Genomic DNA, 119,878 nt, shown 5'->3' on the forward strand with positions numbered 1-119,878 from the left:
AAATGAAATTTCCTTCAGTATAGAAAAGAAGTAATCAACACCAAAATTAATCAAGGAATAAACGTTAGTCTTAAAAAAAATTCATCAGCAGATAGGAGTAATCAAAAAATAAAATTAAACTAACAGAGGTACTTTCTTCCAGAAGACAAGAAAATAAAAATGTAAACAGTGATGAATCACGATTTTAGTTAAAATTTCCACCCTCCGAGGAAAGTAACAGGCAAGTTGCTAAATTATAAGGGATAATAAAATAATAAGTACATACAAGGTAAACATTTTATCTCATTTCACTAAGTTGCAGATCCCTAGCTTATTTAGTGATGGTAAGAACTTTCCGATCTCTCTCGTGATTGTAAGGAAAATAGGTAAAACTATACTTACCTACGCAGTAGTCTAGGCTTCGCCTGCTGCAGCCAAAGACCCAATACTTCCTTCACCGTTTCTTCTGTTGCGTCGGTGTACATCTTACGAACAGCAGCTGAAAAGAAAGATAGAATTTCAAGCAAGTACTAGCGATTTTTATTCTTAAAAAAAAAGTCATTTGAAATAATTTCCCTCTTAAATAGCTTTACGGAATTATGGTATGGTTTGTAAACGTGGATACCTAGAGCTGAAACTAATTCCTATATTATTCAAGTCACCTAAGCTAGGCCCCTATTTTGTGATTTTTATGTAAGGGTACTATATATCTTTCACCACACTTTTGGTATATTATATAATGGAAAAGTTACATTTTTCTATACAAGTGTAACAAGACTTTCTTCCGGTGCCCTTAGTGGTGATATGGTTTTGAGTCAACGTTTCAAGTCACCTTAAATAACACACACACACACACAAAAAAGGTTTTGGCTAACTTCGTTGTCACGAAAAATTGAAAGACGAAGACGACAGAAAGACGGAAGTTTGACTATTCGCCGTCTTGAAAGCCTGCAACTTTTCTCTTTTTATACTGGAATTATGGTAACTTCGAAAGCTATATTCTTCTAGTGTTTTATCTGCGTTCTAGTGTTAGACAAAGATTTACAAAAAGCTGCATCTGACCCAAAACAACGTAGGCTATTTGAATCTGTGAAGCCCCAAGAAACAAATGAGCGTGATGTGACTCATTCGAGTGATGCAGGACAGTTGCCAGGTATATTTTTGTTTTTCTGTCTAAGGTGTTTATAAATTATAATGTATACACCACGTCTTTGGATGACTTCAGTCAATTGTAGCTTATCTTTTATGGCTATTTTTACTTGAAATTACACAACTTTAACAGGCGAACACGAAATTCACTGAACTGTTTTCTGCCGCGTAGTGCTTTCAAACGGGTCAGATCAGGCTTTCATGGGTCAGGGGTCGAGTCAAGCCTGCTTGAGACACGGGTCGGGTCAGGTCACCTACGCTAGGGTCAGGGCTGCTCTAGCCATGAGTTGGCTTGGGTCAACTTTCTTATGCGCCGATTCGGCTAAATCCTTCTCGGGTCGAGAGGGTCGGGTCGAGTTGAACGTGGACCCGACCCGACTCATGCCCCGAATAGCTTTAGCGGAAACGACGCATAAGAAAGTTGACTCGAGCCAACCCGTGGCTAGAGCAGCCCTGACCCGACCTGTGACCCAAGGAGGTTCGACTTAAGGCCTGACCTGACCCGTTTGAGAGCACTAGCTGCCGGCACTGGGCTCAGTAAGCGTTGGTGTAACTTCAGATGTTCCTACTTCATATTTTTTGTAATTAATGTTTTGTTTTTGTATGTATATATGGGATACTATTTTTTCAAGATGGACTTTTATATGTAATACATATGAAGAATGCCAAGTACATTTTAAACATTTTTATACAGTGGGCCCTCATTTCAGTTTAGCAGGGTGGGCCCTATGGTTGCCAGTCCACCCCTGGTGTACATTATGACAACAACTGATTATTTTGTTGATTTTTAAAAATGAACTACTGTTGATTTAGGCAGGTACAAAAAATGGTTTAGCAAGCCAAATGTTATGTACAGTAATGCACAGCGACTGTATTCTTTGAGACATCTGTGATATCTTACTGCCTGCGTTGAAACAACAAGTGGTGATGAGATTGAGTGGATAACGTCTTTGTAGTTATGGGGGTTAGGAACACTGCGTTGGGAAGACTGTCAAGAAAAGAAAAAAATGTTCGGGAGCGCAGAATAGGGCGACAAAGTAAAGGAAGACGCAAGCCAAATGTTATGTACAGTGATGCACAGCGACTGTATTCTTTGAGACATCTGAGATATCTTACTGCCTGCGTTGAAACAACAAGTGGTGATGAGATTGAGTGGATAACGTCTTTGTAGTTATGTGGGTTAGGTACTTAGGGGGGGGGGGTAGGCAAGTCTGCCGTTGGTACCAGGAAAATTTGCCATGTTTTCAAGTGCAGAAGCAACAGTTAATTCAGAGAAGGAAAGTGTTTCTCAAGATGGATCGCTGGGTCTTTTGTTTGATGAAGTAGATTTGGCAGACACAGTGAAGTTTGATTCAGTTATAGTTCATCAATCGGATACTCTGTTTCCCTTCTTGATTCAGCTGCTAATCCTATCATTTTGAAAAAAAAAAAAAAAAAACCTCTTCATATGACAAAGATGTCTCTGTACCCGAAAATATGTGGCCAGGAGATTTCTTCTCCTTCCGCAGCAGAAAGTTCTGAAATCGGATTAGAGGGTCAATTTCGTTGGCCTTCTGTGAGTTGAACAGATGATGACGCTGAGAGTGTTGTGTGGCACCTAGGACTATTTTTTGCACCTGACAGAAAGGAAGGTATTACAGTCATTCTATACAGCCTGTCAGTGACAATGGTACAAAATTTGATCATAAACGTGTACTATCGTTTTCCTCCAAATGGAGATTTAGTTTAACGTACTTGGTTCTATAGTACTGAAATCAAAAGTGCATATTGTATTCTCCAACTTCATCAACAGTCCTATTTTCTACTGGATTTAAGTGGCTCAAAAACATAATATCCAACCGCTATACAAAAACACGAAGTATGCGGTAACAGCCGATAACGCAGTGAATTTCACTTCTGAATTACGACTTCGCAACTGTTCACAAGAAGAAAAAACAGTTGAAAGGCGTCCGGTTGTTAATCGGCCGATATTGTTTGATCATCGGGCGACAGGGGATATCATAAGCAATTGTTGAAAAATTATACCGGTAATTCTTCTACGATTTGCGTATAAATACAGCGTCCGGATGCATACATAAAAACAACAGCCCCAAAACACAAAACAACCTGCGCTAGGTCGCAACTAAAAAGCACGAATGCTATCTAACCGAGTCATAACAGAGCAAAGCTGTAGGGCTCGAGAGTTAGCGAGGGGGTGCGTCTGAAGGGAACAGGCGCGTCAGCGAAGTTGGGTATCCGCATAAGCGAGGGTAGTAAAAACGAGTGGGTTTTAACAATGATACGAGTTGCAATAACATTTGTCATGGTTTTATGACAACTTGTAAAGTAGCGTTCCACTTGTAAACAAAATACAGCTTCTGTAAACTGTGCAGAAATTCACCGCCGGTGGAAAATAGTTTTTATACAGGCATCTTTCATATCAACTCACTTATTTTATCCGTCGTAAAGCACTTGTAATAAGTTTAGACTAGTAATCCTACACTTGTAAACATAAAATTCAGATGTAATGCGCCAAAAGTAAACCAGCGCCAAAAACAAAGAATGAGAGGTAATTGTCATCAGTGTTATGTGGCTTTCTTGAAATTTTAGGGAACAGTTCTACAATGCTGGGACAATACAAGAATTCCGGGTGTAGTGCATGAGATAGGTTCCCGGCGCGGTATAAATTTACTTTAGGGGCTATATGGGCATTTTTTGTGGGTACTGAGCTGAGCGGATGCACTCAGTACCTATACTAAAAAATTGCTCTTTCTTCATTTTAGATTTCCGCGCATGATAACTGTCCTCATTTACATATTTGGACAAGTCATTTGATTTTCAGTTCTACAATCTGGTGGATCCAAGGATCTACATACCATTTTTCAGCTGATACAGACTTCTCCGTGTTCGTATCTCGCTGCTGAATTTTCGGAGTTACTAATTTCAATAGCGTATGGAATTCTGAATAATCCGTTCTGTGGATTTTTTTTATATAGGACTGGGGGTCTTCTCTAAGTATTTCATTATTCACCATTGAAAATACGGTGCTTTCCTATGCATTATTGCGGCGAAGAATTCACTCCCTGGTCCACAAGCTCCTCTTTACTCTTTCTCTCTCTCGCTTCTTTGGGGGGAGGAGAGGGCGAATTTTGTGTTAGCAACAGAGAAGATATCGCTGCTATGTCTATTTCATCCTCTTCAGATGAACTCATATTGTGAAGTAGAAAAACAATAATATTTACGATTACGACAGTTGATTGCCCTGTGCGTAACACGTTTTTCGTCTGTTTAATACAGCAACCACGAGAGGCTCTGCTTGAAAACCTACCTAGTTTTAAGGATCGTCTGAGACCTCTACACCACATCAGGATAAAAGAAATTGCATGGAAGTTTGAGTTAAGCAACACTGTTAAGTTGTAGCCTGGGTTGAGGCCTTAGTTCAGTTCCGTGTGAGACGGGCTTTAGAGTTAGTATTGTTAATTGCTCAATATGATCCATTGTTAAAGAAGCATGTTGATTTATCCATAAAACATGGTCAAAAACGAAAAGAAAAATGAAGAAAAGGGCAAAGATCGCTCTGTATGCTTAATGCTGTGAACAAGTTAAAATTATTTTAAAAGCCAAAATATTTACATAAATTTGTCCATGAGGCGTCCCTCAGTTTTCATCCCGCCCAGCTCTGACAGCTCCAGTCCGACACTGGTATGTATTTATATCTCACATTTGATATCAGTTTTCTAGGGACCTCATGGACGTGTATGTTTAAAAATAGTATTTCATTCTTAAATGAATATAGAAAGTGCAATTAAAAATGTGTCAAGCTTTGTCAAATTTATTATTGGAATAAACGGTACTTAGGATCCCAAGTTTGAGATCAATTTTCTCGTGACTCGATTGATAAATACATTTGAAAAAAAGGTTCATTGGATTTAGGACCCTCAAGTAGTATAAAAACCTGAAGTGCGTCATTTGAGAAGTTTTGGTGAGACATGATTGGCCACTGACATAAAATTTCTTATATTTTATTACTATACAATTTATTAAAAAGCACATATTCGAATTCATAGGAGAAATTTCCCCCTGCCATCGCCAAAGCAGCCCCTGAAAAGTAGAATTAAAACTTTGCCCAAGCGTTTGCACTTTCTATTAGTGGCATGTCATTAGTTTCTTTGCGTAAACTGTTATGGAATAAGGCCTTATTCCGTAAAAATTTGTACAACGCATAACTAGTTCCGCTTTATGCAAAGTCATTTTGATGTATGATTAACGTCTACTAAAGGCCTCACTACTGCAAGAAACATATATTAATCGATCTCTTTAGTATGACACTAATCACGCGTCAGAACGACTCTGCATAAGGCCCGTTGCGTTTTAGTTTGCAACAATCTGCATAGAACTTGATTGATTCAAGTGCAATGGGAATCTTCCCAGGGAGTCACGTATGCAACAATTGTAACTTGCTGTAGTAGAAAGTACTTATTCGATCAAATTTTAGTACGCGGATGGAATATAAGAAGTGCCAGGTCTGAAAGGATGCTACTGAATATAGGTGAGACGACTCGTTAATAATAATAATAATTATATATATATATATATATATATATATATATATATATATATATATATATATATATATATATATATATATATATATATATATACGAAGTTTGTTCGAAAAGAAATCGAACTTTTTAATAACATCTTTATTGCTCACTGTATAACATTTTAAGCCACTGTCCCCCCTCAAAGTAACTTCTTCACCTAGCAATACACTATTCCCAACGTTTCTGCCATTTTTGGAAAACCTTCTGGAACACACTTTCTGGGATGGTGCGAAGGTCTCTTGTTCCATTGTCCTGAAACTCCTCTATGGTTTGAAAAGACTCCTTTTAAACTGATTTTAAGTTTGGGAAGCAGGAAAAAGTCTGATGGGGTTAGGACCGGATAATAGGGTGGATGGGGCACGACAGGATTTGAGGTTTTGCCAGATAAGTACGGATGAGGAGAAAAGCGTGAGTAGGTGCATTGGCACGGTGTACCATCCAAGTTTGGTTTTGCCACAATTCAGGCGTCTTCCCTCAACCACTCTAGAATCTCCTGGTGAAACTGTTTATTTACCATCTGACCACGTGATACAAATTCATGATGTATAATGCCTTTCCAACGAAAACCACAACCAACATCACCTTGATCTTTGACCGACTCATGTATGCTTTTTTTTTTGGACAACGAGATGCTGAATGAATTGAAAAGCAATCGAAATATCTGTGTAAATGTTTTGTTAAGTTTGTAGCAAAATTTCTCTCACACACGTTGTTCTTCAAACTCTTTCATTGTCAGTGTATCTTTACTCCAATGAACAGTTTGTGCACGTACTCACTCCCGTTCCTCGCTAACTAACGGCTATAGTGAAACGCTTTTCTAAACCTACGCTAGGTGCGGTCAGTAGCAACAAAGCGCTCCCCCTGCCGGTTGGCCTTCTATTTTAAAAGTTCGGATTCTTTTTGAACATACCTCGTATTTCATTTCCCAAATTACACTTGCACTACACTCCCTAATAACATCATACCGATCCCTCCCATAATTAGAATATAGAGCAAAGATTACAAGATAACATTACTTTCTCTCGACAAGAGATACCGATCACTATGTATTACTGTATGACTATTCACTCATTCCAAGGCAAGAACTTTGAAGAAAGTTGTCATTGACTCGGTAACAAAGCTAGCCCTATATCTCTTTAAATACAGTATCATATTTTGCTTTCTCCCGAATCTAAAAGCTTGACGACATCCTATTCTAACCAATGTTCCTTTACAAAAGGTTCTCATTCAGGCTCCAAAGTGTTCAAACGCCAGGAGAGATTTTACAACGCATTCACACAAATACTGTTGGTGACGTAAGCGGGTCTCCAGACTCGAGCTATCAGAAAATGAATCATCTGATTCCGGACAGTAAGCACCAACATTAGTTTTATGTCAACTGACGGAGGAGAGGCTATTTGTAATTCGGATTCTTAAAGAAATCTCCACCTCGAAAAACTGCCCGCACAACTAGGATTACATTATATCAACTTAACAGTGAGTTAAAGTTCGATGATGAAGAGATGAGGACAATTTTTGGCTGGATTCTACAACAAGAATCTATTGAATTCAAAAATCTTCTGACATTGTAACTTCTTTTCATTTGCACGAATAGACGATTGTTGGCACATTCCAATTCAAAATTCAAATTTAAATACCCTTATTAAAGTACCCGAGATACAGCCGAACCTGCTCTTTCACCTTACCCCTGTCATCAAGAAAAAGAGTAAAATCAAGAAAAAAGAATGATAATAAATAAAAAGTCACATTAAATATAAGAAAGTTAAAAAAAACATGAAAGTAAATACACGTTTAAAAAACAATAATTAAACGTAACCTAAATCTATATAAATTTCATGTATGTGATATAAAGGGTGTAACAAAAAGATACGGCAAAATTTCAGGGATGGATTCCTTATGGATAGACAAGCAAAAAAGGTCATATGACCATGTATCTAAAATGCATCGTTACAGAGTTACGGCCATTGAGCCGCCTGACCGTGTGAAATGGTCACATTCTGTTCGCTCCTCAGTCTGATTTAATTCAAATCTCAATAACTCAGCCTCTAATTAAGCTACGAAGACAATTTTAGCATCAACGTGTTCCTGAAAAACGAAGCTTTCTGTCGATATGCGTTTTCTGTATGTGAGGGGTACCACGGTGGAAGCGGGCGGGTAAAGTACGTGCTTTCTCTTTTTTTGCATCAGAATGTTGAAAATACTATTTCTTGCCCCTTGGGGGTATACTCATAAAAATAGTATGTTAAGCAATGAAGTAATCCACTATATGGTAATACCCTGTATGTGTATTGTTACGTAGAAGTCTTCATGGAGCCGCCCAGAAAATAAATGTAATTTACGTGAAAACTGAGACTTAAAAAATGGCGAACTTTGCACTCCTCACTCCATATACACAACAAGTACTTATACAGGGTGTTACCATATACAGTGAAACCTGTGAACTTGGCCACCTGCTTATCTTGGCCTAGTTCGTCTTGAACCTGCATTTTCTCATAAGACATTCGTTACTTACTACTCTATAAGTTGGCCACCTGTCTATCTTGGAAGTTGGCCACACTGAAGCAATGTTTACCCTATGATGATAATGATAAATTTACCTGCGTATCTTGGCCACGAAAAATACAGTTTTGTTATTTTTCTTAACTCTTTCGAATTCCCATATGAGAGGCAGATGTTCTGTATTTGTGACTGCACACAAAGAAGCATAGATTCGCACGATTTGTTCTTGGAGGTCAATGGCCAGAACACTACCCTCATAAAAGGATGGTGAAGGAAGATGTGAATAAGAAAAAGCACGTACAGGAATTCTGGAAATGGTTGTACGTATTTGTTTACCCTGTCTGTTTTGGTAAAATCATTAGCTATATCGGCTTCTTTCATCAGTGGGGAGGGAGCTTTAGTAATTCCGGAAAATTCTCAAGGTTAAAGCTAACCATGTCAATTGTCTACTGGCACCTGACGGCTTGTCGAAAGGTAGTGGAGGTTTTGAGATATGAATTCCCTCAAGATTTTCTCAAAACATCTTTTGCTCCGTGGGAAACACTTGTAGCTCATTAATAAGAGGTAGTTAACTACAATATTAGAATGTGCATATCTGCCAAAAAGAATAAAGCAAATATGTCTACAATGAACCACCATTCAGTAACAACTGAAAAGAAGTCATATAAATTGCATATTAATTTCTCAATTTATAACTTAGCTTTTCTTGTTTTCAATCTGAATAACTCAGTGTGCTATAATATCAATTTCAATAAACTTCGTACATACATTTCTATTTCATGGTTTTTGTGTTATTGGTTTTCAATCCGAATAATCCAATGTACGAGACTAGTTTTCAGGAAGATAAAGGTATGCATATATATTAAACATACTATCAAGAGCACCGATCCTTGAGCGACCGAGGGGACCCAGGTCCCACAAAGCTCATGTGGCCTCTATTTTATTTATGAGTATACAATATTTGGTATAATATGAGTGCAATTTGTCTTAAAATCTTCATATATATACCTTCTGCATCTGAATGCCCCCCAAATTTACAGAGAAATCGGCGCTCTTGCATACTATAGTAATATTTTCTAGTACTGCATATTTTTATGATTACTCTATATACATTATTTATAAGTAGCTGTCGTGCCACTGCTTATTAAAATTTTACAATTAAGTAATACTAGAAATCCTATTCTAAAAATTACAAAAATCACACTTATTTTCTGTAAGTTGGCCACTTTTCGATGGAACCGATGGTGGCCAACATAGACAGGTTTCACTGTAGTGGACTACTTCAGTGCGTCATATACTAATTTTTATGAGTGTATTCCCAAGGGGAAAGGAATGCCATTATCAAAATCCTGATGCAAAAAAACGAAAAGGCACGTACTTTACCCTCCCGCGTCCGTCGTGGGACCCGCACATACATAAAATGCATATCGGCAGAAAGCTTCGTCCTTCAGGAACAAATTGATACTAAAATTATCTTCCTAACTTAATTAGAGTCTGAGTTATTGACATTTAAATTAAGTCACATTTACGGGAGACCAAAATGTGACTATTTCACGCCGTCATTCCGCTCAATGGCCATAACTCTGTAACGATGCATTTTCCAACATATGGTCATATGACCTTTTTTGCTTGTCTACCCATAAGGAATCCACCTCTTAAAATTTTGCTGTACCTTTTTGTTACACCCTGTATATAATTCATTACATAGTAAGATGAAAGAAAATAATATGCTTTGTAGTGTTACACTAAATTGTACGCGTGAAGAGTTCTAGAAGATAATCGCTAATCATTGAAGAAGTAAACTTTTCTAGTTTCTTTTTCTTCTTTTTTTTTTTAATGCGTTACATAACTGTTGGTCTTTTATTTTAGACAATGGGTTGCATGCCGTTGGCTCGGATATAGAGTAAAATTCCCTCTATTTGTTTTAGTGTGTGCCTTGGTATGTCAATATTTTTTACCATGGGAATGAGTATCTGACCGATGTCTGAGCTTATGATTCACGCATTGAGGTAATTTAATTTTCAAGATTTTATGAATAAAACAGCAATAACGCAACTACCTTCGTCTTGACATTGTCTGAATATTATTGGTGTTCAGCGTAGGTAATATGTTTTAAAAAAAAGATTAAAAGCAAACCGAATGCATGAATTATAATTTTTTTTGTATAGTTTTAGATTTGTAAGTCGAATGAGATTTCCTTATACTGCGCAGGTAGAATAAGTACATTTTGTTAGGTATTACAATTTTACAGAAAAGGTTAAGTAATCTTTTACCTTGTAAAGACGGCGTAATATAGTTTAGAAATGCTTATTCCAAGTTAGTTCCTGATATAACATTTAGGAACCACGTTAAGTGGGAAGTTCTTGATTATTACGTTAACATGCTACAGGGACAGTCTCAGTTAGTGCCTTATATTGTAGGCTACCGGGGATATCGTCGATAGTTCTACAATATCATAAAAGAATGTTAATGCGAGGGTAAGTCAATAAGTAACTACAATATTTTCCTATTACTTTTCAGATTAGCTCTACGGCATTGTGTGCTCACCAAACCTTAGCTGTCACCGTTGCCTTCACCTGTGTTAGGTTTCAGCCAGTCCACTTTGCGCTGTTGCGAAATAAAGATGGCCGCGCCACTCTTTGTGTGCACCAAAGAAGATCAATGTTCTGTCATCCGTCTTTTGTGGTTTGAAGGTGTAGCCGGAGCAGAAATTCATAGAAGATTTTCAGCACAATACGGGAACATTATGTTGCCACAGCGAAGTGGTTACCAACAATTGAAAAGTGGTCGGACGAACGTGAAGGATGAAGAAAGAACAGGGCGTCCAGCTACAGCAACAACTGATGCCATTATCCATGTCGGTCCCGGCGTCCCCTACAGGGGACATAAAATATGACGACATTATTATGTCTTTACAATTTTAAAATCAGACTGGCAACATTGAAAACTGTTTACATCGGATGATCCATCTATGATCATCCCAAGGATGTTATAAAATAGAGGATTTGCGAATCGTGAGGCCATACGTCACTGGTTCGCCACACCCACTCTGCTCACTTCGCGCCACTAAGATCGCAATGCTTCGAGCCAACGATCAAGGATGTTATAAATAGAGGATCTGCCCATATGTATCTTCATCCTATTAAATCGATGAAGCCAAAAAACAACCGAGCATCGGCACGTCTGATTGGCTACTCTCGTTTTTGCCATTGTCTGATTGGATACTTTCGTTTCCGCCATGATTGTTGGCTCAAAACATTGCGATCCTATTGGGCAGAGTGGGCAGAGTAGGTGTGGCGAAACTGTGACGTATGGCTTCAAGATTTTGTTGTAAGGGCAGATCCTTTATTTTATAAGATCCTTGCCAACGATCATGGTGGAAACGAGAGTAGCCAATCAGACGTTCCGGCTCAGATTATGGTCGGTTGCTTTTTGGCTTCATTGAGTTCATATGATGAAGATACGCATGGGCAGATCCTCTATTTTATAACATCCTAGGATCACCCCTGTAAACAGTTTTCAATATTGCCAGTCTGATTTTAAAGTTGTAAATATATAGTAATGTCGTCATATTTTATGTCCCCTGTGGGGGACGCCGGGACCGACATGGTTATTGAACGAGTAGTCCGTGCCTTGATTCTGAATAACAGACGACTAACTGTTGATGAAGTGGCAACCCATATGTAGATCACTCATAGTCATGCATATGACATCATGCATAACAGGCTCAACTTTCACAAACTCTGTGCGAAATTGGTTCCGAAAATACTCAACGAAGAGCACAAGCGAAAACGTGTGAAGCTCTGTCAGCACCTACTAGACCATTATGCTAACGAAGGTTAAGTGTTTCTAGGGCGGATCATCACTGGAAATGAAAAGTGGATTCATCACTTTGAACCAGAGAGGAAACGCCAGAGCATGAAATGAAAGCACCCCATGCCTCTCGTCAAGAAGAAATTAAAGAGGCAACCTTTTGCAATAAAAGCGATGTTCACATTCGTTTGGGAATTACAAAAGCCAATCCTGGAACATTACCTGGAGAAGATATTAACAATAAATTGTAAAAAAGTAGAGTGATATGCTGGTAAAAAAAAAAGTTGAAGCCTGCAATTCGTTAAAAACTCAGAGGTCGGTTGTTGAAAGGCGTTCTTGTATTAAATGACAATGCGCTTCCACATACCGCCACCCACACCGCTCAAACCCTTCAGATGCTGTGTTGTGAGGTGTTGGAGCATCCTACATACAGTCCTGATCTCATCCCATCGGATTATCACTTAAAATGTTCTCAAAAGACGTCGATTCAGCTTCGATCAATAGGTGAAGGAAGCGGTGCATTCGTGGCTTCCTGCGCAACGAAAAACATTTTTGCAGAGGGTATCGGAAAGCTTGTGCAACGGTGGAGCAAGTGCATTAAAAAGCAGGATAATTATTTTGAAAAATATGAATGGAAACATATTGTAGGCCTACTCTTGTAGTCAAAGGCGCCGATTTATCTGTAACTTTTGGGGCGCCCATTCATAAAAAATACATATAACAAGAAAAAATGCATATAAAAATACAAATTCATAAAAATACAGGGGGCCCCAACATGAGCTTTGGGGGGCCCGGGCCCCCGCCCCCTTGCTTGTAGTAATAAAAAAACTGATTGCAGATACTTCGAATAACGTATAAATTAATTTATATTAATAAGTTTATAATTTGTTATATATTTTTAATGACAAAAAAATCTTCTAAATTTTTCGCAAACGTGAATACGTACTAAGATACAAACATTAACAGATTTGAAATTTTGCATCGTGTTGACACACACTGCTATGTACTGTGTATGTTGATGGACATCACGCTTTGTGTCAACTTGTTGCGTTATTTGCGTTGCGTTGTGAGTAGCTTATTATTTTTCGAAGTATCACGCAATGTACCCGCTTGGGTCTTATTCTGTGCCTTCCTTCGAAGAATTTCCACACCATAACGTAACTCGAACTTAGAAAAAAATATGTGTTATACCTATTATGTAAATAAGACGAAACAAAACATCTCGAGCCTTATTCTGTTCCACCTATCTTGTAAATTGCTACGAAAAATATGCAAAATAAATTAATTGCCATAGTGCATTATAATAATATTTTACTACTTTTATTACATGGAGAGAAGATAAGAAAATGTATTGAAAGAAAGACACCCTCCCAAAAAGTAAGTCTTGTTGAGATTTGTCACTACTGTAGAAATAAGTTTCAAATCAAAGGTACCGAAGTATAAGTTAGGCCTTTGAATGTCCTGTGTATCTATAGTGTCAGCCGGTATGTAAAATACCGCGATGATAAGGCGGGAAAAGTGTCGGTCATGCGCAGTTCTTTCTGTAAAACGTGAATATGGCGTCGAGCGAGGAGCAGTTTCGAGAGTTGCTCACCGGTCTTCTTAGTACAGAGAATGACATACGAACTCAGGCAGAGGTGGGTTTATTAGTTACAACATTAAAACTAGTTCATGAATGTGTTATAGAATTATGTCGCCCTCCTAGTAATTGAACGAAATATATGTGTTTGTGTGTGACTGTGCGCCAGGGTGACCTGCCATGTATTTGTCAAGTCGACAGCATGGCCTTGGGCACGTAAAGTAATAAGTGTACTCTCAAAGTAGTTTATTGAAGTTAAACCAATAATGTTACCAAACAACGGGAGCAATACTAATCCTCTGAGAATAGTAAAACTATATGGTTCTTCGAAGTAGATATATTGGTGTACATCGTAAATACTACCCTTACCATGTGGATTAGAATTCGCTGTTCCACTGTCCGTACTTTTTATTGACAGAAGTCCATTGTATCTTTTAAAAACGTTACAATTTCCAGAGATACTTTAAAAAATTACGTGAGAAGTAATATGTAAGTTTTACGAGGTTGAATTACCCAGTCTTGCTACCTTTCAACTGCGACGAATTTTCACGGAAATGATTCATACACCTTGGTTAAGACGTAGGTCGTACTAATGACATAACTCGATATCACAATACACACTTAATTGGATGTTGATAGTAGTTATATTTTCATAGTCGTTTTGTGTATATATATATGTGGCAAGGTTAAGACGTAGGTCGTACTAATGACATAACTCGATATCACAATACACACTTAATTGGATGTTGATAGTAGTTATATTTTCATAGTCGTTTTGTGTATATATATATGTGGCAAGTAGTTCTTGGATGTAAGTTAATATTTTAGGTAGGTAATATTGAAGACTGCAATGAATTCGGAGCCTCTGATATCCGTGAGTATAAGGGCACAGCTTATAGAAAGTATTGTGGACCTTTCTGCCGCAGAGTACGTTCTACATGTTGAGACTTACGAAAGTATAGTGTAGTTTCGCTTAAGTTCCATATGCCTGGTCCTACTGTACGGCACTTAACCCAAAAGTCGAATTACCGGTATTTGCAATAGGATACCGGTATTTAACTGCAGCTGGTAACCTTTATAGAACTCTTTAAATTTAGCATTTGTATGTAAGAAGTAGCGAATGAACTGAAACCTACTCCTACTTATAATAACTATAAAGTAAAAATGCCGATGTATGTACGATAGATTGAAAGCAAGAGACGGATTCACTCGGTGGAGTTGAAGGATTGAGACAATTGGTTCGGTTGATGGAATCAGAGGACGGATCCAAACAACAGAAGTGTGGGCGCAGTTGGAGTGATACAGGTGAAATCGGACAAAAGCGGGAAGGTTCTAGAACACAGGTCACCCCTATGTACGTTAGTAGCCAGGTTGGTTTGGTTCCTTTCTAGACCAAAGTTTAACATTTAATTCACACAGCATTGCCGAGCGGGCGTTAGCGGGTGAAGGCGGGTTAGAGCCCCGCAGGGCACTTTTTTTTGTTTTTTGTCTTTATTACAGCTAAATGAGAACGGGAACCTGTGTTCTAGAACCTTGTCGACAAAAGCAATACTTGAAAACAAGTGGACAAAGCATGACCGAGGAGAATAAAACTACTGCGCATGTTTAGAAACAGCCAAGCCTTCCATTTTGTATACGGTATGTGTGTCCCCTTTTCACAGTGTTTCTGATTTCCGTACGTACTCCAGCAACGGAAGGAGTGGAAAGGATGAATGCTAGTGTAACGAGAATGTTTGTTTACTTTCCAAAGATGTTCAGGATTAGCAGGTTTACTGATTTCTTTTTATTACAATTCACAAAAAGATTTTCAGTCTTAAGTTACTCGGTTTTCTTGGTCTAGGTAGATGCATCGGCTCGCATTGTAATTTAAAATTCGCAATCAATTATTTGTTTGAGTTGTAATGCTCCAGCTCAACACAAAACCATATGGGATAAAATCTGGCGCATAAGGCGAAATTCAAAACCGTATTCGGACTTTTGCTCAATGCAGGCATTTTGATGAAGTCGAACTCGGAGCCATACAGATATTATCTACTTGGTTCAGCGCCTGAGTTCGAGCAAAAGCTTGTCTTATGATGAATGAATCAAGTATCGTTTGCAACATGACATTATATTCAAATGTTTGCATTTTGTGTGTCGCAGAGAAGTAATACAGAAATTGGGAGTTACATTCTAAACCTTACTAAGGTGAAGTAATGTGAATCGACTTGAGAGCGGAAAAGAAAAGGAAGGGGGTGGGGGGAGAAGGGAGAGAAAAATACTTCAGTGTTAGGTGAAAAGTGACATACTTCCAAAATTCTGATCAGTCTACAACTAGTTTTCTAAATCAAGATTAGTATTTAATATATATATATATATATATATATATATATATATATATATATATATATATATATATATATATATATATATATATATATATATATATATATATATATATTATAATCACCGGTCATAGACGACGAGCCTCACTTCCCGTTTAGGGAAGGAGGAGAAACGCCATACTTTTAGGAATTATTCATTGACTAGCTAGGATGTTAAAAAGTGGGTAACAAAGTGAGTTCGAATTAGTTAATGAGTCATTGAACAAATAAAAAAAAAAAAAAAAGGCGTACCGGTATTCCTCTCTACTGCCTGTTTTGACGACTAGCGCGTTTCATTTGTTTGATGCCACGTGGAGTACATGGCGGTTCTGCCTCTTACCTAGGGAATTTCGACCATCTTGGCACGTGTGATTTTCGTTCATATATTTAAGAGAATTTTTAGAAACAAGTGTTACAGAGTAGTACTACGGCCCCCCAATCAAAATTCCTCAGCGAAATTATTTATTACTTAAAATATACTAGTTAATAACGTATTCTGTCATCGAAAAGGGTATGTAATATTGCTTTAGCTGGCATTAGCGTACAGTACCGCGTTGCCAAACTTAAACGCGAAAACCGTAGGCAGAGTAAGAACGGATTGTTTTATTCTCCAGAGGACCAAACAGTAGAATTTCTTACAAAAAATGATTTACTTTGGATTATAGCTACATAACATTTTACTGCTTATATCCAGATATGTTTAGTGTTCGGGGTTAGTAGTTCGATTTATCACGCGCCGAGTAGAATTTTGTAGTAGAAAACACCTTATGGGTGGGTTTCTCGAGGTTTTGAAGCTTCTTCCCAATTTCTTCATCCCACTATTTCTTCCCATTACCAGAATCTCCTTTAGCTTCGGAACATAAACCTGGAACGTTCAAGTTTAAAAAGAAAATAAAGAGATGTTTGTTTTGCTTTGAAATTGTGCTCAATAAAGTAAAAGAGCAATGTGACAATAATTTTACAACTTCAGTAAAATTAGATGTTTGCACAATGGATCGAACCAGTGGCGTACGCAAGGGAGTTCTTCGGGGTTTAAACTCTCTAGCAAGATACTATGGAAGAATAAACCTTTAGTACATTACGTATCATAATATACACAAAAATCCCACTTGCTCGAAAAGGATAGGGGATTGAGTGTATAAACTTTTGTTGATGGAATTTGCGTACGTTACTGGTTCGAGCTAGACAGGAGACCACTCGTGTAGTTTAATTTCTTTTGAGATGGTGTGAAATGTTACAAGTGGATCTACTCACCACTGATTTATCACCAGGTGCCTACGAAACCGCACGGTTTGATCCGTTCTTGAAACCAACAAGGGATTCTATTCTAGTCCGCGCTCTGCCTACCTCGTGTGATGCCAGAGCTATCACGTTCATTAGATCAAATGGTGTTTGTATTTCGCCCATTTGGGAGGGGGGGCGATACGCTTTTCTCAACAGCATGATGCTTCTTCGCGGTCTTAAGCCTCCACATTAGTTTGGTAATCTGCCATCCTGGGATTTTTTCTTAGTTCAACTACAGTTGAATGCCGGGATGGTGTCTTTCAATTAGAGATGCAAGGGTGCGGAAAAAACCGGCTTTTTTTGGAAAAAAATTTTAAACTGATAAAGCAGATCTTGTTTCGCTTCTCTACAACAAAAAACTCATTTAATTAGTAATTGATGCAGATAATATGAAACCTCGAAAATAAACCATGAATTTCAAAAAGATTTTTTAAAATTCTTAACATATTTACATTATAAATTCCAAAGCATTAACCAATATATGTAATAATATTTTAACCTCTTGTATACAATAAGTACTTTAAAAATATGATACACAAATAACTAGCAAAATTGTATGTAGTGTTTGTACTTCAAAATACCACACACCCTCTTTTTGAAGCAAAATAAAAACATGAGAGAAATTGCACATCAAGAGTTTCACAGAATAGAATACATACAGACAAGCAATTTCGTATATGCGCTATTGACATCAGTTTGGATCGTCTACATAGCGAAAGAACCAATCAACGCTCTCGGTGGGCGGGATCAGTGTTGTGTGTAGATGGCGCTGCCATCGGTCTTGGAACCTGGCGTCATGGGTTGTCATAGTAACCGACGGATTGTTTTCGTCTGCTTCGCATCTCAGTGTTAGATGTAGTGTAAACTAATGTTCACTTTTTATTGTACTGTCTCTTTTCTAGACGTTCCATTCCAGCTTTTATATATATATATATATATATATATATATATATATATATATATATGTATGTAGATTTTTCTTTCTTTTAAAGAGTTCAGTTTGAAAATATCTTAAGTTCCGCGAAGTACGTCAACAGAAAAAGCTGTTCCCAAATGCACCTAAAGGAGCGGAAATATAGTCTGTGGTTACTTCCGAAATTTCCACGTAGGTGACGTCAGATCGATTTAGTTCCGTCGTCGCGTGTTAGAGGCGCTGCTGTCGCCAAGTTTCCAGTTTTTCGCTGAGTTTGCGGTCTGTATATTCTAGTTTGTGAAGAGTTTCGTTTCGGGTGGTTCTATACATTCATGAAATTTTTCAGTTAAGTTTTAACTTTCATATATATTGTATGAATATTTCGAACAAATTTTTTACTGATCGATCACATACGTAATAATCTGTTACCACCTATCAGGTGCTTCGGATCTGCAAAATCAGTTAAGCTCCAAATTCTGTAATGCACTGACTGTTCCTTAAGCTTGTTCAGAATCGGGAAAGTATCGAATTTTCTGTTCATGGATCATATACGTAATAGACGGTTCATCTGAGCGTATGGTTTCCTAGGCTGTAGAATATAACCACCATTACGGTTTACCCAGTCGTAAAGGTTTCTGAATTTCTGAACAAGAAAATTTAACATATTGTTACGATTTTTCATTTTCTTTATAACAAACCGACATTACGGTCATAAAAGAATAAATACATATCAGGCAAATCCTGGATTGGATCGCCAATTATAACAATCCGGTTTTGTTCATTGTGTTTTAACGCTAAAGTAAATAGAATCTTGGCTGGTGTAGCCAATTATAACAATACCATCCCAGGGTATTGAAAAAAAAAAATTCAAGGTTATATTAGACTTAATGTTCAGGTTCCGTTAATTTTAAAGAAGAAGAAGGAAAAAAAAAATAAAGTTACTACTATTATCAGAAGATTTCCAAATTCTTGTTTTATGGCCAACCAAGAGTTAAGAGTCAACATTATTCAGCTTAATTAGTATATGAAAAAAAAAGAGCGATTAGAACTGTATAAGTTCAAGTTTATAAATTGTATTTGAAATCATAAAGTTAAATTCTCAAGACTAGTTTATTTGTGCCATTGGTTAACGATTACATTATAACAGATTCAAAAAAGAAAAAAAATTGTCATTAAACATTTGCCTCCATCGTGGTATCTCTAGATACTTCATTAACATCTTTATAGAAGGATTGCTTTAACATATCCAGATTCTCCAACATGATTCTCAAACTTATTTCGTTAGTACATATCGAAATTATTATTATTCAAAGAATTGACGATCCATCCCTTCTACTTATGTATTTACAGAGGATTCTTTTTAATTGGGCGTTCGTTACTTATAATATCCCTGTCATCCCTCAAACAACATGCAAATTATGCAGACATAGGCAGAATCATCGCTACTACAACTCCATTTTTCAATTTAAAAAAAAAATGAGTAGCATCATGCATTACTTTACATTAGCCTATGCATCATTCGCATAATACGTCTACTATGAAAACACTACTATTAATGAAAAATGATATATTTACAGATGTCTAGCGAAAAACAAAACAGAAAAAAAAAACTACATGTACTCGACAGGGTCCAATTACTGAAACGCCTCGTAAACAATTACTATCATTTTTAACTTATCTTTGTTTACAATCAATTAAACTCATAGAGGGATGGATACGCATGAGAAATCATATTCTACTGGTGAGAGTAGCAAGTTGAAAAACATTCCAACGTTATTGGTTTTTAATGAGGCAAATATATATATATAAACGAACATTTAATTCTGCACTGTAACTATGGCACGTTCAAAGTAAATATATACCTAACGGAAAATAAACAAACATAACACGAAATAATATTTTATCAATAGTAATGTCGAACTCCGGAGGTATGTCCAGAGTAACGTTCTCCCGCATCGGCACAAATCTATTACTAGCACTCATCACGATACGATATCAACATCGGAGGACATGTTAGGTTCAATTTTCCTAACCTACAAAACTAAATATCTGATGCAACGCAGTGTGATCATACATACAAAAGAGGATTTTTAAACTACTAATGTATTAAGAGATACTATAGAAGGGCATACGACAAAATGAGAATAATAGACACGTTCGAAATACAATTTTACCGACATTACATGTATTTAATATGCACACGACATGATATGGCAAGCACGTATACAAAATACATTACAAAATCAATATCAAAGGGACACACGACAAAATATAGAAAATCACGCTCAAACCACAATTGTTACCGGTTCTACAGATAAGAAACGAAATTTTAGCTAACCTACACGCGCTTATTACAACTACAACTAAAGGACACATTTATATATTAGAGCACTCAAAGAAATTTCATAATGTTTACAATTGACATAAGAGAATCTCCTAACCTAACCTACATAGATACTAAAGATCACACTTGCAAATTAGACCTAACCTACAGCAAATATTTCACAAAATAAGGCATCATCACGATACATACTTCAAGGTACGCACAAAGTAAAATATTACCCTAATATCAACATACACATTTTTCAAATTTTGCGTCGAGACATACATAAGATTTAGTAATTCAATTCTACATGCTTATAGTATGAGTGGATGGCGACGATTGACAAATTCATAGACGCGTAACACCCTCTAATTTAGTTACCCATCCTGATTCTTGAAAATGCCATTTGTCAAACTGCTATATTGTTTATAGGAAAATAAGAAAAGATGTTACCCGTTTATCCGCAGGTTTTACAGAATATTCCTCAGGTTGAACTGGGTGATCAAACTTCGCAAAGTAGGTTTCATCTACTTTGCTTTCTTAAAATCGAGAGATGACTCCTTCGGTACACCGGCTACACACTCCACAAACGTAGAATATCTTTCCGGTACACCGCCGCAATCAACTTCAATAAATTACATCTCCCACTCCATTACTGCATATGTCTAATAATGGCGGAGATGGCATTCGATGGCTTGTAGCCGAGAAAGGTTTCATTAAATTTTGACTTTTGTTAGACTCCTCCGTATCTATTTCTTCCCAAATAACATCTCAGGTTAGTCTAAATCACGATTTTGACTAGGTTACAGGCCGAATTACTTTTTTAGTCACAGAATTTCTAAAATTTTGGAGGAGCTAACAAGCCATCGTTCTTCCACACTGAAATCTATCAATTCACTGCGTCATCCTACACTCGTCGCCAGGCCTCGATAAACGCGGTTTCTACAGTTATATCTTTGACTATAATTAACACAATTTTACCATAAATACATATCGATACAAGAACCTAACCGTAAGAATCATGAATCTCTATATCTATTTTTAATATCTAACTTATCAAAAATCCTATGCAAATAAATTATAAAGAGGAGGTTACTTCCTCCAAGCACTTATTTACCTTGCGTCATGACAACAGAAGAATTATTAACACTGCCGAGCCGCCATGTTTGAACTATTAGCTTCACATACAGCGATTCGAACGCCCTCTTGCGGCAACAGCCAGAGGGATCGTCATATCAGCAGTAATATAATGTAACAAATGAGCGTCAAGGTCTATTCGGTAATCTTTTAAGCTAAAATTTAGTAGTATTTAGTTTTACTTATATTAATTGTTCTAAGAATACTGTATAAACTGTAGAGAAGTTGTTACATAAGTTGTTATATGATTTGAAGTGAATCGGTACTTTACGGAGTTTGAGGAAAACAATAGAATTTTCGGATGAAATTTTCAGATGTGTTTACGTGCGTATTTCATGTTAAAAAAAAAATCGAGTACATTTATACTTCTGTGCCATTCCTTGTACTAACAATAATGAAAACAAATTAACAATAACAAAACTGGGCACAGTAATATTATGCGGGAACCAACTTTGACAGCCGGTACACGTAACAATACGGATCCAATGTAAACAAACCGGTAATCGGTCTGTTACATCTTTTTTTCTTTTTTTTTTTTTTACCAGAAATTCTATGATTCTTCCACCCTTTTTCAATGTATTCCAATCACTGTCCCAATTCACAAGAAAGACGACAAAATTGATTGTAATAATTATCGAGGAATTTCTCGTAACATTCTATTAATAAGATTGACCCCATACGCAGATGAAAATTATTGGAGATTATCAGTGTGGATTTAGTCGAAATCGACCAGATATTTAGCATTCGACAAATACTCGAAAAGAAATGTGAATATATTACCCAGTACATCAACTGTTTATTGATAACATTCTTACAGATTTTGGAATACCGAAAAAGTTAGATTTATTAAGTGTTTAAATGAATCCCAGAGTGAAGTCCGAGTAGAAAAAGGCGAGCTTCTACGTCGAGATTGGCCTGAGACAAGGATATGCGTTATCGCCGTTATTATTCAGCTTTGTTCCGGATAGGAACCAGGGCCTAGTTGAATGGTGTTCACCAGGTTATGGTGTATGCTGATGATGTAAATCTGATAGGAGAATAATCGAAAGAAATGCAGAGGCCTTATTAAACGCTTGCAGGGACATGAGTAAATGCAGAGAAATCTAAATACAAGAAAGTTCACAAGGATCGTAATACGGCAAATTATGAATGCGTTAAAATATCAATTAATACTTTCGACCATGGTTGACAAAATCCATGGTTTTTATTGAAAAAAAAACCGTTTTTTTTTTTTGGTTTAAATAATTTACTGTATGTATTTATATTACAGATGGATAAAAATAAGTTTGTTTCGCCTTGCTATTATGCAACAACAGGGAAGGTGTCTTATAAGGTTAAAGCGGGATCCAAACAGCTTCCCGACTTACATCCGAGGGAAATTGTCCTCCATTTGGACTCGAAACCGGGACTAATTGGCCAGAAATGCAATGAGTTTGCCTACTCACTCACGAAGGACTCCTAATAAAAATACGTTGTACTGATCTTTACATACTTGTTAATATAATTGTCAAGAGTCATTTCAGGACAAAAAGATAAATAGTTGCACAAGTAAAACCATTATACAGAATTACATATAAATGGGGAAACTTCCGCGTTAGCCATTGGGAAAATCCTGTTATTACTTTAAATGCAAAGCGAATCCTGTTATTTGTTTGCGTGTAAAATCTTAAGGTCAACGTATCATAATCAGTACGCTAAAACTCAGGTATTAAATTCCAAATTTAGTATATAGATATCATTCAATAAAATTAAAACTAAGTCCAATCCAAGCTAATGTTGAAAGATACGTAGGCAGTCGATAAATTTTGCCAATGTCTATCAACACATTTAGGCAACCTTTGCTTCTTTATTAAACAACAAATATTCAGGCAAGCAAAAATAAACAATTTGGCTTCGTTTCGTATGTTTATGCTTAACATCTTTATGTAATACCGAATTTATAAAGAAGACTTTCGCTTTAAAGTGACATCCAAACCGCTGCTTGGTTTACACGTGAAAGAAGGGTTGTGGTTCGACCGAGAATTGAACATAGGACACCTTGATTAAAAGATGAATAGGAGATAAAACTAATGCAGATGGTTTGATGTATGAAAACGTCACCATGGAAGTTCGCAGGATTTAAAGCAGTTTTCGTCCTTTTTTCCTTTTTGGTTTAAACCAGTTGGTTTTTTGAAAAAACCTGCTGGTTTAAACCAGCTAACCCTGCTTTCGACACAGTGGATACTTTCAAATATCTTGGATCAGTATTACCAGACCATAATCATACCCACAAAGAAATTAAATGTCGACTGAAATTAGGAAATTCTTGTTATTATTCAGTTCAAAATATTTTGTCGTCGCGAATTCTGTCAAGGAATTTAAAGCTTTAAAATATGTATAATGATAATCGTGCCTATTATGCTTTATGGTTGTGAAACATGGTCGCTTACGCTGAGGGAAGAACGCAGACTGAAATTATTTGAGAATAAAATTCTGAGACGAATATTTGGACCCAAGAGGAACGGGAATGGGGAATGGCGGAAACTTCATAAGGAGGAACTACATGATTTATACGGTTTGCCAAACATCGGTAGAATCATCAAGTCTAGGAGGCTCAGGTGGGTAGGTCATGTAGTCAGAATGAAAGAAAGTAGGAACGCTTTCAAAGTTTCTAACTGAAAATCCAATCGGGAAACTTTCATTAGGAAAACCTAGGGCCAGATGGGAGGACAATATTAAAATGGATCTAGCAGAAATAGGAATACAGAATAGAAACTGGATTGAATTGGATAAGGACAGAAGTTGATGGAGAGCTTTTGTAGTCATAGAGGAAGAGAGAGAGAATACATTTAAGTTAAGCACAACAAACATAAGTAAGTTTCGCGCTTCTATCGTGAAGTCCGGGATTCAACCCCGCATTCGACCATTTTGACAAGTTTTTCTTAATTCCATCTGTGAATGTAGAGATAGTGCGTGTACTGAGAGTCCTGGCCGACTTCCTTTCTAGTCGTTTTTAAATCTTTGTTATTACTAATTACCAGCAATAATGGATTTGCGAAGTTTTAGGGTGGGGATGTCTTTCGGATTGAAGCCTCTACCCCGAAATTACGGAATTTCTAAAACAAACTAAATAGTTTTGCCTTTACTCATAAACTTCAACCTGTCCTCAAATAAAAAAAATAGGAATTTTTTAAAAAGACTAAGCATTAATAAGAAAAGCCCCACCCAAATATTTTTCTAAGTCCGATACTGATTATTTCTATCAAATGGTATTCAGGGTTGTGTCCGGAAGATTATTGTTAAATCATTGCACAGCTACAGTATAACGGAAATGTGGAAGTACGCTCTGACAGGTATATTGAAAAACGTACGCTCTGAAGTGCTAGAAGCTAGAGTACTAAGCTCTAAGAAGTAAAACATGGATACGATCTAGAGAAGAAAAAATGCTGATAATTCAGAAGTTAAAATAAAGTTAAATAGCTTCTAAAATTGCCCTCAAATACTACGTACTTTGTTTACTTTAATTCATAAACCATGTGCTCTATCCATCATGATGGTGAATTCCAGAGCGAAATATGGTATTTAGGTCACGAATCTTATTTAACTTTAGAGTATACCTTAAGAAATCTATTGAAACAGAAAAATCATGAAACAGACAAAAGCCAAAATTTTCAAAATTCTGTTCTTTTTTATTCAAAAAAGCCGGCTTTTTATGTGCAAAAAACCACCGATTCAAAAAAACTGCTTTTTGCATCTCTGCTTTCAATATAGGCTCTTGCTTAAATAATGACCTCCCTCTGTAATCTTACGGGGGCCGCGGTGGCTCAGTGGTAGAGCGTTCACCTCTAGTGCATGGGGTCCCGGGGTCGATCCCATCTCGAGCCAAGTGTTTGTGGTGGACAAATACCGTGTGCGTGGATTTTCTCGGTATTCTCCTGTTTCCTCCCACTTTATTCCATTTCATTCATTCATACCATGTTCTTTAGCCTAACCAACATAACTGTGGGACGTAAAACATAAAGATTCCATTTCATTTCATTTTACAATGCATACAGATGCGACTAACAAGAAATTTGTCCTGAGATACATTATTTGCACACTTGATAGCATCCATCATTAAGTATCCAAATAAATTTAGTTTCTTTTATATTGTTAATTATTAATGATGATAAAGTTGTATCTAGAAGTTCAGTAAATAAATGAAATTGATATACGTAAAAAATTTAAAGAGAAGCATAAAGTAAATAATTTCCATGGATAAATATTTTGATTATAGCTGTGTATTTAATTCAAAAACAGCATCCTAAGTATGTAATTTCCGGGTCCTATAAGTATATAGAGATAGGCGAAAAAGGTCTGAATAAATACGTTTTCCTTTTTCCTTTTAGGAAACTTACAATAACCTTCCCATTGAATCGAAGGTGACATTACTGCTTGCTGCTGTCCACAATGCTTCGATGGATGAAGGATTACGACAGATGGCAGCAGTTCTGCTTCGCCGTCTCTTCTCCACTGACTTCATGGAGTTCTACCCAAAGGTAAGAGTTTTCGTACTCGCCACTCGAAATTTCTAAAGGTCTGAAAGCAAGGATTTTTTTTTTAATTGCCAGATCATTTGTTATTGAGGTTTTGCCAAAAACTTAAGTGTCAACAATATCATCTAAGGAAAAAGAAGTTACAAATAAGAAAGAAATATTCCTTTAAACTGAATACCGGAGCATTGTAATTCTTGATCGAAGTAAATTTTAAACATCGAATTTAATTTACCTAGGCATACCTTCAGCTGTTTCTAGATTCGATTCCTAGTGCTCTGATACAAACGGGAGTATAGTTCTAAGCCCAGTGTAGCAGTAATTCCCCTCCCATATATCCTTTGTGCTAAACAGAATGGTTAACTAGTGACTGAAAAAAAAAAAAAAAAAAAATACGAATAGCCACCATTTTATTTTTATCCCAGAACCGAAAATAGCATCCAATGTGGCATCGAAAGTCCATCGTGACCTCATATGCCCTCCTGAATACCCTTGAAGTTCGTGTTATTTAACTGACAGAAAATGGAATTCCATGTAATGCTATCAAAAGCCATCAGTCGAAATGAAAAACATTGTTATTACATTTACTGGTGACTACACTAAGACACAAACTATTGTTCTTTGTATTTGGCAAGAGAGATGCCATAAAGTGGACAATATATAGAAAGTGATTGGTAATTCTATCTAATCCTTGAAAGGGGTTATTCTACAACTAATTTTGGCACAAATTTGTTCGGTAGTCGGAAATCAGTGCTTTTGGAGTAATGTGGAGATTATTTATTTATTTATTTATTTATTTGACTACACCCTGACCACTAAATTGAAACTTTCAAAACAGCTGATCAGTGGAATTTTTTTAAAGCCAAAATTACCAGGAAGTCAGACATGAAATGGTTATAAATCGCAAATCATGGTGGTATTTTTTTTTAATCCTTTACATCAAAGCGAATAATAGTAACAAGAAATAAATAAGTTGAGACAGTTGGCGTACGGTACACATTACCAAAATGAGTACTTCATTTCGTAAGCCTTTCATATATGTACAGATATTTAGTCAACTTTCGAAAGAGTTAGACGAAAGCAACACCCATGTACCATAGCACTAATGTGGAAATTGGTTTGTAAATTCACTTGAGCGTGGGAAAGTTACCAGTGTAGGAAAATGAATGGAAACTATACAAAGAATTAAGTTTAATGAAATGCATGAAATACAGATTTGCTTAAATTCGCGATCTCAAATCACTATATTTTCTTCAATGCTTTTGTATATCCTAAAATTGAATATTGCTCACCGATATGGAATATGGTGTGTGGTTCAAACTTGTCCCGTTTTGATTATGTCCTCAACTTTTTTTCTAGCTATTGTCAAAGAGTTCCTTCAGTTCATAATCTTAATAAAACAGAGCTCCTAAACAAACTTAATAATATTCAGACTCCACTTACTCGACGCATGGTTGCAGACTTGCTGTTTCTCCATAAAGTTATCGATGGGAAAATTAATTCCGAATTATTCTCCGTTCTTCTCAATTTTCGCGTACCTTTTCGCCTGACTCGCAGTCATACAGTACTAACATGCGTAATACCCAGAGTATCATTTTTACGACGTTCCTTATACTTCAGGCCGGCATCGTTATATATTTTATTGTCAGATATTGATATTTTTGACTGAAAATAATCTTACAAGCAAAATCTGTAAATAGGGTACATTTTGTATATATGTGTTTTGTTATTTTTATTTTTTTAAAAATATTTTATTATGTACGTTGTTACATTGTTTCAGTGTAAAATAGACATTGATCTGTATCTGATAAATAAATAAACTTAGAAATCGTAGTTCTTGTTCGAATTGCTTCCCTCGGTTCCGTATGCAAGCACACAGACAACGACGTACTTCAATCAATGTCACTTCCGACGAGAACATGTCTTTTATGTGCTTGGCGGTTGCCAAGATTCTCTTTCTTAAATCTTCTTTGGATACTGTCGATGTGCAGTATACCACCCCAAATGTAGAAATCACATGTCGTTAAATCCGTACTTACATGCCGGTCATGGTATCGGGCCACCTCCACAAACATTCGATTTCACGAAACCAGTTACACGCAAGTACTTCCATTTGTACAGTAGTATTTCATTCGTCAGCTATTAGAGAAGTGTTATTCTTATCGTAAGTGACTGACTGAAGTACGTTGTAGGCTGCATGCTAGTTTACGCAACCAAGGCAAGCTATTCGAACAAGAATTGTAAGGTTTTTTTTTTTTTTTTTTTTTTTTTTTTCAATTTTATTAAACTTGATCACTTTGTGTATTTGCTTATTTATTTTTCTATCCTGTCATTTTTTTTTTCACAGAAGTGAATTTATGTATTAAATTGTAAATTTGTGTAGAAAGTTGACCTTTGTACCTTTGTGGAAAACCTGTGAATTGAGGTAGTCATACTAGCAGTTTCCACGTTAATTGTCGAACGTGTTTTTGAGTTATTAGCTTTGATATTAGATCAAAGTATACGTCCCATGGTTATACTATGTAAGTTAAAGAGACGGTGATGATGAGAATGAATGAAATGGTGGAATAAAGAAAAAAGGAGGAAACAGGAGAACCCACGAAACTATTATTTGTTCACCACTAAGCCCACTTGGCACGAGCAGGATCGAATAAAGACATCATACATCAGAAGTGAAAGTGCCACCACTGAACCAGCGCGGCTACTATCTTTCAAGAAATGGAAACAAGCAAGACTCATGGTTTTAATAATTACATACAGTTCATGTAGTAATTTTTAATGTTGCTACCGAGAATCAAAACCACGTGCAGCAAAGGCGCCTACGCTATCTACTAGAATAGCGGGTGAAGGTTTTTACACCTAGGAAATGTGTGACTAAAGGGTTCTTTTACTCCTGAAAAGAGCAAGTAACGAACTAAATTGATACAATATGCTTAATGTAATCATAAATCATAAATACTGTTAACAAACAAAATGAAAACTAGCATTGTGGTAAAAGGTAATTTAACATGCGTAAAGGATATGATGTATACATTGGCAATAGTTCGCACCAATCACATTTGAGAATTTCCGCATTTAGTTTATATTATTATGACAGTCGAATTGTTATATAACCTTGAACACTGTGATGCGGGAATTCTATTCAAGTTCTTAGATCAACACGTCGCGGGCTCATTGGTTCAAGCCAGATAGCAGTTAGGTTACCGAGTATAAGACGGATAATATTAAAAAGGAAAGGTAAGTAGGTATTAGATGAATGTAATGTCCATGCTAAGGGGCTTGAAATGAAATAAATGTTCATTTGTGTATTTCATTGCTTGGATCACTCAGAGAGGTAATGTATTCTGTTCTTGTGAGCAGCTAACCCCAGAAGCCCAGCAACAGTTGAAGGAGCAGGTGCTTCTGGCCGTTCAGAATGAGCAACACAGTTCAATTCGGAAGAAAGTGTGTGACGTTGCAGCAGAAGTTGCTCGAAATCTTATAGATGACGATGGAAACAATCAGTGGCCGGAATTTCTCAGATTTTTATTTGAGTGTGCCAATTCTCCAATGCCAGTGCTTAAAGAGAGTGCGCTTCGGATGTTTACGTAAGTATTTGGATATATTTTTCACTGAAGTACAAAAAGCCTAGGTTTGAGAGTCAGTATCTAGTGGGATGTGTCTTACGTTTTGATATTTTGAGCTCGTTGGGGATTTAGTTACATTATAGATACAGATAGAATTGTAGATTGTGTCTTAAATTTCCAAAACCAGGAACTGTAAAGAATATATAAGAAATTGTAACAAAACATATTGCACAAAACCCAGTAGGAATCGTATATCGGCGTATGTTTTCTTTACCTAGCAAGCATGATGTTTGTAATCGAAAACGCAACTCTTAGAATTTTTCGATTGTCACCCTAAATGGTGAAATTACATGTCCCATCGATTGACAGTGTGTAGGTGGTTTACACGGTGTAATTGTTGACTTCAGTAGTAGAAATTTAAAAAGAAAGTAATACAGTAACGTAAGTAATGCCTTCCGTAAACCTTTACTTAATTTGACTTTTACATACTTAAGTCGAATTTGTAAATTGCTTGTGGAATTAATTACAAACTTGTGAAGTTTAATTTTGTAGGAAACTGCAATATTTATTATTGTTATTTACATGTGTATATTATTTGTGGAACATCAAGCAGCAATATTTACTCTGATATAAATTTAAAAAGTATGGAAAATATACAGGTTATATATAATGATTTTTTTATATGTTCATACATTCTTAGACATCAGCATTGCTCACGCGGATCCCATATAACAACTACTGATTCCCGGCGACACCCCATGAAATCAAAAGCAATTTATTTTTGAATATTTTTGTACATCATTAAAATGAAGAGAGAAAACTACAATTTTGTACCTTTGAATCTGATTTACGACATTGGAGTACTGTTTAGAGATGAGTAAAACTGGATGTGGAAGACCCGGGGTCGATTCCCGGCGAAAGTCATGTGGTTTGGATCCCATGTTAAGCTGTAGGTCCATCTCTCTTACAGCCTCGCTGATGGAAGGGACGTTAAACCAGAATGTCTATCGGTCACGAAAATCATGAAATCAGACTACAGTCATGAAAGTCAAGAAATTTAGTTTTGGGTCACGATTTTTTTTTTATCTGTACAAGTATAAATAGACCGGAAAATTTTATTATATAAAAAGTCAAAATTCACCACCAAAAATGTCTTGTGATCGGCTCTAGACGCTAGCAAATCGCAAGCAGAGCATAGTTCTGTCGCATGCATGAAAATTCGGCCTACTTCGCACCCAAATTCGCTCTTGACAATGTTAGTTAATTTCATGGTATGATAAAGAAAAGTCACGAAATTTCATTTTCGAATTTTAGTGGACAACCTGTAAACCCAAAACCAAATCAAATCAAACTAGCAAAACCGGTTTGTAGAAAAATCATTTCGGTTTTTCTCCGAAAGCGGTTTCTCGTGCCCTGCACTAATACTGTAATAAATGGAGATATTCCTAAAAATCTGATCGTATTAGTTAGGCCTAATATGAATTCAGTACTCACTTGATGTGATGGGTGATACTGTTTCGGTTACCAAATTTGAAGTAGAGAGACTTGTATTTGAAAATGTGTTTATGTAAAGAAACCAAATATAAATTTGTACAAGAGATATTTTAAATGATGAATGGGAAGCAGTAATTACGAAATTTGCACAGCATTGGCATAATAGCGAAAGTACTAATGAGTTGTCAGTCTTCTACTAAAGAACGCAAAACTCAACTGTCATAACGTAACTCACACCGTCATTTGACATATGATTGTTGTTTTTGACAATGTGTGGTCGAGTACCTTTCTTCTCGTGGTTAATTCCATTATTATTGTTTTCTCTGATTTTACTTCGGAAGTGCAAGTAATATTCAGAAATTACACAAATCGGTAAGTAGAATGATAACTGTCTCGATTTTCCTAGAGAAATTGCTTGAACCATATTGACGTGTAAAATGTAAACAAATTCGTGTCAGCAGTTTTCGAGATTTTTATCATTACCTTTCAGTAAACTATCCTTATTTTAGTTTTATTTTTTTGGCAGTACGAAGAAAATCAGAAAATTTTCGTTGGGAATCTTATAAAAAATTTAAGTTTAAAATCTTCTAAGATTTTTAGAAAAGTGAAAGAAAATGACCTGATGTTTAGTTGGCCTCTGCTACCCGGAACGGCTCATATAATGAAGTCAAATTTATTTAAAGCAAAATATTTCTGAGGATCAGAGTTGAACAAAGAATAGACTACATCACATTGTATGATAAAATAAGGAAAAACTTTTTTCTACATCATATCTATAAGTATGGATTTGATGCAATTACAATTGAATCAAGAATTCTGGGTTCGACTGGATCCAGAATTGAACATTTTTCAGTCTAAATGTTAGACGACTACATAATATTTTTAAATCACAATTTTCAATCTGATTTATGCTCTAAATCAAATTCCTGGGAAAATTCAGATGACATCTACAATATTCCATCAATCTCTGCAAGATGCATTTAATATAATCTTATATTATAGATATCAAGAACTGCATTGATTACAACGTTTTCGTACCGCAATATTGTTCTCCCTTCACTGAGGCTGTTTCCCCGCGTAGCTTAGTGGTATACAGGGTGTCTATCGCTCACGAATGTCACAAAAAGTCACAAAATCCGAAAACGGTCATGAAAATCACGAAAAGGTCACGAAATGTAGCTTTCGGGTCACGATTTTTTTTTAACTACAAATGTAAGTACAAATTGGAAAATTTTGTTCTATAAAACGTCAAAATTCAATTCACCATCAAAAATGTCTATGGCAGGTTTTAGTTGCTACCAAATCGTAGGCAAAGTAGTTTTCTATCGCATGGATGAAATCTCAGCCTAATTCACACACAAATGTTAGAAAATTTTATGATTTGGTAAAGAAAAGATCACGAAAAAGTCATGAAATTTAATTTTGGAATTTTAGTAGACACTTTGGTATATGATGTAAGCAGTTCCGTGTTCAATTCTCGGTGGGGAGACGATCGAAAATGTGTAAAAAGCTTTTTGAAGCCAGCCGTCCTGGGTGAGGTTTTATTTGGGTTTTCCTCATTCACACAGGCAAATCTTAGAATGGTACTTAACAATTATGGTTCCAAGTCTTTCTTCCTTCCTTGCAACTTCCCCGGCCGGATGATTTGTTGAGGGGCGTCATCACTCATACGTCACGGGTTAATATGACTACAGATGCCGAAAGCCCAGAAATTAATTCTTAGTCCTTTACTTAGTCTGAAGAAGATAGTTTATTGTCTAAGTATGTAAAACATTTTTTAACTTGTATTGTAAGCCTAGCCTCAGAACATAGTATTTTTAAAAATAAACACGGACTCTCTGAGAAGCTGCGTACCTTTACTTACTGGAGAAGTGGGGTAAACAAAAGGCTTATATATTAACAGGTTAAGCCTTTCTTTTAAATTTACGCATCAAAACAATTCATACACAGTTTCAACTGGAAAGCTTTCAGAAACGATGTGTGTTGTTTCTTAAAACATAATTGAGCACAGTCGTAACTTCTGCACATCCCATGTCCCCGCAGTAATGTGTTTTATCTATGTCTTATAGCATGATTTCTTCCCGTATCTTACATGAAGACGTTATGACAATGTCAGTCAGTCAGTACCCTAAAATGTCTTGTGCGTCACAGGAATTAAAATAAATAGGCCAGGGTACTTCTCTTTCAAATTGATACAGTCAAACATTACTTAGTATTAAGTATCATAAGAACTTTCTTAGAATAATTCTGTAACGTTAAATCTTGTGTAGAATAATTTTATCAGTGAGTAGGTGATGGAAGAACCAGTTCTAAATTTTGATACCAGGCACTTATTTGATTCTGCAAGTTTTGTAAGTGCTCTCTTTGTTGTAGTGCGGTTCCCGGTGTATTCGGCAACCAACAGACAAACTATCTGGATCTGATTAAACAAATGATGCAGCAGTCCCTCATGGACCAAGCAGGATACGAGGTAAGTTTCAGTGTGTTTTAATTTTGTAGTGCTTTTGTTCTAAAGAATTATAAATTAAAAACCATGATAGTTTTTTGACATAATTATCTTTATACCGTAATGCTTTTAAACAGGGTAGCGAGTGATTTATTGTATTAAATTTTTCCTTCAATACTGTTCCTTTCTTTCTGTTGCATTTGTATACTTAACAAAGACATTGAGTGAAGAAATGTTGTTAATGTGCAAGATTTCACAAATCGATAACGTTTCAAAACTTCGTGCTACACAGTGGAAATATCATGTTTTGTATATTATCCAAGGTAACTATGGCGAGCACGACTCGGTTAGGAGATAAACATTGTACAGCATTCTTAGAATTTGGAATACCGGAAAAGCTAATTACATTAATTGAGGAGTTTGATGTAATAAGGGCGTAAGCGAGTTTACGCCCTTTTTGCATCAAACGCATTTGTGGCTTTTGCCATGCTTGTTTAGCCTCCACGCCCTCATTGCATCAAACTCCTCAATTAACATGTTTAAATAAATTCCAAAATAAAGTCCGGGTAGCAAAATTCTTGTCCACGAGCTTTCACGTCAAGAATGGCCTGAAACAAGGAGATGCGGTGTCGCCATTATTATTCAGCTTTGTCCTGGAGTACGCTATAAAGAAAATCAAAGATAGCAACCAGGGCCTATAGCTAAACGATATTCACCAGGTTATGGCATATGCTGATGATGTAAATTTAATAGAGGATGATAGAACAACAGAGAGATGTGCAGAGGCCTTGTTAAACGCTTTCAGAGACATGAGTTTAGAAGTAAATGCAGAGAAAACTAAATACATGGAAGTGCGTCGGGATCGGAATACAGCAAATAATGGATGCGTTAAAATATTAAATAATACTTTTGATAAAGTGGATAGTTTCAAATATCTAGGATCAATATTAACAGAGGAAAATCATATTCACGAAGAAATTAAATGTAGACTGAAAGCAGGAAATTTGTCTTATTATTCAGTTCAAAATCTCTTGTCGCGAATTCTGTCGAGGAATATGGAACTTAAAATATATAATCATCTCTGTTGCGCTGTATGGTTGCGAAACATGGTCGCTTACTGTGAGGGAAGAACATAGAGAACAAGATCCTGAGACGAATATTCGCACCCAAGAGGAACGGGAATGGAGAATGGCGGAAACTTCATAACGAGGAACTTACATAATTTATACCGTTTACCGAACATTGTTAGGGTCATCAAATCTAGGACCTAACAGGTCATGTAACCAGAATGGAAGAAAGTAGGAACGCTTTCAAAGTTTTAACTGGAAATCCAATCGAAAAACAACCATTAGGAAGACCTAGGCGTAGATGGGAGGACAATATTAAGATGAATCTCGCAGAAACACGAATACAAAGTAAGAACTGGATCCAGCTGGATAAGGATAGAAGTCAATGGAGAGCTTTTATGAACGCGGGATAGAACCTCGTTGTTCCATATAGGTCATAGAGTGAGTTAGTTAACTGTGGTGATCGCAGAATATATCATCCACCATTTTGCATTGCAGGGAAGCAGTAGTCATTGTTATTAGTATGTATGTATATACGTGATTGACTTTGCACTAAATTCGTTCATTCTCATTGTGTCCGCGTCTATAATAATATTCTTTTAATGGTCTCAAAGTTCATCGCACATTATTTCCTTAATTTTTTTTCCTACTTTTTCCAGGTTCGATTTCAAGCTGTACGAGCAACGACATCCTTCATTTTACTTCATGAGAAGGAAGTACCCATTCAGAAACACTTCGCTGATCTTCTACCTGCCATGGTTCAGGTTGGTTTGACTTAACTTACAAATAATAAATATTTTTAGAGTTCTTCTTTGTTCTATTGCCAGAATGTGCTGTGGCTAAGGTTTTTTTATTTTATTATTATTATTATAGGAGGATCTTTGTTACATTTCCCGCCACTTTCTAAACTTAAGTAATTTGAAATGTTTTAATAAGTGTCAAAACTTGACAAGTAAGTTAGATTTAGTGCTTAACCTCGCATTAACACCGCAACTAAGGACTTAAAAATTGCCACCAAGATTTTCTAGCTTTTAAGCAAGTCCTTAATTTTGTTTCGGTAACAGTAACCTTCCAAAATTTATTACGAGTTTCTAAGCAGATCGAATAGTAGTTCAGTTCCAAATCTGATCTAGAATTGCTTTTCAGAAGTAGATATTTATGTATTGTATAAATGTGTTATATACGACTTCTCGTTTCGTTCGTTGTAGGTGATCGCAGAGAGCATCGAAAAGCTTGATGATGATACGTTGCTCAAGTGTTTGATTGACCTCGCAGAGACTTCCCCCAAATATTTAAGGCCTCAGCTGGAAACAATCATGGAATTATGTATGAAGGTAAGGGTGCAGTTCTTTAATGTGAAAATTTATGAGCTACCATTTGAATACAATCTTCTTTACTAAGGATATATTTTCTTTCGCGTAAAGAAATCAAAACCCACAATATAGCAGAAAATTTTGTGTAAGTTACTTTTCATAAATTACAATATGCTGTAGCCAGTAATGTAATGTTTCTTAGTACCTGAAATATGGTTGTTTTTAATTAAGGTAGAAATGAGTATAGTTAGTCTTAACGATTCATTTTCTAAATTGGTTCTTTTAAATTGTTTAGGTGTTTTCTAATACTGATATGCCTGATTCCTGGCGCCATTTGGCTTTGGAAGTGTTGGTCACCCTCTCTGAAACTGCTCCGGCCATGATGAGGAAAGTTGGAGGAAGATTTATCCCGTTGCTCGTACCTCAAGTCCTCCAGATGATGACGGACCTCGACGATAGCCTCGAGTGGAGTATTTCAGATGAAATAACAGAAGAGGATAGTGATAGGTGAGTTCAAAGTTGAACCTGCGCTCTCTACATTCACATATGAGTCTGAATCTCCTTGTCATTCCTCACATCTGTACACGTCTCTTTACACATACAAATGAAAGACTTCTTGGTAAAAATCGACAAGGAGTACCATAAAGGGTAGATTTTTTTCGGTGATTTTTTCAATATCTCGCACCGTTTGCAGATTTGGGCCTACTTCCAGTTGGAGTTTCTAATTCATGTATGATTAGTGTTTTCTTTCTTCTTGCATGCAGTATGTAATAAGCAAATGGATTACATATACAATTAATTATAATATCAGTGATAGATGGTGTTCATTGGGCAAAACACTCCAAACAGTAAGATTCATCTTAGACTGGAGAATAGGTATTCTTCGCTTTTCATTGTCATTTGGCCATGAAACAAACGCCTGAGAGATACACAATCCCTGCATACAACTATGGTGTTGGAATATAAAACTGGTAGGATACAAGGGGGCCGGAAGTCCCGGGCCCCCCAAAGCTCATGTGGGCCCCCACATTGTATTTATGAATGTACAATATTTAACATAAGTTGAATGCAGTTTGTCTTGAAATCGTCGTATATGCCTTCTGCAGCTGAATGGGTCCCTCCAAATTTACAGAAAAATCTGCGCCTTTGGTAGGATATGACGATTTTTTTTTAAAATTTCAATACTTTCAGTGTACCCTTAAATGTAAGAAAGAAATAATGGCCATGTTTTTAAATATTCAATTAGAACTGAACAATCTACACAAAATGTGCAATCGATCAGTGGAAATGGCATCTTTCTAGAGCTTGTAGTTTCCGAGATGCTATTGACAAAAGAATGGGCCAGACGTATAAACTTACTGACCACAAACATATAAACCTAGTATTTTAATATATAGATTGAAAAAGTCAGATTTAAATATTAATAGTCATCTAAAAGCATACACTCATTTCCTATGCACTTAATTATAGTTCTGGAATATTTAGCGACCTAGCTGCGCTAATATACCAGTTCCAGTGGAATCGCTGTAGTATATCATCTCTGTATCGTCTTAGTATTTGGGAGACTGTTGGGGAAAACCAAATGGGAGTTGCAGCAGGTGTTCACAGCGTTGCACAGTTGTCCTAAAATTGGTCCAAAAGTCGATACATAGGTGTTTCTGAGATTGTTGTTTTTGAATAAATAAAATGGCGGACTTACAATAAAAAAAATAATTTTAATAAACATTTATTGGCGCGGGGCGTTACACATTTGCTCATTTCGAATTTTTGGGAAAAATAAAATGAGGAATTCACTGTTTCGGTCTTGAGATAAAAAATAATCAGATTTGAATAAACAAATTGAGAGCTGTCCAAGATCGCTTATTTTGAATTATAAATAAATAATAGTTTCATTAATACTTTGTCAAATACTTTAATTTATTATTAATCTATATAAATAAAAATAAAAGTGACTGTTACTTCATACATTTTGAAGCACCCGACCGATCTTGATTAAATTTCCAACATAAATGAGGTTCGGACCTGGGATTTTCGTTTCCCTTTATCATTTCACTTTGATAGTGCAACTTAGGGGAGGGCGAGATACTTAAAAATGATCGAAAATAACCTATATTAGAGTCGAATCCATTATTCTCGGGTCAATGAAATGAACAGTGACACTTCCGTTGCTGTTTAAATCCAAATTCAGCCCCGCAATTTGGGGGAGGGAGATGTATACAAATGATCAAAAATGACCGATATTAGTATGGAATCGGTAGTTTTCGGAGTCGTTGAGACGAACAATGATACTTCCGCTGCCATTTAGATCCAAATTCACTCCTTTATGTCCAAAATGAAATGTATTCTCCCGGTGCAATGAACGGGTATTCTGCTAGTTTAACATTAACCAAAAAGGCATGCGTGCCGAAAAGCAGATTTGCGCATACAGGGTGTCTACTGGTCATGAAAGTCATGAAAGTCATGAAAAAGTCATATATTTTGCTTAGTGGTCATGAAAGCCATGAAAAAGTCCTTTATTTACCCAACTGGTCATGAAAATCTGAAATCGCAGAGTATATTTTTATACTTCATACTTTTATACCTCATACTGCATGTACTGAAACAGTTGTATCAGGTCAGTAATTGTGAGAATTTCCCCCACCAGTTAGTGCTGGCTAACTGGTACTTTACTGTCTTCCTAGCTGCTCCCCATTTCATATTCTAGTCTCTGTAATATAGTAACAACTTTTTACTGTCCAACTTTCTGATCTGCTATTTCTTTACTTCTAAGAAATGTAAATTGTGTATGTTTGGAACTGAAATGTAAAGCTCTCAGTAACTTCAGAACTTGATGGAATTGATGTTCAAATTAACTCATTGAAAAAGAAGTTGAACTTGTGATATTCAATCAAGATGTCCATTTTTGTGTTAATTTTTTTTAAGTTTTGATGTGATACTAGTATGCAGACTGTGAGAAAAAAATATTTGTAAAAGTACCCTTGAAAAAAGAGAAGAAAGAAGGCATCTACCCCATCCAGGATGAAGGTTCCATTATGAACAAATTCAGTAGGTCTTATCAGTATGTTTATGTACGCTAATTTCAAATATGACACGATGGAAAAGAATTGTATATTTACGTAATCAGTCTTTTCTTGTAAACGAAAATTATAAATTTAGAATTCAGAGTACATAAAATGCAGATAAAAAACCTAGCTGAATGTAACGGGACTGTTTACAAGACTTTTTTAAATCTGTAGAACCTGGTAAGCCTTAAACCCATACTTGAACCGCAATTAAAAATTTGTTTACTGCCTTTTAAATTGCTCTCGCATTTTAAAATTAGTTGTCAGCTAATCGACATTATGTACATTAGACAAATAAGAACATAATGTGATTTTCATCTTAACCGATGCACCACTGATGGTAGGGGTTTATTATTACTAATGGTAAAGTTTTATCGCCATGGTCATGAAAATTTGAACAAAAAAGTCATGAAAAAGTCATGAATTTACTTTCTGGTATTCCAGTAGACACCCTGATAAACCTAGCATTTCAATATATAGATTGAAAAAGTCAGATTTAAATAATCTTCTAAAATCATACACTCATTTCCTATGCACTTAAACTTAATTATAGTTCTGGAATATTTAGCGACCTAGCTGCGCTAATATACCAGTTTCCGTGAAATCGCTGTAGTACATCATCTCTGTGTCGTCTTAATATTTGGGAGACCGTTGGGGAAAACCAAATGGGAGTTGCAGTAGGTGTTCACAGCGTTGCACAGTTGTTCCAATTACAAAAAATGTGGCCAAAAGTCTATACATAGGTGTTCCTGAGATTGTTGTTTTTGAGTAAATAAAATTGCGGACTTAACAATAAAAAATAATTTCAATAAAAATTTATTGGCGCGGGGTTTTACACATTTGCTCATTTCGAATTTTTGGGAAAAATAAAATGAGGAATTCACTGTTTCGGTCTTAAGATAAAAAATAATCAGATTTGAAGAAACAAATTGAGAGCTGTCCAAGATCGCTTATTTTCAATTGTAAATATATAATAGTTTCATTAATATTTTCTGTCAAATACTTTCATTTATTATTAATCTATATAAAAATAAAAGTGACTGTTACTTCATACATTTTGTACCACCCGACCGATCTCGATTAAATTTCCAACATAAATGAGTTTCGGACCTGGGATTTTCGTCTCCCTTTATCATTTCACTTTGATAGTGCAACTTAGGGGAGGGCGAGATACTTAAAAATGATCGAAAATAACCTATATTAGAGTCGAATCCATTCTTCTCGGGGTCAATGAAACGAACAGTGACACTTCCGTTGCTTTTTAAATCCAAATTCAGCCCCGCAATTTGGGGGAGGGAGATGTATACAAATGATCAAAAATGACCGATATTAGTATGGAATCGGTAGTTTTCGGAGTCGTTGAGACGAACAATGATACTTCCGCTGCCATTTAGATCCAAATTCACTCCTTTATGTCCAAAATGAAATGTATTCTCCCGGTGCAATGAACGGGTATTCTGCTAGTTTAACATTAACCAAAAAGGCATGCGTGCCGAAAAGCAGATTTGCGCATACAGGGTGTCTACTGGTCATGAAAGTCATGAAAGTCATGAAAAAGTCATATATTTTGCTTAGTGGTCATGAAAGCCATGAAAAAGTCCTTTATTTACCCAACTGGTCATGAAAATCTGAAATCTCAGAGTATATTTTTATACTTCATACTTTTATACCTCATACTGCATGTACTGAAACAGTTGTATCAGGTCAGTAATTGTGAGAATTTCCCCCACCAGTTAGTGCTGGCTAACTGGTACTTTACTGTCTTCCTAGCTGCTCCCCATTTCATATTCTAGTCTCTGTAATATAGTAACAACTTTTTACTGTCCAACTTTCTGATCTGCTATTTCTTTACTTCTAAGAAATGTAAATTGTGTATGTTTGGAACTGAAATGTAAAGCTCTCAGTAACTTCAGAACTTGATGGAATTGATGTTCAAATTAACTCATTGAAAAAGAAGTTGAACTTGTGATATTCAATCAAGATGTCCATTTTTGTGTTAATTTTTTTTAAGTTTTGATGTGATACTAGTATGCAGACTGTGAGAAAAAAATATTTGTAAAAGTACCCTTGAAAAAAGAGAAGAAAGAAGGCATCTACCCCATCCAGGATGAAGGTTCCATTATGAACAAATTCAGTAGGTCTTATCAGTATGTTTATGTACGCTAATTTCAAATATGACACGATGGAAAAGAATTGTATATTTACGTAATCAGTCTTTTCTTGTAAACGAAAATTATAAATTTAGAATTCAGAGTACATAAAATGCAGATAAAAAACCTAGCTGAATGTAACGGGACTGTTTACAAGACTTTTTTAAATCTGTAGAACCTGGTAAGCCTTAAACCCATACTTGAACCGCAATTAAAAATTTGTTTACTGCCTTTTAAATTGCTCTCGCATTTTAAAATTAGTTGTCAGCTAATCGACATTATGTACATTAGACAAATAAGAACATAATGTGATTTTCATCTTAACCGATGCACCACTGATGGTAGGGGTTTATTATTACTAATGGTAAAGTTTTATCGCCATGGTCATGAAAATTTGAACAAAAAAGTCATGAAAAAGTCATGAATTTACTTTCTGGTATTCCAGTAGACACCCTGATAAACCTAGCATTTCAATATATAGATTGAAAAAGTCAGATTTAAATAATCTTCTAAAATCATACACTCATTTCCTATGCACTTAAACTTAATTATAGTTCTGGAATATTTAGCGACCTAGCTGCGCTAATATACCAGTTTCCGTGAAATCGCTGTAGTACATCATCTCTGTGTCGTCTTAATATTTGGGAGACCGTTGGGGAAAACCAAATGGGAGTTGCAGTAGGTGTTCACAGCGTTGCACAGTTGTTCCAATTACAAAAAATGTGGCCAAAAGTCTATACATAGGTGTTCCTGAGATTGTTGTTTTTGAGTAAATAAAATTGCGGACTTAACAATAAAAAATAATTTCAATAAAAATTTATTGGCGCGGGGTTTTACACATTTGCTCATTTCGAATTTTTGGGAAAAATAAAATGAGGAATTCACTGTTTCGGTCTTAAGATAAAAAATAATCAGATTTGAAGAAACAAATTGAGAGCTGTCCAAGATCGCTTATTTTCAATTGTAAATATATAATAGTTTCATTAATATTTTCTGTCAAATACTTTCATTTATTATTAATCTATATAAAAATAAAAGTGACTGTTACTTCATACATTTTGTACCACCCGACCGATCTCGATTAAATTTCCAACATAAATGAGTTTCGGACCTGGGATTTTCGTCTCCCTTTATCATTTCACTTTGATAGTGCAACTTAGGGGAGGGCGAGATACTTAAAAATGATCGAAAATAACCTATATTAGAGTCGAATCCATTCTTCTCGGGGTCAATGAAACGAACAGTGACACTTCCGTTGCTTTTTAAATCCAAATTCAGCCCCGCAATTTGGGGGAGGGAGATGTATACAAATGATCAAAAATGACCGATATTAGTATGGAATCGGTAGTTTTCGGAGTCGTTGAGACGAACAATGATACTTCCGCTGCCATTTAGATCCAAATTCACTCCTTTATGTCCAAAATGAAATGTATTCTCCCGGTGCAATGAACGGGTATTCTGCTAGTTTAACATTAACCAAAAAGGCATGCGTGCCGAAAAGCAGATTTGCGCATACAGGGTGTCTACTGGTCATGAAAGTCATGAAAGTCATGAAAAAGTCATATATTTTGCTTAGTGGTCATGAAAGCCATGAAAAAGTCCTTTATTTACCCAACTGGTCATGAAAATCTGAAATCTCAGAGTATATTTTTATACTTCATACTTTTATACCTCATACTGCATGTACTGAAACAGTTGTATCAGGTCAGTAATTGTGAGAATTTCCCCCACCAGTTAGTGCTGGCTAACTGGTACTTTACTGTCTTCCTAGCTGCTCCCCATTTCATATTCTAGTCTCTGTAATATAGTAACAACTTTTTACTGTCCAACTTTCTGATCTGCTATTTCTTTACTTCTAAGAAATGTAAATTGTGTATGTTTGGAACTGAAATGTAAAGCTCTCAGTAACTTCAGAACTTGATGGAATTGATGTTCAAATTAACTCATTGAAAAAGAAGTTGAACTTGTGATATTCAATCAAGATGTCCATTTTTGTGTTAATTTTTTTTAAGTTTTGATGTGATACTAGTATGCAGACTGTGAGAAAAAAATATTTGTAAAAGTACCCTTGAAAAAAGAGAAGAAAGAAGGCATCTACCCCATCCAGGATGAAGGTTCCATTATGAACAAATTCAGTAGGTCTTATCAGTATGTTTATGTACGCTAATTTCAAATATGACACGATGGAAAAGAATTGTATATTTACGTAATCAGTCTTTTCTTGTAAACGAAAATTATAAATTTAGAATTCAGAGTACATAAAATGCAGATAAAAAACCTAGCTGAATGTAACGGGACTGTTTACAAGACTTTTTTAAATCTGTAGAACCTGGTAAGCCTTAAACCCATACTTGAACCGCAATTAAAAATTTGTTTACTGCCTTTTAAATTGCTCTCGCATTTTAAAATTAGTTGTCAGCTAATCGACATTATGTACATTAGACAAATAAGAACATAATGTGATTTTCATCTTAACCGATGCACCACTGATGGTAGGTGTTTATTATTACTAATGGTAAATTTTTATCGCCATGGTCATGAAAATTTGAACAAAAAGGTCATGAAAAGTCATGAAAAAGTCATGAATTTACTTTCTGGTATTCCAGTAGACACCCTGGCATAGCCACAGAGAAATTCGGAGAGAACAAAATGAAACAATTGGTTTTGATTTTTTATTTAACATTTATAAGAACTGTTTAAAAAAACGGAAAATTGTTTGAGTGGGATCTCATGTGGCTTTTGATTTCTGTATATTTTATTTTTGTTATTTAAATCTGAAACAATAGTGAGATTTGGTTTCCTTTTATTTACATAGTTGAAATTTACTTACTGTTAGAAAATAACTGCAAATACAAGGAAGGAGCGCGATTGAAAACTACGTTTACTTGCGTTCTGAGCGAGGTCCTGATGGAACGAGTTGAACGCTCGTCTCCAAACTGGAACTCCAGCGTTTGTGGCAGTCGGGACCATTGTACGTTGTGAAGAAGATCGGAAAGCTACATGAAGGGAATAAGGGCAAAGACATTCGTGATAAGCTGACGACGCATCCTCTAAATCTTCAATTGTCAACTGCCGTTGGGCTGGCATAAGCCTTCCGGGCTTTCATGCTAATGATTCTATAACTGAAATAACTAATATAACACTTTTGAATCAGTCCTTTCTTGCTAAATCAGCAATATGACCAGTTTCCTTATTGACAATTAATGACAATGTAAAAATATAGTGCTTGCTAAAGTTAAGAAACGCATAAGAAAATCAGTTTATACTGCTTGTGCACATAGACTGAAACAGGACATCCGATAGTTTTTTCACTAAAATAAAACCACGACCTCGACTTCTCGTTGTTGAAGGGAGGAGGAAAAAAAAAAAAAAAAGCTAATTTTAGATAGCTTTTGAAACATAAACTTCCCTGTGAACTTCTTATTGAGTATTTCTATGTCAAATGATTATATGTTTAAAAACAAAGTTATCAGTTACTGACTTATAAATTTAATTAATATTTGTCCTAATGAAATGATTCTTCGTTTGCAGCAATTCTGTGGTTGCGGAATCTGCTCTTGACAGGCTAGCTTGCGGTTTAGGAGGAAAGACCATGTTACCGCAGATTGTTCAGAATATTCCACAGATGTTAGCCAATCCAGATTGGAAATACAGGTAAAGTACAAAGCCAATAGATCCCAGTTAACTTTTTTTTTATTATTTTTATAATGTTTGTAAAAGACTTAATATAAAATTGAAGAACATTAATGGTATCATGATAGTGCTTTGTTTCTAGATAAAAATCGGTGAAGTTATAATTAATAATTCATTCATTGTAGCCATAATTAATTGATCATAGATATATATACAATATTTCAGATGTTCCGCTCGGACATTTTCCGTCAGGCTTACAAGGCTTTTAAAAGTCGCTTTTTTATGTGTGGTCTTCACATTGTTCATGTATCACAACATTAGTAAAATAATTAAGAGCTTGCCTTACTCAAAATAATACAAAATTTACCATTTTTCTTTTGCTTGTTTATTCATAAGTGAAAGGAGATAATTAAATGCAACTTCCCACAATCACAGATAACGTTATTCTACAACAGAAAATATGAACCTGAAGAATTTTCAGTGTTGCCATCCATAGAAATTACAATGTTACCAGAATAACAATTCCTCCAAAATCTAAGTTCAGACAGCAACTAGAGGAACGATCTCAACTGCATTTGGTTACGTATCATGTTGCTTTGGAATCCTGTGAACTACTTTTTAAATAACATTATTATTTAGTTTTAATAACTGTATGTTAAAACTATAGTGTTTATTACAAAGTAAATACAACTATTATTTAAAAAAAAAACTAGTTTACAGGATTGCAAGACAACATGATACGTAATTAAATACAGTTGAGTTATTTCCTCTCGTCGTTGCCTTAACTTACATTTTAGGGGCGTTGTTATTCTGGCAACACTGAAAATTCTTCAGGTTCATATTTTCTGTTGTAGAACAAGATTATCTGTGATTGTGGTAAGTTGCATTTCATTATCTCCTGTCACTTATGAATAAACATGCAAAAGAAAAATGGTAAATTTTGTATTATTTTTAGTGAGGCAAGCTCTTAATATTGCGTTTTTTATTTTTTATTTTCTTTAATGAGTAGTAGGCGAGTAGTAAATTGTTAATCAGTCCTTTGTGGTAAGTAGGGTTGCACTTGTGCAGTAATCCCATCCAATTGAGAATGTATAAGATAGATTTTTATTAGGAAGATACTCAAAATGAATATCGAATTAAAAAAAGAATTCTTGCCATTAAAATCCTGCTTGTAAAGAATTTTAAAGTTACGTATACGTATATCGACCACCTATATTTGTTACTTTTGAATGTAATTTTTGAAACTTTACTACAAATACGTTCTTGCATGTCATTTAAATGTCTTTTCCGTGACTTAAAATTAGTTCGTTTAAGACCTTACGAAGTTGTTGGCAAATTAAAAATGAAACTGTTCTTCAAAAAATTTAAAAATTGTGAAGGATTGTGCAGCAGTTTAAAAATGATCATGCGATAAGTGGCAAGAAATAAAGTAGATGAGGTAAACTAGGACCATTGTTTCATTTTACAATTTTGTTTGTTTGCAGACATGCTGCGTTGATGGCAATCTCAGCTGTTGGGGAAGGATGTCATAAACAGATGGAGGCAATGCTTCCGCAAATAATGGAAGGTGTCCTTAATTTCTTACAGGATCCGGTAAGTGAAACTGTTGGTCCATAGTTCACATAAAGTACTATTTTGGTTTGGTCCTTTTTTGAAGTATGTGGGTGAGTCGGGAGAGCGGGGGAGGAACTTAAGGTTCCCACTACATAAGAAAATAAGTATTTGTCTGTTTCACATACTTACCAATGGGTAGACTGGGTTCTATTTCCGAAGAGGGCGCGAAACTTTTCGTGATCTACTGTCTTTGCCATGGGGTTCATGGATTTATCCACCTCTGTAAAATGGATACCTCCAGGACCTGGAGATAAAAAAAACTGCATTGACAGTCTGTCCGTGTGGAACAAATTCCCTGTGGATCACTCCTTGTGAATCGAAAAAGCAAATGAGCATGCTTTTCACTTTTGATTTTGTCATGCGCGCCTTTCTGGGGCGTGGGAAATTTCGGGTGTGCCATTCCGCGCTTTGACGTTGGTCGCAGGGTTGTACTCAAACGTCCACGTCTCGTCCCCAGTCACCACATTTTTTAACAAGTTTGGATTTTCACTCACTTCTTCGAGAAGGTCCTGGCAGATCCGTTTGCGGACGTCCTTTTGCTCGCCTGTCAGCACTCGCGGCACCAACTTTGCACAAATTTTCCTCATTTGCAATTGTTCGTGGAAAATTTCGTGAACTTGGGTCTTAGCAATGCCAAGTTCATCGGCAATCATGCGAACAGTTAATCTTCGGTCATTGTCCAGCAAATTCTTCACTCTTGCAACATTTTCCTCCGTTTTGGAGCTCGAAGGTCGTCCTGACCGTGCAGCGTCTTCAACTTCTTCTCTCCCCTCCCTAAACAGCTTGTGCCACTCACACACACTCGATCTTCCAATGGCGTTATCACCGTACGCCGTCTTGATCATTTCATGAGTCTCTTTCCCAGTTTTACCAAGCTTCACGCAAAATTTGATGGCGTAACACTGTTCCAAAAGATTGGCCATGACGCTGCGTGACGAGGGTCGCTCGCAGAGGTTACGATGACGAGCGATCTTTACCCTGCTATGGCTGGCAGCCGACTGGCGCTGCTTCCTGTCTTTCCTTAGACCCACCTCAACCAACAACAGATAGAGTAACCGCCGTCAGTCTGTAAAAAGAAAAGAAAAAAATCAGTCCTACTATAAGGACTGACCCTGTATTTGATACGAACGCCTCCTTTGTGTTCCTATAATCTATGGAGGTTGATTCATTTATATTGAGCCGAATTTGAATGTGCCACTTGGGAAATGCCAGTTCCCACCACCGGTTGTGTTCGATCTGAAGGCCCGGCACGGAGTTTCCATTGCAGCTGGATTATGGGTATTGCATCCCATTCCTCTTTACAGGCTTTCCACGCCGGAAACTGTGTGAACTTGAGGATGGGAAAGGCGCCATTTGAAGACTTCGAAAGTACATACTCCATCAGGCTTGCATTTGAACTCTTTGACAGGGATGTCACAGAAGAAAATTGCGATGATTCCAGTTTCCAGTTCCGTACGGCGATAGAATTCCAGCGATGTTTTCACCGTATTACTGGGTACCTTGGCTTGGTGCAGTTCAATTTGATGCACGTATTGTCCGTACAGTGCCGGGATTTCATGCTGTTGCATTTCAATTAGGACGTGATTTTGACGTTTCGCTCTACCTTTCGGAGACGCACTTTGCCCCAGTACAAGAAACTGGCCACAATCATAAACCCGTTTGGAAGACTGCGCACTGGGGGAAGAAAATGCTCCCGCCCTTAGCGTCAAGATATCTGCTTGTAATGGCACGAACTTTACCAAAGTCTCTGGGGTAAATTCAGGCCTCATCAAGTGTAACAACAAACTTCCACTCATCACGCACGAGATGACGTTCATACAGCCTCCTGTAGCCACATGACCTGGTTTGAGTCGTAAATCTCTGAATGGCGCGGTTGATTGTCTTTTGGGATGTACGGTATTTACTGGCCATATCACGCTGTGGGGGGAAGGGAGGGAGGTGGTAGGATGAACCACACGCAAGTAGTGGCAGTTCTCTTCATGAGAGGCTGGTTTTCAGCTGCTCATGTGGGTTCAATGAGCTCAGGACACTGCCACATAATTTACGTATAATACGATTGATGCTCGTACGACTTACACGAAAATTATGCACTTGACACATTTCTACGATACACGACGTTGTGAACTTAGTGTCGAAAAGGCTTACAATCAACCCCTCCCAGAATATTTTCAGTTATCTTTTTAGTTTGAGGTAATGATAATTTTGGATTACGTTTCATTAACCATACTAGGTGCTCTCGCCTTGCTAGCGCTATAATGAACAAATGATGTGGACATTCTTCAGTATCAGTTTCATCCTAATATGTGGTAGTTCTTACAATATCAATTTTTAAATAAATAGATTAAAAAAAAAAAAAAAAAGCTAAATGTATAATTCAGTTAGGATAGGATTGTAGAATTCAATATTTACACTCATGTGTAAGTTAAAAATAATGTGTTTTGTTATTTTTTTTTTTAGCACCCTCGGGTTAGGTATGCAGCATGTAATGCTATAGGTCAAATGTCAACGGATTTCGCTCCATTCTTTGAGAAGAAATTTCATGACAAAGTGATACCAGGCCTATTAATGGTTCTTGATGACAACGCAAATCCTCGAGTCCAAGCTCACGCAGGTAAGAATTCAGAACTTACTGTTTAAACGTGTGTTCGTCTTCAAAGGCTGTTTTTCAAGTCTTCAGTACAATGTTTATGTGATAGTGTTAATGTAGATTCCTTACTTTCCTATTTATCTGGGGATATACTCATATACATCATAATATAATGTCTGACAGGACTCATAGCGAGTCACTTCTTCTATTATTATTATTATGATTATGATTATTATAACTAAGTTACTTCCTTTCAAGTTGGTCACTAAAAGTTACTTTTTTTCAAATTTGTCACTAAAAGTTACTTTTTTAGGAGGTAAAAGTTACTTTTTCGTGTAATTTGTTTTGCATGGGCAGTTTTCTAAGAAAAATATTGTAAAAATAAATGGAAAAAGGCAGAAACTTGTTACTCATTACTCTTCTGAAAGGTTCAGTACTTACTGACATGTGAAACAGTCAGCTTTATTCTCACTTCAGGTTTTATTCTTTCTAAAGCACAGTGGATGGTTGGTGGATGCTTAAGCTCTCAAGGTGGGGGTTGAGAATCCTTCTGTGTCTATTCTTTCTTCTATCATAATAGTCTTTTAGTTTTCTCTCGTAAAAGTTAACGCTCCGCACAACGTTGTGTGTGTGTGTGTGTGTGTGTGTGTGTGTGTTTGTGTGGTTCATCACGTTCGTCTTGTGTTATGCTTCTTGTATGTTCTTTTTAAGAGTAGGCGATGAATTTGAATATTTCACGGCTTTGAGAACTCTCAATGCTAAGTTAAATATAATGTCTGGGATGAAGAAATTCGGAAATAGGCCAGAACTGGTTCCACTTACTCTGAAGGTTCTTACATCTGCTAAGTCTGCTTACCCTAACTACAAAGCATACTTAGAAAACCTAAGAAAGGAGAAAGCTTAAAAAGAAGTAAAGAAAAGATGAAACAAAACAACAAAGGGAGAGGTGATGGAGAAATTGACAAAGGAAAAAAGGGACATGATGAGATTTTGGTCACTTTCTCGTGTGCTTTTGGTCACTTTTCAACTATTTACAAGAGACCAGACCGCTGTGAGCCCTGCGACTAGAAAAACGAACTCTACTGCATTTGATTACAGCTGTTAGTGTGTAATTTCAGGTAGACAATTATCTTCAAAGAGAAAACGTGTGGGGAGAAAAATATAAATGAAACTTATTTCCTGATTGTGTATTCTTAGACGTTCATTCTTTGGAAAGAAATCAACACTCTATTTTAATACAACTAAAAAATTGATGTGTATGTAGTTATCTTTGAATTCGAGTCAGTTGAAAGTAATTGCAGCGATCGTTAGCGAAGTTCCTAATCATTCAACTCAGTTGTCATTTGTGTGTCCCGCGATCATTAGCGAACTCTTACCATTCTACTGAGTCATCATTTGTATGTTCCTCGATCGTTAGCGAATTTCCTCATTCAAGTCAATTGTCATTATAGTATCGGTCCATGTGTTTCGCGATCGTTAGTGAAATTCTTACCATTTAACTTAATCGTCATTTGCATGCCTGTCCGTGTGTTACACCATCATTATCGAGGCTTTTACTGTTCGGTTCAGTCGTCATTTGTGTGTCCGTCCGTGTGTATTCCGCGATCATTAGTGACATTCCTACCTTCAACTCAATCGTCATTTGTGTGTGCGTCCGTGTGTTCTACATGAACTCTCGTAAAGATTAGTTAGATGTTTGTACCTTAGAAAACACTTCTTTCACTTACTTATATATATTGTTTTATATTTTGGAAATTAGAAAAATACTTACATTAGTTGTATTAAAATATAATGGTGAATAGGGATGGCAATCTTAGGAAATAAAAGACCATCAAAAATACTTTGAAGATTGCATTTCTACTGGCTGTCACATTTCTTCAACAATAGACATCGTTTTAAGAAAGCTTAAAAGTATTTTTGGAACGAGTATGTTGCCGTAGGTGATTAATGGACATGATGGCGTTTATTTAATTTCAGTAAGATGAAGCCTAAATTTTTTTTATTAATCTAGTAAGGTTAAAGAATTTTGTTTCTTCAAAAGAGTAGACACCGTGAGTATGACAGAGCAAGCCTGTACTCTGGAACCAGGCAAAGAGGGTGGGGCTGGGAAAAGACGTGGAAGAACGTTGCTATATGAATTGTGATGGATTCACGAGTGTTGTAGGGGTGTGTACCTGCAAACCATAGTTCTCTCATATCAGCGGATTGGTTCCTCGTCGGTTGGTACAGTTTGAGAGTGGAGAAAGCAAACTGATATCACAAATCATAGACTTGAAAATGGCTAGTCTAGGTGAAACTAATGCTGATCCATAGGGCTTTTCTCCGATTTCACAAAACTATTGGTAGTATAGAATTGTTGACTGGTTTTATAGGTATTAACAATATGATTTTCCTTGCAGGTGCTGCTTTAGTAAACTTCAGTGAAGACTGTCCAAAGAGTATCCTCACCCAATATTTGAATGCTATTATGGCTAAATTGGAAGCCATTCTTTCTACCAAGTTCAAAGAGGTAATTGTTCAAATTGCGTAAAATTATACTTCTGTTCCTTTGCAGTTCGCCACATATTGTTATGGCATACGAAAGGGGCACATTAAAGAGTAAGAAAACAGTTAATTGATGCAAGCTTTCTTTACGGATTTCTTTGTTCAGGATTTTTTTTTTCGTCCGACTGCAGTCTATGCGGAATCCGTAATGGAGACCAAGAATATATTTGGTCACTTTACTTATGCATTCACCTTAAGAGGCCTAATCACTGCGAAATTAAAATACCACTAATTTTACAGCAATTATGTGATATCTTCAAATAGATAGAAGATAATCGAAATATGGAACAAGAGGGCGCTAGACAATATCATTTTGCGCGAGATACTCAGTAACTTTCCATTCGCAGCCATTCAGAAACGCGAAAATAAATGCCGATTTTGTAAATGACTGGAAATCGAAGGCAGATAAAAGAATGTGAAATATTGTCTAGCGCGCTTTTGTCCCACTTTCCGATTATCTTATCTATTTGAAGATATTACATAGTTATTGTAGAATTAGCGGTATTTTAATTTCGCTGTGATGGGGCCTCTTAATCTCAGTTCCTTCGTATGGGGTCATTTTGATTTCAGCCTACCACACACTTGTGGGATAGTAAATTAACTAAATATTCCATTTCGTGCTATTATTCTTCAGATTCTACACAACATAAGAACAGTGGTTATAGATCACCAAATACCATAAGGTAGTAAAAATGGGAACGTCTTAGACGGGCAAGATAAATAGCTCGCGTGAGTTTGTGTTCAAATGTATAGAGTTGTAGTAGGAAAGTCGGAGAGAAAACCTTTGGAGAAGCTAAGAACAACATTGGAGGTGGGCAGTAAGAATGCAGAGTGGGTTGGTGTAATACGGGCTAGAATCCAAATCTTTTGTTTCTGTGGCGTTGAATCTTAAGATTTTAAATCATACATTTTATTATTTAGATATTTGCTTTGTTGTTTCTGCGTCTTCAGAAACGTAGCTCATTTTATGTTAAAATGGTAACATTAATGCACCCAGCAGTTGCATATATGACTTTCTTCCTGCCACCCAACAAACAATAACATAATACATTCTTTTATTAATTTCCCCTTTAAGATTTTGAACTTCATACACAGCTTTTTTGAAGGAACGTCGACGATACGTATACATACTGTGAAATAACACTACATTGACTTTATATTTCAGTACTCACCCTTGTGTATTATTAATTAACCATTTCTGATATATTTCAAAGAAAACTCGTTTCTTATTTTTGGGAAGCAGCGATTGCGAACTTGCATGATTTTGTTTATTACCAAATTATTTCAGTGCTGATGTGTAAAAATCAGGTTTTTTGTGATACTAACTAAAAAATAATAAACCTCATTATTTCTATGCCAACCGATAAGCTAACTGAATTTGATTACTTTTTAGCTCACCATACATGCAATTTTTCTGTGAAGTTGGTTGGTTTTTCTCAAGTTAACATATTATTTTTGTGTAAAAAGTAGAATAAGAAGTAAGAGCATGTGAATTCGGATATTGTCGGTACCCGACGATAAAGAACAAGTTTTCCTTGAAATGTATCGCAGATAATAATTTATAAAAAGTCTGCCTACTATTGAAATACAAAAATATGTTCCAATCTCGATCCAACTTTGACTTTTTTTAAAATCATATACACACTTCCATTTGCTTTTTCAGTTAGAAAAACTTAAGTATTAATTTCTGAAGTGCAAAGAACATTGGAACTGATTTTGTTTTTGCAATGATTTATTTATATTTAATTCGTAGTGATGTTTTATACGCAAATATTGATTTTCTGTGATCATGTAATTACATGTTAATCGCATGTAGCCTCTCATTTTTTGTCTATCTGTTCGTTACAGTTGGTGGAAAAAGGAAATAAGCTTGTTTTGGAGCAAGTTGTTACAACGATTGCTTCGGTAGCTGACACATCCGAGGAGCAATTTGTAGCCTATTATGACAGGTAATAAGACGTTATTTAAATATTTCATTCAATATTCACGGCTGTAGATATACAAATGTTTAAATTAACAAATAATGTTTCCACTGTGTTACTATAACACGTAGGAAGTAAGGAGTCATTACATTGTAATATTGCAATAGTTTTTTTTTTTTTTTTTTTTCGTTATATTAATGGGTTCATTGACTAAGCTATTTCGGAAACAGTGTACGGGCTGAGTTAGAGTAATTTCCCGAATACACTAATATTTGTAAAGTTATTGCGGCACAAATTCTGTTACATAAGTTGACATACTAGTCAATTATTGGAAGGAGGCCAGCGGTGGCTCAGTGGTAGAGATTCACATCTCGTGCACGAGGTCCTTGGTTCGATTTCAGCTCGCGCCAAGTGTAGTTTGCGGTGGACGACCACCGTGGGCGTGAGTTTTCTCAGGGTTTTTTCCGTTTCTTTTCACTTTCTTCATTAATTTCTCATCACCACAGTCTCCTTTAGGCTAGCCGGCATAGCTGTGGAACGTAGAACTTAGATTTCATTTCATTTTCAAATATTGGTGGAAAGTATGAATTCTTCGTTAGGTATTAAGTCACAAGAAAAAAATGTTAAGGCACGGTGGCTCAGTGGTAGAATCTATACATCTGTGGATCGTAATTGGTTCGATTCCACTTCGGAGTTGTGGTAAACAATGTTGGTCATTTGCTTTTTTCTCGGTGTTCCGTTTCTTCCCACACTTTTGTTCCGTAAATTCTTTTGTAATGATTTAAGGTTGGTATAAATGGACAAGTTTTGCCAATAGATATCACTAGTCTTCGTATATCTCATGTATTTTTTACCTTTCACGAAAATTTACAAATTTCGAACTAGAGGCTTCAAACTTTTGGAGAAGGAACTTCATAACCTATCGAAGGCAACAATCCGTGCCAATTTCTTATTTTGAATTTTCTTCATTGTTGAAAGTGTTATATTGTTAAAGGTTTGGATATCCCTTTCAATAAACAAGCCATTTCAACAATGAAGAAAATTTTAAATAAAAAATCGGCACGGATTGTTGCCTTCGATAGATTATGAAGTTCCTTCTCTAAAAATTTGAAATCTCTAGGTTGAAATTTGTAAGAGAAATCGTGATTTGTTGTGAAAGGTAAAAAATACATGAGAGAGATACGAAGACTAGTGACATCTATCGGCAAAATTTGTCCCTTTAAACTAACCTTAATTCCATGGATCATTTATCTCCTTTAGCTCAAAAGAGCAAGAATGTCGAACTTAAGTAAAATAATGTTTGCTAAAAAGTCGAAAAAGTATGTTTTTCTCAAAAATATTTTTGTACTTGCGATATTAGTTTTTGGTGAAGTGGAAAGTAAATAGGTAACTTATAATTACAAATGAATAATGATTTTTATTTTTATTTTGTAGATTAATGCCATGCTTGAAATACATAATTCAACACGCAAATAGCCCAGAAGTGAAATTACTACGTGGGAAAACCATAGAATGTGTGAGCTTGATCGGGCTTGCAGTTGGATCAGAAAAGGTAACGTTTTAATATACGATTCGTTTATTGTGTTGATTCGTTTCATTTCGTCTAGTATTATTTGTGTCCTTTTTCAAATGTGAAAGTAGAAAAACTACTGTTTTAGAAATTGTAAGAGGCTTCGGATTTTTTGTTTGTTTGTTAAATCCAAAGACATCCAAATATCCAACGCAATTCTTTCATTCTACATTAGATATTTGTATTTTGTCTCACGCGTAGTACTACGAAATTCACAAATAATCACAACAAACACTTCATACGTAATTAGGGATAACACTGCTTGAAAGTCAGGGAAATATATGTGTGTATCATTTCGGCATTTTAAAATATATTGGCCCGAAATAAAGAACGTTGAGGAGTGCCGCAAATGTTAAAACATCAAGCTTTAAAAAATCAAATACTACAAAAAATAAAAAGTGTGTTCGTTGTAGATAATGAGGCTTAATTATGTTTACTTGGTTGTGAGTGTATTTGGAATGTGAAGATATTAAAGTTATTATTTGGTATTAGTGTTTTATTTTATTCTAAATACAGGAAGTTTGACTTAACAAGTATCTTACAGTAATAAAATAAGCTTATACTGAATTTCAAAAATAAAAAGAACTCTGGGCAGCTATGGAAATGGAGTCATTATTATTATTATTATTATTATTATTATTATTATTATTATTATTATTATTATTATTATTATTCTAAACCTAACCATAAACACTGTCAGGGAGGGATTTACTTACAAGGGAAGGTCCCACAAGTTGTCGCTCAAATCTGATTGTCACATATAGAGCATCATGAAAAATGAAAATAAGCAAAATTTGTTACGATCTGCTTTTGGTAAAAGCAAATCGTATCATTGAAATCAATTTTAAATATGCTTATTGTTAGGTATGAGTTTAAATATGCTTATTGTTAGGTATGAGTTCGTTTATCTTGGCGTGTTTAATTTTGACCTGCACTTAATGTTATTTATTTGGTGTGTGTATAATGTTGACCTATGTTATTTATTTGGTGTGTGTATAATGTTGACCTGTGCTAACCAAAAAGATGTTTACTTGTGTGCCATTAATGTTGACCTGCGTCACATGGATAATGTGTCGTATGTATGCATACATTATCCATAGATATCCGTTGCATTCTATAAAAAATACAGATATATATAAAGCTATTTTGTGTGGCCATAGAAAGTAAATTCTAAGTATAGTGCTAACATGTTTAAGCGAATGTACACAAATTTGATATACATTTTATAATGTAATTCGAGTAAATAGTCCATAGCTTCAACTGAATGAATTTATTTATACTCCATTTATACTCCATGAGATTTCGTATTACCATAATTATACTGTTTGTGACAATAGAAGAAGTTAGTTAAAAAGTAACAAGTTCATCGTATAGTTTGAGCCTGGAAATTTGGACGATTGATATCTAATGTAAAAATTTGGACTATAAAATCTGTTTAAAAAGGAAGTTTGGACATCGAACAATGTTTGGGATATATTTAAGGGGCACGTAGACTTAGAAGGTAACGTAATTGAACTTGTGAAAAAGTCCAATAGCCAAAAAGTAATGAAGATCGCCATCTTGCTAATAGTTTTAAAAGGGTCCTGTTTTCTTAAACTTTTAATTTCGTAAAAGGTGTATTGGAACTTCCTTACAAGAATTTATTCATCGGATGTTTTCTTCTACAAGTTTGATGGGAGTATGTGTTATTATTACTATGGCAAATTAAGGTAAATTCGCGGTTGCACATATCTGATCAGACTATAAGGGGGACATGTTCAAAATTGTGTATATATATAATCCAGCGATAAAAGAAATTACAATGGCACACAAGAGACTACATAACGAAACTATTGAAGTAGGGTAACGATACTTACCGGATCATTGTAGGTCGAATTGATATTTCACATTTGCAGCTCGTTCTCAATAGAGTAGTTTCCATTGATCAGGAATTGAGACAAAGAAAAGTTGAGTATTAAAAGTCAGCGCAGCAATATCACCTTCTCTTATTTGCCCTTTTATGCTATCTATGCATGATGCCTGTGATCTATGCACTGGTTATGCAATCAATAATTGTTTGCTAAGGACCGGTCTTAACTGTGATAAAGGTATAAAAACCAATACAAAGAGCAGCATTTGATTATTGTATGTAAACGTGATAGATCCGAGTCTATTTGTTTTATAACAAAAGAATAGGTTAAGTTAGATAGGTTAAGTTATTTAGGTTAGGTATAGTATATTAGGTTAGGTACGTTATTTATTATTAACTGTACTATTGTTATGTAGACATAACTAAAGTGAAAAAAAAAAAAAAAAAGATTTGTAATGCTTGAAAGTAAATATGAATATATTGCTCCTTAGAAAGAGAAAAATGTATAAAAATAATGTTAATAATTCTGTTTATGTTAGAACGAATATGAATTAATTGTTCCTAGCTAAAAAAAAAAAAAAAAAAAAAAAAAAACAGACATTTCTGTGTTATCGAGCTCACTATTTTAAAATCTTTATAATTCATAAAGAAAGTAATGTGAAAGGCGTATTAAGTTGTTGTTATCAATTAGCAAGGGATGCTGCTTATTGTTCGATTCAGAAATTTAACTGAATGCAGAAAGCCAGGCATAGATTCCAACATATGATATATAAACATACAAATAAATGAATGAGCATGCATTGAAGGCCGGAAAGGTGTTTTATTGAACAGATTGGCTACATGACTGGAAACTTAGATAAATTATGTTAATATGACTCATAATAAATCTGTTTATGCAATCTTGTAATCTTCGACCTGAGTATAAATTACTCATAATTTTGTAATAAATTTGTTAATTAAGTTCGTTGTTATGAGCTGCATCATACATCTGAAGATAATAAACGCCAAAAGCTATAGATTTTCAGAGATATGCTTTATTTCAATTTAAACGAATAATAATATAAGGTAGATATAATAATATATATATACATATAAGCATTTTTTTCACTTAATAGTATAGTATGTAAGATACGCTGAGGTTTCTTGTTCGGAGTGGCACTGCTGCAAGTTCCTGGAAAATACTTATTTAAAAATTTGGATAAATAACCGTTGCGCTTAAAACAATTTAGACTTTAAAATCGTAAATTAAAAGTTTTGAGTATATTTTAAAAAGGGTGGCTAAAATAGCCAGAATTGTTTAGTTTAAATAAATGCGCCGAAGTGAGCGCGTTTTAAATTTAAGGTGCTATGGATCAGAAGGATAGGACCCACGGGGCTTCAAAATTTGAATATCCAAAAAAATATATATATGTTTTAAGTAAATATCTTAAAACCCGTTAAAGCAATCAAAACGAAAAATGCACAATATAATGAGAGCAAAATGCCCTTGTTGCCATAGATGAAGCACTGTTGCCAACTCAGTATAAAAGTATTTGTTTTGAAATAGAACCATATACAAATTTGCACGGATTTAAAATGCATTATTATCACTAAACAAGAATGAAGTGTAGTGGTATAGAGTTGCAAACTGTTGGAGCTACGTGTGCTGGAAATGTACAATGGAAAAGTCTGATATGTGGCAACAAAGAGTAATAAAAGGAATTTGGTTTCTATTATGAATTTAATTCAAATGCAGAATAACATCGATAGTATAACATAGCAAAATGTCAGCAGTGTCGCATTTGAAAAATGAAATTGAATGATGCCATTTTTACGTCCTGTATCAGCACCAAAGGTATATAGGACGGAGCTACAGCGTAAAGTGGGATCCGAACCACTAGGAAAAACAAAAAATGACAATAAAATGCAAGATGAAAAGTACAACAAAAACAAAAACCCTCCACGTCCGAGGCAGGATTGGGATCCACGATCTCTAATAAGACGATGGCCTAGTATTCTAGACCACACGAGTATCCGGGCCGACTGAAAACTAAGTCGGGTAGTAATAAAATAAATATATTTCCGATGTGAATATATTAATATTACAGTGTACAGCGGGGGACACTTCTAAATGGTACACCTTAGCCGTAAATCTCCATATGGCTGTACCATTTAGAAGTGTCCCCCGCTGTACAAACATAAACATATGCTATGTAGGAGAGGAAGTAAAAGAATGTCACTTAACACAAAAGACATAAACCAAGAAAGTACTCTACCAAATCTGAATAAGATAATTTGGAAAAGCAGTTTACAGAATTAGAAAACACGTGTTTCTTTTCTCGCGTGTAACATATTGTTTTCGCGAGTTGTCTGCTTATTCATCGGGGCTACGGAAATGTAATGCAAATTCCTCACTTTTCCTAATGCATTCCTTTATTACCCGGGTTTATTTGAAAACTAACCCATCTGGGCTCTTTTTTTTTTTTTTTTCTCCTAAATATTTCAATATCTTGGAAATAAAAGTGTTAAAATGTTGTATTTCAAGATTGTCATTGTCACAACTTGCAACAATTTTCTATTCGCTGCGGTTTTGAAAAAAATGGCCGCCATTTTGAAATTTTACATTGAGTCGCCGCCAAAATATATATATATATAGCAAATTTAGAATGTTTCGTGCTTCTACTCTGAAAATATCAATTAAAAAAGCGAAAATTGCGCTTTGTAGCGTGGATACCCGCTTTTTTTTTTTTTTTTTAAATGTCATTTTAGAATTTTCCGTTGGTATGCCGCCAAAATCTATACAGGAGATTTACTGTGTCTCGTGCTTGTATTCTGAAAATTAAAGCTTAAAAGACCGAAAGCTGTACCCTGTACTGTGTATTATACAGGCAGACAAACGAACAAATGTAGATTGTCATTTCAGGAGCTCCAGTGACGTTCGCCAAATGTGAATATCAAATAAGTTAATTGAAAATAAGGACATAATTCATGTTCTATAAAATAAATGTTTCAAAATGTCTCATATAAAATAAATATTTTAAAGCGTAAAATAAATGGTATTAGTGTTGAAATTCACTTCCTATACTTTGTGCGTTCAATTATGGAATTTCCCGAGCATTGTTGCTTCCTGAAAATTAATTTAGAATAATTAACAAAGATACAATTCATGTTTTATGAAGTAAATGTTTCAAAATGACTTAAATGAAATTTAATATCTTTCAGCGTAGAATAAATAGTTTTGTTGTTGAAATATTCACTTCTGATGTTTTGTGCATTCAATTGCGGGAATTTCCCGAGCACTTCTTTCACGATGGATTTTTCCTGAAAATTCAGCTTTACTGTACATCAAAACTTCCACTAGTACGAAAGTTTGAATTCAGCACTTGAGATGCGTTACGTAGACTTCCGAACTCCGAGCATAAGTTTCTTAAATTTGACAAGAATTTTTACGCCACTGCTGGTGTTGATTCTACAGAATGCTTATTTGAAGAGTAGCAACAAATGACTGAACTAAACTGTTGTTTTTGGAAAACCAAATTTTACTGAAGAATATTTGTTTTACAATCAAACGTGAGAAATAATACAAATAGTTTTACTAATCTGTTACGTATTTACTGGTAGTACTAGTACCTGTGGCCTTAAACCCGTCAAACTTATGAGGAATAACGTCCCTCGGCGTTGCCGAGCTCAGTATTCACGAAAGGTATTTTCGAAAATATTAAAATTGCATATTTTATTTCAGATAGGCTATGAGCATAATCCATACATTAATTTATTCTATAATTATCTCAAGCTAAGGTAAGTTTCTTTTATTCATTCACTGCATTCAGAACTTTATAAAGGTCTTATGTTGATTGTTGTATACCTTAACGTGAAAGCATCTAATTCGCCCAAGGAGTCCAAAATCTGCTAAAAATCACTTTCAATGTGACTACCTTAGTAGTACAAAAAATATAATAACAAAAAGCTCAAAAACCCAGGTGGGTCCAACCCGAAAAAAACCCGCGGTTTTCGGGCTGGCTTGCTTGGGCAAACCCTGTTTTATTACCCTCTGTTGCCATATACCAAACTTCTTCATTGTATGTTCTCAGACACGTAGCTCCAATAGTGTGCAACACTGTACCACTACACTGTTACGTTTAGTGATAATAGTGCATAATAGATATGTGCAAATTTGTTTATGATGCTATTTCAAACATTAACTTTTGCGCTGAGTTAGCAACACTGTGGTTTCCAATACAGGATTTTGTTCTCATTATATTGTGCACCTTTCGGTTTGATTGCTGTAACAGTTTTCAAGATATTTAGTTTTTACGTACATAATCCTATGATATTTTTTGGATACTCAAATGTTGAAGCCCCCTAGGTTGTTACGTGGCAGATTTAAGCGACAACTTGTGGGACCTTCCCTTGTTAGTCATGGAAATTCAGGAAAATGAGTAACAGAATTTCATGGTGACCCATGGTAATAACAACATGCTTCGCAATCAGTCAGCCCTAGTGGATATATAAAAATTATTTAGTTTACGAGAAACAAATCCCATTTTATGTCATTTGCACAACTAATAATGAGTTGATGTTTTGTTTTTTCAGTTCATGCGTGATGCTAGTGATGTGATGGATATGTTGCTGAAGGCTCAGACGGAAGGCGATTTGGCGGATGATGATCCACAAACATCGTATCTAATATCAGCCTGGGCTAGGATATGCAAAATTCTTGGTTAGTGTTTCCGTTAGTGTTTTATAAAACCATTGAGTGCGCACTGTATAATTCTAATTCTCGATTCAGTTGAAAATCTGGAAAAAACATAATTCTTGGATGTTTTATTGAATTTTATGCTTTTACTTTTCTACTGTGCCACATCATGGCTAAATTAGATTATACCTTTCTCTGTTAGGAATCAGTTTGTTTACCGAATTATGTGCGTGGCGTTTCAGCAACCTGCAGTATTTTTTAGCTTTACGCCTGCCGGCATTGACGAGCATGTTATTTCTTGAACTGGTGCTTATTGCATATTTTTTTTTTCCTTTCTTTCGGTATATCTTTATTATTTCGTGAAAATTAAGGCTTCTGAAGTAAGAACTTAACGATAGGACACTGGTAGGCACCATGTATTCTAAAGCTTTCTCATTTCAGGAACAGATATGATAGCACAGCTATTTTAGTTTTGACTAATTGGTGAAGATAAGGTTCTCTAGCATACTAAAAGGAAAACAAATGTGCAGTAACAAGCAGTTCAAGAAATAATTCCGCAGTAATAACACACTTTGTGTTGATAGAAATATAGAAATATTGTAATGTTTCAAACTGCGACAACATACCACTCAGGTTAACAAATTTTTATTTTTTTTAAATAGAAAACAGTACGTTGAAATGCTTAACTTAATGTATTACCTCGTAACCGTCGAGAATACTGGTTAGTCCAATATCCGTGACGGTTGCATTCATGTGTCGAATCTTGTAGAGGAAAGCTACAACCTCAATGTTAGATCTTGGTTTCTGGCTAGAGGTGCTACGTAAGTGTCTTGAGGTTTATGGTTTGACTTTTGACTCCTGTTTGTTTTTAACCTTAAACAGTGCAGTCAGTTTAGGTCAAAATTTTTTCATTACCTTAAAAACTCTAGAGGCATGGAACTTCGTATATATGTAGTTTTTCAGCTACTCAAAAACCATACTAAAGGACTTCAAATAATAATGAAGTGCTACGACTGACATCTTGGAAAATTTCCGGAATTTTTTCGACAACAGTTCTTAGAAAAAGAAAAAATGTTCAGCATAAAAAAGGCACCATTTTGCTTTTTATATATATATATATATATATATATATATATATATATATATATATATATATATATAAAACTTGCCGTTAAGTTAGAATTTCAGGTTACAGATTTTTAACAGGCGAACAAAGTTCAATCATAATATTTTCCATAAGTAGAAGCTTTGCTTTGTATATAATTAAATAAAAAAAAATGCTGAGCAAAACAATATATTGACATTAAAAAACTACATACGTGTGACAGTTTCACCAACTAACACTTTGGCTTCATTAGACAGAATCTGCTGTTTTTTTTATGCTGAACATTTTTTATTGGAAACGTTCTTTGCTTAGAAGGGCCGCTTCACTGAAAGTTCTGAAAAACTTTTTTGGTTCAATTTTCCAAGATGGTGGCCATAGCACTTTAAGTATATTTTTCAGGTAGCTAAAAGCTACATATATACGAAATTCCATGCTGTTTATGAGTTTTCTAAGTTACATTTATGGTGCCGTTAAATACCTTTAAAGTAGTCAGATATTTCGAAGAAAATATGGCAGGGGAAAAGATAAGTTCCCAAATAAATTACCGACTAAAATTAATCTATATAGCGTTCTTAATCGTGGTAATTTTGAAGATCTTTGATATGATGTGAATTTTGCCGGACTCTCAACCATTTCTTTAATAGAAGGTAAGAAACTTTTATTTTCAACTATACAAATTATCAGTCTTAAGTTTGGTGCTTACATTGCAAAGATTGGCGAAAGCAGCTTCGTTAATAAAAAGTGTATATTACATATGATTATTATGTTTTTCATTATGAAGTTAACACGTTCATTGCCGATGCTGTTTCGCATATGCAGAGGATGCGAGTTGGCATCTTTTGTTTGATGACAGTTATTTTCTCACCAATATCCTTGCCATATGACATCGAAAACTCATCATCATGCACGCGGATGCCATTTGGCGTTATTTCATGGGTTACGTCATATATCGGCTTGAAAAATCCACTCGCCTGTTCGCCAGTGGCGACTACTTTTTTTTTTTTACATTTGGCGAGTAAAGTCCGATCAATCAAAAACGAGAATTCAAGATTAAATAACAGGTATCACTTCTTTTATTTTAAGACACATGCGAATAATCTCTCTTTCTCTCTCTCTCTCTCTCTCTCTCTCTCTCTCTCTCTCTCTCTCTCTCTCTCTCTCTCTCTCTCTCTCTCTCATATATATACACCGGTTTTTAGGAAAACCGAAACCGGTTTTTGAAAATTTTAAACGATTTCGGTTTTCTTCAAAACCGGTTCTGGTTTTTCCAAAATTTCTATTTCTGACCAGAATAGTGTTTCGTTCACTGGAAACCGATCCCGTTTTCCCAGAAATAGTTTTGTTGTTTTCCAAAAGTTTTCACCGAAACCAGTTTTGAAGAAAACCGAAATACCGGTTTTCGGATTTCGGTTTTTCTAGAAACCGGTTTCCGGTTTTATAAAAACCAGTTTTGCCCATCCCTAATTTGGTTTATATATGTTTGTTTGTTTACTCTCTGAAAGTGTTTTGTTTATTTGTATAAACAAATGAGACCGCAAAATGGTCTCGCGAGTACTTGCAAGCAAGATTTCTTGAGCCCTGCATATATTTATTTATGAAATCAATACATATATTTAAAGTTCAGAAACTATTTAAAAGTATTAAAATAATAAAACAAAAAATATGAACACTTGGAGAGAAGCCTGTGGTTAACGTCAGAAGCGAACGTGTTAAATAAAATTTAGTTTAATTTGCAGACCTGCCGACTATATGCTCAAGGAGTCAGGAGGTCCATGGCTCACAGTTTAAGAATCGCTTGTGTATTAGAAGAACTACAAACACGCTTAAATGAAATCTTATATCTTGTTGATGTTTTATATATTGTATTGAAATGCTGTTTTCATTTTTTCATTCATTAGGTAAACAGTTCGAGCAATACTTACCCTTAGTGATGCCCCCAGTGATGAGAACAGCGTCACTGAAGCCTGAAGTAGCGCTCCTGGACAATGACGATATGCAAAGCATAGAGAACGATGTGGATTGGCAGTTTGTCTCCCTTGGGGAGCAGCAGAACTTCGGAATTAGGACTGCTGGTAAGGAATTTATGATTACCTAACAACTGTGTTTCATACCAATTAAAACAGTACATAGGCTTAGTCGTAGTGCTCACGTCTTGAAGGAAGAATCGGTGGTCCTGTCTCCGGCTAAGAGAGCTTGGGGTGAACACTCATTTCCTTGTATGTTTCGTGGAGTTGTTCGGTTTTTGTAACGGCGAGACATTAAAGTTGCATGATTGGGTCAGAGTTAAATAATGTAATAACTGCAAAATAAATTTTCATAGTAAGTAATGGAAGGTCTTACTCTATTTATTTTCCATTACATCTTCGGGTTAAAAGAAAGATTAATTATAGATGGTACACGTCAATGAATAATATGGAAATTTCCACTATTTTGCCTTGATTGCAGTAAATGAAAGAAATATTAACAATATTCATTGTTTTAAAGTTAGTGGGGTTCTCACATTTCCTCTGTATTTGTCATCCGTCTTTCAGGCGAAAGAATACGAGAACTTAGAACAAAAAGTGTAATTTGGATTAGGCAGTATTTTCCTAGACGAAATATAAAAAAAATTCTAGATTTATTATTATTATTTGTACATTGGAAACAAATTTCGGTATATCAATCACTTTAATTCCAACAATGTGTTATGCAAACTGCAAAATATCGGGTTGCATAAAGGTCTAGGGGAAATATTTAGGTGTTGTAAATAGATGTCTTGAAGGTTAGGGGGAAGGGAGTTATAATAGCAAGATGGGATTTGAAGTGATGCTAATATGCAATCCATTGAAGATAATAGTTGTCAGTAGCTGTACTGCGTCTCTGGTGTCAAGAGAGTCGCTAGCGTGCAGACGGTTTTACGCCATTTAGCTTAAAGAAATTGATGATTAACACCTTGGCTGCCATGTGTATGGATTTCCCTGCACATGGCTCCTTCATGCAGCGCCTCGTGTATGGTTTTCCATAAACACATATTGCACTCTTTCACGTTCGCTCTTTAGGTGTGTATGCTATTACATAGATCTACATATGGCGTAGAAGTCAAAATTTAATATCCACGCCGCGTGTATGCAAAAATATACACAAAGAAAATTATACATTTATGGGGTTAAAACAAAGGCGAAAACAGGATTAGTGGCGGATTGTTGCCCGTGGCGCACAGATGAGAAAGATCAAAATATATAGTGGTGGTCAACGTGCTAATGAAAGTAAATGATTGAGAAATTTTTTGTGCTCCCATCGGGAATCGAATGCAGGACCACATGCACCAAAGAATCACGCTTTTTTAATATTTTGTTTGTTTTCAAGATTTCTTCGTAAATATCATTGGAAACATTTGTAGTTCGAGAGGTAAAAAGTGTAGAGGTTTCATTCAGATAAGTGCTCTCATCTCAATAGTGGTTCCTCACACAAAACGATATTTTATTTCAGGTTTGGAAGACAAGGCGTCGGCTTGCGAAATGTTAGTGTGTTACGCAAGAGAACTGAAAGAAGGATTTGCGAACTATGCAGAAGACGTCGTCAAATTAATGGTCCCAATGTTGAAATTCTATTTTCACGATGGTGTCAGGACTGCGGCTTCGGAAAGTCTACCTTATCTTCTAGATTGTGCCAAAATCAAAGGTATGGAGTTTTTGTTTCTTTTCTTTTTTTAAGATTATTATTATTAACTTGGTAAAATAATGTTGAAACACGGGATTTCGAAATACTTAAATAAACGACTCTCGGCCCTTGCCAGTGTTGACAGGTTTACTTATTAAAATTCGTGTAGAAGTACAAATCAACACGAAACAAGTCATTAACTTGACAAAATTTAACAAATTGTTAATATGTATACCATGTAAAGTACAAATCATTCTTAATTTTTCTTCCTAGTTAGTCGTTTCTGTAAGTACTGTTAATTGTGACTTTCATTAAAAAAAAAAAAAAAAATTTCAATACTACATAGTCTTACCATAAATACTATCCCTACCTTTGAGTGTAGCTATACTTCCACCCGTATAAGCAAGCGATGTCAACTTCGGTATCGTGAAGTGTAAGTCATTGCTAGATGAGCTGAAGAAGTGTAAAGGTGTCAGTTGTAAATGTTCAATGTACAGTGGGGCAAGTATGGATATCTAGAAATCGTGTGGCCGTGATAGCGTTGCACAAGACAGGCAAATTACTAAGGAAGATTTTCAAAACTTCCAGAAGTTGCAAATTAGTAAAAAATTCGTTTACGACACTATCCAACGCTTTTTTGAGACTGGAACTGTGAAAGATTGCCCTCGTCAAGGAAGACCACACACACAGTACGAACACCAAAACTTGTGAAAGCAGTGGCGGCAGGTGACCGACGAAATTCAGTTAGGGAACAGTTATGACTCGTTCGCTAAAGATAACGAAAATGTCTTACGTCTTGGACGTTAAGCAGTGACCTGAGACTCCATGCATACAAACAACGTAAAGGACATCTCCTGATAAATGAACTGAAGCACCAGAGGCTCCTAAATGCAAAGCACTTAGCTTAGCGTTATACAGCAAATGGGCACCATTTAATCCTTTTCACTGATGAAAAGGTTTTCAATGTTGAGGAGACTCAATGCCCAAACTGATAGGATATATGCCACATCCTCAGAAGAAGCTAGTGAAAAGGCTCCAAGGATCCAGAGATGTCAGCATCCTGCCTCAATCATGGTGTGGTGTGGGCTGTGAGCAACGAGTGCACAGTGGAGCTCCATTTCTATGAAAAGGGGGTTAAAACTTAAGCCAAAGTGTACAACTTAAGCCATTAGTCAAGAATCTCACCAACACGCTCTTCCATGAACAGGACGAGCTTCAAGCAGGACTCAACCTCGGCACACAAGGCACGGACAACCCAGCAGTAGCTGAAGGCAATGTTCCGGACTTCATTTCCACTTCAGATTGGACTTTTGCAAGTCCAGACATAAACCCTTTCAACTACAAATTGGGTCTAAGCTTCAGGAAGTGACTTGCAATAAGGGACATCCCAATATTGAAAGTTTTAAAGCTCTCTCTTCGAAAGGCAGCTGCAGATTTTCCAGTTGTGTTGCGTAATCCAATTGAGTGTCCACAAAGACTTATGTATGCATGCTAATTGTGGTGATTTTGATTAATTATTTGTGATTTTGGTTCATAGTGTATCCATATAACTCATGTTACTAGGCTATTAAAATATCCCTAACCGATTTGTGTCAATGTACTTAAAACTTTGAGATAACATTTATGGTACGACTAGGTAGAATACCTTCTAAAATTATAAAGTAGTACCTATGGTGTTGAGAAATGTATTTCTAAAATTTGGAGTATTTTAATTTTGCCTAATACATTTAATGGACGCTACCAAAAATACATTAGCGTGAATATCACCATGTAAGAACATCAATAAAACCGTAACCAAGCGAGACAAGGGTTCTAAGACTCTTAAGCCGAGCCAATATGGGTTTACTTTCATAATTTTGTCGAGTATGACTAAATAAAATTACTGTATAAGTGCAGTATTGTAAGGGTTATTTTTATTCATTTTTCTATGAGAAATACGGGAATGTGTATAATATTTCATTAAAATCTGTTGCAGGACCACAATACTTGCAAGGAATGTGGAACTTCATTTGTCCGGAACTACTCAAAGCTGTTGATACAGAACCAGAAAACGAAGTTTTATCAGAGCATATGCACTCTCTAGCTAAGGTAAACAAAAGTTTTTTAGCATAACAATTTTGCATTGGATTCTTATGTATTTATAATTTTTCAGTATTAATGGAAAAATCGACACCCATTTCTCCTACAATGTTTACCATTCGAAAAGTGAAATGAAATCTTTACTTTACATCCCGCGGTTATGCCGGCCAGGCTAAAGGAGACTGTGATGATGAGAAATGAATGAAATGGTGTAATGAAGAAAGTGGGAGAAAACGGGAGAATCCCGAGAATACCCATGCACACGCTCTGTGTCAAAGACAAGCTCACTTCGCGCGAGCTGGGATCGAACCAAGAACCCCATGCGCCAGAAGTGAACGCTCTACCACTCAGCCACTGCGGTTCCAGCATTCTTGGAGATTATTTTTTCCCTTCTCTTCCTACGTCTCAAGAAAAAGAGAGAAAGAAGGCAATAGATATGGAGGAGCTTCCCTATCTCATGTATTGGCAAGTGAGTAAATTTGTTTCAAGATTTTTGTTGCAGAAAGGCCTTTACTATGTCATATTCGAAATTGAGTGTAACTTCGAATTTATTTTGAAACAGATATTCAGTCGCCATAAATGGTTTCTTAAGGTATTTACAAGTGACCAACTTTTATATATATGAAGAAAGTGGAAGGAAACGGGAGAACCCCAAAAATACCCACGAGAACGGTGTTTGTCCATCACAAAGCATATATATGCTTTGTGGTGGACAAACACAGTGTTCGTGGGTTTTCTCGGGGTTCTCCCGTTTCCTTCCACTTTCTTCATTCCACCATTTCACTCATCTGTCATCATCACCGTCTCCCTTAGCCTAACCGGCATAATCGTGGGACGTAAAACTTGAAGAAAATGAAATGAAATCTTCTTTTTAAGCTTAACATGTTTAAACATTACGTATTTCAGATATGATCCAGCGGTTGGGAAAAAAAAATTGTAAAATTCAATTTATGCCCAAGTTTGGCATCAAGGTTTAAAGTTACTTTTTGATGAGATTTTGGTCACTTTTTCAAGTGCTTTTGGTCACTTTTCAACTATTTAGAAGAGACCAGACCACTGTGAGCCCTTCAATTGAATAAAAATGTACTAACCTCACATTTAATCTCATAATGTAATTTCAATTTCAAACCATGATACTGCTGTTAGTACCTCCGTATTCAACAGTATGTGAAGTTTTGCATTTTGTTTTCTTTCAGTGTATAGAGACATTAGGTAGCGGTTGCCTTTCGGAATCAGCGATGCAAGAGTTGATAAGGATTCTGGACAAAATTCTAAAAGAACATTTTGAACGAGCAGTACAAAGACAAGAGAAAAGAAAGGATGAGGATTATGATGAGGTAAGTATTTTGTGGACGATTCTTCAGTTCTCATGCCTTGTTGCAACTGGAAATAGTCTGTTTGAATCTAGAGTTAAGGCGATGGATCACATATAGGATTTCAGCACACTCTCTTGTGAGACATCTATCGACAAAAAGAAAAGTTAAACTGCACATGGGACGCACCGCTACTGATGAAATGGCAAGGATGCGCAAGAAAAAAATAGTTCCTCCTACCGCGGTTCCTCCCAAGCTCCCATGTCAGTGGCCTTCAGTTCATTATTGAAAGCACATCGGGAAGCAAAGAAAGGGAAGGGGTGGAGAAGGAAAAGGGAAGGAGAACACATAAGGCACAGCGGTGGAAAGGGACTTACTGCCTCGCCTTTGGGGGTTGTTTTTCTTTTTTTTCTTCTTTTTTACGTTTTAGAAAGACACATCAGAAAACCTCTCTTCTGTTTCCCGTGGAAATCCATTGAATTTGAAGTGTATTGTCTTGTAGCTATGTTTCTTTTTGTGTGTGCGTATATGTGTATTTTGCGTAATTATTTGGATGTAGATTAGTGCTTTGGGTTCAGGGCAGTGCTGGACTGGCCACGTTGACTACTTAGCGATTACCAAGGGCCCAAGGAGCCCCACAGAGATCACGAGGGGCTTGCCCTGTAGGTCTTGGAAGAATTTTCGCGATCGCAAATGCTTTCTTTGAGTCAAAACTGTCAAAGTAACTGAAGTAACTTCACGATTACGTTTGATTGTTTCAGTATTATTGTAACATTTTTTGCGATCTGTTTTGTACTATATATTTATTCAATACAGAAAATATGATTTTTGTCACTTCCCATGCTTTGCAACTGACCTGTTAAGTTTACACACACATAAATGGGACTTTTAAGGACCCGCGCCAAGGGCTCTTAACTTGGCAGTCCGACACTGGTTCAGAGTTCAAGCTTGCAGTCGGATAAGAATATAATATACTGCTAATAAATTTTAATAGCTAATTTCTTTCTGTACATCAATAATTATCTCTCTACTTTATTCAGTAACTCGCAGATACAGGAAAAGGAATACATGGATCAGAAAAATTACAGGAGTGATAGATATAATATAATCGTGTCGATACACCTCGTCAGATCGCGTCAATAAGCATAGGGATACATAGATCTTATCTTCGGAACAGACTACTTCTTTTGTGTGTCTGTATTACGGTACTATTATTCGCTCAAAAACAACCGAGATGTAAGAAAGTCAATCAAGTTCATCAACTTTAATAAGTGGTAAGATTGAGAATGAATTATCAAAGTTCCTTGGCGACAGTATGTGAGAACATTAGAAGCTAGCGAGGTGTTTAACGTCATTATTAACTGTGTGAGATTCCATATGCAATATATAAAAATCCCATTTTCTCAAGGAGACTGAAATTCTAATTAGATGAGGTATGCTTGAATATTGGATTTGGTGCGATAACTCGAATTAGATTCCCAGTGTTAGTAAATGTCACCCTTACTCAAAAACACCCCTGGCTTTTAAAAGACGGGATTTCGCGAAATTCAACCTCTAAGGGGAAAAGAAAATTTTTTTTGTTCTCCCATATTATGTCAGGCATGGAACTTAAAATTTTGTACATGTTGTGAGTGAACCTCCCAAGGTTTAGAAGAAGACAAAGTTATAGAAATTCTCTGTGGGGGGGAAACGCCATAGCACTTCTTTCGGTGTCAGATCCCCGAAACAGTTCGGTTTAGTACAGATAATTGATATAGATGTTGTCCTCAGATTCTAGACTAGACTTCGGATAACACCGAATTTTCTGAATTTCAATACTTTAGAACAGACCAGTAACCAGCCACTAAAGTTTGGGGGACATAAATATGCTAGGGGGGGCAATTGTAACAATTCTAGATCTCTTTACATCAACATCAGACGGATGCATTGTAGTTTGGGGGAGCCAAAAAATTTAGGGGGCTGGGCCCCTAATTGCAGGCTTGCCCTAGAAAGATTAAATTTTGTACAATGTTCTCTATGCAGGCTAAGATGGAGTTTTGAGTAATCCCACTTGAAGGGATACGTAGGTTGATTCAATGTTTTTCCATTGTTATTACCAACGTATTTATAATCATTCAGCATACAGCCACGAAATTTGTATAATACACACTTAAGCGCACACAAATGGATATACAAAAGATTGTTTGCCTTACATCCGACATTTTTGATTCGGTGATGTCACCTGGCGTATCATGCTAGAACTGTGGGTTTGCTGGCGGGAGCAGTGTTGTCTGACCTGGTAGATGCAAAGAAAGGCATTCTTCTAGCATATTTATAACTCTAAGAAAAGGTCATATTATTTTTGAAAGGAGTTACACGAAGACATTTCCAGTTTCTACAGATGTTTTGTTATTTACATATAGAACATCCTTTTTATATAAAGTTTGTTTGTTGAACCTATTTGTCTATTCTTCAGTAGCAATTTTCAACCCGCTCTAAGAAATGAACGATACAATTTTCAAAAGAAAAAAAAGTATGTTTCGTTATAAGCACCCTAGATGTAATTACAGTACTTTTCCATTTTTTCAATTAGGATTGATTTTCTTTCCCTGTTTTATATACCTCCTTTCTTGTAGAAGTTCAAAACTATTATTATAACCTTCTTATCCAAAATAGCGATAATGGAAATCACACATCACAAAAAGTATTGTACTCGAGTTCATTACCAATTGATATCCAGTTTGTTTCTACACGTCAACCGTTCTTATACCTAAATATTTATTGTCAAACATTATATAAAATACTGCATGTAAATCAGGAGCTATCAACAATTGGCATATTAGCGTACCAAAAATTTCTACTAACACTATATAGCACGATGTTCCCTACGAGACGAGACGAGACAAAATTGTCATTATCATATTGTAGACGGACAGAATTCTTTCAATAGAAAAAGATAACTTTCCAAAAAAACTTTCACTTTCACATCTTTTCGAGACGATACAACCCCAACTCATAAAACAAAATATACATAAAAGTTAATGAAATAAAAGATGAGAAATGAGTACCAGCAGTTCAAAATTCCTACTAAAATATTTTAGTCTTTAGAAAGTTGCAGATATCTTTAAACAATACTAACATTTCTACGTAATTACGACAGGAAACTTAATTCTAGACGTAAACAAACACATTTTTCACGAATGCAACATTTACACAATGCAAAAAAAAAAAAAAAAAAAAAAAAAAGTCAATTTGCTATTCAGAAGAAATATCGTCCCTCATCGATTTTAACAGCTTCATTATAAGTAGGTACTGAAACAGCAACATAATTAATTTAACTAAGTCGAAATTTCAACTTCGGTGACCCATAACTTGAAAGCCAACGCATTGCACACCATATTATTACATACACACTATTCTCGTCAAGCTCAACTACCATGTCAAGTTTAGTCAGTATTAGATGGGTTTGGGGCCGCGGGACTCAATGGTAGAGCGTTCACATCACATTGGTGCATGTGGTACTTGGTGAGATCCAGCGCTCGCCAAGGAAGCTTTGTAGTTCGTGCCCGTTTGTATGGGATTTCTCGGGGTTCCCTCGTTTCCATCCACTTTCTTCATTCTTCATTCCACCGTTTCATTCATTTTTCATCATCACTGTCTCCCTTAGCCTCGGTGCATAATCGTGGGAAGTTGAACTTTATATTTCATTAGATGAGTTTGATCGATTGCGTACGATGTATACTATACTTTTGACTGATCTAAAAAAAAATAAATGAAGGACGAACAATAATAGTACATAAAATAACATTAAAATCTGACCACTATTTCTTACTTTACTAATATTTTCTGTTTGACACCAAAAACTTTAGTAACTTCAACAAATAATTTAGCATAAAGCATACATGAAATATAATAATTAATGCACTATAAAATTAAAAATAATCCAAGCATTGAATATATTAACTCTATGGCCTATGGAACCCGAATGTTCAATGCGAATTTACAGAAGCTCTCGCTTAGACTACAATTTTAAAATAAATATTTTATAAAGTCTTCATGTAAATATGTGAAGACAATACAAAAAGGTTACACACCAAAACCTGTAAATGCAATAAATAAAAAACACAGAATTTCAGAAACACTACAACAACGTATTTCGACTAAAATATTATAGCGTTTCAAATGGTACTTACGCCTTTAATAGTATCATTTCTACACAATTTACTGCAGAAAACTTAATTCTACATACAAATGACGTACTTTCTACAGAATGCAATATCATATATATATATATATATATATATATATATATATATATATATATATATATATATATATATATACAGGGTGGGCCATTTTAATTAATCCACGGAAATATCTGAAAGATGATAAAACATAGAAAAAATTTTTGAAGTACACGTTATATATTGCTAAGGGGGAAAACCAATTCCGCCAAAAGTACCCCTCCCCGCCCCCCGTAAGTGGGGGTAACGGGGGGTAACTTTGAAATGTCAAATGGGAACATGGGTCGAGTAATACCTCGTTCGAAAGGTCTTGGAAAACTAAGTAACGCTGTACCAAAAGATGTTTCATATTGTGCACCAGTTTCAAAATGGCCGCCATGATATGGTTTGGAAACTCCAGTACCCGTAGTATGAAAACCATGGAAGGTAAATGAATGGAACAAAATTGAAATACGTAAATATCATAGGACATATCGAATGATGTAATCCGTGTGATCCCAGTGGCCTCCCTAAAGGGGTCTTGAGGGCTAACTTCAAAATTTCAAATAGTAACATGAGTCGAGTGGTACCTCGTTCGATAAATCTTGCAAAATCTAACACATTGCAGGAGAAAACGATTGATGTGAAATGGCAGTGTTCTCAAAAGGCCGCCGAAACATAGTATCCGTGTCAGAGAAAAGGTTTAGTACCCGTAGTATGAAAGCGATTGGAGATAAATCAACAAAAGAAAAACTGGAGTAGCTAACTGACGTAAGGCACATCGAGAGGTGTTGTCGGGGTGACTCCAAGGGCCAACTGAAAGGTATCCGGGGCCAGCTTGAAAATTTCAAATAGCAGCTTGAAGCGAGTAACATCACGTTACATAGACAAATTAATATTAAACAGCTTCTGTAAGAAAATTTTCGACATGAGACACCGTTTTCAAAATGATCGCAAAGACATGGTGACTGTGTCTAAGAAAACGTCTAGTGCCCATAGTATGAATACGGTTAGACATAAATGAAAATAACGAAAATTAAATAGGAAAACCACGGAGGCGTTCCAAGGCTCGAGAATAATACAACAGAGATAAAAATATTAGAGTAAAATTGCCATAATGTATAGAGAGAAATCCAAGTCCTGCAAAATAATCTCTCCCTGCGCTCTGTATGTGAGTGGGGTGGAAAGTAACTATGAAAGTTCTAATGAGAACTCTACTTTAATTCGTAAATTAAGGCTAACCTTACAAATAGGTATGGTGTAGTTGAAACATTTGTTTGTAAGGATGACGCTGTAGCGACTAAAAAAACAGAAACTTTTATGCATGCGTGCTGGCTATTCAGAAAGCATTTCGAGGATATACATACACAGAGTTTCGTCCCTCAAGCTCACAATATGACATGAATGCTAATAGTTAATGAAAATGTAACTGTGGCCATCCGCGTTAACTTAGTGCACCAATTCTCTATGCATGAAGTCTGCCTTCCAAACAGCATTGGGTAGGTCAAGCGTACGCCCGAACCGTTGTCCGGTCGGACATTGAAATTTTGAAGTTAGCCCACAAGACCCCTTTAGGGAGGCCACTGGGATCACAGGGATTACATCATTCGATATGTCCTATGATATTTACGTATTTCAATTTTGTTCCATTCACTTACCTTCCAGGGTTTTCATACTACGGGTACTGGAGTTTCCGAACCATATCATGGCGGCCATTTTGAAACTGGTGCACAATATGAAACATCTTTTGGTACAGCGTTACTTAGTTTTCCAAGACCTTTCGAACGAGGTATTACTCGACCCATGTTCCCATTTGACATTTCAAAGTTACCCCCCGTTACCCCCACTTACGGGGGGCGGGGAGGGGTACTTTTGGCGGAATTGGTTTTCCCCCTTAGCAATATATAACGTGTACTTCAAAAATTTCTTCTATGTTTTATCATCTTTCAGATATTTCCGTGGATTAATTAAAATGGCCCACCCTGTATATATATATATATATATATATATATATATATATATATATATATATATATATATATATATATATATATATATATACTTCTACTCTTTTTGTTTTTTTATTTCTTATTCTTAGCATCAGGGCTGTGCCGTGGGGGCGGTGCGAGCGGGACGACGGCCCCGGGTGCCGAAGTAAGGGGGTGAAAAATTCGGGACAAAAAAGGAAAAAGATAGAAAAAATTGCTTGGAAAATATGTATGGGGGCGCCGTCGTATATTCTCGCCCCGGGCGCTGATTTTCCACGGCACGGCCCTGCTTAACATCAATAATGTACTGGGGATCTCGAATTTTTAAGTTCCTTGTATGGCGAGGATCGATAATTTCAGGAAGCAAGCATTCCATATAAAATTTCTGAAGTTACTGTTCCAATTTTTCTTCCCAGAACTTGTCACTACGAAGAATTTTTTGCACCAGCATTCCTTTTGGTGTCCAAAAGACAAAGTAACAATAATCTCGGCGAGTAATATGTAACTGTGCTTGAACCTAGTACATGAAGTTGTCATTGTCTTTAATACACATGCTACCATCAGGATTTATCGTGCAAAATGTAACCTTGGTTCTTACTGCCTCTTCTGGTGTCATGGAGCTTGCTGAAGACGGACATTTTACTTTTAATACAGAATCAACTCCAATAATACCATCTGGACTTGCGCCTAAATAGCACTTCTCGGCATCAATGAATAATCCGCAAGGATTTACCATGGTAGAAATAAGATATTACTACCATGGGATTTACCTTCATTCCATATTGGGCGAAGGTCTTTACAAAAACGGGTATTGGTTCTGGAACTTTATAGTATATTCTTTCACCCTTTATCAGCAAATTAGGTGCTTGAAGTATATTTAAAACGTGATCGAATGAGACATAAGATCTGTTATTTTCATCAAAACAAAACTTTGTACAAATGTTGTCCATGTATTTCAGATTTGTTACTCTAATATCCCCATCTCCTTCTACATCACTTACAGATACACATACGTACCGATATTTAATCCTATTTCTGGAAGAACCACAATCAAATTTCACTAGGAGAAATACACCTGCTCTAATATTGCACATTTTGAGCTCAACAGTTGGAGGGTTGGAATATCATTATGAACATCGTCTTCAAAGTTGTATTCTGAATTAATGTTACTCTCACCACTTGATGAATATATCATTCTGTGCACTGGCACTCTTTTCGTTTTCCTTGAACTATTCTGACTTGAATTACCTTGTTCTTCTTCACATTTTAGTGTGTTTCTCTCTTCTAAATGACCAACAACGAAACAATGCGGAATGAGTTTCCCAAAAGGAACGTGAGAGGAAAAGAGTTAATCCTTTAACTTGCCTATAACGCTGTATCCTCACTTCATTTTCAGTCTCACCTTGTTGCTATGTTTAAGTCTATTCAGCGCCACTCATCGCTTTTGTTGATCGATTCAGTTTATCACTGATAATATTACTTGGAACAGAGTTACTTCCATGTGAATCCATATTGCTTATTTAAAACACTCACACTAAAGCAAACCTTCACTGTGAAGTAACAAACAATCATGCCAAATAACCAAAAATCAACTGTTTCCCTTCAATTCTCTTTCCCGCATTTCATATGACAATGGCACCATTCAAATGACTCAATATTTGGTAGGTAGCATAGAGGATCGAGCAGATCAACAGTTGTACATTATGTGGTTTGAACGCAACCAATCAGTGTTCAGACAAATACCCCAAATACATGGTAATAACACTAAGCGAGTTACCTAGCAAAGTTCGACTTAGATACTTTGGAATTAATTTAATTCCTTTAAATTAAATTTTGGATGCAAATTTTTTATGCTTGTTAATGTCCAAATGTTAATCTTAAAATATTAATATCTTTAGTAAGGATATTACATAATAACAGTCTTAGAACAATCAAACAATTGCATGTTACTTTTCTGTCCCGTGCGTAACGTCCCGTGCGTAACGGTGAATCAAAAAAGAAAACGTAATGTGAAGCTAATTAAATTCTATTTTCCAATTTAAAAATATAATGCACAGTAAGAAGAATGAATGTAGAACATAAGTAATGACATATAAAATGAAAATACTGCCATAAATCGCAGAGAATGTCCAATGAAATTGAGGTTGTCAAATGAGCTTTTTGTCTAAGTCCCGTGCGTAACGCTCAATTTTGGCTTATAACTCAAATTTGCAATTGTTTTGAGTGTTTCATTTTATTTAACTATGCACTAATAATGTCCCCCCTAATTTTGACATATTTTAAATTTTATTTGAAAATACATTTTTGCTTTAAAAGCAGTTTTTGTGTACAAATGTCCCGTGCGTAACGCTGAGAATTGCCCTATTCTGCCTCGAACTGCTCTACAGCAAACGGCTCCTTCTCAATACCATACATCATTGCAGCGGTTCTGGTATAGAGTATAAAAGGAATTTTATTATACTTTGGCAAGAAGTCGTCGATTTCAATTTGCAAATTCTCCCGAACGTTGAAGCTATAAGCCCTTTCAATGTGGGTAACTATTGAAGGCTAGTAGTAAAATCAGTAACGCATTTTTGAAGCTAACGATTCTCTCTCTACCTCTCATTTTTTCAAACCGAGAATCAGCGGCAGAACATAATGATGGAGGATAATAATTGCCTGTCGAAGAAGCATACACACATAGACGCATATACAATATACATTTATATATATATATATATATATATATATATATATATAATATAATATAATATAATATAATATAATATAATATAATATAATATAATATAATATAATATAATATGTGAACCATTTGAAATGAGGGTTAGAAAGTGATGATCGAAGAAATTACATAAAAAATTTCCGGAATTTCACACATGAGGGTCTCTGCAACAGGCAGATTTCTAAAGAACTCTACCTACAATGGGGTGCGGATAACTACGTGAAAAGATTATATTCTTGTCAGGGTTTGTGTTCCTGGAACCTGCCAGCTTTATCAGAGGGTGGCTTTGTTGGCAATTGCTCGGTGAAATTTGAGAAGAAAGCGGGGAATGGAAAGGAAGATGACTGAAAAGAAAAAGAACAATTTCCCTTCCGTTCTCTTTAGAAAGAGATGTCAAGGTCATTCACCTGCAATGAATGAAAGAACAATGTAAATGGATTCATATTGCTCTGAAAATCATCACATCGCCCTTTTTAATTGGATGTTTGAAGCATAGCTCATTTTCTTTTTCCCTCTTTACTGCGGGGAAAATGTTTTACAGGCAATAATAATAATAATAATAATAATAATAATAATAATAATAAATACAAATAAAATTATATCTGCGAAGACTGAATTGGTGCGGATAATCACGGTTGTTCGAAAACAACCTACATAACCGCTTCGGACAGATACCGGACACTGAGCACTCTCAGGAGATTCTTCGCGTAGACCCACACTAACAAAATAACAATAATAATAATAACCAGCCCTTTTTTCTGGCTGTTCGCAACGGTACGGCTTACTAGCACTTTTTTGTGATTGCTTTAAAGAATTGAAAATATTAGAAATTAGTATGGGGAAATGGGAATAAATTATTCACTGACACTTCGTACAATGCGACCGTTCATTAAATCTAGTACAACTCAACATTTTATTGTTATCAACGTAGATTCTAAAGGTTTTAGGGACTCATCAGGGAGTGTACTATAGCTTGATTCCTTTTGCAAAGGCGACATTTTTTGGTTTACCTTTTATTTATCCCCTTGATTTTTTTTTTTTACATCTTTCGGAAGAAAATCAATTATAAAATCCGTATTTGTTTTTTTGTTTATCGAAAGTAAGTTCCTCAATCTAATAAGACTTTAAAGAACATGAAACTTTACTCTGATTACATTCAAGTAATTTAAAATTTGATTGCGGAAAGCAATGAACTGTGATGGCATTCTCTTATCGATAAGGAAAGCAGAAACTGTGAAACTTACGTCACCTGTACAGGTAATAGCAACTCGGAAGGAAATAATTGGAAAGGTTACTTTCAAAAGGATACGTATCCAATTTAGTCGTTCAGTGATTACATACATTTTTTTCCTGGTTCATTTGTCAAATTCGACATATACAATCATTTCTTTGAAATGGATCTATTTGGGTTTGTAATAAGCCTAATTCAATGGGAATGTCATTGACAGTTGTCAAATCGATAGGCATCTTAGAAACGAAGCAGAAAACACAAAAATGTGCTCACTGAACGATCAAAATGGATATATTCCCTTTTGAAAGTTACCTCCTCAATTGTTGATATGTTTTCCTTGTAAAAAAGTATTGGGTTCCAGAAAGAAAAACTGGGAGCTTATTGTAATATTACGATCTGATGACAGAATTACTATCACTAAATTATAAACATCTCTAGTTTCATAGCACATAGTTACGACATTATATTGACGCTACTTTACACAGTATTCAATCTAATAATAATAATAATAATAATAATAATAATAATAATAATAATAACAACAACAAGATGGAATCGAATAACAGGCGCAAAGAAAGTAAAGAAACACGAAGGGCAGGACTATACTAATAGAGAATAACAAACTGGTAAAGCAGCGAAAATGAAAACAAGAGATAGAGAATACGGGCAAATTTACACTGGTAAAACGAAACCTTTAGCCAGGGGAAGGAGAACATGAGGGACATAACAAAGTATAGTAAATGGTAACTATTAGGTCCCAGATTCCGCTCTCACCCAACAAACGTACACATAAAATTGAATAAAACACATATCTAACTTTTGTTTGTTAGCGGTAAAAATTGTATACAAAGTTGAAAAAATATTTAGTCTATAATAAGAAAACAAAAAGTATTATAGAATATATTTGCCTTTTTTGCTTCTGTTCTTTATGCCAGTTTATTAAATTTTCTCTTCTTCGTTTTTTTCTTTTTCTTTTGGCAGACAAAAACAATCTCGCTTTCTTCCTTTCTGGTGGCATGGCTTACGCTTTACTCTTCCCAATTCCCGCTCTCAGCCCTCCACTCTCAAATCGAGTTTGGCGCCTACCGCCACTTTACACCACCCGCATAAAGTCAAAGCAGAAGACCTGCGCAAGATGATATATCCTTCCGCGAGAAATATGTCTTTCCCGATTTCGCCAACAGATGGCAGTATCGTATGCCGTTACATAAAAAGCTTGCAATTAGCTTCGAATTACTCTAATTACAGGCACAAATTCACAGTAACAATATAAATGGACTCATGTGTGTTATTGTTAAAGTGTATTCTTGACTTCTATCTTGGCACTTTATCATATTTACCTTCTAAACATTACGAAATCTCCTAAGAATATTAATATTTAATTTTAATAACTTTTTTGTTTATTACAAAGTAAATACAAATACTATTTTAAAAGTAGTAAACAAGAAAGCAAGACTGCATGATAAGTTATCAATTACCGTTGAGTTCATTTTCCTACTCGCTGTCTTAACCTAGATTTTTGAGTAATTCATATTCTGGCTATACTGTAATTTCTATGGATAGCAACACTGAAAATTCTTCTAATTCGTATTTTCGGGTGTAGAATAACATTGTCTATTATTATGGTAAGTTGCATTTCATTATCTCTTTTTACTTACGAAAAACGAGCAAAAGAAAAATGGTTAGCTTTTGTATCATTTTTAGTAGTCTAGCCCCTTAAGATAGATGGAACCTATTTTTGGGACATTGAACCTATATGATGCAGCATTTCGTGCTATTTTATTGATTAAAATAAAAATATTACTACAGTTGAGAGGCTCAGCCCGCTGACAAACAGGTATAAATTGCGTACGTTACGAAAGTGGTTTAATCAAACACGCAGATCGGTGCAAGCCCCTAAAACAATTATTCGTAAAGAAACAAAAACCTGGATGGGAATTCCTTACTTTGTACAATTATCGACAAAAATTGTGGAATTCTTGCAAAGCATAACCTACCTGCTTCTAGTATCCCGCGAAAAGTTTACAAAAATATCTTACTGTATTTAAAAGTTATTTTGTTGATCCACTAAATAAGTTTGGTATTTATCGTGCTTAATGCGAATGTGATTCCTCATATATAGGTCAAACGAAACGCAATTTAACACCCGAATTCAAGAACATATTAGACAATCAGAGAAGTCACAAGAAGAGGGCATGTTGGCATTGGCGCGTCAGTTAAAATAACATACAATTTAAAGCAGGTTAATGTGATAGGTTCAAAAACAAAGAAACAACGGGAAGAGAAGAATCATTTTAATTTATTAAAGAATCATTTTTTAATAAATATAAACGGGCTTTAAATCTGGATTTTGGCAGCATTGATAGAATCTGGTTACCCACCTTTGATGTAAATTTTGGATCTTTCAATAATGATGTAACATAGACATCGCGCTTCCTTCAACTCAGTTCATTCTTTCGCACTGTGCTCTGCTCGTGGTATTTTAGCATCCTTTACGTTATATTACACATTCTGTGGTATGTATTGTTTTTTCTACACGTTTTTTTTTTTTCTCCTTGTTACCTTACCACTAAAGACAGAACTAGTTTGTTGCTCCGATACGTGTGGAGAGTGTTTAGGTTCCCCACGGGAGGATTTTTTGATAAGTAACCAATTTTTTGTTAATTTACACAGGTAATAGATTTGTTTGGACTTAACATGTCATTCACGCATCCTTACCCTTTTTCATATAACCCCGGAAGTTCCACAGAGTTCCAGTTAGTGAAGAACTTAATTTACACTTTGACTGTGAACTCGAAGTTTTCTTGCATGACTTGATTGTAGTAAACGCTATTTTAGAAATTAACAAACGTAATAAAATTTTATGAATTATGCACTTATATGTAATAATGCTTAACCTCCAAATGTGCATTATATATATATTATAGAAACTTTGGTTATTTCACCTGCAAAATAACATATATATATATATATATATATATATATATATATATATTAAGACAGCATATCGATATCACTTTAGAAGAAAAAATATGCAAAAACCTGAAGTGATCATTTGTAATATTTGTAAACGAAGGCGAAAGCTTCAATGTGGAAATTTTCAGTCTGTGTAATCCAGACCCGCTAGACCTTCATTATTTGTAACTAAGTGGTCATTTTCATTCTAACAGCTGAATGAGGCAAGTTTGATTTTCAGACGGCTCTCAAGTCGTTGGATGATTCACTTACATTGGCTGCATAATAGTAGTTGGTGAGCAGTTGCACTTCTAAAAGCAGACTAGCTAATGAAGTTTAAAATAAATATATTTTTTAAAAATCACTATTAATTTTCATTTCATTTGTGAGTGAAATTTCTGAACACTGAAAAATTTTCCTCACCTGATCCTGAAGTTTTATAATAAATGTTTCAGCAACTATTGTTTCTCTTTATCAGGTCAGTATATCTTTGTGCTTACTGTCTTGCGATATTTTTAATGCCCCCATCCATTATAAACCTAGATCATAAAAGGAGCTTCATCATGGGGATTCTGGTTCGATTCCCGGCAGCTCATTGGTTCATATTATATGCTAAGCTGTAGGTCCATGTAGCTTATAGCTTCGCTGCTGAACTTGACTCAAGTCCAATCTACTTCAAAACCTTTAGATCATAAAAATCTTGTAGAATACGAAGTATTGGAACCAGTATGATAGAGAGTTAGAAAGTAAAAAATTGAAAAATTACTTTAAAGCGTCTTTTTATTTTGCAATTACCGTAATTACGCGAATCTAAGATGTCTTCAAATTTAAGACGCACCCCCAATTTTTGAAGGAAAAATTGGGGGAAAAAAATCTCGAATGTAAGGCGCACCCTTGGCGAAAGAGAGAACCTGCGCTGCATTGATTGTAAAGAATGAATAATAATAATAATAAACATAGGAAATAATGTTACGGAAAATAAACATTGAACTTATTGCTGGAATTTACGGTATATTTCTGTATATTCTTCTGAGCCTATAATTATGTTTTAGCGAACTACCTGTTTGTTACGTGAAGGAAAAACAAAAGATTTATATAATCAAGATGAAAATAAGTTGGGTCTGTTGATTGTATTTGTAATCAGAAAAGATAAGCCAAATTATGATCCGTGTTTACTTGTTTGAGTGTATTGAAAATGCAGAGATATTACATTAGTGTACAATTATAGTTTATTACTGTTTTAATGTAATCTAAATAGAGGAAGTTCCAACTCGTAAATATTTATGGTAAGAAAGCAAGCTTACATTGTATTTACAAAATGAAAAGGAGAGAGTTGGATGGCTATGGGGATGATGGAGGCCGATTAAAGAAGTGTTTTTTAAACTTAACTGTAAGGATTGTGTTCGTGGTGTCGCGAGTGGGGGAAAATTTACTTACTTAGTCATGGATATTCATAGAAATTCAAGGAAATTTACTGACTTAGTCATACAAACTCAGAGAAAGTCAAGGAAATTAAACTTCATAGAAATTTAGTGAAAGTCAAAGAAATTCAGAGGAAATCAGGGAAATCAGATCAGAATTTCAATGTGAACTTTGTAAAACTCCATCTTAATGCATTTCTAGCCATAAAAGGTAGCTGAAAATTTAGCTGTTTAATTCGTACGTAAGTCACAGGAAAATAAATAATTTTTATAGTAATAATGTGTCCTTTTTGTTATTACAAGAGAGAATGATAAATCCGGAATCTTCCTTCTTTCTTTGTAACTTAACTATTTATGTTTTTAAATTAACATTTTTTTTTTTATTTATTTATTTGCAGGTAGTCGAAGAGCAGCTAGTTGACGAAAATAACGAAGATGTTTATATTCTTAGCAAAGTAGCAGATATCATGCATTCACTCTTTTCAACATATAGACAGTCATTTTTCCCTTATTTTGATCAAATTGTAGGTCATTTTGTAAAACTCCTGGTAAGTGTAATGAATATATGATATGCGTTCCTTAAATTTATTTTATTTATTTATTTATTGTTACAAATACGAAAAGGTAGCTCTGAATATGTATAAATAAGTCAACTTTGGGAGTACAGGAATCTTAACTTGCATCATTAACAAAAATTTTAGTTTCCCATTTCCCAAACAAGATATAAATTGAAATTTTTCGCTGTTAATGCGGTCATATGATTTTGTGGATGGCGAAATGCATCTTTCTAGCTTGAGAATGGCGAACCTTAAATTGCTTTTAATAAAATACTGTTAAGAGTAACTTTGGTTTTAACTTTCATTGTAAACTTAAGTCTCGATGATTATTGGTGAGATCGCCAAAGTCAGTGTTTTGAAGACAATTGAGGAGCTATTTGTACTTCCGGTCGAAAAAACTACGATCAGCAGCGATGTGCCCAGACATGTCCAACGGCGCCGATTTCTCTGTAAATTTAGAGGGAGCCCATTCAGAAGCAGAAAGCATGAGGATTTTAAGACAAATTGCATTCAAATTATGCCAAATATTGTAAATTTACAAATACAATGCGGGGGCTCACATGAGCTTTGGGGGGACGGCCCCCTCGGTCCCCCAGGATCGGCGCCCTTGGACATGTCCAATCTGTAATAGACGTCAGGTACGAGTAGATCTACTCTGAGATTCTGTATCTTCATTGTATGCAATATTGAGATCTGTTACCACAACAGGAAGAATATTCGATAATATTAGAGCAATAGCAGATCTTAATTCTATATCTAAGCAGTAATAAATTCAATTCGTTAGTACGTGCAGTATAGTGAAACCTTCTTCAATTGACACTTTTCAATAGCGTTCATCTACCTCGATAATACGGACGAACTTTTTGTCGCAACATAAGGTTATTATGGAAGGGAATTCTCCCATTTACGGACACCCACAGATAAGGAGTCATTTTCTTTCACCCCTGTTTTAGGAATCTCTTCACAGAAATTCTCAGCTCATATGCACGTATTACAGGAAGTACTTTGTGCAGTTTGAAAATAAATCTTCAACGGCAAATTTCAAAAGAAACTTATGTCCGTAGAATAAATTCAATTATATGAGCTGCAAGTATTCTGTATTTGTATAACCTCTGTAACCTAACGGGTGTAATTTACGGAAAAATAATCAAATTTTTCATCGAGGTTCTTGACTGAGAAATTTCATTTCTGTGTTTTCAAGAAATATCCAGTACAGTTGACTCAGCTAATAATTTCCCTTTCAGTTAACTCGTAATAAACTATTCCCATTAAATGCTTCGTGAGACACGGGAGGGAAGAAGTAGGAAGGAATAAAAAATCGGATAGCAATCTGCGAAACGAATTTTACTCTCTACTCTAGACCATTTCGACGTCTACAAGAATACTGTTCAATTCATAAAATAAGTACTGTACGAAATACAGAGTAGTAATGGAATGGCAGATGTGTGCGTAGGAGCGTTATTTCGGGTTTTGTTCGGGACCCATTTACCTATTTGGGTCCCATTTACCTACAGATTTGAGCTTTTTCTTTCCTATCGATGATTGATTAGATTTTTGAATCACTTTCTCTTTAAAATACAGTGACTAAATATTGTCAAGTTATAATGAGTAAAACAAACATGAGACGTACGGTTTCTCTCTCCATTAAAATCGAAGCCCAAAATTTCTGAGACAAAAAAGCCGCAGAAACAGTTTTTGCCTCCACTTAAGAGTAAGGGTATATCTGTGGAGAGCGAACTGGCTAGGGGTTAACGTACAGGTATGGTAAAGCGGGAATCAAGATTGGAATCTTGGCTCAGCGGTGTATCTTTTCACTCCTTGAATTTTCATATTGAGGTGTTTGACAGTTCATATCCAGTTTCCAGTTTTAAAACTAAAATGCACGGATGTTTGCAGGTAGCTTTCTGTAGTCAGCGGCATTCCAACTTAATATTTAGTGTGCAATCAAATTTTGTTGGTAGTTTGGGCTAAACATTGTTCATCCAAGGTTATCCTTAATACCTTATTCGAAACGCAAAGGGGAAGTAGAACATTTAAAAAAAAAAAAAAAAAAAAAAAAAAAAAAAAAAAAAAAAAAAAGCCCCGTTAAAGTAAGCACACTTGGAACTTTTATTCTTCCTTAAAGTAGGTGCTGCATTTTTATTTAACTGTCCTAGGCAGTACCATGTATTATTGTTATTAGTACTATATTTGTTTAAAACTCAAATGTTAAGCTATTTATTAATTAAATATTAATCACATGTATACTTTATTCCTTATAGGCTCCAGATAGACTGTGGTCAGATCATCAATGGGGTTTGTGTGTATTTGATGATGTCATTGAATATGGAGGCCCTGCGTGCGCGAAATACCAAGACCACTTTTTGCAGCCAATGTTGACCTACATTAACGACAAATCCCCCGAGGTCCGTCAAGCAGCAGTTTATGGTTTTGGAGTGCTTGGTCAGTTCGGTGGAGACGCATTTGCAAGTAAGTCCAAGACAAGTCAGAATGGAACATTTTTTTATATTGCAGTACATCTTTATTTAGACAGTTTATATCTTTTCAAATAAGGAGCTGTTCTTTTTTAATTCTTAATTTTTGTGGTTCAGTGAATTTAGAATTTACAAGCTCAGGTTTCTGTAAGTTTCAGTTTTCTTAGAACGATAACATGCTCGGGGTGCAGGCGTTGTTGGAATGCACAGAATAAATTATACATGTGTCAAGAAGTTGGTAAATCAGCCATAAGTAATGAATGAAGACAGTTTATATTTTTCTATGTATAAAACACATCCATAGTTTAGGGTCAAACTTTTAGAAATCACAAGCAATAAGTACTGATTGCTACCTGGCACCTCAAATGTACAAAGAGATATATGTCCCTGTTCATGGTATGCTGTCTAGACGTAAATTTCAGAGTAACTACAGTCGTTACTCTGTAGCTAAATATGTCGTCTTCGTGTGACTAACTATACCAGGGTGTCTATTGATACTGGAAATACTGGAATTATACTGGAATATAACTTTGATACTGGAAATATACTGGAATTTTGATCCACATACTGGAAACATTATGAAATATACAAATATTATATTCCTTATAATCTACCCTGGATTTTTGAACTCAAAAATCCAGGGTAATAACAATCTTGCATTATAAATATAATAGAATAATATACAATTATTTATACTATTATAATATAACTTAATAATGCATTTACATAATACAAATAATGATCTTGACTCACTGTATCAGTCGAGCTCTCTCGTGGCTAAGCGGTTAGCGTACGCGCCTTTGGCGTGGGAGACCCGGGTTCGATTCCCGGCGGGAGCTCATGTGGTTCGGATTCCACGTTAATCAGTAGGTCCACGTCTCATATAGCCTCGCTGCTGAACGGGACGCTAAACTAAAATCAACTCAACTCACTGTATCAGTCCTCCGAGCAAGGTGTCTACGGGCCATGAAACTCATGAATTGAGGTTGTTAGTCAAAGGAAAGTAGTGAAATTGAGCTTCAGATCATGAAAAAATTGATTTTATAGAACAACAATATTTATGTAATACAGTACAATTACTGAAATATTAAATTGTGATTTTCCCTAAAGATCCGGCGTTAAGAGGTGACACCATGTCTCTTACGGTTGCAGTTGCAGATAGTCACTATCTTCCCTTTTCTACTAATACTGTTTAGTTTCCGCTTTTTTCTTTCTTTCTTTTTTTTTTTTTTCTTTCTTCAATATCTCACGTATAAAAACAATGGATGCATTATATTATATGCAATGCTTCAAGTACGGTATACAGGCAGCAAACTAGTCAGTAAAGTCAGTAAACGTATGCCCAATGCTTGGTATGAATGTGGCACATTGCTTGTGTAAAGATTTCAGCTTGAGAAATATGTACACGTATTGGACTAAAAGCGTTAAACAAAGACGTAAATAAAACTACCGTTTATTATTATTCAGTATTCTGCCTTTTAGCCAGTCCTGAGACTTTTTTTTTTTTTTTTTTTTTTTTTTTTTTTTTTTTTTTTTTTTTAAGTTGAGCCTGGAATTGTTTCTTCCACGTTTCTGGATCTTCAGATTCCTCTTTTAACTTCCAATGTTTTCTTCTTCTGTTTTTCAAATCATTGCTCAGTTGTGTTCTTCTTCCTATTTCTCGCTTTCCTTCCATTTTTCCTTCTATGGCGGTATAAAGAAGACAATTTCTTCGCTAAATGTCTTCAATCCAATTAGCCTTCTTACGAAGAATGCCTTTTAGAAGCGTCCTCCTCTCTCCTATCAGTTTTAAAACATTCGTTTGTTAGTCTCTGTCCATTTCATTTTTTCTCCAAGCTATAAAATATTTCTTTAACTTCCGTAATGTTCAACTCTTAACCACAGAAATCAATACACGATACCTAGGTATATAGCACCTGAATAGTTTCTTTCTTAACTATTTGTACATGTACAGAATTTAGTACTTTCCATATTTATCATTACACTGATAAAAAGAAGTACGCATTTACACATCGCAAAATGCGATATTCTAGTAATCTTCAGCGAAAGCATTTTTTTTTTTCTATTTCTGAAATGCAATAATGCCAATGAAAATGGAAGTCTTAGTTCATCGTTATACGTATTGCTAGCAATTCCAGCATTACACATTCACGAAGTTTAGAATCTTTCCGCACTCTGGAAATTTTCTGAAACTTCGTATTCATTAACTTCAGTTTAACATGTCAGAAGGAAAGCATATTTCCGTGATTTATGACATTTGCTCTTGTTTTAATAAGAGGGGATAATAAAATTGAAATGATTTATATTTCAGAATAGCTTCAGTGATTATTCAGTTCCATTCAAGAATGTTGCAAAAATTCTTCCGTAAATTACAAATGGAATGACGTGGTATGTCAAACCTATTTTCACTGAAATTGATTTCAGCTGGAAAACACAATCTAGAAATTAACTAATTCAGATTTATCACTTAAGAGAAGAAGGCCAGGAATTACTTGGCTGATATACTGGGTTAATATAAAAGTACTAATAACAAATACTGTTGCAGGTGCGTGTGCAGAAGCTGTTCCAAGACTGGTAAAAGTGATCGCAGATCCCGAAGCGAGGACAGCAGAAAACATAAATGCTACAGAAAATGCAATTTCAGCTGTGACAAAAATATTGAAATACAATGGTTCGGCAGTTAATGTAGAAGAAATACTTATCCACTGGTAAGATATTAAAGTATAGAGTGGTAAATTTACTCTCACTCGTTTTGTTAACGTAGGAATCAAGTGTATTTAAGAAAACTTACAATACAATTTTCGGTGACGATCACATAATTAATGCATTTTGAGGTGGTGTGTGTTAGCCTACGAGCTTTATGTAATATGTAGCGTATATGTGAACGTGGGAACATCAAAACTTACAAGTAAAGGCTGATATGATGTGTTATATGTGGTTATCGTCACGAATGCCTTCCACCGGGATCATTGGAGGCTCAGTGGTAAATGCTTAGTTCTGGTGCGTGGGTCACTCTCTGTCCCACCCTAGGAAGATTTAAAACGGAAGTAACGTCAAACGCGTCAAACCAGTGTAGCCAGTAACAAAAAGTACACTTTTCTATGAGAAAGGATGAAAGACTATTGTCCCTTTATAGTTGTGCATATAGTCTCGTACAACAAGGTTACGGTCACTACGGTTGCCTCTATTCGCAGAATAATTGGGAAGTGAATGACCCAAGTCACTGTATGTAGTTATTTAAAAGAGTATCTTTACTTAAATAACATAATAGATTGTGTAATTCAATTTTATGTATGGTCAAACGGCAAAGCAGAATGAAAATATTTTCGGTTTACATTAGACCCCAATCCCAACTGAGATGATGATATATCATATTGATTATAATAATATACCAAAGAGGAGTGGGGAGGAGTCCGAATTTTTGCAAAAAAAATAAAAATTGAGTATCTCAATAGCCGCTCAACTTAAAAAGCTGATTTTTAAATAAGCAGACAGCCTAGCAGTTTTAGCGTTTTTGATAATTCCCTTCAGATTCTAGACCCTTCTAACAATCAATTTTCTTACACACACCCCTGGATAGAAAAGGAATCCAATTCTATTAATCAGTATGATATGCTTATTGCATCAATTAAAAAAATGTTAGATTTGCTGATTTTTTTTGTTTCCTTTCAAAATACGAAGTAAACACATTCTCATATCTGGTTTTGTAAAAAGCATGATTTCATTGTTTCGGAGTGTCGATTACGACAATTAACAAAATTGACATGCTTAATCCTTCTCTTCTGGGCGCCGCAGTCCTTCCGAGAAATAATTGGAGCGTTTTTTTTTAAGCATATAAATGAAGGTTGAGAGGGAGGAGACCATTAAAGCAGTTATCATCACTAATAGCTGAGTTACAGAATATTGCTTTGTCAATACACCCTTTTAGTTTGAACATCCCCCTAAGTAAAAGTTCCTGGCGTACGCATTGATTCCCTTTTTAGTGGGAGGGCGCGCTTTTAGTATATGACGAGTTGGTAGTGGGTTAATATATAAAAATAATCGAAATCGATTAATATTAGTGTCGAATCCATAGTTTGGGGGTCACTGAGATGAATAGTAACTCTCCCGAAGGTGTTCAAGTCTGAGCTTAGCCCCCATCCACATGGTGGGGATAAAAATTAAAATGTCCAAACTCATTAAGATTAATGTAGAACTCATAGTTTTCGGGGTCGCTAGATGAATAGAAACAATCTCTAATCTGTCCAAATAGTGTTGCTCACGAGACAAGAAATAAGGTTGTCTTGTCTCGTCTCGTCTCGATTATGGAAGACGTATTTCTCGTCTCGATTATCGAAGGATTAGTTCATGTCTCATCTCAAAATTTACTCGAATTGTTTTGTAAATTTATGCCCTGATTTTTCTTAATTTCATCCACAATTTATGAGATTCCCTCCTCATTACGAGAGGTTTACGAAAGATGTAGTATAACAAAAATTTAAACTGTTAATTTTTGATGCAATAGCGTGGCCACGGAGCAGTAGCGTACACAGGCATTTATTTCGGAAGGCGGAGGGGTCCAGACTCAATATGAGGGTATTTTATATTAAAATTCCTAAAATTGACCCTAAAGTTAAGCTAAATTTACACAAAAGTCGAAATTTCGGGGAGGGTCCGGACCCCCAGGACCCACCCCCTGCGTACGCCCCTGCCAGGGAGGATCCGGACTATACACCCCCGAACGTTTTTTTTATTCCTTCATTATTATTTTTGTCAAAGTTACACAGCCAATTTTTTAAACTGTCAAAGTTAATAGCCTATGCTATTCTTATTTTCAGTACACTGTATTCTTTTTGTATTTTATTGCTATTTATGATGTAAAACCTCTTTAAATGCGCTTGCCCTTTCTCTATTGAAAGTCTTTTAAGCAAAACAAAATTTGCTTGAACAAGTCATTGAAGCGATGGGGAAATATAAAATCTAAAATTTGTATTAAAAAAAAAAAAGCCTAAAACGACGTTTACAGGGGAGGGTTCCCGGACCACCCACTACCTTGTGTGGCATTCCATACTACTGGTGCGAAAGAAATACCTGTTTTTTGGTTTTTAAAAGAACCGACAGAGATTTTTCAAAGTCCAGAAAGATTATAAAACAGTTCCGATTTTCAGAGAAAATTGTTTCGATTTTAAAAACTGTTGCGTTTATAACAAGCCGATTTTTAGAAGAAAACTGAACCGTTTTTTAAGTAGAAAAACGAGCCTGTTTAAAATCAAAAACTGTTTTGGTGAATTCAGTTAGTGACAGAATTTAAAATGTTTTTGAAGATTGTGGTAAAAATAAATTAAACTTCAGAGTTGACTGGTGCGACAGTTTATAATTGTTCGTGTGTCCAACGTAGCTGGTACGTTCAGCTAGCATATTAATACCCTGTATAAGTACTTGCAACTCTAACTGTAGCCGATGACAAAAGGGGAAGCATGACACAAGTAACATTGTCAGATTTAGGTTCAAACCCTGCTCCCGCTAAGTGAACTTTGTGGTGGACAAACACCGTGTGCGTGGTTTTTCTCGGGGTTTTCCCGTTTCCTCCCACTTTCTTCATTCCAACATTTCATTCATCACTCATCATCACCGTCTCCTTTAGCCTAACCGGCATAACCGTGGGACGTAAAACTCAAAAATTTCATTTCATTTCATTTCATTCATTGTCAGATTTACTCTCATTCAAATATCAGTGTATCGAAAAACTTTTTGAAATGTAGCTACTTTTACAGTAGATGCACAAAGAAAGTAAGATTGTTAGAATAACAATAGAGGTATGCAAAGTCATTCCTTATCAGTTAAACTTACGATAAGGTAAGTTTGGCAACATGAGCTCAGTTGTTGCCTCGTCGGCGGAAGCAGGATGACAGTTTTGATTCATTGTGATCTGTGGTAGTTCAGTGAATTTTGTCGTGTGCATTTCTTCTCTTATGTTTTGTTATTTTCTTGTTATAGTTATTCCGTGCGTTCTAATTTTACGTTTAACTGCTATAGTGCCAGCTTTTGAGACTTGCTGAAAATTCCAACATTGTCATAAGAAGCAAAGAAAGAAAGGGAAACCTCTTTGTACTGGTGAAAAAGCCATGTTATTAAACGTTTATTCATATTTTCGAAACCAGGCAGTGAAGCTGGAGAGAGGGTTTGTCCTTAGGCGTCAAGGCACCTCTGGAAAGTGGGGAGAGTAATAGTGATTCATGCCATGACTGAGAGTGGGTTAATTCCTGGAGCTGACCTCGTTTTTCGCGGCACAAAACAGGCGATTATCGCGGAGAATTAGATGCAAGAAAATATGAACAACATTTCCAAGAAAAACTCCTTCCGAATGTACCCCCGAATTCCATGATTGTTATTGATAATGAATCCACACTCAGTAAAAGACGAAAAAATCCCTACGAAATCATGTACTATAAAAGAAATTGTCGAGTGGTTAAAAAATAAAGGTGTTGAATGTGATTCAAGCTGGAACAAATTTTAAGTACTAGAAATGTTAAATAAAGTTGGTTTTAACATGGAAGTCTTCTACAGAATAGACCGCGTTGCAAAGAAAGCCGCACTGCCTCCAAGAGTAATTACGTATGGTAAGTAATCACACTTGTTCGTCTTCTTCCTATTATTATTATTATTATTATTATTATTATTATTATTATTATTATTATTATTATTATTATTATTGCGTCGCTTACCGCTGCACTGTTTGGGGTTTGTTCTACCTTTTTTTTCTCAACAAGTGGCAACGTCGCGATGTAAGACGTCTCTTTGAACGTCATTTCCGTTTTATAATTTTCCTAGGGTGGGACAGAGAGTAGTTCGATTCCCGGTCAAGTGTTTGTGGTGAACATCATCGTGTCCTTGAGATTTCTCGGGGTACTCCCGTTTCTCTCCCACATTCTCATTCCACAAATTCTTCCATCATTCCGTCGCGTTTACTCTAACGGGCATAAACATGGGACGTTCAACTTGATTCATTTTTCCATTTGTTAAAAAAAAATCCTAGAAATCGTTGCGTATTCAATGATATTGGATCATAATCACTAAGACATAAAAAGGTTAGTACTAGGGATGGCCACAAATTTCCTGCGGAACCGGTTCTCGGAGATCCGGTTTTCAGACCCGGTTCCAGATCTGGATTTGAAAACCTATTTCCAGAACCGGTTCCAGATCGATTTGAAAACCCGTTTCCAGAACCGGATCTTAAGAACCGGTTCCAGACCTGGATCCGAAAGCCCCCAAAGACCCGTAAAGGAGGCAGAAAGTTCACCTTCATAAAAATGCAAAGAGGACCATGCGCTTGTGCCCCCAGAAAAAAATTTTGGTCCACCAGTGGGTGTTTAGGCAAATGAGTTGGCCAGTTTGCCTGTTAAGCCAATGAGTTTGCTAGTTACACAGTTTATTTAGTCAAATGAGACAAGCAGCCGCCGGCGCCTGCCTGTCGCTTCCACCATTTCATCTAGCATACTGTTCACAGCCTGTCAGCAGCTCGGATTTAGCGTAGGGATGGTCACAAAATTTCGGTTCCAGCGGGGTTCTTGGAGATCCGGTTTTCAGAACCGGTTCTGGATCCGGTTCTAGACCTGGATCCGAAAAACTGGTTCCGGATCCGTTCAGACCCGAAAACCGGTTCCACCAGGAACCGGTTCTGGCCATCCCTAGTTAGTACAAGTACTAATTTTGAAAATGTAGTGGCTAACGTGCTGCTTAAACACAATGAAGAGCATATATCAGTACTTCCAAGAATTGAACTGAACTGCTGTTTTGGGATAGTACTTTTTTTTACGTAATCAACATTAAGAATTTTCAAATCCATCCCGCTATTATTTTTTTCTTAAAATGAAAACAACAATGTTACTTTCAAAGTACGTTATAGTGTGCAAATGACTCGAAGGAAACGCTTTCTAACCTATCTTTCGTAATTCCATTCATATGATTAAAAAGTCTTCGAAAATGCAACGGAACGGAGCATTATGGGCAACTTCATAATGTTTTCATTCTCGTTAGATAACTGAGGAATAAACACTTGAAAATTATAGTTTGTATTCGACAGAAAATTTAGATGAACTTTTGTGTTCCATCTAGAGAAGCGTTTTTCAGTATCTCTGTTTTTTGGCATACTTAACTATAATTTAAAATCCTATATTGTATAATAATATTTCTTCGCTAATGACGTTACTTTGAGTTTTTTAAAATTATTATTATTATTATTATTGAGAAGTAATGAAGTATATTAACAGAAAATTCTGTTTCAGAAATTTGAAAAGATAATTATTTTATAATGGAGATTGTTCATTTAGTAGGTTCAATATCGGAATTTTGTTGCGGCACGCTAATGTACTGGGCCACACCATTAGAAAGTGGCTGCTCTAGAGATAAAATCTTTTAAATCTTGTTTTTAAGTATCAGGGTGTCTACTGATACTGGAAATGTACTGAAATTTTGATCAGCATGCTGGAAAAATCATGAAACTGGTAATTTGTTAACAATACTTTCTTGTAATTGTTGTAATAGTCTTTGCAATGTTAAGTCTGTCTTTAATTTGGTTGCGTCCTCATCGCTGGCCTAGTGGCTAGCACGTAGTCTCTGGTTCGACTCCCGATGGGAGAGCACAAAAGTTTAAATTCAGACAACTTATTCAATTTCATTAACCATCCGTTTCCTTTAAAAGGCATAACTGTAGGATGTTAAACTAAAAATAAATTAATAAAAAATAACTTTGTTTTAATTTAATTAGGTTGCAGTGGCTGCCAGTGTGGGAAGATGTAGACGAAGCACCTCATGTGTATGGCTATTTGTGTGATCTAGTAGAAGCCAATCACCCAGTTGTTTTAGGACCAAATAACTCCAATCTCCCTCGATTGATTGCAATCATAGCTGAGGCTTTTGCACGAGATGCTATGAGCTTAGATAACGAAGTGTCCAAAAGGATGCTCAATCTGGTTAGGCAAATACAGGTAAGTTTTATTTTATATTACTAATATATTGCGAGAGGTTATTATGTCTAGAAACAACTGCAAGTAAAAGAGCTTAGTACTCATCTGAGACCAAAATGTTTTAAATTGTCGGAAATTCCTGTTTTCTTCCTTCGCTTAGCAGTTCGAAAAAGAAAAATTAAAAATAAGTAAGAAACATGGATGGGTAAAAAAAATCAGGTTAAAAGGAAGATTTAAAAATTAGGATAACTCGACATTAATATGATTTTTAAAAATAAATTAATAGCAGGATGGAAAAGAGCATGGTGAAAACCTATTGGTTAGTTATTCACTTACAATATTGTTTGGTGTAAAGCAAAGTTTTCAGGCAAGTATTCGGGAGGGAGTGGTAATTTAATAATGGAGATTACATATCTATGTATAAAAGTTCCTAAGTGAGTGACGGATAAATGCCCAGGCCAAACCACTTAAGCTAGAAACTTGAAATTTTGACAGCGCATAGGGTTTGTGACGTAAGGTACCATTGAGGAAGGGTTTTTGGAAATCGACGAAGGGGTGGGGGATAGGGGTGACAATTATAGTAAAGTGTCTATAGTTCCGAATCTTTGGTGAGTAGGGATGAAATTTTGTCTATCGTATTCCAAAAGAAAATAGACATGTGCTTGACTATGTTTTGATATTTTCGCTAAGGCAGGATTGCAATTATTACAGCAGGATGGCCATACTTGAAATCCTTTTCAAGTTAGAGACTTGAAATTTGGTATTTAGAGTTTTCATTTAAAATAATAAGAGTGGCCCCGTGTAGCGTAGTCGCTAATGCTCTCGCCTTTGGTGCGAGCGGTCCTAAGTTCGATTCCCAGTGGAGGCACGGTCAAAAAAGTGGAAAAAGCTTTTTCAGGCCAGCCAGCCATCATTCACTCAATGCAAATGCTGGGTGCTACCTAACATATAAGTCCCAGGTCGCTTCCTTTCTTCTTTTTACCCGGTTAGTGTGCTCGCCGAGGAACGTCATCCCTCAAACGTGACGGGTTAACATGGTCTTAAATGCCGAAAGCCCAGAAATCTAAATCTTAAAATAATTAGACATATTTTAACTTCTCCCTTACAAGGGAGGGAAAGGCGGAAAGAAGAAAAGGATTGAAGTCACAATTGTTGTAATAAGATGTCCATATTTCAAAATTCCTTAAGGTTGGAGACATGAAATTTAGTACTCGGGCTTTTAATTTAAAATAAAGGCCTTCCCTTTAGAAGGGACGAAAAAGGAGTAAGGGTTGCAATTATAATAAGGTGGTATATCTTGAAAACCTGTAGGATTACAGACATACTAGTGATATAAAACTTCTATATGAATAACTAGTATGTAAATCCCGTATTCAAAATATACATGTTAATATTCAACAGTTTTTTCCGAAATTCCGCTTTTAACGAGAGAAGGCAAGCTATCTATTTTTTTTTCTTAGTATATAAAAATGACAAATGTCTGATCATCAGGGGAACCATTTGAAATGATTTTTTGAACACAGTTAACACTCGAGCCGACACAAGATTTTATCCCTCAGTTTGATTGAAATGCGTATTCCAAGGAGGAAAGGGATGTAAATTTTCGTAAAGAATTGTATAAGCGTATTTTTACCTTTCTAAGGCTGAAATATGAAGTGCGAAACCGTAGGCTGAACAGCAGATAAGTTCTGATTGAGCTTACTGACTGGTGAATGCCCAGGCCAAACCACGTAAACTAAAAACTTCAGTTTTTGACAGTGGTTGACGAAAGGTATCACAAAGGAAAGTGGGAAGTGGAGTTGGCAGTTATTATGGCGAAATCTTCGTATCTTCGAATTCTCTAAAGGGTAGACAAGAAATTTGGTATACGGACGTTCCATTTAAAATAGACAAGTGTTTCACTGTTTCATGGTAATTTTCCCTACAATGAAAAGGAAAAAAAAAAATGGTTACAGTTGTTAAAATAAGGTAACCATATGTCGAAATCCCTTAAGGTTAGATTCTAAGAAGGCGGGGAAAAGGAGGGAGCGTTACAGTTATCACAGGATGGCTGTATATCGAAATCCTTCAGGATTAGAGACAGGAGAGGGATACTTTTGTTTATAAACTCCTCATTCAAATCAAATGGGCAAATGCCATATCGTTTTCGGAAATTCCGCTTTTAACGAGAGAAGGATATATATATATATATATATATATATATATATATATATATATATATATATATATATATATATATATATATATATATATATATATATATATATATATATATATATATATATATATATAAAGATTACTGCAAGGTTGTTAGTCTCATAATTAAGGGAAAACGTGTGGACCTTTTGAAATTAATTTTTGAATACTGCTAGATCGGCAGACAGTTTTTTTTTTTTTTTTTAATATCATTTTACTTAGATTAAAATGCTTATTCTGAGGGGGAAGGGGGTTAAATTTTGTGCAAAGAATGATGCCATAAATGTATTCTTGCCATGCGAAGAAGTAAAGGAAACGCTGAAATATGAGGTGCGAGGCCGTAGGACGATCAAATCTGGGTGACTGTGGGCGAAGTCCTCAGATAGTCTGAGGCTAATTTAACGTATATTGGGCGAATAAATAAGTGGAGGCAGTTGGAATGGATGGCCCAGAGCGAATTAGGAAGAGCCTAAAGAAAAGGGAAGGTTACAAGATGAGAATATATAACCCTTATAAATTATATCGTAATACATATTTTATACGATAGGATAGTATCTGCATTACTCGATTAAAAAAAGTACTAATAAAGCTCTTTACTTTGGTATGTTTCTCAAACGCGGAGGTATTGTTGAATACGTTACTTATTGTTTCACGTCTTTGTGCGTCGAGACATAGGGTGTGATGACGTCATAAATTAAATGAATCTAATTTTTTGTTAGGCCTATTTTTATTACTTTTTGGCGGGCTTACTTTTACACCTAGAAGATTTAAATTTTGAACACACATTGAAGTGCACCCCTTAATATTTTTCAGATCTGTGTTAACACAGGGCGTCCAGAGGGGCAAAAAGGTTATTTTTTTTAAATCACTTTTTCGCAAATTTCCCGTCTCAGATACATGATGGGGACATGTGAATGGTACCGTTTGAAAGACAGTTTTATTCTGAAGAGAATGAGATACGAATCATCATCATAAGATGAATAGGGATGATGCTGTAGCTGCATGACTGAAAGTCTAATTTACTTATATATAAAAGCCAAAATTTATAAGGGACAAACATAAACTAGGAGCATAGATAAATCTTAGCTCTAGGAACACCAAAGTATTTTTGAGTTACTTGAAACACCAACTCTGAGGCCCACAGAATAAAGGTCATTATTTCTCACTGAAAATAATTTATCTTGTCTGGTATGAACTTGGGGTGTCTAAGACATCATATATTTTTATTCACTATTATTACTAGGTTTCTAAGTACAGTGTTGCTAACTATGTGTTTACCATTTTTTGTCAGTAACTATATGACCTATTAATTTTATTTATTTGTGTAGAAAAATTATCAAACAGATCAACATCAACTTAGTACAGTGTAGTATGTGTACAAAGGCGGTTTCTAAAAGCATTTTGCTTGTGGTGCAGTTAAGTGGAGTAGAATGGGGAAGAGTGGGGCATACTTAATTATTCCAGTGAATTCAGGATTGATCTTTTATAATTCCATCCCGTTTATCCTTGGAATGGCGGAATTCTTTCAAATTTTACTTCCGCGAAAAATAGGGACGTTCATTGGACACTACAGGAGATGCCACCAGAGAAGCAGTGTTACCAATACAATATAACGTACAATTTTTCTAGTAGCACAAGGTCAGGTTTGTGCACCTACGGAATGAACATGTAAAACGTAGGTAAACAAGCTACGACTTGTCTGCGAGTTTTGTAAACTAACACCGCTACATCATCATGAATATTACAAGGGATTCATTGCAAGAAACGTACCACTGCTTCCATTTGTTCCATTTGCATTATCAAATAAAATTTTCAAATCACTGTCTTTTGCATCAAAATCTGAGAGGGTTATTTCCAGCTTGCTATATTCGAGCTCACTACCTTCTATGTCAGATTCATTTTAAAGTTCAAGTACTTTCTCAATTGAACTTTGGCGAAGAGCACGATTTATCATTGTTCCAATGCTGCTGCAGATTCCCACATAGTCACAATCACAGAATAACGAACTGACAATTTCCTATGAAATATGCGGCTTCAATCAGTGTTGATGACTGCTGCTTGTAGATTCTATGTTTAAAAATACTTGATAGCACCAGAAGTGCAGCAGCATAGTTCTTTCCAGTCACTATTGAAATTTGATTCTTTCTTTACACACACACACACACACACACAATTGGATATGTGTGTGTGTGTGTGTGTGTGTGTGTGTGTGTGTGTGTGTGTGTGTGTGTGTGTGTGTGTGTGTGTGTGTGTGTGTGTGTGATTATAATAATTTAAAGTGACGTATTTAGGTGGCAAAAAATAATCAGAAAAATTTATATACTAAATTTTTGTGTAGTTGGCAACACTGCACCAGAATAATAGCTCAGAGTGCCCCTACATGTTGTAATACCAAAATTGTTTCAAAGGAAAATAAATATCCAAAACACTGGAATATAAGAATTAGCATATGTGGTGAATAGCCCCTTAGTACTACGAAGGAGTGGGAAAGGAGCTTTTGAGGCCCACACCAATTTCATTATTATAAATAGAAAAAACACTAAAAACTAAGCAAATACGTTTTATGATGAATGGGATCAAGCTTGACAATATCATTTTTTTTTTAAATTTTTTATGCAATTAGAAATGTTACAAACTGTAGCAAAAAATAATGTGTGGACCTCCGAGCTCCCCTCCCCCCCACGTCTTCCTAGGGTTAATTACCAGAATCCGCTTGTAAGGTTTTATTTCTTTGGTGTATGAGACTGTGAGTGTTCTAAGCATTTACATTCTTTTAGAGTATTTAATTTGAAATTTGTGTTAATATTTTTATTTGAAGGGCAATGGAGAAGTTTTCCAAGCGTGTATTCAACAGTTGTCTGCCGAACAGCAAAGAGCCCTTCATGAAGTTCTGAGTGTGACCCATTGATTAGAAACTGATGAAGACATCTTGTTAAAATTGGACTAGAATCAGTTATTAATTTATTATGTGGTAACAGACTGATCTAATTTTTTTCTAAACAAAACTTGTAAAAGCAGAAAAAAAAGTAAAACAATTGAGACTGAAAACAGCATAAATTAAAAGATGCAGGTATCTTTTGTTTTATGTGAGAAGTTCCTGGCTGGGGATGTTAAGATGCCACAGATTCTGTGCGCATACATCATCACAAAATATTTACTTACATGCTTTTTTTTATATTTATGCATAACACCCACAGGTCTATATGTAATTCAGAAGGAAAAGAAAGGCAACGCAGTTTCTTTTGTAAAGACACATTATTGTGTTCTCTGCGTAATGTCTATAAAAAATGGATTTGTGATATTTTTTTTCTTTTTCGATTCTATTTGGAAGGTTTTTTTTCTGTCCGCCTGATTTTTTTTATTATTAGCACCAGTATGTATACATACACTTATGTATTGTGTTGCTTTCTTCTTTTAATTAGTTGCCAGTGCATTGTTAGTGCGTTAAGCTCGACTTTTCCTTTCTTGTCATGACGGTGGAATTTTTGTTTCTTTTTAAGCTTAACTGTGCACAGATGCCCACAAATATATATATATATATTACTGACAAAAAAAAAAAAACTAAGCAAGCAACGTGCCACATGATACTCATCTGTGATAGAGGTGTCTTTTATATTACAACTCAAAGAATTAAAAATATAATGAGTTCACTCTTTGAAAGGGTAATTAATGAACGTGTGCAAGTTAATTGTTATAGCAAGGGCCATAACATGTTGTGTGTTCTGTAGGGATTTGGAGTTAGTTTCTTCAGAAGAAGGAGATCGTAGCGTACTAAAAGGACTTCCAAAATTGTTAACGGTTTTGCAAAAACAGCTGTAGAAAGAGACGTTCTATATGAAGTGGATATTATGTACATAAATATAAATATATATATTATATAAATAAATAAAAATATTGATACAAAATGGCGTTGACATCAGCGTTAATAGAGAAATTGAGAAAAAAAAATATTTTTCATAAATGTAGACGTTGAAGATAGAGAAGGATGATGTTTTTTTATATATGTGAGATTATATATATGTATATGTATAAAAGGAAAAAAAAATATGCTCAGAAAATAATTAATGCAGTATTTTCTAAATTTTGGAGGACTGTTGAAAACAAAAAAAAGCACAAGCTGTTACGGTTTTTATCACGTATATAGCAACAAATGTAGATATTATTATAACTGAATAAATGGTTATGTGAGGGCGCTGATTTAGCAGTGAAAACCTTTATTTGCATGACACGTGCATTTTTCGTACGTTAATTGCTTGTGTTAAGCTGTTGCTTCAAAATTGTCGTAAGAAAATGTGTACAACTGTGCAATGTGATTTTTTTTATTATTATTAAATGGTCTATCATGGAACTGAATTAATTGGTTAGAACACGAGGTGTTTAAAACAAATTAATTTTTTTTTTAAAGTATTATATGGCGATAAAATTTGAAAGGATTTTTTTTTTTTGGAGTAACTTCTGCTGCATCATAATGTTATTCCAAGGTGAGTTATTTTTGTACAACTTTAAAGAAAAAAGTTGAGTTTAGTCTATTTATAGTTCCGAGTTTGCATTTATTATTATTTAATAAAGGCATGAAACGAGTGTGAAATGTCATTGATTTGTTCGCCCGTCGTAAAAAAAACACTCACATTACTCCTATGTGTAACGATTCGTCAACTTTTACTAATTTTCTGCATTTTTACATTGATTTGTAGATTGGGTACATCAGACAAGCCTATTAACATCAATACAGGTGTAAACAGAAGGCTTTCTACGAGATTGTTTCTTGTGAATATAATTGAGTACTAGTACGAAATATCATCAAATATGTGGAACAGCTTGCTGTACCATGCTTGAAGAAGCTAAACGCTTTAGCTAAACTACTTCGTGGCACTCTATATGAGTTTTCACGCTGCCAGCTGTCTGTCTAGATACTAGAACTGTTGACTTTACAACAGGGTGGATTGATTTAAATCAGTCTGATTTAAATCACGATTTAAATCAAGATTTAAATCACTTGATTTTTTTAATAGAAATCGTTGATTTAAATCAAATTTCGAAATAATTTAAAGTGAAAATAAGTCAAGTCACGTTTCTGTTATTTCGATTATGGAAGATGATAATCGTAATACAATGAGACTCAAATGTACAGTATGTACAGCATTGTATGAAAACAAGTGTCATCCAGAGGATGATTAGGGAAAATCCCGTTTTGAACGGGTAACAGGGCAATCCTGTTTTCTTCTCTTCGTAACATAGGGTTTATATTGTAAATCGTTAACTATTCCAACGGGGAAATCACCATCGACATTTAAGACTAAGATTCTTTTGTATGCGCGTCTATATATTTGTTCCCAGATAATAGGGCGTATTTAGAAGTGTCCTATCCCCTCTCGAAAATGTTTTTGATTTTATAACTTTGGGCAAAATTTATATATTTCGTACCGCAAGCTAGTAACAATTTCCTTAAAAATATGCTCCTGCCAAATATCAGTAACTTTTGTGGGAAAAAAAAGTGTCACTTTGATAAGCGTTGCTGTACTTTTTCCTTAACGCTTAACCTTTTAAATTATATAACCTATTTTTAGGTGATAGGCTAAAATCTCCATTATTCGATTGAAAAAGTATCAATAAAGCTTTTTACTTCGTTTTCTCGAAGGCATTGTAGAGGATGTTACATATGCTTTCACGCCTCTCTGCGTCAAGACATAGGATGTGATGACGTCATAAATTTAAAAAAGATATTTTCTGTTGTGCCTATTTTATTATTTTTTGGCGAGCCTACATTTTGCATTCAGAAGACAAATTCTGCACACTCATTCACTTCATCCTTAGTATTTTTTTAAGATGATTTCAAATCTCTGCGTAAAAACAGAGGGGTCTAAAGGGGCAAAAATGTAAAAAAAAAAAAAAAAAAAAAAATGGATAATTTTAACAAAAAATAGCTTTCTTCGCGATTTTCCCGCCTAAGATGGAGACATATGAATGGTACCATCTGAAAGGCTGTTCTATTCTGAAGAGAATGGTGTACGAACCATGATCTTAGGATAAATAGAGATGTCTCAGGAAAATGTTACCTGAGATCCTGTTTTATACGGGAATCTGGAAATATTATTTTTCGCGGGCTTACTTTTGCATCTAGAAGTTTGAAATTTTGGACACTCATTCACTGCACCCCTTAGTATTTTTCAGATTTGTTTCAGATCTTTGCCTTTAAACAGAGGCGGTACAGAGGGGTAAAAAGTAAAAAATGGGATATTTCTTAACAGAAAATTCCTTTTCTCGTGATTTCCAGCCCGAGATAGCCTACACGATGGAGGCATTTGAATGGTACCGTTTGAAACTTTGTTTTATTCTGAAGAGAATAATGTACAAATCATGATTCTAGGATAAATAAGGATGTCTGAGGAAATTTTTATATTATATCCGGGTCATCTGGAGTATTGTGGGAATGTTCTTAGCTTATTGTTAAATATTTTTCTTGCCCTTGCTATTCAAGATAGAAGCTTGAAATTTTGTACACACATTTAGTACGCCCTTAGTATTTCCCAGTTGATTTTGAGATCTGTGCGTTAACATAGGGGAGTCCAGAGGGGATCAAAATTTGAAGAAAGAAAAAAAAACAGAAAAGATCCCGACTTCTCTCAAAATTTTCCGCTTCAGGGACATGATAGGGAAAATGTGAATGTTATCGTTTTAAAGGCTGTTCTATTCTGAAGAGAAGGAGGTATGATCCATGATCCTAGGATAAATAGAAATGATGCTTGACTGAAAGTCTATAATTTACCAAAAAAAAAAAAAAAAAAAGCCATAATTTAAAATTGTTAAAAAACATTGTTTGGGATTGATACAGGTTAACGATTGGGGATTAATTCAAAATTCAACCCCAATACTTTCACTTAAATGGCATAATTAACATTTAATACTAATTCCCTATGTTTTTCTTCAGTTCGCGACTTGTATTATACGAGGAGAAAGATTTGATTTAAATCAAAAAAATCGATTTAAATCAAAAAATCATCAAAAATGATTTTTTTTTTTAAAAAATCATGATTTTTTTCCACCCTGCTTTACAATTGAATCAGTTGTTACACCTTCCGAGAGTTCCCTTCAACTTCTAGTCAAAACCTTGATACAGTCCCATCGTATCTGAAGTAAAGATTTTATTAAATTTCCTGGAAGTCGTTCAAGTCGTCTACCGAAGGTATTCTTCTCCCTACAGACTCTTCCACCTACTCAGTAATACAGGAAGTAATGCCTACAAGGTGATGCCTTTATCTGTGCTTGACAGCACCGATCGAGGTACACTCATGTCCAAAATGATTGTCGCATATCTATAACTGTCTTATTGTAAGAATATAATTTGATAATGATTTTGCAGAATACTTTTAATACTGATACTATGTGTATAATCGGGAAATGTATATCTGTGGTAAATTTCATAGGAAAAGAATTATAAATACGAAAATTAGAATGAGTAAAATAAAATGTTGCTAAATGGACAAGACAGTTTTATTTTCGTTTTATTGTTGTTATTTACTGCTCTTTCGACGTGAAATTTACCACATACATGTCTTTGCCGATTATACACATACTAACATTATAAGAAATACCGGGCGAATTCGTTATCAACTTATATTCCTATAACAACATATTTATAGACATGCGACAATAATTTTGGACATGAGTGTACCAGTGGAAAGCTTGCATTGTCAGCTACAAATAGTGGCATAATTTTTCAACAGTCTCCATTACACACTTGCACCAACACGAAACAAGGTTTCTTATGCCGTCGGCGAATAATTGTGGTGGTTGTTAGCAACACAATTGCCGAATTGCTGCTTCCACCTCCGCGTCACAACTGTAGCGTTTGGCACTTAAGGTGATCCTTAAGTTAGGAGAAAAGACGCAAGATTCAGATTATAGGCAGGATGATGCAGAATGTTATCAACACTTTGCTAGCAGATGGGACAACTTTGAATTCCTCGGCAGAGGAGAGGACATGTGGCGTAATTGCATTGACTGACACTTCGTTTCCGGGTCGTAATGGTGTATCCACGACTCGTCGCCGGCGATGAATGTTCCTAGGGGCATATCTTCCGCAGTCGGAAGTTCAATGACAACCCACTGTTTCAACCGGACGTCACTACTGGGTGCCATGGATTGCTTCATTCCTCTGGAACGAGAAGAGATAGGAAGGTGAAACAAATGACATTCTATAGCCTAAACATCAGTGCATTAGTGATGTTTAAACAATTCAGAATGTTTGCAGTACTATTGACCAAGTAGTGGGCTTGGAAGCAGTTAGTTTCTGAATTACCCTCGTAATATCGAGTTCTAGGTAAATCGCTTTCTCGTAACAAATATGTAAAATAATAACTTATAATCGACCTAGATTCCTTTAGACGTGAGGGTCAACGAAATGCGTTTTCCTCAAATTCCCCAAAATAGATTTCCGTAAAACTGAAGGTAAATCCTTTATATTGGAAATCTCATGAAAGTCATGAGAGACATTTTCAGAATATTATTCACACCTCCGAAATAAGTATTCTACGAACGTCCGGAAGTGAATTTTTCGCCTTGCTGATATCTTAAACCTGTTGGTCGTATCCGAAAACGGGATTTACAAAATTGGAGAAAAATCAACAGAACAATTCACTAGTAAAGTGCACAACAAAATATATATTCAGTCGAGAATTGCTTGTTTTAGATACATACATATAATTAAAATATTGAGTAAATTAATAAGTTGCAGGAAGAAAATTTTGATATTAGTGCGTTGTAGGATACTTTGTCACGAATCAATATTGAAAAGAACCTATTCGGTTGCAATGATGTGAAGAAACTTTGGGGGAGATAGTTGAAATTGAGAATTGAGCTCAAATGTAGAAGCGACTATGTAGATTCTGTTCCTAAAGCAAATTGTCGTAAAATGGATGGAACATAGTCAAAAGAAACATTAACATAATGTCAATGGAAAATCAATGAAAAGCAATTCCTCCATTTATCTCAAAAACTATAAGGAAATGGCTAATTGAAATCTTATTGCATAGCGCATATGGTAAATATAGAAAGAACATTGTGACAAGCAAGTTGTTCGAGTAAAATGTTATGTAAAATGTTATGTTAATAAAGTATATGCATCTTCTGGGAATTACCTAGGGTGCGGAGGTTGTGTGCTTAAAACATCTGGATTTGGAATCTCCAGACTCGATTTAGCACGCAACATTACTTTTGACCTGATCACATGACAGTCTGGTTCTTATGGCAAACCGAATAGGCACTTTCTCCTTCAAACGGTTCGCAGTGCAGTATTTTGTATGGTGTTTTGCCACTGTTCACCAGTGCGTCAAACTGGTAACATCAAAATGTTCTAGTGTAGGCCGAAAAGTTACGGTACAGAGAATTGTCAGGACTGACAAATGGTCATAGAGCGGTTTCGAATTCTGCCGAAATCTAATCCCGATCATTAAAAAATATGTTTGATGCACATTTTCGCAGAAATTTCTCACTTTAATGTAGATAGCAGGGTTGCCAACCGTCCCGATTCTGTCCGGACTACCGATTTCTGACATTTGTCCCGCGTCCCGACCGGACACTCGTCGGGACGCATGTTGTTCCGGTTTATCGATTTTCAAAGCTAAATATTTTACTGGGCCATTTTTACAAAGGAATAATTTCAGCAATTCTTTAAACGAATTGATTTGTTTGTGAAAAGAAACAAACATTCTAGTCTTGTTTTGGTTTGAATTTGTTGTACGATAGCCAAAGAATAAGACTTGATTTTAGTAATATTTTTTGTCAGTAATTCCTTAACTATATTATGCACTCATTGGTGATTAACAAAAGTTCTATATAGTTTCTCTAAACTTTGTTTATATTAAATAAATTGCAGTTCTTTAGGTTTGAATTTGTTGCATATTTATATTGCTCATACATAGTGGTAAAATAAAAAAAAATAAAAAAAATAAGGTGCCACATTCATTCAGGTTCGTGTTATTGAGCTGATTAATAATTGTTTTCAACGACTCGCTGCACGTGTAGTCGTCTCGGGGAGGGGGTGCTTCAACACCGATTGTCCTGTCCCAATTTTTTTATTAAAAGTTGGCAACCCTGGATAACAGCTCGGTCGGTGCCATTGAAGACGTGGTAATAGTCCATTTGGTCTTAACGAATCCTTCTCTTGAATTGACAGCATACATTCTGTTCTTTTCAGAGTTGAAAAGTAGCCTTTAAACATCATCTCGTCGTGATCAGAATTAAATTTTCTCATGTTCTTAGTCACGCTTAAATAAGTGTATTTCTTGCATTTTAATTCTGCTTTGTAAAGATCATTCTTACGTAGTTTTAACCTTTCAATGTAAGGTCACATCTTAACTAGGAGAACATGTTCTTTGAAAGGCTACATTGATGTTTCCGTATGGAATTCGGGAGTAAGAGGTCCGTACGAAAAAAATTCTGCAGTTTCCCAATATCTGTCACAGTTCGTTATATCTTTCTGTTTTCAACATTATTTCTGTCCACTTCTTTACACCCGTGCCTGGGAAAGGTGTCCGAAAAATAACTTTTCCGAGGATACTTTCGGACACAAAATCTGTCTTACAAGAATTCTTGTTACTGCAGGCTATCAGGGTAGTAGAGTGGATGAAGGACCATTTCGACTTTCTTAACCCTTAACAGTTCACTACCTTTTCTGTCTGCTTCCAGTACTGCTTGCAAAACAACATATCCACAGACTACTTCACGCGTAAAATTTACCAGGGGGCAATAGCTGCTCTACCATGGCGGAAAGTACCAGGTTATAATAAAATAAGTATCGCTGTTCAGAGAACACTGGAGAGACAACCACTCGACGTAAGGCAACCAAACTTGGTAGGAGCGTATTCGGGAACACGCAGAAGCGATTGGTGTAGAAAACAAAATTAGTTCTAATTTTCGCCATCAGAGGTAATTGTGGCGCTGTACAACGCCATGTAAGCGTTTCTCGGCCATTTGGCCGATGTTACGGAACTGCAGGAAGCAATCTTTCGTTCATTGAACAATATAGTGCCCAGTGATGACTCGTTTGTACAGGGTCAGCCAAAATTATTTCCCTTTTGTTGCAGAAAATATGAAGAACTTAGGGAAATAGTTTGGTTTTTTAAAACCACTGTTTCGACTACCTTTTTACCATGGGATTGAAGAGAATGCATGTTCCATCCATCGTGATAACAGATTGCAACAATTATCTGTTGATAGCATACTTTGACAATACTCGTGCTTTAGGCCTTCTGTCGAGGGACCATTTTCAGATGGTATGTCAATTTTTCCACGATATCATGAGAGAATCCTGTAGGCATACTTTAATCCGGCACCGATAAAGCTGCATTTCTTTCGGGTGGATTCGGAAGTTCGTTGACCTTGACCATCAGGTCGCGCGGGCGTGCCGCCCTCGTTTTTAGTTCTCTGTGTTTACCGTTTCAATACAGTGTTTCATTTTTCTAACTGGTTACATATTATGTTTGCGCAATATTACAACTGTGTACTGGAAAAATGTTTCCAAACCCCAGCACGTGTTCCAGTATCAATAAGTGCAACCACCTGACTCACAATACAGCAAGAATTAGATAGTGATATCGGAAAAAGGCGAAAACAAGAGCTTTACAATGCGTAATTTTACTGTTGGTTTTTCTGATATGACAAATCACGAAATAACTGTGTACAGTACGATACGAGATGTGATCAAAAATACGGTAAATACTTTTATTAGAAACAAAGTACGAGGGCCATCCGGAAAGTGGTACCCGTTTGCGCCGCATGAAGCGCTGAGACTGGGAGCCGCTGGGCAAGGTCAGACCGCGTCAGTGGCTTGTCTGCCTGCTCTGTGCGAGGTTGCGTGACGCTAGCAGTGTCTGTGCTCGTTTATAATGATTAAACGAATTGAGGACCCCGCCAATTGTGAAGTGAGGGCCGTGATTACATTTCTTAATGCACGAAACGTTCGATCTTGTGAAATTCATTGCCAATTAAAGGAGGTGTATGGAGACAATCTGATGGACGAGTCGTCTGTTCGGGGCTGGTATCGCAACTTCAACCTGGGGAGCGGGAGTACACACGACGAGGAGCGTTCAGGGAGACCATCTGTCATTACAGACGAACTGCTGAGGTCAGTAGACGAATGCGTGAGGAACGATCGGCGCGTCACAATTGATGAACTCTGAACATTTTCCTAATGTGTCTCGAACAATTGTTCATGAAATTGTCAAAGACCGTCTGCATTATTCAAAAATCTCTGCAAGGTGGGTCCCTCGCATGCTCACAGATGAGCACAAAACCAAGCGTATGGCTGCAGCACTGACGTTTCTGGGACGTTATTTCGATGAAGGGGAGACTTACCTGAATCGCATCATTACAGGGGACGAAACATGGGTTTGTTATGCAACACCTGAGAGTAAACGACAGTCCATGGAGTGGCATCAGGCTCATTCACCAACCAAAGCAAAACAATTGAAGACAGTTCCGTCCACCAGGAAACTCGTGGCAACCATATTCTGGGATCGACGAGGTGTACTGCTCATTGATTTTATGGCCCGTGGAGAGACAATTAATGCTAATGCGTATTGTGAAACATTAAAGAAATTAGGGCGGGCAACAGGAAATCAACGGCGAGGTCTGTTGTCTACAGGCGTCATTTTCCTTCATGATAATGCCAGGCCCCATGCAGCTGCGAAAACAACTGCAGCAATTCAAGTGGGAAACCTTCGACCATCCACCGTATAGCCCGGACTTGGCCCCTGCGGATTTTCATCTCTTTACGAAGCTTAAAGACTTTCTGGCGGGAAAAAGATTTGACAGCGATGAAGAACTTAAACGAGGCGTGACTACATATCTCAATACGCTGGCGGCGGAGGACTATGACGCTGGAATACAAAAACTCGTCACACGGTCTGACAAATGCCTCAATTTACTTGGTGATTATGTGGAAAGATGTGCTCTTTCCAACAAAAATGTGTATATTTGTTAATATGTACTACTGTGTGTTTATTGCACAAACGGGTACCGCTTCCTGGATGGCCCTCGTAATAAGGTACATGAATTTGATTTAATCTCCTTCAAAGTACTCTCCTTGGCTAGCAATGCATTTATCCTAACGTTGAACCATGTCCGGAAGCATTTCTGGAAAACTTCTTTTGGAAGGGCGTTTGGCTGCTTCGTCGTGGCCCTCCCAGTGTCAGAAATGGTGTCAAAACTTTTTCCTTTACGGTTCAATTTTTAGGAAGAACCAGAAGTCGCATGGTGCTATATCTGGAGAGCACAGCGAATGTGCACAGAATGTTTGTTCGGCCAAAAATCCGAAAGGAAGGTGTGTCACGTGTTTTCGTGGTGAAGAAGGAAGCTATTGGCCCATTTAATCGGCCGTTAAAATGCTTTTCACGGATTCATACGAGATGTTTTGTTCAGAAAGCTCTCGAATAGTTATTCGCATATGTGAACAAATCATTTGTGTCAGTTTTTGCACGGTTTCATATGTTTTTTGATGTCTCGATCGTTGTTAGTTTTCAACCGATTCCTTGCTGCTTCTGAATCTCTCATACCATTTGTAAACAATCTTCATTGCCATCGCTTCATCGCCATACACTAAATTTGACATTTCGTGAGCTTCTTTGGCATTTTTTTTTTTAAAGCTTAGAACAAACCTTAATGTTTGCGTGTGACAGATACAGATACTCTTAACGTGTCCTTACTCTTCTGTCTCTGGAAGCCAACTAACATGTCACAACTCGTTCAAACTCTGCACTGACTGTATGAAAGGTTTAGGCTATCGGGCTTACTAGTTGAAATGGCATTCTGCAATTACATTCACTGTACTTTATGATCACATCTTTTATTTATATAGTCTACCCAAACTTAGAATGTCCGTAAAGACTTAGGGCGGTATTCACAGAGAATTCGTTAATCGAAGGTTACTCACAGACTAGTTAGTAAGCATACTAAGTCTTTACTAAGAAAAGTGCACTTTTTGGAATTCAGTCTACTTTGAGTACAACTAAAATGATGACTTGGGTATGATTAAGTTATAGAACCCCAATGCATCGGTGAGTAAAATAAATGTGGCAACTACGGAAAAGTAGATCAGCGCATGTGTAGTCTGTAAAAATGAAAAATGAAATACGAAATGTGTCGCACGCTAAACCGTGGGTATAAGATAAGAGTCTCTGAATACCATTTTGATAACCATCCGTTAGTCAACCATGTAGTATGGTGTTAATCAAACGTCAAAACGATTGTGCATAAGGCTCTTAGTGCCTTAGAATGTGCGTAAACACTTAGGGCCGTATGCAGAGTCATTTTGACGCATGATTAGTGCCATACTAAAGAGTTCGACTAACATAAGATTCCTGTAGTAGTCAGACCTTTAGTAGGGCATTAATCATATGTCAAAACGACTGCATAAGGCGGTTAGTGCCTTATGCAGAGTCGTTCTGACGCGTGATTAGCGCCATACTACAGAGTCCGACTAATGTTTCCTGCGCTAGTCAGGCCGTTACTATGATGTTAATCATACGTCGAAAGGATTCTGAATAAGGCGGTTAAAATTCAGGTTTTAATTGTTTTTATTTTTCTCTAAAGTGATCTTTGGTATTCCCATTAAAACTATATTGACGTTGAGTAATACGGTAAAATCGCTAGTCCGGCACGGCCATGGTTTCGAAAGTGCTGGATTAAAGAGCACTTAACTTCTGCACAGTCACTCCACAAAAGCGATGTCACCACAAACATGCTTCAACTGGCTATAAATACTGACAGCCTGTTTTAGCAGATGGTAACAGAAATTTGTGTTGCAGTACGTAGATCCTCGACGCTGAAAATAAGTCATTTCAGGTCAATATCAACAAAGGTTTCCTATGAAGAGTAGATGCTTGAAATGTGTACAGTAAAGCCGAAAGGCCTTATGCAGAGACGTTCTGACGCGTGATTAGTGTCATACTAAAGAGTTGGACTAACATTTTCCTGCAGTAGTCAGGCCTTTAGTATGACGCTAATCACGTCAAAATGACTTCATAAGATGGTTAAAAAGTTAATCCATGTATTGTGATTTATAATCAATCTATCCTTAACCATTTTTAGTTTGAAGTGCAGGGTATTACGATGTTATTCAAATCTTGCAAATCCTCAGCTGCTAAAGTTCTAATAAAGTGCTGTTTCCAGCTATCTAACTCGTACCAACTCCATTCCCTCATAAAGCTTAATTCTCATCTGCATATGGACTAACAATGGCTCGCTTATTCCTTCCCGCCAAGAGACTAGATATATCGGTGGTTCTATTACAACAGACAAAAGTTGCTGGTGCTCGTGGTACGATTACACATGTACAAGCTGTGTTTAAGCCAGTGATATAAGCTGCCGAAAGTATATAAGTTGTGTGTTAACGTCCGGTAGTGTGGGTCACTAACCTAATATAAGTGAATGAATAAAACGTTTCGGGAACTAACATGTATACAATAAAATCGTTTGCAGAATGCACCCGATATAGATACCGCGGGCTTTAATGAAGCCGCGGTGGATCAGTGGTAGATCGCTTATCTCTGGATTGTGGGGTCCCTGGTTCGATTCAACTCTCGCCAAGCGGGCTTGATGGAGAATAGGATTCCTCCCACTTCTGTTATTCCAATATTACCATTCATCTCATCACTGTCTCAGTGTATAATTGCGAAACAGTAACAAACCAAAAATAAATAAAAAGCTTAAATGATGTTCCATTTCTATTTCAAATATGGTCCATATCTCTTTACAGTGTAACGAACGGTTAGGTTTAACTTATTATTGTTTCATCTGTATTATCGTGTGGCGCCAAATTAATGATTAGAGCGTGTTGACTAAACGGTGCGTTACAAATATTTATACATATTGGAGTTAAGGGGGGAGTTCGAGTTAAAAACAAGTTTGGTGCAATAGGAGGAGTTAAAAAAAATAGATACGTATTTTTAAAAATCTTGATAGGCCGTCCCGTTCAGCTTCTATAGGTGTTTGTTTTTGATGAATCGCAAAGGCTGACGCCACACGTGGGCTAGCAAGGAATTCAATGTGAGTCAGCAACTACTCACTTGTGTGCAGCTGATAAACCTAGTGCAACGAATTTTAAATATATTCATTTGGGTTCGTTAGCAATCTTGCTTTGTGTTGAATTCTTGGGGGACGTTTTTGTTAGTTGTTTTCCCTACAGTTTTAGTATTAAAAAAAAGAGCAGTGATTACATCGTGTTGTGCGAAGCAGTGTTTCTTCCATACATGTTTTTGGGTGGGGCACTGTCTCCCGTAGCTCTGAGAGTGCTCCCCAGAGGATACTAAAATAATATGTCTATAATGTAAGAATAAATAGAACAGTACCGTGTGGAAATATGTGCCCCTCCGAACACTAAATATCCCCTCGGGAACATTTTGTTTTTTCTGAAAGAAATACTGGTGCGAAATAGAAAACACGTGCTGTGTTTTCGGTTGTAATTCTCGTGCGGTTAAAGCCGAGCGACATTTTTTTTTTTTTTTTTTTTTTTTTTTTTTTTACGTTTTCAAGTTGTGAGAGATCACCGGATCGATATAAATTATGGCTCAAGAAAATCAATAGGAAAAATTTTGTGTCAAATAAGAACACTCGTTTTTGTTCCAAACATGTTGGAAGAGTCCGACTTCGAGCAGTCATGTTCACTGAAATAAAAGCTAATGGCACAAGAATCATTTACGCGCAAACAGAAAGAATGCTCTTCCAAGTATATAATTGAAAGGTTTAGAATCCGAGCCATTGAACAAGCGCCGATATGTCCAGTTACCTACGTAAAAAAATCGTACAAGGCGCAATTGACGGATGTAGTCAAGACGGGGCATTAGATGATAACAGCAACGGTGTCACTCATGATTCTGAAGGTATTGTTTTAGAAATAAATGTAAATACAACTCCTATACAATTTGAATTGGGGAGTGACATCGGCTTGTATATGGAATCAGTGACGGTGGTAGTGTTCCTCAGGACATTGATTCATCGTTTAATTTTTCTGTATCAAGTGACAATAATGAAACGGATGACGAGAGTCGTTCCGCAGAGAGCAATGCGAATAAAACAAATTTAACCAGTAAAGTATTTTTCGTACTCTAGCAAACTAAAGATGTTATTTAATTTTTTCCTCATATTCCACGCTCCTGTACATACCTTGAAGCACAAAATTATAGGGTCATCATTAAAAATTGCAACAAAACATGAAAATGAACATACTTAAGTTTGGGAATCGGAACCATGATTAAGGAAAAGGTACTTAGGTGTTGTAGCCAAGGATCTTATAAAATAGAGGATCTGCCCATATGTATCTTCATGCTATTAAATGAAAAGCCAAAAAACAATCGAGCATCGGCAAGTCTGATTGGTTACTCTCGTTTCCGCCATCGTCTGATTGGCTACTTTCGTTTCCGCCATGATTGTTGGCTCAAAACATTCCGATCCTATTGGGCGGAGCGGGCAGAGTAGGGGTGGTGAAACTGTGACGTATGGCTTCAAGATTTTGTTGTAAGGGCAGATCCTCTATTTTATAATATCCTTGGTTGTAGCAATCTCGTCTGCCATCTATTTAAATGGTGTTGGTTTCGAAACTTTTAGTTCCTTTTGTAAAACGCCGAACTTATGCTTTGTGGGAAAAAGTACGTTTTATAATATAAAAGCTTTTGTATAGCCCACCATCAGATATTATTTTCTACATGCAGATGACATTTCTAAGTTTTTGCAATCAGTTCTGGGAAAGAATATCGCACTTCAGAACGTACTACCGTACCACTCTCAAACAAAATGCTTGGTACTGTGTCTATAGAAGCCTGCCCTCGCAGCTTGCCTACGTATGATGTCATCACAAAATCTTTTTTTCATCTTACTAGCAAGCGACTGAACGCGATCGCGACGTATCGCGATCAGATAAACACCATTCGCCTTATGCAGAGTCGTTTTGACGTATGATTAGCATCATACTAAAGGCCTGACTATTGCAGGAAACATGTTAGTCGAACTCTTTAGTATGGCGCTAATCAAGCGTCAGAACGACTGCATAATTTTAGAATTTTAAACTATACAAATGGAAATAATTTGTAAAAAATGCATTTCTAAGTCGAACTGCTCCTTTAAGAACAAAAGGGTTGAAAAAGAAAAAGAATATGTTTTGTTTATAGTTATGATCAAGAGATCTCGTGGAATTAGAGTATTGTTTGTAAATATTGTACTAGCTTGCAAGTACTTTTAGTATATAAATTTAGAGATCGGTGCAGATTGCAGATCGAGCCTACACGTATGGGATCAGAATGGAGCATAAACAGCAGGAGTACATTCCTTTATGTGATGGCACGAAAGTAAAGTTTTTAAAGGTTATGTTCAAGGGCGCCGATTTCTCTGTAAATTGGGGGGGGGGGAGGCATTCAGATGCAGAAGGCATATATGAGGATTTTAAGACAAATTGCATTCGAATTATGCCAAATATTGTATATTCTTAAATACGATGCGGGGGCCCACAGGATCGTCGCCCTTGGTTATGTTGAACAGAGGGGAGCCAAAACTAGATAAAAAATATTTACAGGAGAAATCAGTTCATGTTACGTTAGGCTAATAGATGTGTGAGTAATCTATGATGATAGTGAAATGTAAAAGCGGCATGTTGAATGGAGGAGTGGGAAATATTGCAAGGACTATTTGCTGTTACCAGAAGAGCAGGTAACAGTGTACAAATACACAATTTCAAGTTTGACCGTTTTGAGTTATGGCGGAATCAGCGGCGGATCTAGAAGTTTAAATTTTCGGAGGGAGGGGGGCGCCAGAATCCAGACTATGATATCATGTCTATATTAAACTTTTTGATAATTATAAAACTGGGGGGTAGCCTCCCTCGGCCTAGATCCTACATCGGCTGTGAAATTTTAATTCTAAACTTTATTCGTAGTTATGTGGGAAACGAAAACGAATCATTGAAATTTCTTGAGAGACATGGATTAATAAGGTTGAGAACGCAATGCGGTAAGAGCAGGGGAAAACCTTGAAAATAAAGAAAAATACATATGTCGCCGCGAATATCGAGTTAAAGGTCAAAAGTGTCGTTGGAAACAATCGGCAATGAAACGTACATTTTTCGAAGGAACAAAACTATCTGTAGAAAAGATAGCGTTCTTTTTATTGTGTATTGGTGCAAAGTACGCAATGACTGAGATTTTATTTCGCCACGAACTAAAAACTTCCCGAGAAACATGTGCATTGGAACAGTCATTGTCGGGAAATTTGTATTGACTGGGTTTTTAAGAATTCCTCTCAAATAGGAGGTCAAGGTGTAGTCGAAATTCGGAAAGAGAAAATATAAAGGACGAAAAGTAGAGACAAAATTGTTATTTAGAGGTGTTGAGTGGGATAACACGGCAAAATTTTTCTTGTCTTTCTAGGAAAAAAAAACCCCCGCCATTATAAAACAAAATTCTACCTAGAACCAGAATAATACCGGACTACCGGAAAGCGTATGACTGATTAAATGACGAAGGTTACAGATCCCTTCAAACAAATCAGTGGAATTCGTCTGTACAGAAGAGAGTGGTAAGTTATTCGAAACAAATAAAACCGTCTCTTTCATTCGTTCGTTCTGAAATGCCTTTGTAGAGCTTGAATTTAAAGTCACAAAATGTTCTCATAGCCTCACAAATTCCTTTATTTGCTTTCTTTCCATCCTTCAAAGACTGCAAGCTAGGAAAATGTCCCTTGTGAAATCGATGGAAATGTTCAATCACGGCAGTAGTTTTTGTTCTCAAAATCTGTAATGAGGGTGCAGATCTCTAAGAACTACTGACAGAAATGAGTGTTATTCAATGATTAATTTCACTTTGTTTCCCAATAATTGCAAGCAAATGTTCCATGGGCATGATTCCCTCTCTCTTGAGTTTGATAAACACATATTGTTTCATCAAATGTATAGTAAAACACTGATATAAAAAGTAAAACTTATGTCGGCGGAGATCCCTCCCTGAACAAAATTAAAATGACGCTGATTTAAACAACAAACCTATACAGTTACGATAGCAAATTGCTGGAGTGCTTATATTTGGTTTCACGAGTAGAAGGTTTGATCCCAAGCCATGGGCCTTCATAGCGGGTCGACATTAATAGAGATTCAAATATGGAGACAGAGAGGAATGATTTACATATGCAAGTTCAGAATTAGAGGAAAAATTATCGAACATGCTTCACCAAATGGTGTAGGAGCAGTATTCTTTTTCAGGTTAAAGAACATTTGCAAACAGTTATATGTGCATCAACAACTTTGTCAGCTAGAGAACAAAAGTATTCACAGTGCGAAAGAGAAGCTCTAGTAGTCCACATCAGGAAGTCGCAGTCGGAAAGAGGGATTGCCACTGTTGACGATGGCGAGCCACCGGAGGCAGCCGGCACCCGTCCGCGGCGGCACGACGATCTACTTGTTCAAAGTTGCCGATCTTTTAGCCGAGCCGGCAAGCGGTCGAAAATCGTAAAATAAAATGCCCTTTGGCGACCGTCAGAGTCGGTAAAACAGTCCGAAAGGCCTCTTTCCGACCCTCTGCCGATGTCCGACGGTGACACTGGCTCATTTCCGGCTGTTTGCCGACTGTTCGGCAAGGCAACTATTCGTCGTGGTCGAAAATCGCGCTGGAAGACGCCGGCAATCCGACAGCGGCATCTGATCGACATGGACAAATTGTCCGACTGTAGGCGGCAGAATCCTGATGAGGGTAGTTTTTGCAATACCTAACTTTCATCAATTTCTCTTTAGAAGAACTTTCAGTGTGATTACTAACTCGCAGGCAGTCAAAAAGATCTTTGGCGTTAAATCTCCTGCAGATACCGCCTCACGCAGATTACAGCACTGGTTTATGCTACTAGTTCATATTTTTAAGTTTGTCTACTGTAAGAATGTTAAGGTACCTAGTTAACTTCCACAGTTCCCAGCAGAAGATTCTACAGAGAAAGAAGAGACGGCACCTGAATATGTAAGTGAAATTGCATCAAGTGTATTATCAACTCAACAAGTAATTAGGGAATCAAAAATGTTGTTACGCTTTCTCAAATAATGTGTTGGATGACAGGGTTCCCACATTCTGGAAAGTCAGAGAAATCATGCATTTTGCGTAAAATGTCATGGAAAGTCAGGCAACGTAAATGTGGAAGACAATTCATGAAGTGTAAATTATGTTTCTTCAAAACTGTCACAGCAGAGTATGAACCATTTTAAAGGAAATTTCAGTCTTGAGTGATTTGTTTGTTTCCTGTACTCAAAACTTCTACGGTATCTCTCTTAAGGAATCTAATGAGTCGTTGTGTCAAACAAAGCATTACGAAACTTGCTGACAGTGCAGTGAAGCTTCTTGCTTTGGATTTGACTGCAAATGAAAATTTACTAAGAAATAAGAAAGGTGGACATCGGTTTTAAGA

At 35.9% G+C, this 119,878-nt stretch overlaps 1 protein-coding gene across 1 annotated transcript; it reads left to right on the top strand.

Annotated features, from left to right (window-relative positions):
• The first annotated feature begins 13,507 nt into the window (after positions 1-13,507).
• Karybeta3 (karyopherin beta 3) lies at positions 13,508-103,033 on the top strand. Its single transcript, XM_081769972.1, has 23 exons — positions 13,508-13,660; positions 25,990-26,139; positions 29,494-29,720; positions 33,567-33,663; positions 35,366-35,470; positions 35,915-36,040; positions 36,315-36,526; positions 44,763-44,885; positions 46,349-46,457; positions 48,936-49,089; positions 51,465-51,574; positions 53,458-53,558; positions 54,966-55,083; positions 61,523-61,649; positions 64,629-64,802; positions 66,199-66,390; positions 68,345-68,457; positions 69,645-69,785; positions 84,679-84,828; positions 87,099-87,306; positions 89,857-90,019; positions 96,058-96,277; positions 101,271-103,033. The coding sequence occupies exons 1-23, from the start codon at positions 13,580-13,582 to the stop codon at positions 101,358-101,360; spliced, it is 3,291 nt and encodes a 1,096-aa protein (XP_081626098.1). The 5' UTR covers positions 13,508-13,579; the 3' UTR covers positions 101,361-103,033.
• Positions 103,034-119,878: the final 16,845 nt, after the last annotated feature.

Source organism: Thermobia domestica, chromosome 8 (genome assembly GCF_964235325.1).
Source record: "Thermobia domestica chromosome 8, izTheDome1.hap1.1, whole genome shotgun sequence".
NCBI classification, from domain to species: Eukaryota; Metazoa; Arthropoda; class Insecta; order Zygentoma; family Lepismatidae; genus Thermobia; species Thermobia domestica.

What these genes read in the sequence shown, in the direction of transcription:
- Karybeta3 (XM_081769972.1), top strand. Translation starts at nt 13,580, where the DNA reads ATGGCGTCGAGCGAGGAGCAGTTTCGAGAGTTGCTCACCGGTCTTCTT. An exon ending in AATCCAGATTGGAAATACAG is followed by an intron (nt 44,886 to 46,348) that starts GTAAAGTACAAA and finishes GTTTGTTTGCAG; the next exon opens with ACATGCTGCGTTGATGGCAA. An exon ending in AGATTGTGCCAAAATCAAAG is followed by an intron (nt 66,391 to 68,344) that starts GTATGGAGTTTT and finishes AATCTGTTGCAG; the next exon opens with GACCACAATACTTGCAAGGA.